This window comes from Argiope bruennichi, chromosome 10 (genome assembly GCF_947563725.1).
Source record: "Argiope bruennichi chromosome 10, qqArgBrue1.1, whole genome shotgun sequence".
NCBI classification, from domain to species: domain Eukaryota; kingdom Metazoa; phylum Arthropoda; class Arachnida; order Araneae; family Araneidae; genus Argiope; species Argiope bruennichi.
The window spans coordinates 25902451-26033646 of NC_079160.1; the positions used below are offsets into that span (position 1 = coordinate 25902451).

Below are 131196 nucleotides of genomic sequence, written 5' to 3' on the forward strand. Positions count from 1 at the left end.
GAGAAACAACAAATAAATTAGGTAAAAATGACTGAGTGACATTGATATTGTAACATGAGAGATGCATTCTATAATTAATTTTTCAGGAGTAGTTCCTAGCTTTAAATTTCAAAACTGATTTAAAATATAAATTTGTTCTAATATAAATAAGATCTATTATTTGCATTATCTGTAAATACATTTCCAGTATAAAATAAACAGAAGAAAATGCTTAAAATATAATACAATAATACTAATATCATGAAATAACACTCATATATTAATACTAATACTATTATTTCTTTAAAAATGGTGACTGACAAATAAATGCAGACATTAACTTATCACAATGATAAAATACTTGTAAAATTTAAGATTACTTTGTATCATGGACAGATGTACAATGAAAACAAAATTACTTGCAATGTTTACTAAATATATATATATATACAGCTGTATGCATTCATACAAGCACAAAATGAGATCAATGAAGCACAGTCAATATTTAATGTAATAAAATATTTCAGTGATTTGTGCTGATAACAGCAAATGACAAGGAAAATCAGATCATATTTTCTTAAGAGTCCCAGTTCTGAAGACATGGAAAGATATTTCCAAATGACAAGTTAATTATCACCTGACATTTAGTTGACTCTCCTATACTTATTTACAAATATACTATTGTAGTTATTTTAGTGAGATTATTTTAAATGATTTTACACTCAGATATAAGAGAAAAAAATTTCTGAATAATATCCTAATATTTAAATTAATCAGGGACAAAGGGGAGCTTCCTTTTAAAGTTCTTTTAAAAATGAATAAGTGAACTAAATAAGTCTTAAATATATAACCTGGTATTTCTTTGCGACAAATAATTCTTATTTCAGATTTGTTTCACAGCCTTTGGCTTTCATAAAATTTAAATTTTCAAATGACCTTCTTGGAATTATAAATCAAACATTTAATACCTTAATATAATATTGTTTTATTACCAATAAAATGTCATATCCCTTAATATAATATTGTTTTATTACCAATAAAATGTCATATCCAACTTCATGGATAATTAACCTATTGGAGCATTAAGTCAAAGGCTGAAACACTTTTTAAAAATAACATATTAGAAGATAAAAAGAAAAAAAAATATCAAGCAAGGGATTTTTTTTCTTTTGTTGTGGCCCGAGAGAGAAAGCACCTAAAATTTTCATGATATATATTTATTACATTATAATTTAAATATAAATTTTTATTTTTCAAATTTTGTAAAAATACTGACAAAAAAAAAAAAGGCAGAAATCTTGCATCTCATAAATAAGCTCTTAATTTTGCAATGAAATTTTACTCACATAATAATTTTATGATTTAAACAATCCACAATTGATATGAACTAGGTTTAAATTTGAATTTATACATTTGTCAAAATTTGTATTTTGTAGTTTTAGGTAAAACAAAGAAATTTCTTCAGCTAATAATAATTAGAAATCTTTATTACACTATGTATTGATAAATTATTATTAAACTATTTAAACTAAACAGTTGGTTGTTAAGGATTTCAAATAGAATAGAGTTTAAAAGTTTAAATTTTTGATTTATATATTTATTTTAATAAAAATTTTCAATTCATTTTTGATTTACATATTTATTTTTAATCATGCTTCTTGTGAGCAGAAAATTTTATTTACATTCATGAAACACATGCTATAATAGCAAATCAAAATTAAAAATTACAGTGCATCTTGTAAGGAAGAAAAGGGCAACATGCAGTTAGATGGCAAAGTTAATATTTATCAAGCAGGGTACTGCATGAAAATGATTCCATTACAAATAATAAAAATTTGTTCAGTAAAATATAACATAAATGAAAAAAGGATAAATTAAAACTCAGATATAATTCATAAACACACAAGAAACATAAATAATCTAATGAACTATAAAATCAAAGTACATGTATATAATTAAAAAAATAACTAACTATAATTCTAAGATTGTTAATTTTTGGAAATGGATGATATTTTAATTATTTGATATTTCTTTGCCAACACAATTATTTAAAAAATAATATGTGACAGTTTCACAGTAATTCCACAAGTACTTAATTTTTAAATTAAAGCATAGTTAAAAAAATATTCAGAGAAAATAGAAAATTTATAGTATTTAAATAAATATGAAATAAATATAAAAGTAACAGATATGATTAAATAACATTAATAGAATCTTCTTTAAAAGTAACAAAAGAATTTATTTAAATGAACTGAATAAAGAAATTCATTAGTGAAAATGAGACAAGCCAATATTAATATCTAATTAATATATAATTAAATTTCTCTAATGCAGGAAATCATTTAATAATTTTCTGATAAATTTACACAAATTAATACAATAATTTATCATAAATTTCCAAAATGCATTTTAGTCATTGTTAATTAAAGCTGGCATCTCAGGAAATCTATGACTTGAAACATTACAGCAAAATAAATAGTTATCAAATTTATTCTGATATATTTAAAAGTATTTGTTCAACTTCAAAAAATTTCCATTTGAAATATTGCCATTCTGTTGTACACAGCACAGAACTTCAGAGAAACACATAAATCATTTATTCATTATGTGGTTATTTATGGTTCTTAAGCACTGCCAACTTGAAACTGTCACTTGCAAAAGAATGTCATAATAATACTAAGTACAATATGAAAAATTTTATGCATCAATCACAGGAATTGTGTGAAAAATGAAATAAACTAATATTCTAGATTTGAGCAATCTATACTATGAGCAATGCATAAGCTCTAATACTGTCATATATCATTTAAATAACATCATATACATTTAAGCAATTAAATCTACATTCTTAAGTAAACATTCTTCAAGTACACACTTAGTGATATTCAGATATCAATGTTGATGTGGACAAAACATGCCTTTGTCATAATTCTTTAATTATTACATAGACATGTTTGCTGTGGACAAAACATGCCTTTGTCATAATTCTTTAATTATTACATAGACATGTTTGCAAGGAAAAATAAATGCACGAAGTAAACTAATCTAAAATAGCAAAAACTGGGTGTCTACTAATCTTTATGTATTAAAAAAAACTGCTTCAAGCAAAGTTTTTGCAATCCTTTTCTTTCACTATTTTTAAATGGCAAAGCTAAATAATTTTTTAAAAAACCATTAGTAAATAGCAAGAATAGTTAAAAATCTAAATTTAACTGCTAAGAGTTTCATTTAATAGATTTTGAATTTTATATTTTATTTTGAAAAAATGACCATGTGCAAATATCCATGTCTGGAGCACAAAATATTTGTCATAATTTTTTCAACACTTTTTTTAGAAGGACAAAATGTATCTCAAAATATTCTTAAAAAGAAATAAAAATTGTGATGCCAATATAGTAACACATAAGTTCATATGAAGGATGATAAAAAAATTATATACAATTCAGGATTAAAAAAGAATATTTCTTAGTTCTTAAAGAGATAAAAAGAACAAGATTCTGGAGTGATAGAAGCTTTTAGTTAAATAATGATTTTCAGTTAGGTATAAGGTAAGCCATACAAGCCCCCCCCCAAAGAAATGCTTTTAATTAAATTGTATTTTTAAAACAAGTATTTCTTTTCAAACAAACAACATTTTTTGCTGCATGAAATTATTCTTAGGAAAATCTTTCAGATACAAATCATTTTTAAATCCTAGATGGAAATGCAGGAATTTTATGTGATTAGTAGACACCCTAATTAAAAATGCAAATATTATAGCGCAACAACAACAAAAAGAAGAAAAAAGCTCACAGAAACCTATACATCTACAGATTTCGAAGCAAGATTTTTTAGATTTTTCTGCTCGACAAGGCTTTGAGATGGAGACATATCTGAATCATTCCCCAACTGCAAAGTGCTTGATGATTTGTTTTGTTTATCTTTACTGGACTTTCGACTAAATAAGCCTCTGTGGGATGAAACTTTTTGCTTTAAAACTGGAGCTTCACTGTCAGTTGGGCTAACAGGTTGACTCATGGTACGCAAATAATTGTGGCTTTTGTGACGATCAAAAAACTTCTGCAATCCGGACATACTTGGAGAATCCGAATCTTTACGGTATTCATTTATATGAAGACTCGTAGCTCTCTTTGGACGAAGCTTAGAGAAAACATTTTTCTGAGGGATGGACACAAACATAGGTTTTGCAAGAGATGGATTACTTTTGATATTGTCATTTAAAGAACTATTATCTATATTAATATCAATGTTGTCAATTGATTTAAATGTTTCATCAGATTCGGGTTTTTGTGCAACAGTTGGCTCTTCTATTGGCTTTGAAAATTTTTCATTAGGTGGTGTATCTTCTAAAGAGCCTTCAGTGGGAACAAGGGTAGATGTGCTGGATTCTTTAGCAAGCTTACCTAACGAAGATTTGTCTGGTGAATATTCTAATTCCTGAGGGAGACTTTTTCTTGGTCTACTAAAAGATATTGGTGCTGACCTTCCTGGACTCATTTCATTATCTGAAATAAAAAATATACAAATGAAATAAAGCTAAATATTCACCTTTGAACTAAGCAAATATCAATAATTAAAAGGAACTCATGAGTTACATAATCTGGACATATTTATGAATATGCACAACAGTTTCAACATTACATATTGAACAATTAAAATTTTTCTAAAAAAATAAAAGCTTTAATATAAATCTTCCATAATAAACATTATTAAAAAGGTAGAATTTATAGATATTCATTAAAGCAATTAAGGCAAAAGTAAGGATAGATAAAGATTGAACATTAATACACTCAAAAAAAATAGAAAGAAAAAAAATACATCATCTGATTTAAGTAAAATTTAGAATGTGTAGTAGTGAGACACAGAATAAATCTGTAATAGACATCAGTAGATACAAAATGTAGATATATAAATATACATATTGATTCTAATAGATATATACATATAGATTCTAAAATTATGCAATGTAAAATATAAAATATATAAATACATAAAAATAAAAATTTTAAATTAAAAAAAATTTATAGCCATAAAAAGAATTTCATCACCCATTCTACTATCCATTATGCCTGATATTGTTATAGATATATGCAAATAAGAAAGAAAAAAAAACATCACAAAGCATAAAAAGAACTTGCAAGTTGAAAACTACAAAAACATTAATTCAATAAAGGATCAAGCAAACAATCAAATCTTAAATGTTTAATAGATTCAATTAATAATAACTCTATTAAAGATATATTTGAACCAAATATTAATAATAAAGAATGAGTTTGAATCTGTCCAAGATGAAATTGTGTAATAAAGCTGCAATAAAATCAAATACTCTACCCCTTCTTTATTATTTTTTAAATGATAAACTTTAAAAAAAGGAAGGAAACAACCCTTAACTATTTTTATTTATTCTTACAAATTCAATTCAAAGTAAAATCAAATTATAAAAAAGATTTTCCTAAATTAAAGCACACCAATCACTCAATCCAAAAAAGTAAGCCAGCTTTTAATTATACAATATGTATTAATATATATAATATATGTATAAATATATCAAAACAACAAGAACCCAAACTTACCTAAACATCTAAAGTAGCAAATGTTAATAAAATTTATAAATATTAACTGCTATAAAAAATACATGTGAAACCTTTATGAGTAATATTAAGATAGAACAAAAATATAATAAAATTCAATGTTAAGATAAATAAATATGCATCCCTTAAAGAGCCATAATATACTTAAAAAGATTAATATATATCATCTAATGTATATATATTAATCTTTTTAAACATATTCTTTATAGGAAAACTACCTGTTGCAATGGTTCTTTTGACATGATAATGGGAAACCCAATTCATCCAAGTATGGCAATCACACTTCCAAATATGTATATCAACCTATCTCACTTCTCTCTATGTATATCTGTGAGCATGCCGTTAATGCTTTGCCCATTTTGCGATTATGATAACTAAAAGAAATTTCGTTTGGATTTTAACAGACCTGGAATAAATTGCATGGAATATGAAAATTTCGAATGAGTTCATAGATGGGCCTTTCACCACCTGAAAGGGGGTGAAATGGAATATGGGAAATTTTTATTCCCCCCCCCCACCATAATTCCTTACAATTAAAGAAAAAATGTCATATTAGGTGAATGAATATCTCTTTAAAATCTGCAACTTTGGCATTAAAATCTTTTTTATAGCTACAATTGCTTAGGGCTAAAAGAGATTTTTAATCATTAACTTAAGCTATTTTCAACATGAATGTCACTTTAAAAAAAAAAAATCTCTAAGCTTACTTTTTTAAACTTTGAAATTACTTAAATGCACAAGAATTATAGTTCAATAGCTTGAAGAAAGTTAATTTAATAAGTATAAAAGAACACAAAGAATTATGGCAACATTTTGTAAATTTGGTCATCAGAAATTCCAGGAGCTGCACATACTTTAGTTTTTTTAATGCATTTTATTAAAATCTTCTAATCTTATTTCACTGTTTAAAATAATCTAAATTATATTCTAAAATTGCATTTTTTTCATGCAACATGCATAAAAATAACATATTCAGTCACAGATAATGGAATCTTCTTAACCATTAGGACACTTGAAATTCGGCAAGTGTTTCTCGAGTAGTAGACTTCTTTAAATATGATAAAATACTATTGGAAAAATTTCATTAATATTTTATTATCAAAAACAAAATGTTTATCACGAATCTGACTTCCACAGTGATCAACCAATTTAATAAAGATGCTCATTCTTTTCAAGATGTAAAAAACACTGCTGCTCAGTTATTCAATTAGTATTATTTATTACTTAGAATAATTTTCTGTATTATTTTGTGCATTAAAATTTTGTTATTTAAATGCATATTTTTAGTGAACCTCATTATCTGGAAATTTTGTTAACCTGACAATCCTGAAGTCTGTAGCATTCCTGAGCATATACTGTATTAAAAAAGACAGGCATTATAGCTTTAACACAAGTAGGTTAAAAAAAATCAGATAATGGATTCATTTTTATTCTATTAAATACTTGCATTTGAAATATGCAAAAGAGAATTAGCCAAGATCTTTTCTCCCATATGTAAATTGAAAAATTAAATGACAAATTCTTATCATAAATTATTTCTTCCATTTAATTGAAAACATAATAACAGCAAATGATAATTAATTTTTTTTAAAGATATGTTTAAAATGTAAACAATGTTTTTTTAGTTCTTAGACGCTGATACAATCTTATGGCACTTAGAAATATTAATTTTTAGTAATATATTTTAAATTTTGATTAAATTTGAATAATATTTGTCCTTGTATATGTTTTATTTTTTAAATATTTGTTATTTTAATATTTTTTTTTTGCAATAAATGCTGTATTATACAACAAGGAATTTCAAAACATTAACTTGAATCTACCTTTGCCTTCCAGTTTGCAAAGAGGAATTTTTATTTGGTAAACTTCCCCTTTTGAAAGGATAAGAAAGTTACTCAGTAAAGATGTAGTGTAGTGATAAGTCTACCTATGTTTCGAGTATAATACAGGAGATGCTATTAAGACTAAATATAAGAGCATTTATTGAAATTTTTTTAAATCACAAAAAAAGGCTAAAAAAATAATACTATCAATCTATGAATCATTTATCATCATTATACCATTGAAAAAGTGAAGCAATTTTTCATTGTAATCAGATGTGCAATATCTGGATGTTATCTTTCTAGTATTCTGCTATGTTATCTTTCTAGCATTCTTTTTCAAGATATTAAACAGGAAAAGCTCATATACATGATTCCAAACCAAATAAATATTCATATTTAGATGGGAATTACTGAAAAATAATGATGACAAATAATGAATGAATAATCTGAATTAGCATTTTAATTCATTAATATTTTTGAAATTATAACAATCAAAACATTAACAATAATAAAACAACTGGTCCATACAAAGATATCTAACATATTTTAATTACTTTTACTTTAAAAATTAATACAGCAATCTAATTATTAAAGTTTAATAAAATTATTCCATATCATATGATTAATTATTCTATAACATATGATTAAAATAATCATTCCATATAAACAGGAAATTTACCTACTACTATTAGCATAAAAGGCTATATTCAGCTTATTTAGCATAAGAGAATCTAGAAAAATTTAATAAAAAAAGAAAGCAGTAAAAGCTATTCTTTACCAGAATTATTTCAAATATTGATTAAATCTTTATTAAAAAATAATGTATAAGTGCTTTGAATAAACATAATTTGTGATAAAAAAGAAATTACTTTAAGAAAGCCCCCAAGCACTTTTAAAATTCTAAAATAATATTTAAATTATACTTATTCCATTGATTACGATAAAAAAATAACAGCAAAATAAAAACTATTATTTTTTGACATTTCAACTAAATATTTATATTAGATCATAATTCAAAATAATTTTAAAAACATAAATCTGAGAAAAATACTAATTTATATATAAAATGAACAGACCCCAAAGACAAACAATTGTTAGAAATGAACAAATATAAATTATTTTTCATAGCTTAAGAGGTCTTTAAACATTTGTCATCAATCTATCAAATTTCTAAAATATAAAACATTTTTGTTACAGTTAATCTAGCTCTAAATTATTAAAATTATAAGTGAGCTACAACCATAAATTACTGATGTGCACAGCTATTCAGTACTGGACTAGTGCAAATAATCATGACAATCATTTCACAATTCCATGCTCTTTTTCTTGATTTAGCTAATTTAAATATATAAAAAAACAAAATTCTATATTTAAAAACCAACAATGTATTGTACTCTAAACTCCCTACTGAGACTATACAATTGCAAGTGCCAATATAGATAATTAACTTACTTCTCAGCTGGATAGCATAAGTAGGAGAAATTGATATTAAAAGCTATTAGTAATGATTTTTTTTGTCAAACCTTTTATTGAAATTTTTCTGTTGAGATATAGCATACACAAAAAAGCATTCATTTGCATAAATATGAGAAACTAAAAGACAAGTTTCAATTTCGCTGATTATTAGATAGGAGAATTATTTTTATGATAAAATAAAATGTCAGCCAATAAATTATTTATAAAAACAATGTTCAAGCTTCAAAAAATTTCTCTCAGATTCAAAAGATCTTCCAATTTAAAGTATTCTGAAACAGATTTCTTTTCTTTTTTTTTTTTTTTTTGTATTAAAAAAAAAAAGGAAACTATAAATTTTTATTAGGAACAGTAGTTATATGGAAATGTGTTCTGTATACATTATTTAAAAATGGAATCATTTTTGATTAAAAATCTTTCATTTCAAGTAAAATGTTTTTTTTTTTAATCATTGAATGAATTCTATATATTTTTGCTGTTACTTGAAAAACCAGTCTTATTTCTTAGAAATATTATGCAAGTTTTGGAGGTTCTTTAGATATGTTGCCTTTTCACTTTTTGGTCTTCTGAATTACCAAGATTTTAAGACATGGCTTGCAAATCAGCGATAGTCACACTTATATGATGAAACAACTCAACTTTTTATTTTCACACAAGTACACCAAGCATCTTTAATAGAAAGCACAACCATGTGACATTAGTACTCTCAAGAATCGGCATGGTGTAAGAAAATCAAAGTCAAGTATCACAATTTTCTAAACTATTATTGCAATTTATAATAAGTATAAATGTCTCATTCTGATATTTTTTCTACACACAAATGAAAAATAAAAAAGCAAAATATTTAAAGATATATTTTTCCAAAAAACATTGTCATGCTTTAAATGAACACATGACATTCTCTCTGATTAGAATTCTTTAAATGAACATCTATTATAATTATTAATATGAAACAGCAATACTAATAAATTACAAGTGCAAAAGAATTTGATATACCTTATATAGACTATAATGTAACTAAACAGAGAATGCATTTAATTTGATATATTTTGCACTTTGTTTTAGCTCAAAATCTTAAATGCCAAACAACATCTTAAAAAAGACTTAATCTCATTAGAAATTGAAATATATTTGTAATTGTAAAGTTTACTTTGATAAATTTAATTAAAAAATTAAAAACAGTATTTGTGTTTAATATTTGAATGAGAAATACTTCATACTTCAAAATTGAAGTGATATGAAATAATGTTGTATATATATATATGTTACTGAATAACAATTTAGATAAAATAATACATGCTATTCTACACATATATAAAAGAAAATTTTATATCACTAAGCATTACCTATATTAGTGGTGCTTTTACTCATAACATCAGGATTTGGATATGCTTCTCTTACTGTTATATCTTCATCAGAAAGAGAATTTTTGTCCTCATTATTCACTGCACATTTAGATGCAGCAATACTATCTGTATCCTATAATAAAACAATGGATAATATTCTATTTGGAATTAATTCAATATGAAACATTCTATCCAAGATATAAGGGGAAAAAATGCAAATTAAAAATCCAGCTTTCATGTACCATAAAACAACTAACAGAATAAAATATATTGAAGTGAAAGCAATTCAAAATAAGTAAATATATATTATTTTTTAATTTAATCAAGTTATTTCATATTTTACAGTAATCATAGAATTAGTTTTGTAAATATACATGAAAAACTAAACTATATTGTCACGTAGAACTATAGTATAGAACTCAATGACACACACAAGAGGTAGAGCTAAACCAATTTATTAACTGAACTCCGAACACAGTAACTGACAAATCTTCTGCTTTTATACAAGCAGAGAAAGTTCCAGAATACTCTTCTGGAGGCAGTAAGAAAAGTTCAGAACACTTGTCTGGTAAACTAAAGAAATGTCCAGTATCTTCTGGAACATAAAATAAAGGAAAACATAAAATCAAGGAATTAAGTATTTACATATACAGTAGACTCCCGATTATCCGCGGGCGGTTTATCCGCGCCTGTCGCACTAAGTATTTTTTGTTTGTTTGTTTGTTTTCAAGCAAAGAGAAAATGCTTCCAAAGCAAGAAGCAAACACAAATGACTGATTTCTTCAAAAAGGTGTAGTTTTACAGTTATGCTTTTGTAATTACATAATATATTACAGTATTAAAACAGTACGTATATATTAATTTTTCTGTGCATCCTTGACGCCTCTCGTAAGTACAAAGCACTTTTCTGTTTTCATTGACAAAATTCATTTTAGGTTAGTTTTGAGTGATATACTAAAATATTAAGCGTTAGTTAAACATTTCCTGCTGTTTATTTTACGTTTTATTGTACATAAAACGATTTTTCAAAGTTGGAATGACTGTTTTCTGTTTTGCAATACCCGTTTTTAGCTTTTTTCGGATTATCCGCGATTTTTGTTATTCGCGGGGGCCGCGCCACCCAATTCAGCGGATAATCGGGAGTGTACTGTACTATTAATCGCATTGTCTCTAGCGAGATTCGAACTCAGGTCTCTTGATCATGAGACCAGTGCCATGACCATTCGGACATGGAGATTCGACTGTCTTTCTTCAATGCGGCAATATAAACAACATATTACATAGTTACGAGTCCTAAAATGATATTCAAAGTAATACTATAACAGAAGGCAAGCTTGAACTTAGAATATACAACCAGTAAAATATATGGAATGCATTTAAAATTTAAAAAGAATTTTTCTTTCTTTTTAAAAGATTCAACTTTCTCACTTTGTGGTCATAAGAATAATTTAAAAACAAAATTACTATTTTAATGCAAATTTTTTTCTCATTTTAAAAATTACAACTGTTAAAAAAGATGATCATATATCAACTTAATTAAAACAATTTCAATAAGTACTCAATTTTATTTTAAAATAAGAAATTGGAATGTCACAGTTAAAATACAAAAATGGCAGATACACAAAAGTATTTGGTACAGAATCCTATTTGAAATGCGAGTTCTTGTTGAAACATAGACTTAAAACTGTTTCTAATTATAAAAAGGCAATAATGCTTCACAGTGAAAAAACATTATTATCTATATATAAAAAAACCCACAAAAACTAATATTTCCTGCATAATTTATTATTCGTGTCATGTTTGAAAAGTTATTATTTCAGTTTATTTTATTTTAGTAAAACTGCATGAACTATTCAAATTATTTTGCATTAACACATTTTTATAAACCCATGACAACACTTAATGAAATATGTATTCATAAAGAAGATGCATTTACACTACATTAGTTACAGAACACTTCCATTTTAAATTGAAGTAAAAAAAAGAAAAAAAAAATCTTACATTTCTATTTTCACCCTTCAAGGTCAACTTCGACCGGCTACGGCCTTGTACTGATCCAATGAGAGATTTTTGTGAGCCTCGATATTTGCCAGACCGAAAAAACTGCTTCAGGCTGTTGGTACTTTTCTTGCGCATAACAGTAGGCAGTCTCAGAGTACTGTCATCAGGTGCTTCACTCTTAGGAGTAGATACTTTAGATACAGATCTATGGAGATAACGACTACGTCTAGATCCCTTATGCCAAAAGATATCTTCAACAGGCATGTTGCTGTAGTAACCAGGGCTGTGCATACCACTACCTGTACCACTAGCAGATGTAGCACGAGAATCAGCCAAAGATAAGTCTGACAGATGAAAAATGTCATCCTGCAGTTGAAAACATTATAATTAAAATAAAAAAGTTCAGTTGATTTAAATTTTATATTGATTTTTTACTGAAAAAATTTAATACTTGGATATTTGAATTTTCATATTTTAGAAACAGACAAAAATAGATTTACTTAGAGATAATTGCATATCACGATATTAATGTTTATTATCAATTTTTTTTTTTTGTAATATTAATTCAAGAAGTACAAGAGACTAAATGTGTGTAGTGAGCTGTTTTGCTAAATGTAGCTGTTTCATGCTTTTCACATTATAGAAAAAAATTTCTGCTCTTATTATTTTTAATTTGAAACTATTTTATATATATAAAAATGATTTCTTAGAAGTTTTCTTTCCCAATAACATCACAATTTTTCTGTTTATTCTGAGAATAAAATTGTGCTACATATATACATATTCAAAACTGGGCAAAAAGATACAAAATTCAGAAAATAACAGAATATTATTACGATGATTTGAAAATACGTAGATGAAGAAAAATTTTGTATTTGATGTGGGTGACAATTGACATTCATACAAAAAAGCAGTAAATAAGAGCAGCTGAAATAAAGTTTATCATTTGTAATATATGTTACCATTATTAATATATGTTAGAAAGTAGTTTTAGTTAAAGTTTTATCAGGGATTTAATACACAATGCAAAGATCTCCAATCAGTCATTCATAGAGGACTATGAAACTTTTTGTATAAATGATAAACATTTTCATTATTGAAGCTGTGCATCTTTTCAAATACAAAATTATACCTTTACATAGGTGTTTTCTTTCATTTATCCAAAATAGCATTTGGTCTCTAATTTTGAGGCTGTGTATGGTTCTTTTTTCCCCATTTACTTTGATGGCAATGATACTTGTAATTATGACCATACTTTGTCATGAAAAAATATTTTAAAATAGAATCTATATTCGTTTACTTTACATAAACTTTTATATTCAAAATGAGATCTTATGAAAAATTGCTTATCATATACAAAACCAAAGAGCAAACCTTTCTGACAATTTTAATTTAATTTAATTTAGCAGAGTTTATTTGAATTTTTTCAAGCAGTTATTTAAACTTAAATCAGATGTAAACATGTTGCAAGTCCAAAATTATTTTAAATTAAAATACTTTTCTTAACATAAATAGAAAAATGGCTAAAAAATAGTATTTATTTATTTGCTCCTCAAAAAGTATTTATTTATTTGCTCCTCAAAAAGCATTTATTTATTTGCTCCTCAAAAAGCATTTATTTATTTTCCAATTTAAACTACTATACATATCTACAACTAAAATAGATATGCATACTCAAGCATTTATAATTATTCTATATAGTAAATTAAAACAAAATTTACATTAAATAATCCACTGCGATCTTTAAATTCATCTGGAGTTGGAGGTCCAGAAGTCTCGCAAGATCCAGTTTGATCAACAGTACTATCTTTGGATGGAGCCTTCCAAAGCTTTTTCTTTCTGACTGAAAAGTACAAAATAAGATTAACATATGGCAATTTGCCAATGTACTTCATAATCAGTAATAATTATGTTTAAATATATAGAGGGTTACAAACAACTACAGCATTGATATCATAGGTTAACACTTATTTAGTTTTTATTTGAAATATATTTATTAATTATATAGAATATTAATTACTAGAGTTTGAATTTTCAAAAGTAAAAACTTTTCTTAAATACATTAAAGTCGCATCCAAAAAATTGATATTGGACATAATAATATATGCAATAACTTTCATTGCACTATAAATATAAATTGTTTCTAACGAGACATAAATTCTTACTCGTATATAAAGTACAAAATATTGCAAAATCTAAAATGACAAAATAACACAGCTTTATGTGAAGGGGTATTTATAAACGTTCAAATAATCTTTCTTCCTCAGTTAAAAAAGAATGTAATGTTCTAAAATTAAAAAAAAACTATATAGAAACAAAAAAATATCAATTAAATTTGAAAATTAATATTTTTTATAAAAATAAAATTTTAAATGGCAGGAAAACTTTAAAAATTTTGAAAAATGGTTAATTGATTAATTGAACAAACCTAAAACCAAAATTCAGGCATAAGCTATTGGCATAGAATGAGAACAAGTTATTTTGACAATTAATATTTTTTAAATCTACAATTTGTTTTCTATTTTAATATTAAATATGAAACAAATACCAGATGACTCTCGACTCAAGAAATCTTGCATAAGGTTTAAAATTCCTTTCTTTTCATAAGACATTGGATGGAATGAGCGCCCAAGCTTGGAAATTCCACTGAATGCACTTCCAGATAGGTGGCTATTTAATCTGCTTCTATTGTTTGAAGCTGTTTCACACGGTATCCCATTGATCTACAAATGAGATATAAAAAACATACATCATCAAGAAAAGAAAATCAAATTTACACTTAAAGTGCTGCAATCACTAATAATAAAAAAATGAGGTTACTCAAGGGTTGTTTTCAGGGAGAAAAAATGTAAACTATTAAAATGAATTTGCCTCATATATTTAAGGAAAATCTTTAAACACATATCAAAATCTGTCAGATTATGTTATGTTATACATTATGTTACACATTTTCAAAAATTGTCAAATACAATATACACACACAAACTCCCTTTAAATAGTTATATAGTAGTAAATTTAATATGTTTTTCACAAACAAAACATTCATCAGTAAAAAACCTTACAAATTAATAGGCAATAACTGAAAGCATTAAATTTAAAAGAAATTTTGATCAGAAAAAAGAACATAACTTTAGAAGAACATAAAAAAAGGCCAGATATCTTTTTTGAGATCTTTAAATTTGCCAATTTATTCAAGTGTTTTTATGACTTTATTCATACAGATTTTATTACATATAAAATATTTTTTCTTAGAATTTCTTTCTTTAATAATAGAATCAATAAAAAAATGTAAAAAAAGATAAATATATAAGTTTATTTAGAGAAATTGTTTTTAGACGCTGAATAAAAATTAGAAATAAGGCATACCACTTTTACTCCATCCAATTCATCTTCATTTTCTTCTAATGGTTCTAAGGGCACAAATTCTGCTTCATGGGGAGGAATTCTAGAAGATAAAAAAATAAATTGACACTTAAACTCATATAAATCATTTTCTTCATTTCAAAACCATTTAAAATATGACAAATATGTACATACATATATGAAACTATAACCTACAAAATGTTCATATCACAATGAGATCTAATCTGAATGAAACTGCAAATTAAATCCTTTTTATTCCTTTGCTTATAGTTCTCAAAAAGTTTAGTGTTTGATTATTACAATGTTGAATTAATAACTTGAATTCAAGCTGACAAAATCTATTTAATAAATAAACAAAATGAAAAAATAAACAATGTATAAATTTCAATTAAATTAGTTTTATTCCTTAATTTAAGTTCAGATTAGAAATGGTATTTTTTTAATACTGAAACAGAATAATATTTTTTCTAAAAAAAAAAAAAAAAAAAAAAAAATCAGACATAAATTCTAATTATTAAAAATTTTATAGAACTTATTTAAAAATTGCATTTGTTAAATTTCTCTCCTTATTTCAGATTAAAGTTCACAAACATAAAATATTTAAATAAATTCTTTTAGATCCTACAAAAGTAATATATAGCATATCATTTCACAATGTTTTAAATATCGTCTACCTTTTTATTCTTCTTAAAAATAGAAGAAAATATTTTAAGTTTAGAAATAAAAAGGTATCAATAAATATTCATGAAATGGTAAATAAATTAAAAAATAATTATATTAGCAACTAGAACTTTTTAAAATATGAATTCAGTTAAAACATTACAAAAATGATTTCTTAACATTGTTAGCTATTCACTCATACTAATAGAAATAAAAAGAAATTCATTTCAATTCATTCAAAAACTATCAAATTGATAATTTGAAAAAGTTAAAATATGATTATAAATTTTGATAAAGTTAAAAGCCTATCTTGTGACAATATAGTTTCTGATATATCTGTACTTGGATCATGATTATCATACTACATGCATATTTGACAATTTAAAAAATGCACCAAAAAGTGAAAAATCTAATTGATACTGATCTCTGTAAGTATTGTTTCTTTTAACAATATGAAAGCATTGTCAAAGAGCCTCCCCCTTATTTTCTAATATTACATGATTCAGATTAAAGAGTCAATTTGTTTATATGAATGCATTTGTTTAATATTAGCTTAATTTCTAAAAGCATTGTAATCGCTAAAAAAAATATTCCATTTATGTTTTTTGAATATTATTGATGTACATTAAAAGCCGATGTTAAATCTATTAGAAGCCAGCTAAAAACAGCAGCAACAACCAACAGTTTTAACTGATTTATAAAAGATATCAATTTATATTTTAGTAATATGAAATTAAATTTGTAAGGAAAAAAACTTTTAGTCTCTACTTTTTACCCATAGTCTAGTAAACAATACAGAGCCTTATATATATATATACATTATATAAAAATTTTTTTATGTAACTGCTGTATTTTATTCGGTTAGTGATTGGTAGATAGCAAGTTACATGATTCATGACATATGAGGTTTGTTGTGCAGTAGTGTTTGAAATATTAAATGAAAATTATTACTGTCATAGGAAGTATATATATTGCACTTGCTATTGATGTGGTGACAAAAAAGAAAAAGTAAAGCTTTAACTAAAACAATATTATTTCTAATTCTATTTTTAGACACAATGTTTGTGGCAACACTAATGAACAATTCTTGGATTATTCGATATTTTTCATCCCTCAGTTAGTAATCATCTGGAACATTACAAAATACCTAGCCAATTCAGGTGTTCATGCTGCATGATCTTTATAAATAGTAATGGGATGTCTAGCAACATCAGATGTAGAAAAAATGAGCGAGAATCTGCCAATTTGAAAATAAAAGCTAATGTGGAGCTGCTATGTTGACGACAAAGAGTGGAAAATAGAAACAATATTCAGATATTGGAGATATGAGCAAAGAGTGCTCTTATTGTGGGGCTTTAAGTTTTGAATTGGAAGTAGGCCGACCAATCAGCAAACATATGCTGTTATCATGAAAGATTAAACTTCCAATAATGATTGAATGGCCAATGATGCTTAAAAACTTGCCAACTGGAACTGATGACTATCGGGTACCGCATTGGACAACATGAATGTTAGTGAACTAAAATGAGCAAGGAGCAAACCCTCCTATTATATATATATATATATATATATATATACATAATCACTGCAAACATTGAACAACTTACACTAAATTAGCAGCAGATCCCATGGGTGGTTCAGAGTAAAAAGGCATTGCAGCAGCTGTGTAGGGTAGATCAGGCATAATTTCATCCCAATACTGATCTTTAATCAGTTCTGGATGTTCTTGGTGCATTTCATCCACAATCAAATAAGATACCTGACAAAACAAACTGCATTATCAAACCGATTTACAAGCAGAGATTAAAATAAAGCTGAAATCTAATAATACTTTAATTCAAAAATGAAAAGATAATATTCCAAAAGTTGCAATTTACATTTTGTTCTGTTGACTTTTTTTTTTTCTTTCTTTTCTTTCCTAACTTTAAATGAAATAATTTTTCATCATTGATTTTCTTTTCTAGGACATTTTCTTTTCTACCCATAGTTTTGGGAGCACTGCATAGTTAGAATGTTCAAAATTATATTTCTAACTTCATTTAACATAAATTTGAAAAAATAACTAAGTAATAACTAATTATTTATAAAAAGCAAAGTTTCGTGAATTTAAATTTTTATACCACTGAAAACTTTTAAATGATTTATGTAAGTTAATAAAATAATACTAAGTAAATGATGATAGTTAAGCTAATTACAACTTGCTAAATTAGCCTCCTACTTTTAAACTACATAATTGCTGTTTGGAGACAAACTTTGTTAATTTACAAGAAGTCAGATAGTGAAATTGACAATATAAACCCATCATTTACTCTCCAAAATTCCTTGCAACATCAATATGCAGATATCTTCACCTATATTATGAAAAAAGATAATTTAAAATAGATTAATTTAATCATCTCTGTTAAACAAAATATAATTTTTTTCCACAGTATAAGTGCTGCCAAGAAATATTCTTTAAAAAAATTACTTTCACAATTAGTATTAATTTGTCATTGTCAGAAATGAACTTCCTTACTGCAGAATTGCTAGTAAAATTTTTTTTTGGCTAGTATTAAAAGAAGTTAAAGTTTGTTTTGTAATTATATATACAATAAAAAATTGTCAGACATGAGAACATCTTTATTCTGTCATCATATTAAAATTGGTGCATTATATTATATAATTAAGAAATTAAAAAAGCTTTTATCTTATTCACCTGAATATCACGATCTATCACCCAGTTTACTTCAAAATCATCGTCATCTTCTCCAAAAGGATTTACTAATGTTTCTGCTACCTGTAAAAGAATGAAAACACAGAATTGTCACAAACACTCCAATTTTAAATAATTTATTTAAAAAATTTTAAGCAATTCTCTTTACTTCTAAAATTTTACTCTACTTATGAATATAAAATTAATACTGATAGTAATTGAAATATCAAAATTTCAAAATAAACTATGAATTCAAATAGTAAGACAAACTTACTTTTAGCCAGCCCATGTAAAAGAAAAACTGCAGAAAGTTAAAAATAGGAATATAAAGGTCTACATCATAACCCGGATGACCCTGCGTTGGGTCTAGGTATTGCCTGCCCATAAGAGTTGCCAAGAAGAAAGTATAAACCACCAGAGTAACAACCTGAAATATAAAAAGTTTGTATTATTTGAAAACTTGCTGCATAAATATGTAGCCATGGCATAAAAATTAAACAAAATATTTCTTTAAAAGGTACATTAATGAGAAACAAAAAAAATTGGAAATTTCATAAGCAATAATTTTAACTAAATTGTGCTATCATAGCTAAATATGATGTAAATGTTCCTCAGAAATTTAGACTCATCAATAAAAAAAAATTAGTATTTATTTAACGTTTATTTGATGCTACATTTTAAAATTTATATAAATTCATAATAGTATACAATTGAAGTTGTTTGTTGTTTTATTTAAATTGTTTGAAAGGCAATAGTGATTTTATATTACATATTTATTTTTCATTCTAGGATGATAAGATAGTAAAAATGTCTACATATTTATTAAAGTGCAGCACTTTAGGCTGGAGCCTAAATAAGCCTCTGGTATTTTATCCGTCTTATTTCTAAGTGCTATGTCACTGTGCACTGCCAATTTTAACAAAATCCATAGCAATGAGAAAAATTTTAAACTGTAGCAGAACTTGGTGCTACAGTTTAAATACAAAAATATATCTGAAATATTATAACTGTAAAGTCTACTGCAGAAGTCACGTCCACTAAAAATATTAATGACAACTTAGATACAAATATAGTAACACTTACCCTGTTACTAAAACAATGACATTGACAATTCCTTGAAGACAGTTAAATTTCTAGAAAATATGATTTTATATTACTTAAATAAAAAAAATCTATTGTTTAATGGATTCTGTTTCACAGATATAATCTTAATTTTGATTTTAATATTGTCATAAAAAGAAATCTTACTAGCAGCCAGCAATTAGTTGATAAAGCACATCACTATTAATCTGATTACTTATGGAGTGAATCCCCCAATAGTTTAATTCTAAAATACTTTTACTTTTTCATGCTTTCATTAATAGATTCTTTGTTTGTATTAAAAGTCACTTTATCTCATAAATCTAAATCATTTTTAAACAGTATTCTACAATTTTTAGCATATTTGCGTTATAAGTTGGAAGAAATATATTTTGTTAATAGTATTTTCATACTACTTCCATGGAAAAAGGTTAACTCAATTTTTATTCACAGTAATCTTTTTCCCTTTTAATTAATATTTGTGAAAATATCAGTTTAATTTATTATCATAGATTACTCTGAATTCTGATAATGTCTGTGGAGACAAAGCAAAAACTGCAATTGTGGCACAGAAACTATTACTGTAATCTACATACAGAAGGAAGTTCAATAAATCTGTTTAATTTAATAACTGTAACTACATAAGTTTTGCAAAGTATTTTTAATAATTTGTGTAGTAGTATACACTAATAAAGAATCAGAACAGAAAAGAATTCCAATAATAATCCTCAGAAATTTAATTCTTGGAAAAGTCGATGAATTTGATTGGTAGCAATTTAGGATAGTAATTAAAATATTTTCTATCAAAATTTATAACAGAAAATAAAGTTTATAAATCACTTTATTTGCAGTTTTAAATAAATGTATTAAAATTCTAACAAAAATAAATAGCAGGAATTAGAACTATTCTATCATACATAACACAAAAAAGTTAATCAGAATTAATACAGAATAAAAAAAGAATACAATATATTTTTAAAATATTAATACCTGAGTATACACTAAAGGTATGCTGATCCAGTCATAATTGAATAATCCACCACATAACATTCGATATTTAGCTATAGCCTAGAATTAAACGGAAGTTATATTTTCATTTATATTCAAAATGCACTATTAATGGGTTTAATTAAATTAATCAAATGAAAGCATTTGAAGTAAGCAATAAACATAATTTATGAAAGTCATGTTTACTTTAAAAACTATTTTTAAAATTTTTTCAAATCACTTGCTTACCTCAACTAAAGTATTTAAAGCAAAATCATCCCTCACACGTCCCTCCTTGCGTGCTCTGATAGCAATACTAGATGCCCAAACTAAGGGCATCCAATATGTGGAATGTGTTGTTTTTATTTGTTCCATAATCTTTTTCTCATTCGGTAGAAGTATACCTGCAACATTAATCTGCTATTAAACTAAATGTACAAAAAGAAATAAAAAAATTTAAAATTCAAGAATATGGTTTTATAGAATGCATAAAGCCTTCACTTTTAGAATGCGGTTTCTCTAAAAATATTTATGCAACAGAAAAAAAAAAACCATAAAAAAGTTGAAACCAATATTTTTTTTGTCAAAAAGTTTGTATTAAAAAATTAGAAATTTAATTTACAAATTATTTATTTTTTTAAACCAAAATACAACTGTATAGTTACTAGAAAAGAAAGTGAATAACATATTTTGATTAATTTATTCAAAATTTGCTTCTGTCCAAAAATATTAAATTAGATTATAAGAAAAACAGCATTTCACAAGAATTTTATATCAACATAGAATAACGAAGAAACAGCTACTGTCAATGATAATCCATGATTGATAGAGAAGAAACAGCAGTATCTGAAGTTAATATGCTGGTGAAGAAACTTTTGGGGTAAGATGAGAAAGTGGAGGGGGGACTTTTATTTTAAATAATTGTTTTCAAAGATTCTATTTTCATAAACATATAAAAATGACAGGTATTATGAATTTATCACTAACAGGCATTAAAAAAAATCTTGAAATAGTTGATAAACAGTATTTTTTAATTAGAAGAATATAATTAATATTATTACCTGCATCAACTAAGTGATCCATTGTAGGAAAACGTTTCTTCACACATGGACTAATGCAGGTCAAAGTTATAACAAAAGCAAGATTGGCGTAACGCATTATAGATCTACGCATTAAACGTCCTCTTTCATCCTAAAAAAAAAAAAGGTTAAGAATCTAAATATGAATAAATTATCTAAATACTAAAAAAGAACAAATATTTAAAGTTTTTTGATAATTCTAGTCATTTCTTTTTCATTTTTTTTTTATCAGTGTTCATAACCATAAGACAATAGACCTTCAGAAAGCATATTTTAACTGAATGACAAACTTAGAAAGCCTTGAAATAATAAATTCACTTCAACAAAAGAAAGTAGATTTCCGATTTCAAAAAAATGATTTTTTTTTTGTACAAAATACAAAACAAACTGCTAGAAATTTAATTACATTTTGCATCAAGATTTATAAAAAAAAGTTACTTTGTGTGAGTTTTTTTTTTTTAAAACTTCCTTTTTTAAATATAGTTGAAGATTGTATTCAGATGTATTTTTGTTTGAATGCTATTTTAATATGGTACCCTACAGAACATAAATGGATCACTTTTTAAATATTGTAACAACATACCATTTGCTGTAAATTACATTATAACATTAACTTATTTCAAATTCATATTTGGTAATTTTCATCAGTTTTATTATATGAAAATTAAACATGAAGAAAACATTTGAAGAAAAAAAAAAAAAAAAACGATGAATATGGTTTCATATAACTTTAGTGCAGAGACTAAAAATGGTTAGATTTTTTTTATATGCCTCACCTGGCCATGAACATATGCACTGACAAAGAAAGCAAGGGTGTCTGGCCAAGGAATGCAGTTGAAGGAATCCCACCATCTCTTTACAACAATGGATACATAGAAACCAAGAATAAATGATACAGGGATGAGATCTCCATATGTTTTGCAATATAATGATACTTTTTCAAAATATCTGCAAAAGAAATAAAAAAAATTTTAAGCAAATAAGTAATCTTATATCATATAACAAGAAAATTTGAATCACTTAACTTAGAAAATCCGAAATGTATTAATGATATTACTCAATTTTTTTATGCATAAAAATTAATATGTAAAAGAAAAATATAACTGTAAATTTATATAAACAATGAAGATGAAAAAAACACTTCTTAATATAAAATCAGTAATTTTTAAAAAAGAAAAATGGCTAAATATGCTTATATGCTACTCATAAACAAATATGGAACTTAAAATCTAAAATTATTATAAACTAAAAGCTGTAATATTCCAAAATATATCTTTTTATACAGCAAAATTAAAGGATAGTTTTTGATCAATGACAGTATATATCTTATAAATAAAAGTATATATCTTATAAATATCATAGTAAAATTTTTACAAAGAATGATCAAGAATATATTCTCAAAATTAATTATTTTAAACTAAATCTACAACAACAACAAAAAAAAAAAAAAGAGAGAGAGAGAGAGAGAGAGAAGTAGACAGAATAAAAACAACTCTAATAAAACTTCTTCATATTCAAAAGGAAAAAATAAATAAGTGAATTGAAAAATGATTTTTGATAATAAATGAGTTTTTCAAAAAAAGTATTTTATAAGATTTGATAAGTCTGCAAAATTATCAAAATGGAACAATTTAAGATGTTTATAATAAAGATGGAACTAATTGCTAATTCCTGATGTTTAAGAAAAAAAAAACCTATGCTGTTATTTTAGCTTCTTATTCATGTTTTTGATACATTTGTATTGCATATTTTCCTTCTCAAGTTGGTTTGAGATAAAATTCTGGATAACTTTCCTCTCCCTTTCCTCCTACCTTAAGGGCGAAAGTAAATATACAACATTATCCTATTCTATATGGACAAGAAATAATTGAATTGTATATTACTCAATTCTCCTCCTTTTAAAAAATTCCTAGCATCTTCATCCATATCTGTAACACAATTTAACCATAATATTTTATATTTCTCTCATTCTCCCTATAATTTTAATTCTGCCATTATAGATTTTAGAGCTAAAATTCAGGTTATTTAATGCCAGAAAGTTTAAGCATTACTGTTTTAGTATTACTGCTTAAGTATTACTGCATCTAATAAAACTCATTTTATTAGATGCAGTAATGCATTTTATTTGATTTTAAAACTTAAGTCTTATCAATTCACTATTTATTAACTGTGATACATCTTTACTCCTCATAAGTAAAAGTAAATAACATGTCTGCTGAAAAATATCACAAATTTCATTTTTCAGAGTAAATTTTTTAAAACAAATATTTTAAATCTTCTATCTATTAAAAAAAAATGATTTCTCAAACAGTTTTAATAAATTTTGAAATTTATTAAAATATTTCAAAACTTAAATTTACAAAATTTGCAGTTATATTAATATAAAATTATTTATTGACAGGAAGAAAGTTACTAAAAAAATGGAGAATGTATCTCGCTAGATAGATTTTGCATTGCAGAAACAATAAAATGTAAGCACTAATAAAATATTGAAGCCTTGTTACATAAAAGTACAATATTATCCACTAATAGCAAAAATCTATTGCTCTTAAAAAATAAACATTAGTTGAAATAAATACAAACCTTCTTTGGCTTTCAGTTAAAGCAAATCTATACAGAATACTTAAGAAATAGTAGAATGAAAAGTACAATCCTAAATCTGGCCACAAAAGCTTATAAATACTTCCTTTCCATCTGCAAAAACATAAGATATTGACTTTTAAGAATACAAAAAGGTAAGAACATAAAAATATAATTAAAATTTTCAAAAGAACCGTAGTAAGTGAAACAAACACAATTAATATGCAAGGAACATTTAAACATCTGGGGGAAAAAATAATATGTATGAAGCGAACAGATCAAAGCAGATCTCAGAAGCACGTTTTGTCAAATGATACACTTAATAACTTAAAAACTTAAATAAATTGAAAATGAATTTAACATGAAGAAAATTTGTTTCTAAGAATTCAGAACTATAAATTCATACAGAAAGGAAACATACTATGAAAGAGAAAACAAATATGTATATTTGAATAAAAGTTAATACAAAATTTATCAATTTTTATCAAGAAACCAAATTCACATACATTAATAAAACATATAAAGTAAAAAAAAAATGATGAATTTTATTAACCAGATCATATTTTATGTTATTTTTATATCAAATTGTCATATACCAAAAAAAATAACAAGACATTTTAAATTTGGTTGCAAAACCCAGAATCCCTAGCAATATATGGCATTTTACAATAATGTGCAGCAATCTGAGAACAAATGTAGCTAATTTATACAAGCATTTTGAATCAATAAAATGTTCTGGCAAAAATTTAATATGTGACATTTTTATGTGACAGTGACATTATATCTTTGATCATATTAACATCAATCCCCAATTAAAATTTTTCATTTAAAAATAACTTAATTGTTTTGTAAGTCTATTTGTTAACATTTATTTATTTATTACTTTTTTTATGAATTCAAGCATTAAACAACAATTCTCCAGGAATCAATTTTCATGGTTTTATTTATGCTTTCCACTATTTTGGCAACACACCTACAAATAGCATTTTGAATAATTAGATATACTTTCTCATGGATTATTTTGAAATATAAGAAGTATGATTTTTTTTTTCAAATATTCTTTTCTATTAAAAATTACTAGACATTTAGATTGATATACAAGTTATATTAAAAATGATATTCAATCTTACTTTGGACAACATTTTTTATTTTTGAAGATGTTAAGATACAGGATTTATTATACTGCAAGTGATGTGGTCAAGCATTCAAATCTCTAATAAAGATAGACAGAGCAGCTAATTATTTTAAAGCAAGATATCACACTAAACTTTCCCTTTGAAGTCAAGGTTCATTTTTCCATATCTGGCTTTATGATTTAGCTAAAAGTCAGTTATTTGTGCTACAATGTAAAAACTTAGAATAAATTTCTGTATATTTTTGTCATTATTTATCTTTTGACATTTAACTTTTGAATTGGAAACATACTTTCAGTTGTAATGAAAATTTACATAGTCTATTCACTTGAAATTTTTATTGATACTTAAATTTCTGTATATTTTTGTCATTATTTATCTTTTGACATTTAACTTTTGAATTGGAAACATACTTTCAGTTGTAATGAAAATTTACATAGTCTATTCACTTGAAATTTTTATTGATACTAAATCATACAACATACAAAAATAAATAAATAAATAATCAAGAATTCTAAAATATATTCTGTATGATAAAGAACACAAATGTTAGCCTTGGAACAAATTTACTAAGGTTTAAGACCTCCTTGATCACTTCCTATGATTACAAACTCTTTTTTTGCAATTTTCTACAATTTTATTGTACAATACCTTACATTATTACATTGCAACTAATAGTATAGAATATTCTCTACTTGTCAAAAATAGACTAATTATTATCAAACAAATAATTGTCACAAAACTGAAGACAAATTCACATCTTTCTTCCTTTTATAAAGAAGATGAAAGCAATTATATACTATTAACTTATATGTAACAATCAAGTTAAATACTTGATAAATAATTTCAAAATATTTTTTGTATTTTTTCTCAGTTTAGAACTACTAATCATTTTTGTAATATTTCCACAATTTTTGTAATCATTAAAAAATATACTAAAAAAATCTTTAAAAAAAAATCAAGATTTTTTTGGGTTTTAATTGGTTTATAATTACATTCATTTGAACATTTATAACATATATGAAAAGCTTTCTGGACTATTTTTTATTGATTTGCAGTTCTTGGACAACTACTAAAACGAATTTAGATAAGACTATCTTCAGAAAACCTATTCCTTGTTAAACAGATTAAAAAATTTCAGCATGGCACATTTTCGGAACACCAAATATTATTACAGAAGAAACATTAAATAGTTTTCAACTTTATTTCCCAATGTCATGACAACCAACTACTATGCTGCATGATCCCGTTAATAAAAACATATTATGCTTGTAAATTATGAACAAAACTTTTGCAGTATAATAAAAATTATAATTCAACAGATCATTCCTGTGGAAAACAAATTATAAGGGGGGAAAATGAGAAACACATCTAATGATTTTAGAAATTTTCATTGATTCAATCATAAAATAGTAAGCTTAAAATAAAATAATGCATCAAATCTAAAACCATTTATGGTAGAAAAGTATTTCAAATAAAGCACTCTTTCATTTATTACAGTACCTGAACAATAGCTTCCAGAAGCATCCAAATCCCCTACTGGTTGCAACTTCTGCACTGTAAGTTACAGTCATAACTGCATGCCATTCAATGCAATTTATTACTTAAATCTGAAAACATAATTTAAACTATTAAATTATAAGCTTTTATTCAAGATCAGATTATAAACTTTTATTCTATTGATTATAAACTATTATAAAATTTGAAATTTCATTTTTACTACAATTTACACACATTAGAGAATGGTAAAAATATAAATAATTTAAAAATTACATATAATGACTTTAGACACAATTAGCTAGTACAATGGATTAGGAGATGTTAAGTTTAATTTAATATTTAACATCATAAATTTTAAAACATTCAATAGGTTCAAGAAAATTTAGTGAAATATACCATTATATGCTATGCTTAAATTTTTAATGCATATCAAGTTTAAATCTTTGTAATTATTTTAGCACATAATTGTATTTAAATAATTAGTAATTTTTTATAAAGAAATGTATTGAAATATAATTATTTGTAATATTTTTTAAAAACTTTTCATACAAAACAGAATATTAATTTCAAGAATTGAAAATATAAGAACAAGTTTTTTTCTTTTAAAGTTTGTTTTTCTTATAAAAGAAATCAAAAAGAAACCATGAACAAATTTCTATTTCAGCATTTTCATACCTTAGATACTAAAAAAATTGTGTAAAAGTAGAAATATAAAATAATTAACAAAATTAGTTTAATAAATTAGTAAATATAATACCAAAAGGTAACATGAAATCTTTAATTCCAAATATGGAATTATATATTACTACTGGAAAGATCCTGGAGTGATTCCATGACTTAAAAAAAACCAAACACAACCCTTTTGTGTGCAGGATTCCTTTGGATGAAAGCCATTTGTGCAACCAAGGGTAAAAGAAGCACTGCAATGTTGCGAAACAGAGCTGCAGCTTAAAAACTGCTGTTGGAAAGGGATAGGAGAACACTTAAGGAATATAAAACTCAGTTTTTTAATTGCCATTAGATACAATTTCAGATGCCAGTACTAAAAAAGAAACATTTTACTTATGCAATCTTTAAGAGCCAAAGGCTTCAGAAAGATGAATGCACTGTCTGTCTTTTTTTTTAACAAGAATAAATTCAGAAATAAAAAATGCAATTAATTTAAATTCATATTTTTAAAAAGTATTTTAAAAAATATCTATATTTCCATACTGACTATTTTGTTAGGATGGCACACAAGGTTTTTAATGAGCAGAAATGAACATTTTATAGTAAAATATTATAATAAAAACATTATTTAATTAGAAAAAAATATATAAAGACATTAAAGCACAAAAGTTACTAACATAAAGCATCACTGAAATCATCTTGTGACTAAAAGAAGGAACTGGCATGCAGAAACCTCTGAAAAGAAAATTATATAATGTTACAACACAAAACACTTAGCATTGAGCATTTCATTATTCCTTTTTTCTTAAAGAATATTTTTCATTTATTTAAAGAGAATTTATGAAAAATATTTTAAAAACAGTTAAATGTAAAGAAAATTTAAAAAAACAATAGAAATTTCAATTTATTATTATTATATTAGAACAACTAGCTAAACATTAGAATATTAAAAATAATTTAAGAAAAATTATTTTTTAATTAAAACTTTAATTAAAATTAACTATAATTAATATTAACAGATTACAGATAGTGGATCAGTTTTTTGATTAAAAAAACTTCCATTTACATGAGATAATTTTTGGTCTGCTTAGCAATAATGTAAAAAGATATCACTAATATTCCAAATCATTAAACCAAAATAAAATTGAAATTTAAAAACCTTCCCCAGATTTCATTTGTAAAAAAATCATTAAAATCAAATCAAATTTAAAAACAATATTACATTCATGAGCAATTTTTCATGAAAATAACTATTATTTTGCATCTGCTGAAATTCTTGCACTTAAGAAAAACTCAAAAACTTCTCACTATAAAGAATTTTAACAATGAAACACAGAAGTATCCTCTTTTTAAATAATTAGAAGAGCAAATCTGTAATTTTTCTTAAATACTCAAGAATTTATATTATTAATAACTCTTTGGGCATACTTAAGGAAATAAAATTCATTCATTCATTCATATGAAATTAATTACATTACAACATGGTGACTAAATAGGAATTGTGAATATAAAAATCAATTGAGTAATAACAGTAACTAGTCACAGATTGTAGTAAAAATTAGATGTTGCATATTATAATAATTATTACAGATAATTTTAATTTTAAAGTTTCATTAGTAACTACAGGATTTTTTATATCTTTACTGATGAACAAGTTAAGAAATCCAAGATATATTCATTCATGTTGTTTTATTAAGTTTTATGCAAAAAATAATGAATTAATTTTGTTATTAGTTATAATGATTAAGAATTATTAAAAGGTTATCAGTTATAATGATTAAGAATTTCTTGCTTTAAATTAGTTTTCTTTATCTTCCACTTAAGTAAATTGTGATTTATTTTTTAAACAAGTACATGCAAACCTTCCTCACTTAGCATAAAAGAAGAGAAAAAAAAGGAAAATATTATACAATGCTTTTGATATAATTTAATATTTTTATTATAATATTTCAAATATTAAGATTAAATATCATCATATAAGATGATTTTAATTCGATTCAGACAACCAGAAACAAGAAAGAATCCAACAAAATTTTACACAAAATTTTTTTTTTATTCTTTTCTTTTTAAAAATATTTTCAAAGGGATATAAAGAAAAACATGTTATAATAATAAGCATGGATATAAGTGTCAGAATACAAAGGCATCAGTTATATTTATATCCCCTACCCAAACCTGTACCCAATTATAATTTAATTGAACAATAAAAAAAGATTTTTTAAAGATGTACTAATGATATAAACTTTTAATGAATAATAGATAATTTACATAATTGAATAACAAGATACAAAAATAATTAAGCACAAAAAAGTTCCAATAAACAGACAAAATTACTATTTAATAGTCCTAAATAAAATTAGTCATTATTAAAATTATTCTGCCTCAAGTATTGCTAGGATTCCAATTCTTAGAATTTAAAAACAATTTCTACTAAAATAAATTAACAGAGTTGAGAGTAATTAAACACAGAAACAATTGATGATGGGATAAAAACAATTATTACTATAAGTATTAAAAGGAGGGATTTTTAAAATAAAAAAATTTTGAATTAAAATAAAGCTACAGCAGTTTAAGAGTAAGTACAAATTAAATAATTCTCTTATAATGATATAAAATACAGTTTGAAAATTGATATTAAATAATATATTAATAGAAAGAATGATATATTAATAGAAAGTACGGCTTGATAGTATAATATATTTATTTGAAGCTACAGTTCCTAAAAAATTAAAATTATATACAAACATTATTAATATAATAATAATTTGATAGTTCCTTTATTTATTGATTTTTAAACATTAATTTAGCCCAAAAGATATTTTTTAAAATTATTATCATAGAAAATTATTACTTGATTCCAAAATAATTTACAAAAAAGAATTTGTCCAATGTAAATTGCTTGTACTTTTATTAGCTGGATAAATAAAGTAATCGCAGCACATAACTTATGTTTATGAAATTCAAAAGTCATATTTTAAATTCTTGTGTTAATCAGAATTACGTTATATTTAAACATGCGCAAGACTCGCCGGTATGAGTTTGTAATACTTAGACAAATAGTGGATTGTATTTTATAAAACATAAAACTGCTATAAAAAATAAAATCATGACAAATTGCAGATTATCTTTGCTACGCATTTCACAAACATAAATAAATTATGCAGCAAGAAGTAGAAGGCATTTTAAAGATAATTAAATTAATCACAAAAGTAAATAATATTACCGGATTAACTTGCATAAAAAATATTTTTTTATTACCTGAGGCAGAGAGAAAAATTCATATAAATCAAGATATCAAGATTCATATGAATCCCATTACAATAAAACAAAAGTCGTTTAAATAAATATATTAATCGGTAACTAAGGCACTTTAAACAAATTTTTGCGCATAATTATAAAAAATAAAATATCAACTATAACTATCTTTTTGAATTGCAACTAATACTTAAATCCTAACAGTTGAAAATCCAAGCGATAGGTGACAAATCTTACTTCTCATGCTTCCAGTTCCAAAACAAAACCGTATTTTCTTTACGCCTGTCAACCGTCAATCACATTGGTGACATTGTTTTACTGCTGCCAGAATCACGCTTTATTTATTTGAGAGAGTTGAGTTGAGTCAATTTTCCCACGATTGTTTGTCACACTAGAACAATTAAATCAATCTTCGTTATTTGTCTCATGTCTCAAGCAATGTTGGATGGATTGCTTTATAAATTATGGTGATTTTCAATGAATTATATTGAGCCTACTTTTGAAAATTTAATAAAAGACATGATAATTAATACGGGAAAATTAATTCAAACATAAACTCTCCATTGCTCCGTCAAATCTCAATCTATTTAAACCACGTTCAAATCTCATATCCTGGTGTCATGGTAACCAGTGACATTAAAAATCATTTTGTCAAACAGTTTTGAATATCTGAAGTTGGACACAATGAATGTCTTTATGTTGATACACCACGGAAAGTGGAAAAATGAAAAGCAACCTCTGTTAGGGCTTAAAAATTAGTCACATTCTTTATAGACTAAAATGATAATCTGATTATTCAAATTATTTTGTTAAAATAAATTTTGTAAGATAGATGGAAAATTATAAAGAAATTAATTATACCAATGGTTCACGTATGCAGTCCTATTTAAAAAAATATAGTGTGAGTAGATTTTCAGAAATTTTCTCATATACTCACTTATAAAAATGCTAACCTTTTCCTTCAACAAAAAATTGTCAACCTTAGACAAGACAGTGAATCTCTTGAGTGCTCAGACTTTATTTTCAATGCCCCGCAGAAGATGAAAGTTGTATGTTTAATGTTTCATGGTGTAGTAAATAAAGCCGGTACTTGGTATAGTTGCATTGTAATACATTAGTGTTATCTGTTAGTGAATAATAATCTCGAAACAGCTTATGAACATGCAACTTCTTTTAGTGAGGGGAGGGGGGAGGGGCTTTTACTCGCATGACATATAGCGGTCTCTTTTGACTTTTTGCCATTTTGACGGGGAGAGTTTCTTAATCTTATGACATACAAGGGTCTCTTTTAGCGGGGAGGGAGAGGCTTTTACTCTGATATAGCATGACGTTCTATTAATACATGCAGTTTATATATAAGTACCAGAATCAGCATTTTAATTGTCTTTCCTTAATTGATTAAAATCAAAATGTGACACTGAACTATAACTATCATCACCAGACATTTAAAAATTTTGTCTTAACTTTTTAGTTTTCTTCTTTATTTCATTGTACGTACCGATAAAGAAAGTGTGGAAAAATTTATCAATTTGCATTACTATTGAGATACTTTGTATACTAAAACAATTCCTGTGTATAGGAATCAAATTAATAAATTGCACTTTTTAATGCAAAGCTACATTTCAGGAATTACTCTTCCATTTATTGAAAATTGGTTTCATATAACTATCTTCATATTTTCATTTGAATAAGATTTAAAAATTGTCTGTTTTTTATATATCATTCATTGTTTTATAATATATGTCTCCATTTGCTTCTTTTTTCTAGTGTTAAACATTTGATGTGCAACATAATTTAAAAGATTGTTTCACTTTCACGTAGAATATCTAAGATACATTTTCAAATAAGATTATAAAACAATGTTTTAATTTTAAAATATCTTCTCGACTGTTATCATGATATCGCACGACAGAAATTTAATTGTCTATCTTTTCGTATACGAAATTTTGTAATCGTCAAAAAATTCGAGATTGATGAATTCGAATTTTGATGACTCTTTCTATTTTAGAACTCCCTGAATCTGCAAAAATAATTTTTGAGTCTTTTTCCGTGTACACAATAACACAGAAAATGTTTAAGTTAAATAGATGAAATTTAATATGTAGGGCTTTACATCAAATTTATAGATTTCTGTCAAATTTCTAAAGAAATCCATTTGCAAGAAATTTACCTGCCTGGTTGTCTGTGTATAATTGAACACGGTATCTACAAAACGTAATGTGGATAAAATTTGATACACAGATTTAACATCTAATGTATAAATAATTATCAGTTTTGAACAAATCCGTTAAGGGGTTTAAGGGGTTGTCCGTTTGTCCTTCTGTACTTTAGCATGCATGTAAACATGATAACTTAAAAAGTCAGCGAATTAAATAAATGAAATTTAATATGTGATCTTATAATTAAAATTGTATTTCTGTTACAAATTTTGATTCATACCGGAGACAAAAGAGACATTCATAATGCATATTCGATTTTATTTGCTATACTACGAAGTACAAAATGCTCACGTACTGGACTTCGAAAATAAAAATCTGCGATGTACTGGGCAAGATCAACAATTTTTTTTATATATTAAAACATAAATGGCTGTCCCTGTGTTCTCATAGCCTCTCGGGTCGATGCGGTGATTTTCTTTTTCTTTCTTATTTTTCTTCTTTCTTTTTCATTTTCACAGCCTCTCACCTTTGGCTGTAGATTCGAAATTTGATTTCATTGAAGATTTGTCGGCATTGCGTGCCTTCAACAAGATGAATCTAGAATGACGGCTAAATCTTTTCCATCTGACTTGGTCCAAAGCTTATAGCAGTGAAATGTGAGCTCGGATGTCATAGTCGTTATTTGATCACTAATCAAAATAATGTCCATATAAAAATAACTTATGAGCTTTCTTAAACTTCAATTTTAGTATATAATTAAACTAAAATAATAATTTATCTCCAGAAGTGCTAATTCTGGAATTCTGTTAGTTATTCCTGATGACTATGTAATATTTTCGAAACTCGGCAAACTTTAATCAATCAGCAAATTTTAATTTGATTTTTATTTTATGTAAGGTTATTCGATACAGAATTTTAGAAAAATTTATAACAAGATTTTAAAATAAACATAAAAGAAATATAGAATGCATTAATGACTAAAAAGTAAAAACGAATTAAAATAAAAATGAGAAAAAAAGCTACCTTTTATTGAATATTGAGAAGGAAGAATTAATTGTATTCTTAAAAATCTGGATTTCAAAATAAAAACAATAACAACAACAGCAAAAAAAAAAAAAAAAACAAAAAAAAATTGATGACTCGAAAACGATATGATTAGGAAATAAAGCCATAATGACTATCACAGGAAAGAAACTATAAGCATCCATTTAAAATTAAAGTATAGGTGATTTAGGTTCCAATTTATTAAAGCATTTATATCAATTTCTCACTTTTTTTTATGATTTTTGCTTCGACTTCCAGATTTTTTTTTATAAATAAGTAATCTCCTACTTGCCGGCGTCCTGGCATAGGGGTAGCGCGTCTTCCCCGTGATCTGGGCGTCCCGGGTTCGAGTCCCGGTTTGGGCATGGTTGTTCTATCTGTGAGATGTGTGAATGTGCCCTCCTGTAAAAAGGGGTTGTGCAAGCGAATGAGTGATGCGTGAGTAGCAAAGTCGTACTCTTGGCCCTAGTTGGCGCTGCTATAAAAAATAAGAGGCGTCCCCCTCAGGCTTAAATCGCTGTCTTCGTAACAGCGGGCTTGTCAGTGGTAAGTGCCATAAGAAACAAACAAACAATCTCCTACTTTTTAATAGAAAAATAAAAATAAATATTTTAAAAAAAACTTTTATCATTTATTACGATTATTGTTATTGTACGCTAGCTATTTCTGTTGATTAATCTATAAAATATACTCTACCTTAAATATAATTAAAACAAATTTGGAAACATTCATGTTTTAACAAATTCATTGTATAAAGGCTGAACTCAGTAGGTATGAATACAAACAAGAACTTGCACAATCTATTTTATTATAATTTTTGTAGAATTTAAAATATTACAGATTGCTTATTTATATTGTCGTATTACAGATTATTTACTAGCCAGATAATCAATGTTGCCATCCTGTGTTGTACATATTTCTTGTCTTTCAAGGTTGCTGAAATATGCACCTACTAATATGCACTCTCTCACTTTCACTTACTTATACACATTCACACACTCTCTCTATTCATCCTTTTTCTCCACATACATATATACACTCTCCAGATTTTTTTTACTCTCTGTTACACATATATATACAGAATCTCCCTATACACACTCTCTTCCCTCACATACACCTACTCTTTCCCATACATTCTCTCGCACACATACTTTTTTTCCAGCTCCAAACATGCACATTTTCCTCATATACACTCTTCCCCAGACTTTCTCACCATACCCACACAAACATACAAAAAAAAAAAAAAAAAAAAAAAACCATGTTGTCAGTAAAAAAAAATGCTATTTTCAAGGGAAATGAAAGAACCAAAAAATTAGTTTAACATTTGTTAATCGTAATAAGCGTTATTGTAACATCAATGCAAAATATAAATGTTAAAATAATGAAAGTTCGTATTTAAAAACGAAGTAAATTTGATAATTTCCCTATTTCAAAAACTTTCCTGCATTTGATATGATATGACTTTTTCTATACAAGAGTAAATACTATCAATAATACATTGAAAATATACATCATGCATATCCTACTAGCACAAAATGTCCGACAGCTTTGTTTTTGATGTCTTTATGATATTATTTGGTAATCAGAATATCAAATAATATCGTTGAAATATCGTATAATATCTTGTACATCTGGTACAATTGATACTAATTAATGAATAAAAAAATAACTAGCATGAAGATATTTGATTCTTTATGTTTCAAAAATATGCCAAGAATTTTTAATGCGAATTTTTTATACACTAATTATTCTACTTCTGTTTTATTGAATCAAGATAATTGAAGGGAAAAAAACCCTGGAGTGCATAAAATTAATTCTTTAGCGCATAAATGATGTAATTGAAAGCAGAATTTTTTCAGATGTGTGTCTTGAATTTTTATAGCATCTTCTTCTTTCAAATTTATAATTTTTGTGATTAAAAATTGTTGAAAAAAATTGAAAGGAAATTCAATTAGAAATCGTCAAAAATCCATTTTAAGATAAATTCCTTTTAAATATATTTAATTCCTCATTTCTAATAAAATTTCAAGAGTTGTGAGGAATTTCCAAATTTAAAATGAAATGATAAACATTGTTCAGAACGGAATAGCGAGAGGGCAAATGAGAAACATTTGGTTCATCAGTCAAAATCTTTAGATGTCTGATTAAAAAGAGAATTCTGAAAGATGTGTAAGAAATTCGGTATCTCTTATTTCAAATAATGGTAAGAAAAGACTTGTCATCTCTTTTGACTTTCCATGGGGTTATTATTTTTGTGCCCATCGTTAATAATAAATGCAGCCACCACACATATTGGAATACAATACAATTATGTACTTAGTAATACGAGTTCTCATGATTTCATTCCGAGATAAGAGTTTTTGAGAGATAATCTCTGTGCCATTTGATGTCCATTGAGAAAAAATAACTCTTCCCTTAGCATTGTAAGAAAACAATTCATAACATATAATCAATAAAAAATATCAAAAGAGCCGAATTGTTGAGAAGACATTGCTACCTATTAGCCCAGGATATTGTGCGATGTTCGATATTTTGAATGCCATACAATATCGTAAAAACATATTCACAGTATTGATAGGCAGTTAGTTACCAAACACTTAAATTACTTTTAGAGAGTCAGGGATCTAAAATATTCATAATTTATCTTAACCCCCTAGCTGAACCAGAATAACCCCATAAGTGACCACAACTCCAGCTGTCGTGAGTATAAATCCACGATTAATCATGAACAGCCCCCAACCAGTGACACACACTTCACTCGCAAAATTGTTAGCCAGTTGAAGAAGGGTTGCTGTCAGGTTCGGATTGAAATCGAATCGTTTGGCGGGCAGGGAGTGGATCAGGTTCTTCACTTCGACAGCAGATTCATTGACACCTGCTGCTCTGAGACTCAGAAAGATGAAGCATGTCACAATTTCAATGAATGTCGCCACCTGTTGCAAAATACTTGCAGTGTTGACAGTTCCGGGTAGTCTCGTGATCATGTAGCTGGTGATAGAGAACACAGAACTCAGCATGTAACCGTACAGGAAAAACGAGATCAACGAAAATGTTTCCTCCACTTTTTCAATTGTTGTTGTGATTCTTCCGTAGAGTTTGGTATAGTCCGTGAACAGCTTGGTTGGCATGTTCATGTCCATACTTTTCTGGAGCTGCGCCAAGAAATTCCTGTTGATATCTCTAAGACGAGTGAAGACGAACACGCAGAGGATCATTGTCAAAAGGGGCAGACATCGACTCAGAAGGAAATTTATTATTTGCAAAAATATAACCAGCATCATTGATTTGGATGTTACATCATCCGGAATGCTTCGAGAGAAGAAGAGAAGCGCTTTAAATTTTCTGGAACTTTTTTGCAGACCACTTGAAATTAAGTTAAAAGACAGCAGTGCCATTGGGAAAAGAACTGAAATACTGCATCCAAGCCATGTGAAACGCCGGAAAGATTTGGAATCAGTGGTAATCAACATGTCTGCATTGAGTTTCGATATAATTTGAAGGCATCTTCGAATTTGGGCTCGTTTCTTCAAAATGATAAATCGAATACAGAGATTAATAAGGCTTGCAAATGTTGATATAAAAGCGAAACCCGTTGCATGGGGAGATAAAGTAGCCGTAAAGAATATGGTTGCTGCCAAGAAATATATACTCCACGCGGTTGAGATTATATCAAAGCATATTATTGAAAATCCTTTCAGACTAAAGTAAGTGTCAAAGGAAGAGAAAGTTATTCCTGCAAACCAAAAGAAGTTGGAAATTATTTGCAGTTCTTTATCCGGAGGTGCATCTGCATTGGCGTCATTGACAGACACTCTGTCGCGTTTAGAGAATTTTCTTGCATGCATTTTATACGAAATTTTTTATTTGACTTCAAATAACAAGATGTAGGTATAAGAGATTAAGTTCTCTTGTCAAATGTTATGGCATAAAGCAGTTGATTTTCAAAATGGATATTGATTACTTTTCTAATATTGTATGTTAAATATCATTATCTATGCAATGATTTTTGAGTTTTTGCAGAACAAATGCTCTATGTATGACAAATATAAGTATATAGGCATCTGTTGATTAGCCAACTTGTCTTGCATAAAATATTGAGTCTCGGATGTATGAAAAACAATGGATAATCAATAGCATTGATTAACTGGCCAATTTAGAGTTCAAATTGATTATTACAACTCAATTGAATTATCTGTATTAACGTGAGTTTGATATTATCTTCTGAGAGAGGCAATAGTTTTGGTTAAAGTTTTTAGCTATATAATTAGAGTCTTTATTATTCAGGAAGTTATTATATGATGTCATTCATGAGCTAATTATCGTCAGCATAGGTTATCCAGATTAATCAGAATTTATCCTAGGTCAGATTTCATAAAATATTTCATTGACCATTCAAGATTACATAATCTATTTCGAAGAATGTTTCACCATTTGCCTAATATAAAAATTAAAATTCGTCTTTCACTTTTCAACATTTTTTTTTCTATTCCAGGGAACGGGGATATCGTAAGAAGTGGATTGTGATGTAAAACTTTAATTCAAAAAAGGTGAAAGCATTTCACTTTAGAGCGAAAATTCAAACCTCCAAATTTTTTTGGCACAAATAGCAAAAACGACGCCAGCGACTGTTTAACCGTGTTCTTTCTGCTCGACAGAGAGAAGTAAATGTCAGATGAAGATAAGTCCTTTATATTTATTGACTAAGAACTGCATTTACATTATTTGCATTATTTTCCACCATACGTTAATAAACAAAGCACTGTGACAATGGATTTTTTCGGGCAAAATAAATATTATAACAAAACATGCTTACAATGTGTCTCTAACAAAACATGATTATAATCCAATAAAAGCTACATTTTTCTTCAGAAAGCAGCCCTCTTTTGTGAAGGGATATAGCATACAATTGTCTATCAAAAAAAAAATCAACAGTCTCATTGAATAGATTCTGGACACAGGGACTCAATAAGTTTTGAGAAAGAAAACAAAAGGATCTTGGATGTCAGAAATGATGAATGCCAAACAGAATGAAATCGATTACTGCTTTACTCAGTAATAGGAGTTAATAGAAAGAAGCATTGGAGTTATAATTGACTTTCTAACAAAATATTAAATAATCAAATTCTCTAATGAAATAATTAATTCTGTTTTAAAACCATTAAATAAATATTGTCAAAATAATAGTCTACTTTTTAACTGCATAATCGTAAAATTAGTGATGCTCAAATTGTAGGAATATAAATAATAATAAAAGAAAAAATTGAAGAAGATAAGAAATTCGAAAAATTAATTACTGCAATCAAAATAAAATAAGACTATATATTTGTTTAACCCTCCCATTCCTAAGATCATTCAAGTTCAGATAAATCAGAACACTGGAACGCTAGAGTTTCTGCTCCAAATAAAAGAAAAAATTCCGACTTCCCCTTCACATTTTGCAATAACCATCCTTGTACTTAAAAGATTGATATACAAAAAGGACCTCTCCCTTTAACTATTCAGCAAATGTGCCCTCAGACATCCTATGAATGCTCTCAGAAACCTACTTGTTTCCCAAACCCATTTAGGCGAGCATCTTTAACATCTGTTATGTTCCATCCATCACACTTGACGAAAAGAGAAGAATTTCATAGTTATATCCAAGCTTCTCGGGCGCCAGCCCTAGTTTCATTGAATGGCCGTTTGGGGCCTGTTAGAACTGATAGAGTTAATGCAAAAATGAAATGTCAGCAATAAAAGTAAGTAATGGCATTAAATATCAAATGTAAGAAATATTTTTCTATGAATCATTCAAAATTTAAAAATTCATCAAATAAAAGAGTCAAAATTAACAAAATTTAATTGAAAGGAAAATGATTGAAAATGATGTAGTAAGCAATCTTCATCATTGTAGATCTGTTTCTCAGTGCTGTATTAGGCGAGGGGTGATTGGACGTCTATACAGCAGTCGCATATACTCCATATTATTCTCCTATAGGTAACGGGAGAAAATATTAGTGCCTTTAGGCCACTTTTTAAAGTGAAAATAAGATGGCTTATTAGCAACAGCGGATTGAGACATTTTGTTGCGCCAAGTAATATCTCTTATAAGATTTCTCTTTCAATGACTATTCAAATCGCTGCTTTACATTTGAACACTTTTTAAAAAATTTAATCAATATGTTAATAATATATTTTAATTTTTTAATTGTTCTAATTTTCTAAAAATATGTGTGTTCATTTATTAATTTTTTAATAAATATATCATGAAAAAATATTAAAATAAAAAAAAGGTTTGGGGGGTTTACCCATAATTATTAGTTAACGAATTCCTTATATACAAATAGAAGTATTTAATATTTATGGAAGAATAATTATTTCAAATAAAGATAATAGTAAAAATTATTATGTTAGTAAAGATTATTATGTTATATGTAAAAATTATATGTTATAAAAATTATTATATTGTCAAATGAAATATAACATAAGCAGTTAAATGAATGATTAATATTCCAATATAATTATATATAAATCATTAATTATTCTTCTATTTATTGGTATTGGTTTTAATAATTCAAATGGTTGATTATTAATTATTAATATAAATAATTCTGGGTTGATTAATATCCCAATATATATATTATTTAAAAATCATTAATTACTCTTTTATTTATTGGTATTAGTTTTAAAAATTCAAATGGCATACATTTAATCCGAATATTTTGTAATTTACAGAATTTGTAATTTTTGCAAATTTATTTATTTCGGAATTACACTAATTAAATTTTTCGATCCACCTGTCTGCGACCGCCGTCAACCCTAGACAGCTGCTGGTCTCACAAGACGGGAATCGACCATTGGGTGGGAAAGTTATTGTTGATGACTAACGATGAATAAGTCATAACCCAGGCGCCATTCATTCTAGCTACGCTCTTACTGAATCAATTTTTCCCAGCGGTAATAATTTTTTCACCTTGTAGAAAAAGCATAACGGCGCATACAAGTCATATAATAACTAGCGGCTTAATCAATTAAATGGCTTCTGGGCCATACTAAAGTCAAATAGTATGTGTATGCTTTTAAAACCTTGCATACATTTTTTTTTTTTTCCTTTTTGCTTGAAAATTTCCATGTGAGAGTATTATTTTTTCAAACGATGAATAGAACAAATATTCTCTACCTTAATAAAAAAGTAAATTTTCAAGAAGTAAAATCAGTGGCGAAAAATTCTGAAGATTTCACTCGCGAGCATGATAATAATCATTTTCAAATAAATGATAACAATAACAATTATGCTATATTCTTATACTTCATACACATCTATTAAGTTGGTTGGTTGGTTGATGAAGTTTATTGGCGCAAGAACCATTTTTGATTAAACTGCCCCAAACATACGGTAAGATTAATCCTATTTTTAAGGTTTAAAAATTTCTTTCTTAATTGCATCATTTTCCTGAACTTGTCAACCTGTAAAATCTACAAAACGTAAGAGCATGGTAAAACAGAATCTAAAAGTTATTTAAGAATCAAATCGAAAAGTAAAAGCCAATCATTTTTAAAAAGGTAAAAAGGTGGGGATGGGGTACTTTATGAAGAATATCTTTTAATTTAATTCGAGGAGAGTGAAAGTAGCGAATTCGTTCATTGTTAAATTGTGGACATTCTATTAAAATGCGAAGAACCGTCATAGGACACTGACATGCTGTGCATCGGGGTGCGGGTTCCCCCAACAGCAAATGTTTATGTGTGAGCCGTGTATGGCCAATTCTTAATCTGGTAAGAATGGTATCAAATTTTCTACTAGGCAAACAAGGCCAACAATCGATTAGATGTTTTATTGTTTTAAGTTTGTTTGCCTCTGTAAGATCCCACTGGATTTGCCATTTGAAATGCAAACTGGATTTAACGTGGTTTTTTATATCTTTTAATGGAATAGGAGATTTTAATATACAGGTAGCAGATTTCGCCAGATTGTCTGCTAATTCATTTCCCCGTATACCAACGTGAGACAACTATTAAGAAAGCAAATTTTTTTAAAAAATAGAATGTTTGCTAATAATATGTATCAGCAATTTCAAGCTGTTTAGTAGATGTAAAATCACTTGCATTATTTAATGATAACATAAATATCTATGTAGCTACATAGGTATTTTATCAAAATAGGTTTGGGCATACCTCTGTGCAATAAAAACGCAGAAAATTTAATACTGGCCTTTTAAATTATATTTTTGGAAGAATTTCCCGTAAAATTTTGTTTGTAAGCTTGCTAAAACAGTACAATTTTTACAAAATAATTTGGAAAAAAAATGGAAGTTGAATTTTTATGGTGAATAGAAATACAAAAAAATCACAGTGATGAATACGAAGTATATTTTTTACCGATATTTACATACATTTGTTTGCCTACTTAGAAGATAGTTTCAAAATAATTTTAGAATTTTCACCCAAGGGATTGAATTAATAATAATGATTGAATTAACAATCGGTTTTCTTTAGTGTAATCTGGTTTTGTTTTGTTTTCAGTTCATCCTTATTTTTTTCAATGATTTAATAAGAATTCAAGACCAAATGTTACTATAACAAAAACTGATTACATTCTTTTTGAAAATGTCGCTAAAAATTCATGCATTTTCTTGAATACTATTATAAAATAATTATATAAACTTTTAGATAATTTTATTTCAATAAAATAGATATTTAATGCAATAATATTATCGCAATAAATATCAAATGTTTCATTTCAATAAAACAGATTTTAGACAATTGCATTGCAATTAAATTATCTAAAATATTACAATATATTTGACAATTAGAATTGCAATCTTTATGCATTTGGTAATAAAAAACAAAGAAAAAATATCTGTGTACAGTTATACAAAACTTATTATTGCAATAGAAGTGTTATAATTATCAGCAAGTGTACAATCCTTTTAAACTTGAATCTTTAAAAATTTAAATATATCTGAAATTCAATAAATATTTTCTTAAATTATCTGCATTAATATACTAGAATGGCAATAAAATTTCAATAAAAAGTAAATTTATATCATTATATTCTATGGTTAAATTATGTAGCGTTTTTATTTTAAATAAATATTCGATAATATGTTATTTTCGAGCAGCTCTTCGAATGAAGTGTTGTAGAATTATTACTGCCATTAATTTTCTCTCGTTTTTTTTTTATCCGGAAATATTTGATACAAAAAAAAAAAAATAGTCACGCCCAGCTTTCTCTTAAAATATTTTTTTTATCTGATAACAAACCATTAATCTATTAGTGAAATCAAAAGAACAGAATTATCTTTTGTTTCTTTATCATCTCTTTCTCTCTGGAACCTCAAATCATCATACAACTTTTTCCACAATAGAAATTTTCATTACAGAAGAGAATGGCTTATCAATCGGTTCCAAATAATTCACTCCCCCTCTGAAGAATTATCTTATCGTTTTTTTAATAAGATATTCTGGCATTAGGACTGAAGACAATATAGTTTCATAGTTTGAATTGGGTCAGGTTACAAAGTCCTGGATATTTTCAAGGTGGGTGGAACATAGGGATAACAGAAGTTAGTCCTGGTCTGGTTGTGAGCTTGAGTGCATGATCCGGGACTTGGGAGATTTAGGTAGCTGAAAATCGTAGTCTTCTTGTTTTTGAGGTGGTGAGTATGGTTTTAATTCGTTAGTTTTTGTTTTGAGAAAAAATATTGTTGACTATATTCAATTTGAATATAATTGTTTTTATTTGTAAACTAAAATTATATTTTATTGCATCACTTTTCCAAAATCGTTTGGTGACAGTATAATTTTAATTAATTAATTTTGCTTTCACTAAAGATGTTATATTTATTTAATTTACATTTTAATATTGCTTTTTATGGTAACAAAAATATATTTAATTTTACTTGTGTATTACAAATACTTGGCTCTGCAATGTCAAAGAATATTTGGGGGAAATTTTCATGAAGAACAGATGAATGTTTTAAAAAATTAACGAAGATTGGATATATTATATAATTTTTAATATGGATTTGATTCATAATACTAAAGGAAAAATTATGAAGAAAAATATTTATAAAAATGATCTGTAAATATTACTTTACGCTTGTTAAAAATATAAAAAAAAATTCTAAAAAGGTCGTCAAAAACATCGAAGAATATCTGCACAAAAATATATATTTCTTAATTTTTAGTTTTTTTAGTTTTCCTTTTTACATGTATAGGACATTTATCAATGTTAAAATTTTATTTTCTTTAATAATAAGGAAAGATGCTTTTTAATTTGAAATTTAAAAGAATTAATTAATTTAAAGAAGAATTAAATAAATTTCTTCTTTATTTATTTTTCTTCATTGTTAATATTTCATAAATTGCACAGAAAAGAAAAAAACTGTAGAATTGATTATTGTAGTGAAATACATATTCTTTTTAAATATGTTTTCATTTTGCTTGAAAAATGCTTAGCTGCATTATTCGCATTTTTTAAAAAGAAGAAACGCTGCAAAAAGACGGTATTTTATTTTTGTTCTAATGATATTTATGTTTTGTCAATTTCTCAAGACATATATTTGAAATTTATACGCCCCCTACCGTCAATCTTCCTTCAAAAAGAACTGTCATAAATTTATTATCTGATAACATCGTACGCCCCTTTGAAAAACATCTTATCATTACAGTAATATTTACTATAAAACTTACAAAATGGGATTGAAAATTTTTAAAAATATAATACAAAAATTTCAATTCACAGTTAATTAAATGACTAGCTCTAGAATTTGTTTGTTTTTTAAAACATTATCACCTGTTAATTGACATTATACTTTCAATTTCTTTTTAAATTAATTTGACATAATTTCTCAGTTTCTTTTATCACGAATCAATTATTTTCTTGAAAATAATTTGTATTGCGAATTCAGGAATGGTGGAAAAAAGAGTTTTATTCACTTTTAATAGCAGATGCAAAATTTATTACAAACATTTTTACTAAAAAGAGTCCTTGTGATGTATTAAATGGGCGTCTTGAAAAAATTTAGATGTTTATTTTTAATCTCAAAAAGAGTATAATATTATTTTTTAATTCTTTTTTTCACTGTTTTGATTAAAGTGATATTCTATATTGACTTAGAAGTAAATTAATTTTGAATTTACTTTTTAACTTTGCGAAACTAAGCACGTGATAAGTGATGGCTGATTGCTTCATTTTTTATAAAACTGTAGCTGCATTACGAATTTACAACTATTAAAACACTAAATTCTTTTTCTGATAAAAATAAGTTGCCACACATACACACAAAAAAAAAACTATTTGAAGTACAGATGGCGTAACTTTAAGGTAGCAAGAAATACAATAATTTTTTTTGTTAGAATTTATCCATTCAAATATTTTGTTTCATTTAATATGCATGACAAATAATTATTTTACTTTTAGTAAGTATGTAATTACTATGTAATTAAAAATTAGGATTTATTTAGAAGTAATTAAAAAAAAGCTCAAAACCACTTCCGACATTATAATTTTTTCATCATGTAAGTACTAAAAAATTTGTCATTATATTGAAGGCGGTTTCACCTAAAAACAAATGTTATGCCATTTTGAAAAATGAAACATCTTGTTTTTTTTAAGTCTCCGTTTTGATTATTAAAGTTTTAAAATTAATTAATTAAAAAAATGATATTTAATTTTTTTAATAATATAAATTGCGAAAGGTTGTAAATGACATAAAGGATTATTTTCGTTGAGTCCTCATTTACAACAAAAAATCGCAAAACCTGAGTTTTTATACAATTCTCTTATTTTATCATAATAAATAAAAAAATTTGTTACACTGTAAAATTTTAAAAAATTATTTTTTTCTGACCAAATTTGATTGAACCTTGAAATCTGCAATTACATTCTTTTAGGCCAATCAGTGTACGCCTGCAACAACATGCAGTGATTCTCGGATTTATTGCATTAAGACTGCATTTGAAATAGTCTAAGATTGTCTAAAGCAATGACATTCAAAGTTTCATAACTCGTTTAATTTTAGCCACAGGAAAGATATTTAAAAATTAGCGATATGACCACAATTAGGACACTTTGTACATAATCTTGAATCATTTTCGGTTTAAAAAGTTTCATGATTAATTGACAAAATTCAATAATTTGGGAAAAAAATTTGTTTTATTATGATTTTTTAATTAACTTATTCGTTAAAATTCGATTAAAACTATCTGGAACTTCATAAAAAGATATGGAAATTGGATTAAAAAAGTTTTTATATTAAATTAAAAATATACTTTAAGAACAACTAACATTTCATCGTAAGAAATCAGCACAGATTTAATGAAATTGTTCTAAAAGTTGTACACTAAAATATTAAAATATATCATAATAAAGCATCTAACCCAATATAAAGATTTTTAAAACTATTTCAATAGAAATCTACACTTTTATATTTATTTATTTTATATTTATTAATTTCTTAAAACTTTCAATCTGTTTGATTTTGCCAAATAATATACAAAATGATTTTTAATACAATTTTGGACATAAATTGAAGTGCATTTTTTATTTTTTATTTTCAGATTTCAGGCTACGAAAATGGAGGCTCGGTTCAACAGAATCTCTTGCATTTTCGTCCTGTTTTGCATCGTATTCAGTGCGCATGCGCAAGACACAGGTTAGTAGTGACGTCACCTTTATTCGTTTTTCTCGTTAAAATAAAGCTTTAATGATCCGTACTGATTTGGAAGGATACATAGATTGTAGAGTAAAATTGTTCTGATAATCACTTTATGTGAAGTGTTGATTTATTATAAAACAAGGTTTCATGACATATTTAACGATTTGGCAATAAGTCCTATAATTTGATAATGGCAATTATCAATATTTATCAGTAACATTAAAAAGAGTTTTATATCTATCAATAACATTATCTTTGTTATTGAAATTTTGTGGGTTTTTTTAAATAGGAAATGAGAAATAAATGTGAATCCTAAATCCCCCCCACGCTTCGTATCATGTGATCATAACTAACAGACAGGAAAGGGTTAAAGTAATGGACACAATAAAAATTATTATTTCAGGAGCGAATGCAAAAGAAAGTTATATTATTTCAAGATGAGATTTAAGCTAAAACACTGAGGTTGTTCTTCTTCAGATTTTCGCCTAATGTAAGGCACTTGCCTATTTAATATCGCATTATAGTGAAGGCATAAGTATGTATTTGGAGAGTTTCTTTTCTATAAATATTCGGTCCAAATTTGATGAATATCTCTAATTTTAATATAAAGATCACAAACAAAATTTCACTCAGCTATTAAGTTATTATGTGCAAAAATATGATTCAAAATAATTCTTTCAAATACATAAAGGTTTCCGAATTCACCACAATCAAAATTCAACACAAAGTATAAAAATCCATCACAATCTAGAACTCGAATTTTTTGACAATTGAGATAATTTCTATAAGTTCATCTTTTTGACTTACAATCAGTACAATTTACTGCAATTATAATTACAAAAAATTAAATCTCAAATTAAAACGTAATTTTAAATTGTATTTTTTGTTTACAGTACATACAATAAAGTATATATAATGCATACATTTTACATTAAATGCTCTGATATAGCACATAGATTGAATTTTAGTGTTTAAATCTTTGTATCCCGTTTGAATAAAAAAATAAATATATCTGATGATCTGTCAGCCGGTAAAAAAAAGTTTGATAATAAATTAATCAGACTCTTATTTGTCATATACAAAAAAGTAAAAAATCACAAAATAATCGCCAAATTAGTGTCAACTTGGCGATTATTGGCGACAAAATTAGACGATTATGCCGATTTGTTCTTTAACAATAATGCAATAAAAATATTTACTGAATATCTACTTTATAGTATACTAAAACAGAAAACAAAACAAAAAATCTGAGAAATTGAATTATTAATCATTTGTGAAGCTAAACTCATAGAAGAGTTTTCATCAGAAATTTAACATTACAGATATTTTTAAATACTATACATGTTTGTTCAAAGAGATATGATTACACTGTATTCATAAAAAAATATTTTTTATATATTTCTTCTGCATATGATTAGAAAAAGTTTGCTCAAAAATATGATCCAATGGCAGTATTATCAGATTTCTAAGATATTCGTTACGATAAAATTGCACTATTTTCGTCAAATATAATCTGCGAAAATTTTGACTCATTTAGGAATCAGAGAAGATGCTGATTTATGACTAGGAAAATTAGGCAACTACTTAGGGTCACTAAGCTGAGTGGGAGCTGCCATCAGATCAATTACGAAACTTTATTTTTCCATTTTCCATATAAATAAGTACAAAAAAAAAATACAAATTCTATGAATTATGAAATATAAGGATAATGCTACCATTTTATTAAATATAATTGGTTCTTAAGTTTCATTTCGTTGTTAGAATTTTTATAAATACCGAATGATTACTTCAATATTATTGAGCAGAAAATATGTGAAAAAAAGCATATATTAAAAAAATATGTGGAAATATGCAATTAAATTGAACATCGCATCAAAATGGGGCTTCATAATGTGTATTGATTAAGGCTTCAAATACATTAATTTGCCATTGAAGTTAAAATAGATTGTTTAGAAAAATTCAAGCTCCGTAGGGCTTCAGAGTATTTCTTAATCAAACGTGCTTAACGCCGTTGTTAAAAATGATAAAACAAATTGATAACAATCGGCCGATTTTTTTTTCTTTTTCTTTTCATAGAATATTATCGGGAGTACAACAAACAATAGTTTCAAAGTGAACCTTAAATTGGGGGAGTTTTCTGATTAAAAAGAACAAAAGATTGAAAGAACACCACAAGTATTGTTTTACAGTACTATTTAAATCATTCAATTAAAATAAATGTTACACATTTTTAAAGAAATTCTCCACTTTTTTTAATTTATCAGACCATTTAAAATAAATATGTGGGATCTGGTATCATTAACATATAAAAACAATGGACCATCATTTTATTAAAATTGGATGGTCTATTAAAAAAAAAAAGGTTTTAAAAAATCGAAAACCCATGCAATAGAATTATTTGTTGCGTAGGGTGTCTTGTCAGTTTAAATAAAAATGATGTAAGATACCGGTTGCTTTATTTATATTGGACATTTATATTATAGAGTATTTATATTTTTTATTTAACACATGCATGCACAGGGTGTCTCCAAGGTGGAACGTGTGTTTATTTCTTAAATACTGCAACAATATTGATACGAATTTTTTGAAAATTCGTTATGATTTTATGATATATTACTAAGTATTTTTTTATGCAACAATTTTTAATATGTTGAATAAATGTATATCTCTAAAATAAATATCTCCGTCTAAATTTACAATAAACCCTGCAAATTTAAAAATAAATATACCGCTTACAATTTTATAGAAGCATAACATTTCGCATATGAAGAGATGAATGTAAGAGACATATTTAACTAATGGAACACTTTTACATTATGACAGCAGTATGAACGTTTTAATATTTGATCATCAGCCTTCACGGAAGCTAAAATGCTTTCATACTATTGTCTACATTATTCAAGGCCACTTTGTAATTGGAAATGTATGTCTAAATTCAATGTTTAGAGAAATAACTATTGTTCCAATTTTTGGGACACCCTATATATTAGAGAGATCATATCCGAAGACCTTATTAATATATTTCCCCACGGTAACAAACAACAAAAAAAGATACATTTCAATACAATTTAATCCTTAGAAAATACTCCTTCAGACATAATTGCCATAAAATACTATGAAAAAAAAAAATGTTTTTTTTTTTTTTTTTTTTTTTTTTTTTTTTTTAATATTGTCAGAAGTTTGTCAATGTTTTTTTCAATGTCGATAAGTCAGAATTAATTGTAAGGTCACCTCTTAACTGATTGCTATCGTTAGTGATAGCACTGTAACATGCATTTTAACTTTGTGCTTGTTTGAAAAGTCAAATCAGTTTTTTTCGGAATACATAATGCTTTGAGATATCAGTAACGAACGCTTGTGTTTTTGAGCAAGCAAAAAGAAATGCGATAAGAACTATTTTTTGCATAATATAATATTTACATAACATATATCTAATAACGAATATTTTAATTATATAAAAGTAATGAAAATACTGTTGATGATTAAAAGTAGTCATTAATTTTCATTTTTTAGTATTATTAAAGTATTATCTAGAAAACCGAGCTTCACTCTGCAGTTGTTGTTTTTGAGAGAGAGAGAGAACATTTAGATACAAATCCCATACTGCTTACATATGAATTTTTTCAATTTTACCTACATATGAACTGATCATTTAAATAAAAAAAAATCACGAATGCCCTTAGTTTAACATGCTATTCGAAGCAATCTGTTATATTGCAGTATTCATTTTACACCTTATCTATCATTACTTATATTTTTGAACTTGCACTCAGTTTTACCATGATAAAATTGGGTTCACGATTGCGTTATATGACATTGTCAGCATGTGTCCGGTAAATATCATAATCTAAATCTGTTAATTGACATTCAGCAGACGATTCCTTTTCAGACATTTTATAACTGCTACTATTTTTATTTCTGTTAAAATATTATTAAAAGGTAAAAGCAAACGATTTTTTCTTTGATAAACATATTTTGTTAATATTATTTCGTTTATTTTTTTGTATAATGGCTGATGATCAATTGTAAACCTTCTGGAATCTGGCAATATTTGTAATATATGATGTTAAGTTGAAAGAATAAACAAGCCGATGGAATTCTAAAATGCTTGAAGTATTATTTTAGTTTTAAGAATTTAAGATGCTCTGCAAGCTATAGTTTGAAGCTTAAGAAAACGGGTAGTTTTCTAGAAAGCATGCAAAAGCATGAGAGCAGATTAAAAAGAAGGCTCTAATAGTTAGTTATAATTTTTTTTTTGTATGTGTGTGTGTGCTTGCGTGTGTGTGCAAAATCCCCTTTTTTCAGGAAAGACACCTATATAGATAAACTTAAAAAGCAAAACTTAAATAAAAATACATAAATAAAAAAATAAAGCGACTCGAATCTGCGACCCGCAACATAAGCGCCATTCATGTTGTTCTGATCACTATAGTGCACTGTCCACACTTCGACGCGGAATTTGAAAATACTTATTCTAATATTTAGTTCAATTTTTTTTGTGTGTAAAATCGCGTTTCTTCAGGAAAGTCATCTAATAGATAAATTTAATAAGCAAATCCTAATCTAAATGTGAAATTTGATCCACATCGTTAGAGCCGTTTCCGTGATACAAGAAATGAATTAATTTATATTTATAAAAGAATTGCTTGTTTAAAGTGATAAGATAAATGCAAAAACTATTATAATTGACAACAATTCGATATTTTCTATGAATCTAACATTTTAGATCGTCCTAAATCAGAGAAAAAGTATTCTTAGGATAATATCTATCTGTCGATCTTTACATATGCAAACATTATAAGTCTTCAAATGCTTCTAATTTGATGGGTGAAATTTGGATTGTGGTTCTTATACCAAATTCTAGATTACTCTCAGAATTTGAATCAAATATCTCAACGGAAAAAAAGGTAATTTTCAATAATACTTTCAACTTTCCTAAACACATGGAACAGTATTTTTTTAAGTCAATATTTTAGAATTCTTGACCAAAATTTGTCTAAGGAGAATCTTTTTTTTAATTTTTTTTTATCTATTCATGCAAATGTGAACATGATAATTCTAAAGAACAGATACAATCAAATTAGACTTATTGTATTAAAATTATAATCGAAGATGCATACCAGATTTTCAATCAAATATGTAAACAGGTTGATGACTTGTCGGTTTGTTCATTCGTAATTATGTGAAGGCTATGGCTCAAAATCGTCACAAAAAACCTCAGTTAAATTAGATAATTTTAAAACGAAACCTTTATACCAAAATTGTCCTCCACTGCAGATATGGGAATCAAAAGTTCCCAATATGGTAATTGGTTCTCGCTTCCTTGGTGGATAAAATAATGGTGTACGATAGAGCTACTTCCATTCTGAAAACGGGTCGTCCATCCTACGGGAGGGGGGGGATGTTTACCATGGCCAATGATGAACACTAGGTCTCAAAATAATTCTTGATTCAGTATTGTTGTCACGACTGTCATTCAGTTTACTCCGGATGCTATTGCAGATTCATTTGCCGTATATGCCATTTTTTTTTTTTTTACTCTCTATGCGAAGTTTGATTGTACTTATTTATTGATCTTTCCTTAACTTTAAATAATAATGAACTTTTACCACTAATTTGCAGTAATATTCAAGTTTTACTTCGATTCACTTTTGGAAATAATAAATTTATTTTATTTGGAATTATATTTATGTTTCTGACAGTTAATCATGTTACATTTACTTGTTATTTTACCGTTTTCAGATTCATCAGGTTTTCCTCATATAGCAGATCTTGAAATCGAATTCTATGAGACAGCAGTTACGCTTACGGACGAAGATCAGGTAAAATAACCTTTAAAGCATTTTTTTTTGTTAAAAAGCATAAGAAAAATTATTGATATTGCATTTTAAACTATATGATATAATCCTGAACCTGTTTAGAGCATTTTTGGAATAAAATTTTATTTAAAATTTATAAAAAGCATTACTGGATAATAATTTAAGTAGCATTATATTTTTTTCTTACTTAAAATATATAAATGAATGAATGATCAGATTAATTTTTCCTGCTTACATTTAGCTCAGCTTATACGTAAAGATAGAAATTTGTAAACTACTTTTTTGTACTTACTTTATTTACTTATTATTACTTCTCATTTATTTCCTCAAATATCAGAATTCTGAAAGTTTAACACAGTTATGTGATTCCAATGTCAATATAATAATTTAATATTTTCAAAATTTAATTTTGTGCTAAAGGGTTGGCTTTAGTTAAATTTCGATTTCATAAGAAAGGTTTTATTTGTTAATGAAATTGAGAAAATATTGATTGAAAGATGCAATAAGACATACTTATAAAAGGAAATCTTAAACGTATTAAAGACTAAAATTAGAAAAAAAAATGCAATACACTTTCATTAAGGTATTTAAAATTAGAAAATAATTTTGTTTATCGAAAGTTTGTATGTCGTAGAAAATCTTAAAAATTTGAGGCTTAGAAAGCAGAACTATATAGATGCTAAGCCATAATAAAGACAGTAAAGAAAGAAAATTCAGAAACATTAAATAAAGATCAACAAATAATAAAAAAGGTGATTAAAATTTCATTTTCATTTCAATATTAATTTAAACGCCTTGGGTTTTACGATTTTTTGACGACCAAATCTTTGGTAAAAAATATAGGAGCATGTTCTGATCTTTCATACACTAATAAAAAGATATTTAAAGAACTTTTTTTCATTTTCTTAATTAATAAGTTTTATAATAATAATGATATACACGATCCGAGTTCCCACTTTAGCCGGAGCTAAACTGAAAAAAATGGTCCACCATGAAAATTTTCTAAAATTTATTTCTATATAAAAGAAAATTTGATTTCCTTTCTTACTGTTTTTCCTTTATTGAATTAAAAAAAAAACTTTGCAATAAAATTCTCCAACTTGAACAGCTATTAATAAAAAATCGTTTTGCTAATGAATAAAGAAAAAGAAGAAGAAAATGACATCTGGTATTAAAATTTATCGTTTGCAATTATCAAATAAAATGCAGACGAATAATTTTAGATGAATCGTAGTAATCCATATTTATTACACGATTTGAGTTTTTTTTTTTACTTTTTATAATTTATAATTAGTAAGTACAAGCATATTTTTCAAGAAATATGTTAATCAAATCCTTTTTTAAATCCAGTTCTTTTATTTCTGAAAATGTTATATTCATAAATAGAATGAATTTGCTATTTTAATTTGATATTTAATAAAAATTTATTTTCTTAACTTTACAGCAAGTAACTGCTTTAGCCAAAGAATATTATGATAATACTGGTCCACGTGGAAAGCTGGAACTTATAGAAGATGGAGAGAAAAGATCTATTTACCACAATAACATAACCAATCAAATACTTGAAGTAACCAGTAAGTAACGTCCTTTTTGCATTTTGTCAATTAAAATTTTTTAAAGATATTGTAAATTTGATAGATATTTCAAAGAAAAATTTGTTGACATTTGTTAATAATGATATTAGACAATAAAGTCTTAGTTACGCAGTGAACATCGGCGTGTTTCAGTTTCATTGCACTTGTGTATAAACATCTCGAGTTATTTAAAACTAGCAATATCCGCACAACGTTGTTCATGAGATAATGAATGAATAATGAATGAAAAAATGAATGATAATGAATGAAAAAAATATTGATTTTATTCACTTTTTTTCCGAGAACAATAACATAACTTACAGAATTGCTAACGGTTAAACTGAAAAACAAATTTTGAAATTGAAAAAAAAAAGAAACAAAAAAAATTAGAAAATTTGCTGTAACAATGAGATTAAAATTAAATAATTTAAAAATAATTTTCATTATTCTTGGAACCTAAATTTTTATTTGATTCATTGCCATGTTGAGATTGTGGCACCTAAATCAGTAAGAATACAACCATGAAGGAAAGCTTATGCCTATCATTCGCTGCCGATTTGCGAAGGAAAGCTCTGAATCCATTAATTTAATAATTAATTAAAATAAACAAAAAAATATCTCTATTATTCTTGCTTTAAATTATAAAGAAATAATTAAACTATGATTTTTAAAAAATTGAAAAAGTCAATGAAGTTAGAAAATCGGATGTAACTATTTTATTTTAATTCTTAACATTCTCCGGAAAAACCGATAACTTTTTTAAAAATTTCAATTCAGCAAATTATGCTAAACATTCATAACAAAACTAATTTAAACAACATTTGTTAATTCTATCCGATGAGTAATTGAGTTTTTCCTATTTAATTCGGAAAAACGATACTACTTGTAAATCAATACATTACCTTAATATATTCCAAATAATTCAATTATAAAACTGTCCATCTAATTTGCACTAACTCTTTTTGTAATAGTTTAATCTGTTTTTTTTATATCTTTGTACAAATTAAGAAATAGAAAAAATATATATAATGAGTTCTGGCATTTCTTATTTTTTTTCTAATCCTGTATTTTCGTGAATGTGAAAAAAAAAAAATGTTATTTTTATGCGATGTATTTTGCTAAATGAAAATAAAGGTAAACGGTTAATTTTTTATTATTGTGCATAAAGACATAATCCCAATTAGTATATATATAATCGCCAATATTATAAGAGAGCATTATGGAAATTTGAATCTGGGAAAGCCTACAACATTAGGCTCGAAATATAATGTGCTTTAAGGAGAATAAATGCCAACAAATGCCATAATGGAGAATTTTGAATTTATCAAGCTTCGAAACTAGGAGCAATAGAAATACTTCAGAAAGTAAAGCTAAATGATTAAGAAAAATGAAATTGTATCTATCTTATTCTATCTTTTTTTAAACGATATTTTGTTAGCTAAAACTAAATTTTCAGGGAATACAATGTTCAGAATTCAAATATTCTTCTATGGGCTAAGAACATTTGACGATAGTCTTATGTTCACAGGAGAGTATATAAAGATGAAGAACTAGAAATTTGTGATCTTCGTATAATGACCAAATACTCTAATAATACACATACATTGATATATTAAGCAAGATTTACATTATTGTAGAATAATATAATATCGCACAATATTATATAATGATGTGATTGTTGATACTAAAAATAAATAACTTTCCAAACAACGTATTTCATCATGAATTCCGAAAACATCCACTCACCTATATTTTTATTGAAAGAAATTGCAAAGCATAACAGTTCTTTAAGAAATTATAAAGAGAATGTTTTTTTAAATCTTCATTCATTGGTTTTGTTTCTAATTTATATAATATGACAGTCTGTCATTTAAGACTGCATACAAAAAAAAATGTAAAGATTGCTAGTTGAAAATGTATGGCACAAGATTCAAACGGTTGTTAATTAATTCAATCATGCAATAATTTAAATGGCTAATGTAACGAGGGGGGCATAATCTTTACAGTCTTCAGAAATAAGTTCCTTAAAGAATAAATTTCATTTATATATTATATTAAAATGAAACAATTTATTATAATATATTAAATCCTTTTTATTGAGTTTGAGCTCGCTTTGCTTTATTTACTACCTTATATTATTTTTATAGCAACAACATGTCAGGCTTGGACCAAGGATGAGTCACAGTATTGGATCCAACCAGTATTTTACGGCTGGCTGAACAGAAGTCCTTTGATCATTGGGCCAACCGCTCTCCTGTGGTATGCACAAAGTCGTAGAAATGATATCGTAAGTTTCATTGCATTATCTAATTGGTAATAATTGACTAAAAATTGTATTAAACTCCATAATGAGGGTATATTCATGTGGGATAGATTTAGCCCTCTGCGATGGCAACACGCATGGGAGTGACGTGATGGCACTTGTTTTTCCCCACTAGAGGGAGAAAGTTGGAAGTACTTCATGCTGTGCGAAGAAAGCGATGTTGTGATGCTGATTTTTTTAAATTTGTGTAAAAGGCAGCCAGCCTTCCTTTCTCCTTTCATTATTTTAAGTGTTGTGCTCATCTTAAATGTTCATAAGCCAGTCCCTTTAATTATTAATTAAAAAATATTTTAAAAGATCAAATGCTCGTTATTATTGGTTCTGAGATTCACACTCAAACCCACATTCATGCTCTGGATTTCGTTACCAGGGTTGGTGCGAGAGCGTAAGCAGGAAGAAATATTAATTTAATGAAAATAATTCTTAACAGCATGTTCCTACTTTTAAAACGCCTGTCTAAAATACTTCCTTCTGGTTGACTCCTGGTAATAGTGTACGATATATCTACGATAATATTCGATATCCCGATTGCAGTGCAATATATTACAGGAATCACGAATATATAACAGCAATAGTGCCAAACATTTTGTAAGAATAGGATTCATATTAAATGGTACCTTAGAATGAGGGTATATACACGTTCTTTGCTAGAATTGCTGCAAAAGCGTAAACAGGATAAAGTAGCTATAAGAAATAAAATACTTTCTGAATTAAATCTATCGGTTTGTGGTGGTAACTTCATAAGCCAGATAACAACCTCCGAAACAGAGTGATCACTTTTGTCTAGTGGGCATGTTGCGAGTTCGAACCACAAAGAAGCACATTGGTGACCCTGGTTCTGAACTGACAAACGCAACCTTCGCGCAGCTGTCGTGGTGCCATCTACCCGCTGCAAAAGTCGTCAGACTCACTTGACGCAGCAGCTACTACTCACAAACGCTCACCATAACGCTTGGCACGATAATAATGTTCGTCTTTCCACCAACTCACTGGTGGGGAGAGTATTGTGGTGGTAACTTCATAAGCCAGATAACAACCTCCGGACCAGGGTGATCACTTTTATCTAGTGTTCATGTTACTCGACTATGAACCTAAAGTTGCGAGTTCAAACCTCAACTAGCACAGGTTGTATAATAATTACATCCATCGGTGTGTTGCAATACAACAAAATACGGCTTTTTAGTTCATCTGCATTAGCACAAAATGTATGATATATCCCCTATGTTACTGTAATTTCTGAATGCCATAAAATATCGCTAAGTCGAATATATTGTCGAACATTTTGAGCGAATAGGACCAATATTAACTTAAAGCATATATACACCCTCCATAATGAGGGTGCGCGCATGCTCTAGATTTTATTGCTAAAATTGGTGCAGGAGGGTAAATAACAATAAAATAATTCTGAGAAACAAAATAGTTTTTATAATAGTTTAAAGCGAAATTATTATTTTGAAATTCAATAATTACATCCATCGATGTGTCGGAGCATAACTAAATGTGCCTTACTGGTTGATCTGCATTAGCACAAAATATTGTATGGTATCTCCACGATGTTGTTCTATATTACGAATAACGTAGAATACCGTGAATATGTCGTAATAATATTGTAGGACATTTTATGTTAATGGCTTATGCTAGTTAACTTGGACTTTTAGAAGAAGAAATTATAATAATGAACATACTAAAATTTCATTTTGGACATACTTTTTATTTACGCCTTATTTTAGGAAAAATACTGTATTTTAACAATGGTTTATGCAACAATGGTTATGGCCTAGGGGTAGCGCGTTTTCTCTGTGATCTAGGCGTTCCGGGTTTGAGTTCTGGTTCGGGCATGGTTGTTCTCTTCCTTGTGTTCTCTCTGTGAGATACGTGAATGAGCCCCACGGTATAAAGGGGGTTGTGCAAGCGACTGTGCGTGTGCTGAGGGGTCTCGGGTGCTCAGAGGTCTTTACCCTCGGAAGTTACTGTACAACAATTTGGTTTAAATAGTCACACAAAACAAAAAACAAAAAAAACAAAAAACAGATATCGATATCCCAATAATGCTGTTTGATATTCTGAATACAATAGAACATCGCGAAGGTACTGTAACAATATTGTTATGCATTTTATACTGATATGGATAATATAAACTGGGTGGAGGAGAGCTGGGAGATTGGGGGAGAAATTATAAAAATGACCTAACTCAAATTTCAGGCCAAAAAATTTTCTTTGAGAATAATTTTAGAAAAAACACTGTATTAAAACATGATTTATAGACAATATATAGAATGCAGCATTATCAAAGCTATAGATCTCAAAACTTCATCTATTGTCTGCATCAAGGTAGTCGCGGTGGCCTGGTGGTAAGGTTTTGGAACCGGAGGGTTTTAGGTTCGAGACCCAATTCCACTGAAGAACCGTCCTATAAGCAGGTCTGGTGCACATTAAATCGATCGGGGCTTAACGTCCTCTCACTGGTATGGTGCGGACATTTGGAGAAGGGGGTGCCAGCTCAGGTATCACCCCATTCCACCAGCTCTGAATTTTGAACCACGTCATCTGATCCGTCCCAAAATAGACCTGTAGTTGCTTTAAAAACTTGACGTTAATATAACTAAACTAAACTAACTGTCGATATCAATTGCAATTTATAAATGACTTTATTACAAAAATTTAAAACAACTTAAAGTGTATGGAATGCGGATTTCCTATTTTAACGGATGAGTTTAAAACTGATCTGTGTATAAGTTACAATTCATTTCTTTGATAATGTTTTTAAATTTCACACATTTCATAAAGACTAACAATATTTTTTCCTATTCCAGAAACCACTTGGTCCATCTACTGTAAGAAACATCTTTTGTGAGAGGTATTCATTAGACATCCAGAGTAATACAGAAAATGTTACTGTTTTCTATCACTTTGCAGGTATATGTTTTAATTATTTCTGAAATTTATTAACTTAATAATTTCTGTTTCACAAATGATTTTCGAATAACTTTCGTAAAAACTGTTTAACCCTCTTATTCCTAGGATCATCATAATTCCGGTACCCCAGAATACTGAAACGCCCGAATTTCTCTTTCAAATATTTTTTAAAAAAATCACTCCTAAAATAACCACAGCCTGTGTTATTAAGGAGTAGTTATATAAAGCAGGTCTCCTCTTAGCTCAAAGTTATTAAGCAAATGTATATTGAGACATCCTTTGAATGTTATTTAAGAAAACTTACGTGTCCCTTAAATTCATGAGCGAGCCTCTTTAATGAATAAAGTATGCGCCTCGGGTATTCAGTCAATCACAAAGAATAGGGAAGGAATTTCACAGTGATCTGCAGTTCGATCAGCCGGATTCCATATTGCCATCAATGTTGCAAAAAATATTTTCAGAGGTAATCATAAAATGTTTGAAGAAATATAGCTCTTTTTAAAGGGTCATGCTATCTATCATTTTAAAAATTCCGGGAATAGTTGATTAGCAACCTTAGGTTGATTTGTTTGATAATTGGGATTAGAAATTTGATAGTTTGAAAAAGGCAAAGACTAATTTTCATGCTAATCAGTCCATCATTATTTTCTCGTAAACAAGTACAAAATATTGCAATAGTAAAATAAATAAATCAATAAAAATTTTAAAAAAATAAACTGGACATTTTGAGGAATTTCCGCACTTGAGGTCTTGCAGAGTCAGAAAAACACATTTGTGAAATATTTTCTGCCTGCAAACACGATAACACAAAACACTTTGAGTCAGACGAATAGAATTTAGTATATAGTATTAACACCAAATTTGTATGTTTCTCTCAAATTTTGAATGAAATCACTCTCAGGAAGTCTGTCTGTCCGTCAGTCTGAATTCAAGTCACCACATAACTACAAATCATAATGACCAGGATAGAAAAAATTTTGGCACTCAAGTTTAAATTCTAAAATGTAGATTCATATAAGATTTGAAACTAAAGTTATTTTTTTAAAGTTTTAATTAAATCAAAATTATTGTTAAGTTATTTTTAATTTATTTTGATTGAATCCCATAGTAATTTCACGAGACCAATGAGAACCCATTCATTATTTTTCATTAAAATCGTTCTAAGTTGTTTGCATGCAATTGTCTATATACCTTAGGAGTAAATTTCATCATTTTTATTGAACCATCTTTTAACTTTGAAATTACAGTGCCAGTATACAATGGTACTCATATGCTACGACAGATACAAAAAATACTGATTTTTTTGGCATTTCATGGAAATCAGAAGAGTACAAATCAAAATTAACGATTGGCGATTAAATTTACGCAAACAGACACAATTGCTGGAAAACAATTTAGAAATGAAAAAAAAAAAAAAAAAAAACTATAACTCGACTTTGGATTATTGAGTCACTCAATTTTGGACATAAATTATTGAAAACCAGCAATATTAATGTATCGGGAATAAAGGTTGAATTGTTAATTTGTAGAAAAACAATGTATCCAAATTTTTAAACTTATCACTTGTTAGTTACGATTGTATCAGGGGGAAAAAAGGAATTACTGCGTTTGTACAAAACAATTTATCCAGATTTATCAGTTTATCACTTGTCAGTATGAATGTACGAGGAAAAAAGAATTGAATTACTTTACAAAAACAATTTATCCAAATTTGTCAGCTTATCACGAATACGAGGCCGTAGTAGCTTGGTGATAAGGTTTGGGAACGGGGCAGATTCAGGTTCGAGACCCGATTCCAGTGAAGAATCGTCGTGTAAGAGGGTCTGGTGCACGTTAAATCCATCAGGCCAAACGTCCTCCCGCTGGTGCGGGGTGGAAGTTTGGAGAGGGGTGTCGTCCTCGGCCTCTGACCGCGGTTTAAAATTAGAAGTCCGTCCTAAAATAACCCTACTGTTGCTTTAAAACGAGACGTTAATATAACTAAACTAATCTATCTAATCTATGGAATAAAAATTATTTTGTGTAGTAATATTTTCGGAGGTTATAACGGAAAAATATCAAAATCCCTTTTAATTTTTAATAAACTAAAATCCTAATTAAAATTTTAATAAATATCTGGGGGATGTATATTCTCCAAAGTTTATTTGTGGCAAATTTTAGATGGTTTGCCATATAGAGCACCAGCACTCATACCTTTATTGTTAGTAATAGAAAATACTTTTCTTAAAACATTTTTTCGTTTTACAATCCAGTTTTTAATTTACTATAATGTTCATTTCGAAATTCTAATATCATTTAATGTATAAGGTAAGTAAAATCAAAAATTGTTAATTAAAGTTTTTAAAATCAAGCCAAACATTCATTTGCAACTATTTACGACGATATTTTGGAATTAAACTATAGAATCCTTTATGAAATTACAAAATTTGTAATTAGCAGTTTCTTCGTATTTATCTGATAAAATGAAGCTATTTATTTAGGCATAAAAATGTTTAAAAGCTATTTTTCTGCATTGATTTGCAAGCATTTTGGTTTATATATAAATAGTCACAAATTTAAAATTTTGACATTATTTTTAAGTTGGATTTGTGGTTCATCTTAACTTGCATTTATCACTCTTTATGATTTGGAGATAAAACTTTATAAAGATATATAATATCTAGTTAAAGGATAACTTTTTTGAAAAAGGTAAAGATATTTTAATGATTTTTATCATTATTTTAGTGCAGTTGTGCTTTATTTAAATGAAAACTGGATTATTATAATAAACTTCTCAACAGATGGCGCTCTACGTCCAGATTTTGTTTCCACCTGAACCTTTTTGAATACCTGATCGTAACTTTACCATCCTCCCAAAGCCCGGTGTTAGTAACTCCTCAGTAAAAACTGATTCACATGTGGTTCCCTCTCCCCTTACTTTTTTTATAATATTTTTCTCTTTTATTTGAGAGTGAATATGGGTAGGGAGAGGCCCCGTAAAGGTATAAAGGAGGCCCAACAGGGGAAAACGATTTCTGTATCAAGTTGCGGAATATTTAAAGTAGTTTTCTCTTTTACAATCATCTGCTCTTCTCCTTTATTTGAGTCATTATCTCGCGCGTATTCTACTGACATCATGAAGGATATCAAATGTTTGTTCTATTACAAGAAAATTCAATGCATATTTTCAGTTTATTTGATTAATTCTATTCGTGGAAAAACTTTTAAATAATGGCACAAACAATAGAAAGGTTTTTACGCCATAAACATTAATGCAAACAATTCCTCCAAAATAATAAATAGAAACAGTTTTTATTTTTACGTTTTGGAATAAAAATAAATTAATTTAACGCATTATCGTTTGCAAAAATGTTGCTAATAAAAAAAAAGAAATAGATTCCTATTGTAACACAAGATTAAATAAATAAATTTATTGATTGGATTTTTTGATTAAATTAATTTAATACACTTAAATCGTTAAATGAGGAGCCTTTTGAGCTATGAGCATAACATTCTACTCATAAATCTAAAATTAAATTTATAAGGAATTTAAAATGAATTTAAAAAATGTGCTAAGGTTTAAAATAGCATATTTTATACAATTAAAAGAGCTGTGAAGCATTTTACATTTAGCTGCTCTTGTTAAGTGGACTGAATTACAAGAAAAAGACACATTTTTTCCCAATTTTAAATATCCATAGATATAGGTAATTAGACTGAAAATAAATTAATAAATAAATCTTCCGTCTACATAATTGCATTTTTATTTAAATGGTAAGGATTGTTACGAAAAACAGACATATATAAAAATTCAAAAACGATTTATTAATTTAAACAAAACAAAAAAGAAAAAGCAAAACAAAAAGGAAAAACAAAAAAGATTTGTGTCTCAAATTTGGAGACACATAATATGGAATAATTAATCAAAATTTCGAGATAATTTTTTTTTAATGATTGCAATATTTCCTCTTTATATACTTCGCATACGAAAAGCAAAAGAACAAAGATCTAGATGCATGGAATTTAGATTTTGGTTTTATCATCAAAAATAGAAATGTTAATTAAATTTTAAACAAAATCCATTGAAGGGTTGAACTTTTTTCAATCCATCTATACGTTTTATCCAGTGGCTGATTTTATACTAGGTGTCTGTCTAGGACCGCTGGATTAAAAGGAACTGCTAACAGGCAACAATTAAATTAGAAATTTTCAAATTATAAAATATTGCAACTATAATATGAGAAACGTTAATTATCAAAACCCTTAGTTAAAATATAAGTAATTACTGTTTATTTATATATATATATTGGAATAATATTTATTAATTGGTTGTGTTATATTTAACAAGATAGATTTATAGATTCTGTAAAATAATAATTTAGATTTTGTAAATGAAATTTATTATAACACTAGAGGATGTGCCCGTCCAGGCGGTAATTATCTGCATACAATATCATGGATCTGATTGTCACAGATTAACTGACAAAAGCGTACTAGAAAATCTTATAGACATTGGCAAAGTGCTTACGAAATCTAAAAAAATTATATATTATTTACAGAACTTCAAATGTAAATATATAATAACATTAAAAGTTTCGTTTCCTTGCGAGAGGATCTTTTCTATCTACAATGCTCACGAAAACTCACATCAAAACTAATCACGCAAATCGAATTCAAGTATATAGTGATCCACTTGCAAAAATACAGTAATATTGAATACAAAATTTTTAAAAAAAGTACCGAAAGAAAATATTTGTAATAAACAATTTGATGCATGAAAGGACAATTTAATGAATTAACGTAAGTATAAAATTTAAAAAATGTAGACCTCAACTCGATGTAAAGTTTATAATTCCATAAATAATTTTTATTCATGCTTAGGTTTATTCGCATATCAATCAAACATTCATATAAAACATTTAAAAAGTTGCTTGACTCCAAAAAACTGAAATCGGGATCTGATAATGCGCATCTGATAATGGCGCAGACCAAAGGAGTGGAGATATTTTTAACTCTATCCAACGTTACAGACGTCGCTGTGTTTTCTATTATAGATTGAAATTTACCATAATGACTAAATTTTTTTATTTGTAAGTAAGGAAATCATTAATTAATAATGAAAAATTCAATTAGAATTTTATTACTTAGTTGTTTTTCTATGATATTTCAAGATAAATTCCATTTCTCAAGATATAGTGACCATGTCTTAAAAGAAGAACATCGTAATGTGCTGTGCAAGACGCAACTTTCTAGAGAGAGAAAGAGAGAGACGCAAAGTTTCTAGATCCGCTTTTACGCGATAGTTTAAAAAGGCAACGGTTTAACGGTCGACTTTGAAGCTATAGGTGTTCAAATTCTTAACCCAATTATAATGAAGATGTAAGATGTACGTGAGTTTGGTACACGTTCAATCTAATATTTTAGACCAAACTATTTTCTTCTGGTATAATATAGCAGTTTGGAGAAGGGGCTGCCAGCTTAAATGTTGTCCTCGTCATCTGACCATAATTCAGAGATACTTTATTTTTTGCTATCTAAACAGAGTGTTAATGTAACTTGACTGAATTCATCGCTTACGTTGAGAGTGTGACTCTAGTCTGATAATGCGCCACTTCTAATTTTTAATTTTCAGTCCATTATTGCTGTATAAACAGTCTTATTTTATATTTATAATAATTTCTGGTTTTTTTTCTGTAAAATTGAGTTTTTATGAGTGTTACTTATGCTGCTGATTTCGTCATTAAACTAAACCAAGTAACTAATAATCGGATATTTAGTGTATTAACCATCAAAATCTGACACTTTTTTCTGTTATAGGTAAAAATTGGACAACCCCTTATGATCTCAAAGGATTTCAAATAACACAAGTTCCAGTTCGAATCGAAGTGAGAGGAATAACCCGAAAACATTCGAGGGACGACAGATGGCAGCCCAAAAATATTATTACAGATTTCGCTTATTTCAGACCAACTATCTCAGACTGGCTGGCATTGCAGGTAACTATAATTTCTTTGATTTCAGTTCATTTTCCAAGAATTAATAGTGTGCGTTTTCTTCAATTTTTTTTCTGTTTCGGTTTTCTTTTTGAATCTGTTTTTGTTTCAGTTTTCTGTTTACAAGGTGGTCCATAGTAGTCTGTTGACAGGCCTTGGTTATATGAGCGGGATATTTCCAAAGTCCGAATTTCTTTTTTATTAAAAAAAAAACCGTTTTAATACATGTTAAATCTGGCGTCAAGGGCCAACCGTTTGTCGCTGTGGTTGCGAGTCCGGATTATCAAATAGGCAAGTACGCTATTGGCGGATCTTGAAAAAATTTAAATGCTTTAATTTCAAGGCAATCTAATTAAGAATCAAGCACACGAATTTATTTTAATTCGTGTGCTTTAAATCAAAAATCGCTTACAATTTAGAACATTATTCTTAAGAGTTTTATTTTTCATACTTTTACATTGCCTAAAGCAGGAGTGGACATTAAGTAGATCGCCATCGACCGGTGGGCCAACAAAATATTTTGGTGTGACCGCCTTTGCTAAAACTTAAGACGTGCGTGCTAAACGAAACATATATATATATAGCACATTGTATTCTCTGTATCTCTTGAGGAAAATGAAGTTTTTCTCCTTCAAAAAGACATGATTTCAGAACCTAATGACATATCTTCAGAACCAAAGAATAACTTTTGGAATCCAATGGACGTGTGCTAATTTTAAAAAGCTTGTAAATCATTTAACATGATTCTTCGGTTTTACTTACCTGTAAAAAACTGCATTTTCAACGATGAGTATAATTAAGACAACATATCGTTCCCGTCTCACAGACGACCACTTGCCGGCGTCCTGGCATAGGGGTAGCGCGTCTTCCCCGTGATCTGGGCGTCCCGGGTTCGAGTCCCGGTTTGGGCAGGGTTGTTCTTCTGTTGTTCTATCTCTGAGATGTGTGAATGTGCCCTCCTGTAAAAAGGGGTTGTGCAAGCGAATGAATGATGCGTGAGTGGCAAAGTCGTACTCTTGGCCCTAGTTGGCGCTGCTATAAAAAATAAGAGACGTTCCCCCTCAGGCTTAAATCGCTGTCTTCGTAACAGCGGGCTTGTCAGTGGCAAGTGCCATAAGAAACAAACAAACAACAAACAGACGACCACTTAGAATCCAGTGAAAGATTAGCAGTTAGTAATTACATACCAAGATATTAGTAGACAGTATGTAGCCGAAGTTTTCTACTTACTATAACTCCAAGAACTAACTTTAGATGAAAATGATTTATTTTTTAATGTATTTTGAATTTTTTAATATTAAATGCATCATTTAATATTATTATATTTTTGACAATTATTATTATGTTTGCTATGTAGGTAAGTACATATTTAATATTAAGATATAATAAATGTTATAAACCTACGCTACTGGGTGGACCGCAACACCTTGAAAAAATTAGAAGTAACCCGCACCCTGAAAAAGTCTGCCCACCCCCTGGCCTATAGTATGGTCTTAAATATTATGATAAATTTCTTCATATTTGACATACTTACTCATAACCCAACAGTTCTAGCAAACATTTTATTGGAATGCTTTGAATGCATTAAAAATGTTTTACATGTATTTTTAAAGCTCTGTTTAAAAGTACTGATAAATTTAAATATTTTTTGGAATCAACTTTCTTGAAGGTGACGTGCAATTAAAAGTTTCGTTATTTAAATTTGTTATAATATTTTTAAAAACTTTGACAAAAGGCTTGCGAATCTTGCATTACCTAAGGACCATTACAAGCTTTAATTTGGCTCTATGATGTGAAGAGATAGTTGCTTTAAGTGTCATCTTTATCATCTGATTACACTTCAAAATTACGAGATCTGCCTTAAAATAATATTCTTATTGCTTCGAAATGGGGCGTTAATATATCTAAAATACATCAGTTGGATATGTTCCTGAAATTCAATTCGAATTCGTGCTAGACTATTACCTCCATGATATGATTCTGAGCTTCTTTCATAGAAGCAAAACTTTTTCACATTTGTTTCAGAATTTATTATTCATTTAATGCAATGCAATTTCATTTTAACCCGTTCACAGTTATGAATACTATAGCATTCGTTATTCTTTATTTGTAATTCAAAACGAAAAGCAGTTTTACTGCAATTTACGAATGTTGCAGCATTGAAGCTTATAAATCCCATTATTAAGTATTTAATTTTACTTTTTTGAAATTATTATTTCTTTAAATTTTTGTCTAAATGATTCCTTGAAAAGTTTAATTTCGCTTAGTTATTTTTGTTATTTGTATTTAAAATTTTCGTTAGATGGCTCATGAGTTTATTCAAAATGTAATAATAATCCCATAGTATTATGTGTTTAAGATTTAATAAATCCCTTGCCAAATTTTGTAGTTTTTTGAAATTTTAATGATTATGAACATGTTAATAATTAGGCAGGTTTTGAAATAGGATAAGAAGATTCTAATGATTTTTCGTTATATTTTTCTTATGATATTTTGTTTTAAATTCGGAGAGGTTAATTATTTTAAATTCACAAAAGTTAAATTTATTATTCAAGCCAATCAGAATTGAAGACAAAAATCTGACAATTCTATATAATGCAACATGATTTTTTTCGGTATTTTATATTTTATAAATAATTTGTCTTTCTTTTTCATGTAACAGCCTCCTCTTGGCATCGGTTGTCCTTTGCGTAAAACCTCCAGAACGATTCCAAAAATTCCAAAAGTATTCACATATAGCGCCGAGGTTTATGATTCTATTAAAGCTAAGCAGAAAGCTGTCACAGATATTGAGTATCAAAGGGTAAGTTTAATATAAAAAAAATCTTGAAATAAATCCAAAAGGTAATAATTATCCATAAATATACAAGCAGAGTATGCATACATTAAGACTGAAATTATATGGAGCAAACTTAAGGCTTCTATTTTGTAACATGAAATTTGGTAGATACGTATTTGGAATATGAATGTTTTTAAGCGATATTTATCGTGAATTTTAATTAATTCGCAGCTCGTCTAAAAAAAACTTATTTATTTACTTTTTTTTTTAAAAAAATTTGGTTACAAATTTTTAACGGTTAATTTCTTAAAATTGCTGGTAAAAAATAACTTGAATCATTGGAATAATTAATAAAAAATTCTAAATTAAAGATGCAAAATAAAAATGAAAAAAGTCGAAAATGAAAATTTTTATTTACGAATTATTTAAAAAATTAAAGCTCTCAGTTATGAATTAAGTCACAAATAAAACGTTTTTATGCATTAAAAAGTAGTTTGATTTTGAAAAAAGTTAAATTTAAATTGTATTCATATCGAATTATTCATTGAAAGTTACATGGCGATATGAAAGAAGTAATAGTTTTTAAGCTGTGTTTTTGAACTTTCAGTTTTGCAGCAAACGAATTTTTATAAAACTTCGTTTATGAAATTCTACTTATAAAATTTCATGTGAAATTATAAAGGTAGAATGCTTAAGTCAAAATTAGACATTATATTAAGAAACAATAAATTACAATAAAGTAAAGAAAATTTAATCAATTATTCTTATTTTGAATGAACATTAATAAGGCCGATGACAATATTTTAAATTTTATGTAATAAGTATCGCTGGATTTGTTTTATAAATATGAAACGTTGTTTTGAAATATAAAAATTCTAAACTACATCTCAGTTTCTATCGTTTTAATTTTCAGATTTATATTTATTTTAGTAGATAAAAGCAAATGTTGAGAGCTCACATCTTTGTTAATCAGAATATTTTATAAATAACAGAATAAAAACAAAGGAAAATAAGAATCTTTTTTTTAAACTTTATTTTGAAGTTATCTATTTCTAAGGTTGCTTTGCTGTTCAATATGTGTCCATATTAATAGCAAGAATTATGGAAGTGACTTTTTAATTATATTTATTATATTTAATTATATTAATTAATTAATAACATTAAAAATATAAATAAGATTTTTCGATGTTGAAGCTATCTGAAAAGATCTATCAAATTATTAAAAATATTGTTTTTAATTACAGATATTTTACGACAGTGTCAGACAAATGGCAAGATTGGACAAATACAATGCTTTGAAAATGTCATCTGAATTTTATGATTTCAACACAGGTAACATTTTTTCCGTTTGGCATTTAAAATTCAGAAACTATTTTTAATATTATAATTCTCTTAATTTATCGATGGACATAGTAATATTTCCTATAATCTTAAATGTAAAAAGTATTTACAGGTACTTTTAATCATTTTCATTAAAATTTTATTCATTTATCTAATTTTTATTAATAAAATAAAGAGGGCTATTTTAATATTCAGATGCAGTAATGCAAGTTAGTATATATATATATATATATATGTATCATTATTCTTATATATTGAAAAAAATATATTCAATTTTTTTTTCTTTAATTGTCATGAAAAAAGCTAAAAATTTGTTTTATTATAAGTTTTTCAAAAGTTCGATATCATATTTATTCTTAATTTTATTTCTCATTGATTTTCAATTTTTAAAATTCTTTATTCATTATATTTTTCCTAGAAATAACAGGAAAAGAATCTTGATTTTTTAAAATCCATAGAGTTTTTTTTTCGTAATAAAAATTTTTAAAAGTTATAATTGACAGTGTGAGGTATTGAGTTGCCATGTCTTATATTTTAAAATTTTCTTTAGTAAAAGATTAATTAGAATTGTTTTGAGTTTTCATAGAAAAACTTTATTTACATTCTACTGAGTATCAAACGTGTTTATGTGCGCTTGTTTCTCAATATATATTATGAAACAAATGGAAAAAAGAGAAAAGGGTTATTTTACAATTCTAACAGAATGTTCCTATTGTCCTGGAAGCACGTTGCCATTGGCAACACCAATCACAGGCATTATCATTTCGTATGGGAAACTTCGGCGAATTTTGTTTCTTCATATATTCTTTCAAATAATTTTTTTCATGTTTTAAAGATGAAATTTTGTAATCTATTTTATATCCATCACTAGTGAAATATAGTTTTGAAATTTTGTACACTTAAGTATGATTGATAAAAATACATTATTTTAATAAGCAGTTAATCTACTTATATAATTAAATTTAAAATAATATTTTTAAAATTTTAAATCACACACGAATAACATCGAGTGTATTGAATTAAAAAATGATTTCAAGATTTTATAATATTTATAAGTAGACAGCCAATAAGTTGGCTCGCCGAGGTAGATAATTAGAATCTATCAATTCCTCTGCAAAATATTTACAAATTTCAATTTTTTATAGACATTTGGGATATAATTTATTAGAAGTCGTATATCGTTTTATTCATTTTGCTATACTATGTATTTCCTTAATTTTTTTATATACAATTATGTTCCAGAATAAAGCAACAGTGTAAGAAAATGCATGCATTTAAAAAAATCGCCCTTGTTTGATTTTGAGGTTAAATAGAAAATAAAACTCAAAAAATTATTTAACGCATCCATAATGAAATATTAGTAGTAATTTTACAATGACAACGATTTGAGTCTCACTTAAAAAATGAAATAAACTGTTATGAAATACTCTTAAAATGTTTTTTAAAAAATAATTTAAAAAGAAATAAAATTTATTTATCAAAAAATTATATTATTTAGCAAAATTTTCATTCAGTTTTTAATTAATCAAAATTTTGACTAAAATTTCAATAGAAAAATCGCTCAAAAGTGCACATTTTTACTTTCCAAAGTATATTTGGTAGATATAAGTCAAAGGGTTTGACCTAGACAGCACATAGATATACACATATTTATCTTTATTTTTGTTATAGAGATAATGAAATACCACTCAAAGTATACTACAATTAAAACTAAAATTCTGTTTTTTAGTTAATTAATAAAAACTTGTTTTTAAAAACTAGTGAAATTAAATTTATTTTAAAACTGAAATTTAGTAAAAATAACCATGTTTTATCATATTTAAATAACAAAATTCACACTTTTAGGATAATATATATCATGCAATTTTTATTATAAGATAAAACATTACTTACCTTTAATATTCTCTGAGCACCAGCTTCACATTCTCTAAGATTTCGCGCACAAAAATACAAAATTGCTTTGTATAATCATAACTGTAATCGCTTTATAAAAAAGAAAATTTCTGCCTGGAAATTAAATTCTGTTCGGAAATGGTAAATACATCGAGCCGTACATTCATTTCATACAACAATGAGCTCATTTTGTTATCCCCATCTGAACAAAAGAACACCAAAAAAAGTAAGGGAAAAATAAACAATGACTCATCTTCGCAAATCAGAAACATTGTCTTATCTGAATAAACAGATTTCCTTTCTTTCATTTCTCGTTTCCTGATTCCTTCACTCAAGGATTTATTTAAAAATACATATTCAAGTTCATGCATAATTTCCAATAATATTTTCTAAATATTTTTTGCTGCATTTGTTTTATTTGCTTCATTTTTTGTCTTAGTTGTTTGATTGAAATAATTGATTTACTTTCATGTTTAACATTTTATTCAAGTTAACGATGAAAAAAAAATGAATCAAATATTTATCACATTAAAAACGCTCAGACGTTTTTCTGAAACTTTTAAGATTAAAAAGAAATTCATGAAAATATAATGCATTTTATAGACTTACTTCAGAAGGTACAGGAAAAAGTCTATGCATAATTTGAAAAAAATTTCACTAAATTACTATATTAGTTTCGTTTATTTTATTTCTTTTTTCCTCATAAGTTTTTTCATCTTAAATGTTCAGATATTTTAAAGTAAAAATTAAAAGCGAATTAAATATTTATTTCATTTAAAAAATACAATCTTCTGGAAATTCTAAGCTTTCAGTTCAAACATTCAAATTTTGATGTTTAGAATAACATGCTGAAAACTGCCTAAAATTTTTCAGAATATTTTTAAAATTTAATACATTTTTAATTTTCATGCATTTAATGAAATATGATTTTAATTGCAACAAAAAAAGAAATGGTATAAATACAAAAACATATTGTGCAGATAAAAACTTTTAAAAGATCCATTTCTACTACCAAAAGAAAATTTGAAAAGCAGGTAGAATTTTTCTTTTTAAAAAAAGTTCAAAAATCTTTGAAAAGTAGTTTTATAAGCATTCAATTATATTGTCCTTAAAGTGCGAGAAAACTTGCCTGCTCATATTACTATAATTGCCACAGATGTAGAAGTTGCGTTGCTACCGTTTCTGTAGAAACAGGCGTTGCATTGCTTCACATACGACAATTAACTTTGATAGTTTCTTTATGTGTTTGTCCAATGGGGCAGAATATCTATGCAGGGCGCGTTGTGGGACCTTTATTTTAATAAACTGACCAACATAAATACGCATTTCAGTACATTTTAAATTTAATTAACATATTAGTGATTACATGTTTAGATATTTTTTTTATTATAGTAACGCTGTGAAAACATATGTTTTTATTTATTATGACACATGATAACACCTGCTTCCAAATTTGTACATAATTTATGCATTTAAGCAAATACTTTATGGTTTATAAATATTGCAATAAGTAAGTAAATTTGATGATAAAGGCAGGAACTTGAACAATTATGGACCACAAGGCTTTAATATTTTATTACTCAGTAGTGGTCTTTCAGGAACTGGTGTGCATCTACATTAGTTAAGTCTCTTATGCGTGATTTGATATTACAATTATCCTAATAAAAGTTTTAAAGTATTAAATTGGGACAGATATAAAAGCTGTCTTATTTTAAAAACCTTATAATGCTCTATTCATTGTGTATATGAACTATCGATATGGGACCGAATCGCATGAGAACACAAGGCTATTAAAAACGCTATTGTCCACTTCATCTTCCTTATAAATCTCGCGGTATTAAATTTTAACTATTTATTTAAAAAAAAAAATACACATATAATAAACAAAATCTTTTTTTTTTCTTAGCTTTCCACAATGGAAGAAATTTACGCAGTTAAATATTAGATGAAATAATGAAAACAGTTTGAAATTCACTGTAATAATTAACTAACGTTTGACCCTCGGGTGCTCAGGGGTCTTTACCTTCAGAGGCTACTGCACTCCCTCTCCGTGGTAACGCGGACACGACATCATCAACTAGCGTTTGAATCAAATTTAATATAATTTATTGTTGAAAATCGAGCAAAAAATATTTTTAAGGAAATCCCCAAACTTTAGAAAAATTTGCATTAGAATAAAATTATTATCACCAAAAGGAAAAAAGAAAAAAAAAACCATTAAAATTTAAAATAGGGCAAAAATCAGTTTTCTGCAATGTTATTTTCGGGAGCTTTCTCGAAAAAAACCCCCAACTAAATTTGGTTTAATTTTTACTTAATTAAAATTTTAAAAGTCATTCCCACTGCTCACTCACTCACACTTAATTGATTTAGCAGCAGCCTTTTCTAGGTTTAACGGTCTAGGATAACTGCATAGGTGAAAATCCTGTTTCTTCGATGTATAAATCATAAAATATAGTTTAAGGCCACTGTCTATGACAATATATATATATATATATATATATATATATATATATATATATATACATGCGTCATGACTATGACCTGTTTTCCCGAAAAATAGCGAATGTGATGAAATATACGTTTCGAAACACTAATATATTAATCTCTATTTGAGGCAAGTATGTCTCTAAGGTCATGTATTCGTTCGGGACGTGTGAATCGTATATGCTTCACGCGAAATTTTTCTTTTTTACTTTCTGGCATACGAAGTATAGAGAAAATATTGTATTCGTCCAAAAATTCGAAATCGAGGGTTTTAACGAATCTTCACGTTTTAGACCTCCCTGAGTTCGAGATAATTCAAAAATGCTTTAGGCTAGATGGATGAAATTTGATACATCGTCTTTATATGAAATTTGTAGATTTCTGTCAAATTGTGAGCAAATACTATTCAGAAGAAATCTGTCTATCTGGATATTCGAATATAAATTAACATTATAGCTGCAAAATGAAGTGAGCTAGATAAATAAAATTCAATACACAGAATTAACATCTGTAGTATAGACATCTGTTAAATTGTGAGTCAATTCTAACAAAGTTTTTACCGTCTGTTGGTCTGCGATTAATCGTCGGTCGCGATAATTCAAAAGCGCAACGATTTAAATCTATCACATTTGATTTGGAATTTTGTGATTACAAGTGCAGTTCTATGTCACATTTCTGTTTCAATCGATTGAGAAAAACGTGTCTAAAACCTTCATTCAGTTTTTGGATACTATTAGTGCACGCCAGGGATTAATCGCCAAATAACTCGCCAAGGATGACACGATAGATTCAGTAAAAATACTAAGTCCACGCCAAAAGTTAATATTTCGTAACTATTGTCTACAATACCATATAAGGCATGACAAATTTATTAGAAGTATGCGAGAAAGTTTTGGGAAGACCACTGCCGTCCGATATTCGTAGCTCAGGAGTGATTTAAATTGATCCTATAAGTAAATTAGAGCCGTGTTTATAAGTGTCAAAACATGATCTGCAGAACAGAATAAACCGTCTGGGTTTATGTTCATGGTACACTCATGCCCTTTCTTTATTAATGGCTTATAACTATCTGCAGGGTTATTTGATGACGAATCACTAAATTCAAGTTCATTTTCACCCATAAAACCCTGAATTCCTTGATTTCTGGGAACATTGCTTTCCTTTCTTGTAACTATCCATATTTCTTTAAAATATACATAAAGCTATATGTTGAACTATAACTTGTGGTGGGAGCAATTTCACACTAATTAATTTGACCTTTATCATGCTGCTATGGATAAACAAGAACTTATAAGTTCATGTTTTGAATCAAGTACATTTCTCCTGATCAACTTAATTGTCTTGGTCAAGCTACAAAGCCATGTTTGCTTCAAGTTCAAAAACATTATTTTGGATATTTTTGTAAAAAATATTTTACCATTTGTTTTTTATGGTTTTGCATGTATTATGAGCCAGTTTTTTTTTCTTTCTTGACTTAATATGTCCAAATAAATTTTTGTACTGCGGCGATTAACGGGTTAATTAATTTATTCTTTGAACGGGTGAAAAGCTATATCAACATGAACTTTACCATGTATCTTTTCAGGTGTGACTTACAGCATTCAGGATCAGAGTACTTGTACCATTACACCCCTAAGAAATTCTATCTTTGAGGGATACGACGGTCAGCTCATTGGACATCTGAAAGAACCCGGTGAAGTTCTGAACATGGATGGAAAGTTTTACTACATGGGAGAAGTATGTATTTAAAGAAGTGGTTGCCAATTTATTTAGTATTTAAGATATGATCATTCATATCAATTTTGATTTCACCGATTCCAATGAATTAAATAATTATAAAAATTATCGAAGTATTGTATTTTTAGTTACCTTAAGCGACCAGCTGGTACACCATATTAAATTCGGTATAATTTCAATTATGTGCAACTTTTATGTTCGTGAAACATTCAAAGAAGCCTTTTAAAAGCAACAAAGGATATTCAAAAACATTTTTTATTATTTCAAACTTACCAATCTGAAATTTTGCAATCATTAAAGAAAACATTATTGAAGTTAGAATATAATATTTGTAACAATTTGCATACTTCTGAGTTATAGATTAATAATCTTTATGACAAATTTTCAAGAAAGAAATTTCAAAATAAAAAGGTTATAAACAATTCAGATTATAAACACATGAAATAACCTGATACAATGATTTGAATTTGATATGAAACGGAATATGCACATTAACTCATTAAGAGATATCACGCAGAAAACTTGGTAAAATTAAGCATCTATAAATTTCTCCGGCAGTGAATGGGTTAATACAAAAATAACCTGTATGTATGCAAAAATCTCTCTTTCATAAATATCTATGTATTTTATACGTAATTATTTTTATATCTTTTTTTATAAAATTCAGTAGAGTTTGAAAAAAAATTGAAGTGCATGGAATATTTAGAAGTGGATAATCTTCATTTTTCATCTTTTGAGAAAACAGTCTATATAATTGTTTTAAAAAGATATCTCTAAATTTCTTACTCTTATTGGTTTGGTTTAGTTATATTAACGTCCCGTTTGAAGCAACACTAGGGCTATTTTGGGACGGACCTCGTCATTTTGAACCGCGCTCAGATGACGAGGACGACACCTGAGCTGGCACCCCCTCTCCACACCACACCACACCAGCGGGAGGACGTTTGGCCAGGACGGATTTAACATGCAACTGACCCCCTTACACGACGGTTCTTCGGTGGAATCGGGTCTCAGAACCTGAAACCCTCCGATTCCGAGGTCGAGACATTACCACCAGGCCACCGCGGCCCCTTTTTATTCTTATAAGTAGCTCATGTAAAAATGATAACAGTTTTTTAATATTTAGCTTCTATGCTCTCTAATGTTTAAAATAAAAAAAGAGAAAAATTGATTTTTTACATCCAAAAGTGGTCTGGGAAAAAACACCACGGTCGCCTTAAACACCAAACTGCTATAAGTATTAGGGACGCTCTGTTTCAACAAATTTACCTTGTTCCCTTTGTAAATCAATTATCCTACTGAATCTGAAAATATTATTCTGCCTTTAAAAATGTAACTCCAAGCAATCTATCTCCTAATTACACATCATTTCTTACGGCGCTGTAACTTCACTTTGTGATCCCTTATGCAAGCAGGACAGAGAAAAATAATAATAAACTTTCTTTCGATTTCAACAACGGAAAAATCATGAGATTAAATATTTAATAAAGCAATAAAGAAGCGGTTTGAATTTCATAAAAACGATAAAAGTCATTTAAAAAATTATCCAAAAAATATTTGAAATTTAAGAAACAATTGCACGACAAATAAATTGGCATTATTAACAGTATAATTACTGCACAATATTTATTTTTAAAGAGTCATTTCTGTGCAGTAATCATTTCGAAAGAATCATTTTTGCGCAATAATAATTTTGAAAGAATCATTTTTGCGCAATAATAATTTTGAAAGAATCATTTTTGCGCAATAATAATTTCGAAAGAATTATTTCAGTGCAATAACATTTTCGGAAAGCATAAAAATTACTCTTAATTTATAATTTATTAAAAAAAATTTAAAAATTGCCCCAAAGGGCACATTTTTTCCTTTCAATGTGCATTTATACAAGGGTTAGTAGCTCTAGTTAAAAGGGTCTGGATTGTTGAGTATCAACTCGCAGATACGCATTCTCCCTTGTTAGTAAAGATGAATCCTTTCTTATTCTCTTGCCTTTCAAAGTAAAACGCCTGCAACTGAAACTCACCTTCTTAAATCGGTCATTAGGTTTCAGTGAGTTTCTCGAGCTTCTTCAAAGCGCTGAACCAGCGATTTTTATCTACCTAATTCCAAATTAAATGTATTATCCGCTTATCCGGCTCACCTGCCAGCTGCGTGTGTCAGCATTTCCTGGCGATACTCGCATCTTCGTTCATAATATTCTGAAATCATCTAAATCTTTCTTTAAACTCTTTTTATCTCGTATTTTTTATCTTGAAAGTACAGTCGAATAGTATTTGTTCCTGAACTACGAAACGAGGAGAACTAGATAGATAAGATTCAGTACACAGATTTAACCTCTATAGTATAGACACCTGTCAAATTTTGAGCCAAATCCAAGAATGGATTGATTGTCTGTCGGTCTGTAGTTTCAGAAACATATAAACGCGATGACTCATAAACGGAATGACTCAAATATAACAAATCTGGTATAAGATTTTGCGACTACAATTGGAGCTTTTTGACACATATTTGTTTCAATCGGTTGAGAAAAAAAAGTGTCTAAAACACAAATTCGACTTTTGTATACTATTAATGCATGCCAGTGATTAATCACCAAAAAACTCGCCAAGTATGACACGATAGATTGAGTAAAATTGCTAAATTCACGCCAAAACTTAATATTTTATAACACTTGTACGCCAGTGCCTTGTAAGCCATTCTCTGGAAAGATAAGTTTATCAGTGAGTATGCGAGAAAGTTTGGAGAGACCACTACCACCGATTAAAATTACACAAGAAAGTTTAGTTAAAATCAAAAAAAAAATTTTAAAAAAATTGGTCCATCAGAATTAATATGAATAAACGAAAAAGTTTTTGAATTTTAAGTTAGGAAAATCATTTCTGTACGGTCGTACTTCCGGAAGTTATCAACAGGAAACGATAAAATTTTGTTCAGATTTTAATCAATTAAAATTTTAAAAAAACAATGTTTCTATGTACACTTCCAATTAATTCGTTTATATAAGTGGTATTTATAAACAGAAAGTTTTTTTTTTATTTTTTTTTTATTTATTTACTGTCTTGTGTCAATTGCGAAAATTATTTTTGAAAAAGTTTTCTGGACTTTAGATGGTTGTTTGTTATTTAATGCACTCTACGTGTCAGGGATTGCGATGCATCTCACTCAGATGACTATATTTATCATCGATAGCCTTCAGATTAGGAAAAAAAATAAACACTGAGTGTCCTAAAGTTTCGTATGCCTTTTAAAATAAACAAAAACATATGTAATGCAAAGAAATTTTGAGAATGATTAGAAAAATTTGTATATCTAATTATTTTTGTGGATTTTTAAATTAAAAATCAAGTTGTTAGTTGTTTTTCAAAATCGCCGTTGTTTTGAAGCGTCATTAGAAAATGATGCTCTTTTTTTCTTTTTTTTTTTTTATCTGCTTGTAATTGAAATTACTAAGTTGAACTTTCTCCTTTTAAACTGTTCTTATTTTCTTTAAATATCAACGTTAAATTTCATTTATGTTTGTTAATAAGGACAATTTTTTTTTTGTGGAGAAGCTATGACTTAATAATAATTCTGGAAAATAAATTATTTTTATACTAAATTTTTAAATAAAATTTCAAAAGACTAAAAAATTAGATTCCCTAAAGACTTAATCAGTAATTTGTCTATAAAAAATGTTGAATACTATTGTTCTGCACTATATAACAAGAGATCACTTCAAAAATTAAAGCTGAGAAAAACTTGGACTTTCAATTTAACCCTTTCTAGGGCCGTGGAAAGAACGCTTCCCACCAAATTTATCAATCTATGTATGAAATTATGTAGGTTGACATAAGTTCTGACAAATTTTTAAAGTAAGTCAGAAACTTAGATGCTTCAGTTCTTTATCTCAGACAAAATGATGTGTCTTGATTTGTTACTTAATTATTAATGAACCAAATTAATTAATTAATCAAATTAAATTTATCTAATAAGCTAAATGAATCCCTTTTCTTATTCTAATCTCAAGCCTAAAAATATTTTAACATAATATGACTAGAAAAAAAATGGCCCTTTAAAGGGTTAATGAACCTGGGTATGGAAGCAATGGGTATGGATTCTGAATTAATTGAAATATTTAAGCATCTCGTTTTCATTTATTAAATTTAAAAAAATTAAACGATCATTTTAATCATTACGGTACACATCTGAAGTTACCTATTTTTATTATTATGAAAACCTTTATTTTTTTCAATCAATATAAAATGAGACGAAAAAAAAAAGAAGAAACTCAATAGGTATGATATATATACGTAGCGGTAAAATAGTTTTTTTAATGGATTTATTTTAAAATATATTTTGAAAAAAATTATTCAAATTTGCTTTTAAATTATATTTTCTAAAAATAATAACAGTCAACATACCTTGCTGAAATATTAATCAGTTCAAAACCCGACTGGAAAAAAAGCTTCTTGCCGAAGTATTATGCATATCAATCTTGGCGGAAATGAAAGAGTCAATGAATAATTATCCAGATGAAGGAGCTTCAAGGTCATGTACAGAATCGTATTTCGAAGCAGGTGTTTTAAGTTCCGATTCGAAAGAGAAATTTTATACCAATAGGTTCTCATAAATATTTATAAGGAAGTACAGATTTCAAGATATTTAAACGAGAGATTTTTTTCTCTTTTGAAAAATAAATAAATACAGCTTTTAAAAGTTCATTTTCATTAATTCCCTAAAAAGTGAAATAATTTTATATAATTTATTATTATAAATTTTAAGGACCCGTAAAATTTTTTCAACGTTACTAAGGTTGAAGCCATAAGTGTGAAATCAAAATTTGCTTCCAAATGTCCAATTAGTTTGATCTCAGGGCTTTCAGATTAAACACAAATTGGCTAACAAAGTATGTCTTTTTGTATTAAATTATATACCTGAAATATTAAAAACACTATATAGATGAATGTACAAGAAAATGTAAGTATAATTAATTATCTATGCTTGTACTCAACGTTAAACCGATTCTACAAGCTCAAAGATTTAGTCGAATATATTATTGAAATATCAAAATAGTATATTGAATTACAAGTGTACACACTTGTACAAAGATTCAAAATCCTAAAACATTAAGAAACATGTGAAAAAATTGATTATAAAATTGCATCTTTACAAGCAAGAAGCAATTTAAATCAAATTAAAGTTTGTTATGATGTAAGACTTTCTTCGGCAAATAAACTTGATCGTAAAATTTTTAAAAATAATTTTACGTATACTCTTATATCTAAGAATCAATGTTGAAACGCATGTTTTAATATTTTTGAAATTTTGTTTTAACCTGCTTCAAGAAATTCTATAATTTTTTCCATGAAGTGAATGCAATCAGTATTTTTTTAAATCACTAAAAAGCCAACTTTTTTCAAATTTTGATAAAATTTTACTATATGAATAATAAATATTTAATTATGGAAATTTTTAAAAATTGATATAGTTATTTGATTTATCATTTGAAGAGAAAAAAATGTATATCTGAATTCTCAAACATTCGTTACTAGAAAAATGTACTGCTTTGTATAACAAGAGAACTACAAAAATTAAAACTGAGAAAATCGGCGTGAATTTTCAGTATAATAAACCTGTGTATGGAAGTAAGCAATTTGAATTTATTGAAGTATTTACGCATCTCGTATCGATTTATTAAAATTTTCTTATTAAGCATTATCTGAATATTTTAGGAAATAATTATTGATCGTTTTATTATAAAAATGTATCTCAAAATGGATTATATGATGCTTTAATATTAATATTGGAATGAAAATATCAATTCTGAGACATTTGATTGGATGCGTAGTGTCAATTTGACTTGCATATTTTACGATCTATTTTGAAAGCTGTTGCGAATTTTATAAATGCAGCAATTGAGAAAGAATAGTTGTTATTTCTTAAATTGCATACAAGCGTTGTGTAGATTATGTTTTATGTATACAAAGTTGAATTCCAATTAGAGTTATTCCATTCTCTTACAAGCTACAACATGATGAGATTGTTTAAAAGCCATTAAAGTGACAATTTCGGTTGACATTTATTTATTGCTTCATACAAGCTGTTAACAAAAACCTCTACTGGCTACCTAGTTAGTAAAAAAGAGAAAAAAAGAAAAAAGAAAGAAAAAGAAACCCCGAGGTTTTATATGTTCTATGATTCAATTTGACTCTCAATTTTAGAAAAAAATTACTTGCTGAAATAGTTGCGGCAAACGTTGCATAGACAGTCTTGAATCTCAACTACCTCATCTCCGTAGTTAACATTTAACATAGATGATCTTCGTCTGTGGATCACAAGATTTGTTTTGGAAGGGTTTTTTTTTTTTTTTTTTTTTTTTTTTTTGCGCTTAAGATGTGTGGTACGCAATAAGATAAGCTCAAGGCCGACGGCAGGCAAGGTCAGGTCTTGACTTTCGTTTTTTTTCGTCGCATTTTCTTTTTTTATCCCTTGCCATTTTGAACCGTATTTATTTTATTTTAACTAGAAATTCGCGTATTTATTACAGTATATATTCTGTTCGTCAACGGATTCTGAGACGACCACATTTCGACGACTCCATCTCATTAACGGGTGAGACGCGGAACGATGAATGCATTTCCGGTATTCCCTTTGACCTTGGATTTCCCCTATTAGATACTATTAGTAAATATAAAAATCTCCTCCTTTCATCTTTCCTTTCACCCCTATTTTGAAAAATTAAACCCATCCAAATGCATGCGCAAAAACGCGGAGGGTTTTACAATCCGTTGCTGAACAGTAGCTACTTCAATTTTGCGGATTATCCGCCATTCTTATGCTACCTACCGATTATCGAAATTAAATGTATTGGTAAATAAATGCAAATATAGATGCAAACCAACTCCATCTTTCATCGAATCACTAATATGTTGGAATGAATTTCGGATGCAAGCGCAAAAGCATGAAAGTTTTCTATATCTGAGAGTAAATAATAGGAGAAGAGGATACAGTGTGGTCTCTGACGAGCTGTCTGCTAATCTTCGACCTCAGACAGACGATTGCATTTGCTGAGAAGGAGAAAAGTATAAAAAGAGGAGAAAAGCGAGATAAAATAATAAGATCATTGTAGTAACCACAAACTGACTACTCCGATTCGAAAAAACTTAAATGACTGGACAACCGCAATAGCAATACTGGCGGAATCTGTGGTTGAATCCTAAGGGCCATCACTGGCCACGGTACAACCCCTCCCTAAGGAAGTACGTCCCGTCATCGATATATGGAGCCAAACTCTCACCTTTTCATGTACCGACAGGGGTGACAAGGACCAACTACCATACCGAAAACTCGATTACAAGGTGGCCCCCGGGGGTTAGATCATTGTGTAAAACTATCTTACATTTTTTTCTACTATTCAATATTGATATATCTTCCATAACTTGTTTCGAAGAAATGAAATGCCGTCGGATCCGGCAAACTTAGACTCACGTTCGTCATATCAAAATAAGCTCGTCTGATATCAGGCAATAATTACGTCACTTCCACCAACTCATCGTAGCCAAGTTATATTGAAATCCATATATCTTTCAACTTAAGTCTTCTCTATTTGTCTTTTATGAATGAAAAATGATTTTAAAATCTACAGATGATATTTTATGTGTATCAAAGCAACAATCAATTGTTAAGATATTCCGCGCGAAATCTGCGAATGTGACCAATTTGTAGAAAAGGGTCATGAGAAACGTGGGATATTTCCGAAGAGACACTTTTCTTTATTTTTACTAGTGTAATAGTTTTATTTGATTGAAAAGTAGCAAGATTTGTAAGTACATAATATGCTTTTAAGTAATTGGAAAAAAAATTATTATCTACATATATACTTTTCATATTATAATTCTTATTGAAAGTTAGTAAGTTTATTAAAAAAGGGTGAGTGAAAAAACACTGCCTCTTTTCTTAAATCAAATATTAATTAAAATCAGATTAAATGCAGTTAATCATATTTATGAACAAGATAAAAAAATAACGTTTTTTTTTTCATCAGAGGAGAATTAGAGGCATCAAAGCAGATTCTTTCGAAAGTATTCAAGAAGACGTGACTTTCATGAAGCAATCTTTGAAGAAATTGGTGGTCACGGCTTATTTCTCTGAGGTAAGATTATTTTTGTTATTCCTTTTTCAAGACAGAAACTTGGTCTGATTTGTATTACAGTAGACTTGTTGATTCACAAATGATTGCCGATTTGAGGGGAGTGTCAAGAAGTGCTTGAACTCAAGGTTCTTAACCACCGGACATAACAGGTGAATAGAATAATGGCATGGCAATGAGATTACTTAATAAGTGGTTTATTCACAAATGAACATCCATATACACTTTTTATTTACGATTTTTTTCGGAATTTATCTTAATTTAAAAAACATATTTTTATACACGAAATATTGAAACCAAATCTTGTGAAAGGGACTAAAAATTAAATGTTCTGTTATTGGAACTTGTCATAATTTTTCAGGATGTCAAAAGAATGGCTCTAAAAGAAGCAATAACTAAGGAACTGAACTCCAAAAGACTTCATTCGGCCTTGTTCTTTGCTAAGAAAAACATTTAAAAACTGATTATAAATTCAGCAATAATTTTTTAAATCATAATTATTGCCGATTCTCTATTTTACGCACTATATTAATGCAAAATAAAATAGTATTTTTTAACATTTCATCGAATTTATTTTTAATGATTGCATGCTTTAAGTGAATGTAAAATATGATAAGCAAATATTTCTTTTAGGACTACTATACTATTGCTGTTAACGGAGAAATAGAGTCACAAATTCCTGTTTATTACATCGTAACTGGTTGGAATAATGCTACAAACGTAAGTATCTTTCTTTTTATTACATGCATGCATTTTATATTACATTACTTTTGATGTGCTGGGTGGGTAGAAATTGGAAAAACTAAAAGAATAGTAAATACAATATGAAACATAATATGGACATGTATGCATTATTAGAAAACATGATTATTAGAGCACCTGATATATTATTAGAAAAGAAGCCCACAAAGTTTACTTTTTCCACATGTCAATGTTAACTTTAATCCAGATTGCACAGCTTTTGGTACAATAATGTACAATATTGTGCGATATTACATTATATTATTCAATATTTAACAATATTATACAATATTGTATGATATTATATTATTCAATATTTAACAATATTATACAATATTGTATGGTATTATATTATTCAATATTTAGCAATATTATACAATATTGTATGGTATTATATTATTCAATATTTAACAATATTATACAATATTCTATGGTATTATATTATTCAATATTTAACAATATTATACAATATTGTATGGTATTATATTATTCAATATTTAACAATATTATATTATATAATTCAATATTTAACAATATTATATTATATAATTCAATATTTAACAATATTCTGCAGTGCTACGAAAATGGTTTAGTATCATTCACTATTGTTGAGCAATATTGTTATACAACATATTATTCGGGAAAGTTGTCTCATTGGTCAGTTTTACCATATGTTTGTGAGCATGTTTACATGCGTCAAACCATCTCATTTAATCTCATTTCAATAGCACTTTTCTATTTTATTCAATAGCATTTGTACATAGGAATGATTTATATGAAACTATAGACATAATATTAGTCCTCCAGCATTACTATACGAAGGCTGTCTAAAAAGTATCCGACCTTGAACATTCCTGCTTACGGTAATAATGCTAGACTGGTGCTACTGTGCTCAATGGAAAAATACTACTTAATGAGCATGCTTGAATTTTTTCTCCTTATTCGAGTGTGTCAGCCACTGCCTACTGGCCACTGAGTACGGTGCTGTCATAACTGTTCGTCAAGTTTTTGATTTCTCTCAAGATGATTGAAAGAGTTGAGCAAAGGTACTGCATCAAATTCTGTCAAAAGCTTGTTGATTCGCAAAGCGAAATAATTCGTAAGATTTAGCAAGTGTTTGGAGACGATTATACGAAGGTAAGACAAATGAAGGAGTGGTGTAACCGATTCAAAAATGGTCGCGACAACGGAAATTAACACCATTCTAAAAGAAACCTTCCAGAGTGTTTTTGGCAGTGGAAAGATCGCTGGGCTAAGTGTGTGAAGGCGCAACGGTCCATTTTGAAGGGGTTAGGGTCCCAATTTTGTAAAGTAAGAAATATATTCTTCTTAGCCAAAAATCGGATACTTTTTAGACAGTTCTCGTCCATCTCGATCATTTATAACACAGAAAGAAGGATTGCCCACATTGCATCGCATTCAGATATGAACTTGTAGAACCATCATCTGAAAAAAAAAACTGTCCGCATATTTAGAATGCAATACTACTAATTTCCCAATGCCATCATCCCTGATCTTTAAAAAGCAATTGTTCTCATTTAGATTATCCTTCCCCCTCCCCCAAGAGTCCGCGTGCTCAAATAAATTAAAGAAGGGGCCACAAAACAGTTTATTTCCGTCATTTATGAAGCTATATTTATTAATTGAGTGATACGATATAAAAAAACTGAATCTCAGAGACTTAAAATTTTGAAAATCTATTTTATTATTTGTGAAAAACTATCAAAACATTCGGCATTGTGTTATTTTTAAGAAACTGAATCATAAAGAGTAATTTGTCATTTAATAATAAATTTAATTATCCTCTAAGTAAGACTGAATTGATTTACCTTTTGTTTTCTCATGATAAAATTGAAGTATTGATCATTCATTAAATATTGTTACTTAATTATATATTATTATTTTGAAAGTTAAAGTACATTTCCCTACTTCCAGATTGCCTTCCAATTGCACTACAACATCTTTGCCTTTGAAGATGTCATCTATCCGGAGATGTACAAATCCTTCGACATGACCAGATGTTTCCCGACAATGGAAGAGAAATCCTACTTTTTGCTGATCCTAAACGGTAAACAACTATAGTTAAAGATGATCCCAAGATCAGCGATTCCCAAACTATAGATCTCAGCACCTTGGACAGTTTTTCCCACGGAGAAGTCGCTTGGCGTTATATAAGAAGTTAAAGCTAAAGGAATTTTAGTTCTTTTGACACCCCATAAGGGTACAAATCTGAATTTTCGATAACGAATCGCGAGAAAATGCATGTAGGAAATTATATAAGGATATATATGCCCAGTTTAAATCTACAATTTGAGAAAACTTGTAATGATTACAAAGTTCTGTTATCCTATAAATTAATATATTTATAAAAATTTGTTATATAAAAATACCGTTACGTATTTTATTAATTTTTATCTAATCCCTATTAGCACAAAATCCCCAACAACATTGTTACGATATCTACATGATGTTGTCCGGCTTGCAGAATGTTGGACAACATCTTGTGCTAAAAGGGATAATACAAAAAAAAATGTGTTGAATTATTTTAAAAATTATTTAATAAATATTAAAATAATGATATCTTGACAAACTTAGAACTTTAAAGACTGCATAGAAACATTGATAAGAACAATAACGCCATCATGATCTGACTGGCTAAACTATGATTATTCTAAATCATAGTAGGTTTCATTTCTTCCAAATAACTCTTCTGTTGTTAAAAAAAAGAGAAAACAAGTAATATAAAAAAATTTCAATTCAAGTCCTACTTAGGTCAACAAATAAAATCTTTATTTCAATTACTTTTTATATCAAAATATCAGTATCAAAAAATTATTGATTTTCGTGAGAATTGAACTCGCATTCTTCACCTTCACGTGAAAAATACTGAAATCTCTGCATTTTACCGATTGAGCTACTGCCCGTTGATTTCAAGCTTCATTACAAACTGCTAAAACTCTATTTAAAATATTAAAAATTAATTAAATTGAATAATTAAAAAATTTATATTTGAAAAAACTGTATTAACATCAAGTGCCATCCACTACAAGTTTTAAAAAATGTATTTTAACATGAATGGAAGAATAAAAAGTATTTTATTAACGATTGAAAATTTGAAAAAAGATATATAAATATACACAGGGGGAATGAACTAATTGTAGGAATTGAAAAAATTATGATTCTTGTTAATGTTATTTATATAAGGAATATGAAATTTAAGTAAAAATAACTTGAAATGTGATATTTAATTAGAAAATAGACTACGTGGATAGTTATGCTTTTACAATTTATGCATATGAGATATAATTGAAATTAAGGACAATCATTACTTCCCATCGTAATAATTTTAAAAATTTTCGAACTAGGAAAATTTGTAACTATTGTAGTTAAAAAGAATTTTATCTTAAGTACTTCAAAATTTGTTTTTATTATTTACAGTTGACCCTATAATTGCCACCGCTATGGAGAAAGTCGATGATATGATTAAGGAGGAGTTAAGATGGCTGATTGCTAAAACAGCCCTAATTTCTGATATGAGGATCCCAATGATTAGCGTAAGTATCGTAGTTTTAATGTGTTGTATACATTCAAAGCATTATTATTTAGATATTTCTTTCAATATCATTGCCGATTAATTTTTCTTTTTCGTCAGTTTGAATCCGAACGACTCGTTACTATAAAAGCACAACAAAAAGTTCCTTCCAGCATTAGGACCCCTAAGCTTAAAGAAAAAAAAAAACTAATATTGCTTATGTCGAGTACTTCTGAAACTTCTTGATTTAGGTTATTTCTCTGAGCGCCAGTACCAGTACATCTTTTCTCAACTTTATGGAAAATGACTCACTTTTAAGATCGCTCAAAAAACTCTTTATCTCGGAACATTTCTCAATTGCTACGTTTATTAAGTTGGAATGTAACAAAACATTCTTACCTCTAGAGTGAAACATCCTGACTTAGGTATTAATTTAAGTACCAGTATCAATACAGTATTCCTAAATTTGAGTATTAAAGGATCATTGCTAAGAAACCTATATAGGGGAATAGTATAGGGTCACTAAAGGTAATTGGGATGAATTTTGTAGAAGTTGTCATTTTCTTCGATTTAAAATGTTCCAATGAGAAGGAAAATAAGTCTATAATTTATGTGAATGGTAAGCCTTTCATATTTTGGCGAGTTCATTAAATAATAACTTTTTTCCCGAATTCATTCATTAATTAACCGGACAATTATAGAAACTTTCATAATTACTCCAGTATTTTTCCCAATTACTCTAAAAAATATGAGGTAATTGGAAACAGGGGTACTTATGTATTAACGCCACCGCAGCTACAGATTTGGCGGTTTTTAAGTGCCGCCAATCTACACCTAAAATTTTTGTGACAAATCATAAAATAAAACATTTTATTTAAAATCAAAACATATCTCTTTATTGGCGCAAAAACCGCCAAATCTGTAACTGCGGTGGCGTTAATACGTAAGTACCGAAACAGGGATTTTAGATCACAGTAAGAAATTGATTTGAAGAGAATATATTTTAAATGATAAGATTTCTGCTGTTTGCCTCGGAATTTATTTTACCACCCGCTCCCAAATATCACAAAATACTTTTTACAATGCTTTTCTTAAATACAATTTTTTTACTGTTTTAAAATAAAAATATATTCTATTTCATCAGATATCACATATAAATTGACAGGGTGGATCCTAGCACAGCCCACCTCTTGGCGTCTTTTTGAATTCTCGCCAAATAGTGACGATAACGTCGCCAATGTGGCAACCTAGACGAATTTTTTTATTTGTTTATTTTATTTTTTTATATTTATTTCATTTTATTTATTTATTTTATTTTTATTATTATTTATTTATTATATTTATTTTTTATTTACTCATTTTATTTATTTATTATATTTATTTTATTTTATTTATTATTATTTCTGGCGTTTTTTAATTGAAAAATAATAACAAATATTCATTTAGTAGTCAACTTGGCGAGATTTCAAATAAGTCGCCAAGAGGTGGGCCCATCTAGGATTTTACCAATTGACATAATTATTTAATACCTTCATTTTAGAATAATTTATAACAATTCTAGGAATATTGTCTGGAAAAGTCTGAAAATGAACCTTTATAAAAATAGAAATGGCTCAAGAAACCGAAATGACTCGAAAAGGAAATATATAAGCTCTAGAAACTTATTTTGAATGCTTTTAAACTGGTGTTCTTCAAACCTATCTGATTCAGCTGAACACCGTCAACTTCATCCTTCTTTCAGATGAGCGAATAATGGTCATTCAGCTTCGACATAACTGATCAAAATATACATACTTATTGAAAAAAAACAACCATCGAGAAGTTTACTTTCTCCGTCTCCACAACTCCTCAGATATCGAAAAATGTAAAAAAATTATCATCTTGAGATTCCTTTTACAGCATCAAGTTTCCTTTCCTTAATTGAAATGTTATTTTCTTTTGTATTAAATGTCAGAAATTATCAAATCAGTATTAATAACCATTTCTCACGTATGAAATATGCTATGCATGTCGATCGCGTGTTAGATTCTTTAAAATGATCCATTGTTAATTTGGCATAAAATAATAAACACTGTTGGTTGGATAGGACACCACAGTGTTTCTAGACTTAATATTACTAAATATCATACAATAAATTATTCAAAATTCATGAAAAATACAAGATTTTATTACATTAAAAATCTGTTCCTTACTACCCACAATGAAAATTTTCAATGATAAATGAAAATCTATCCTGTTTAATAAAAGAAAATCTAAGAATTAAAATTAAATTAAATCTTACACGTAACTGTTATAACCTACAGATCCAAGAAATGTACAATTTAACATTGTAAATAACTGATATAGGGAATGGATAATGGCACTGTAAAAAATTTTGGCTTGACATTTTTTTAATATGATTGCAACTAAAATAAACAAATGTTAGAAAATTTCATTGAAAATAGCTGGGAAGTATTTACCATTTTTATTTAGAGTGCCTTAAACAAAGCAAATTTTTCTCAGTTTACAAAGGATTCACTTATGCACTGTAATTACCCTTCCAATTACTCTTGATTTCCAATTACCTTAATCCTTTCAGATAAAGTAGATAATTCATGCTTAATAGAGTACAATTTTACAAAAACACATTTGGACGAATAAGGATAAGTAGAGCCCAGAGCACAAAATTATATATTTAACATATATTTTTTTAAAATGTCGTTAGGTCATTGAAATAATAGCATTTGAAAAACATATATTTTCTCGAACTTTAAGTTATTTGAAAACTTAGGACTTCGATTTAGTTTAAAGATTAGTTGTTCAAAATGCGGCCTACTCGTTTTGGTATATCTGTTATGCTTCTTCGTAAGATTTCACTCAGGTGTCGTCCTCGTCATCTGACCGCTGTTCAAAATGACGAGGTCCGTCCCCAAATAGCCCTAGTGTTGCTTCAAACGGGACGTTAATATAACTAAACTAAACTCAAATGTTGGCCTGTGGATCATTTTTCGATATTTTTATGACGTTTTAATATGTTTACTGCCATTTTGATCAATAGCTCATTCCAAATCATTTAAAAATTATATCATTTAAGATTTTTTGAATTTTTTATAATCTTTCTTATTTTTATTTATTTATTTTTGCTATAGATTGATTACAAATCACAAGGCGTGTTTGTGACTGGCTTGATGCTGGACCGACCAGCTGCACTAGGTATATTTTTTCTTTCTAATACTTTATAAAAAATGGAGTCACACTTAAAGTTAGATACTTGGTATTAATCACATGCCACTGACGAACTTTTGACTTAACCGCTTGCTAATTGAGAATATAGCCAATATGGCATCTTTGGCGAGTTTTTTTTTTTTTTTTTGACGATTAATTTTTGTTTGCAATAAACATGATATATTTGGTGATTAAGTGCTGGCCTGCAAGCAATATAAAAATGTCAAATAATAATATCACAATTTTTTTTTCGGGTTATTTTGTAGGTTTGGTCTATTTCGGTGATAGGTAGTTATTTTCAAGAAACAAAAACGAAAATAATTGTCAATCTACAGATTTTTTACAGGTTTCATTAAAAGGGCATTTTAATTTCGGTTCAAAGACATTTAAGCTGAATCAGTTTTCATTAATGCCAATTTTGATATTTATAAAATAATACATATTCAAATTTTCTGTCATTTTCTTTTTGATTCCACAATTCTACCATTTAATTCAGTCAATTTAATTTCTTAAACGGAATTAATTTTTTTTTGTTTTATACAGCACTTGTAGCAATCTTGCTGTCTTATCCCAGATAAAACAATTATTTATACCTCGCGTATATTTGTTGTGATGTATTTATTACTGGGTCGGCAACTATAAAGATAAATGCTTCTAAATAATCAAAATAATTTGCAAAATCAAAGAGTCAATTCACCAATCTGATCCACGGCACAGATTTCGCCGATTTTATTTCATAAAAAATTCATGACCCCCTCCTCCAGATATGTCTTCAATGACCATGATGTCTATATTAGAAGCCATTTTTGAAAGAAACCTTAATAAACATTATTTTATTGAATATTCTTTAAGGGGGAAAGCATTCACCCCATTTCCAATTCAGAATGTACACTTCTGCTGACTGAAGCGCCCCCTACTAACTCTCATTTTTGAAAGCTACAGCAAAGTAAAAAACCTTGCCACACGATTTCGTTCAATTAATTTTCTTTCCTTTTTCAGCCCAGTTCTTCCTGGAATACCAAGGCGAAGTGAGGACAAGAGATCCGGACGTAAAGGCCATCCAGACAGCCAATACAAAAGAAAAATGCGCATTCGCCTGCGTCGATGAACACAGCTACATCTGCAAGTGAGTCTGAAAATCCTCTAAAGGAATTAAAGCTGTAGAAAATTTTATTCTTGCTAAGTAACTGGCAAAAATTACATCTCATTTTTAAATATTCACATCAGATGCAACTAGTACTTAGAAAGCCGTGAACAGAATGCAAAAATGTAATGAAGCTAATAATAGAACTCTAATTATTCGGTGCCCAATTATACGAATCTATTTTAGGAATATATATATATATGTAATGATATTTTAAACTCTTAATTTAAACCAAATTAATTTCCAAAGCTTATCTTAATTTAGCCCATAGTAATTTCATTCTCTTATTTCTTGATCCAATTCCACTTTCGGTTTAATTAATTCAACTAAAGCTGTGTAAAAAGCACTGGCCATCAATCTACGTATAGAGTGAAAGTGATGCTTCCGTTGCCCTTCTGAAAGGTCAACACGTGTATTGAATTGGCGCGTGGCCGGAAATCCCATGTTATATAAGACTAGTGATCATTTGTTTCGCCCTCTTGCTTACTTTTGCTTTTGTGCCACGCTGTGGTGGACGTGTCTTGTCTGCGTATCTGCTTGTAAATAAATTACCTTCCCGAGATGGATATTAAAGAGAATTAAAAAATCCAAAATGTCTCTTCCCTGCTTCAAACCTGCATTCTGCTACAACCAAAATGATGTTACATACATATATGAAAATTGTAGGAGGAATGGAGTTAGTGGGAGAGTGGTTTGTGATTTTTGAATTGTCCTTTCCTGTCCGATGGATTGTTACTTTGAACCGGAAGTATAAGCCGTTGCATTAATGTATCATCCTCTCCCCATTCATCACTCTTTGCCTTCTTCAATGTTGGATATGCTAATTTTCTTCTATCATTTAAAATGATATTGCATTCGGTTGTACGAGTATAACCTTTTTTTTTTTAATTGGTAGGTGATTATATAGATTAGAAAAGTCTCAAATGAATTAGATTATTGGTCTTGTGTTCTTTCTGAACTGAAAGAGGGTTACTTTTACCCACAAAAAGTAAATCTCTTCATCGAATGTTATGCAATGATTTATACAACTTGTTGAATTTTTATGTTTCATTAATAAAGAAAAGTTTTCAAAGAAGTTTCTGCTCCTTGCTGAAAGATATATTATTAAAATTTCAGAGGCTTTTATTTCTGCAATCAAGCTTGCTTCATTAAATCTGAAGGAATTTTGGAACCATCGGATGGCAATGTTGAAAATTTCGGCGAGTGTGAAACCTGGTTAAGTAAGTGCAATTCTATCTCTCATTTTTTATTATTGAAAATACTTTATTAAATGGCGTCGAGAAAGCGCAGCTTATCAATGCGCGATTGTTACATTGTTCATTCAATGTCTATGATGTTTTGATTCCTTTTAATTAAATGCGAAAAAAGCAATGTGTTTTATGAATTTTCCTTTACATATAAATTCACACGGGGTACGTTTATTTTTTATCAAGTTCCGATAGATCATAAAAAACAAGTGTGGAGAAAAAAGTGAATATATTAATCAAAACTATGTACAAATATGATTAGTTTTCGACAAAACCGCCTTGAAGATTCTGGCACTTGTCAAACCAAAGCGCCAGGTTTCTTGTTCCCTCTTTGAAAAAAGTGTACAGTAGATGTGAAACGGACTTTACAGTTCTTTTCAAGCTCGTCAGTCTCTGGAAGTTCTTCGAATTTTATTTTAAGAAAAGAATATAGAGTCTTAACATTGGACTTCCAAAGTCGAAATTTCGACATGCTGGTCAGTCAACTCGCTATTGGGATTTCAGCATCCTACGTTCCTTCCAAAATTCCATCAACTCGTTGAGCAAAATCTTCAAAATCACAATGTTGAGATGTTGTTCATTCAACTCGTTGCCTGGGATTTCAGCATCCTACGTTCCTTCCAAAATTCCATCAACTCGTTGAGCAAAATCTTCAAAATCACAATTTTGAGATGTTGTTCATTCAACTCGTTGCCTGGGATTTCAGCATCATACGTTCCTTCCAAAATTCCATCAACTCGTTGAGCAAAATCTTCAAAATCACAATTTTGAGATGTTGTTCATTCAACTCGTTGCCTGCGATTTCTGCATCCTACGTTCTTCCAAAAGATTTCGGCCAATTCGTTGAACAAAATCTTCAAAGCCACAATTTTAACATGTTGGTTAGTCAACTCATTGCCTGCGATTTCTGCATCCTACGTTCTTCCAAAAGATTTCGGCCAATTCGTTGAACAAAATCTTCAAAGCCACAATTTTAACATGTTGGTTAGTCAACTCATTGCCTGCGATTTCTGCATCCTACGTTCTTCCAAAAGATTTCGGCCAATTCGTTGAACAAAATCTTCAAAGTCAAAATTTTAACATGTTGGTTAGTCAACTCATTGCCTGCGATTTCTGTATCCTACGTTCTTCCAAAAGATTTCGGCCAATTCGTTGAACAAAATCTTCAAAGCCACAATTTTAACATGTTGGTTAGTCAACTCATTGCCTGCGATTTCTGCATCCTACGTTCTTCCAAAAGATTTCGGCCAATTCGTTGAACAAAATCTTCAAAGTCACAATTTTGACATGTTGTTCAGTCAATTCGTTGCCTGGGATTTCAGGAGCCTACGTTCCTTCCAAAAGATTTACACCAACTCGTTGAACAAAATCTTCTGTTACGACTGCCTTGTAGTCTTGTCAACCTTCGTGCAGAATGCTGCTTATAGCGGAATGATTTTTATCTCTTCTTTGAATTGCAGAACTGGCTAGGATGCCAACATAATGATTCCAGATTAAAGAATAATTTCAAAGCAGTTTTAAGACCCATCTCACATTAATGGCAGAAATGTTTTTCGAAGAGGGGATAGGAAACCTGCTCCACAGATACATGTGAATCTTCATGGAGTAACCATGATTGTCTGTAACTTTTGGTAATAAATTCATATTGTTCTCTATCCTTTTCTTTTTTTATGGAGCCTGAAAATGAAAAACGAACTACGTTTATAAATTCTTCTGAAATATTTATAAAATTATTTCAAGATAATATGAGCACAAAATTTTTTAAGTGTTTAGTCTCTAAAGTAATATTCATATTTTTCAGGAGCTGAAACTCGATCAACAAACAAAGAACATTACCTCTTCGATGCTCTCACTCGTTTGGAAAGTGCTGTAGTGAACGAAACTCTCTCTTATCTTTTTAAATTTAATGATACTTACAGCGTAAGTGAATAACTAAATTAGTTTATTTTTCGTACATTGATTTAGTTTGACTTTTTTATATTCTTTTATGCGAAGCAAACAAAGAGGAAATATTTCGGTTATTAAAAAAACGGAAAAGATATTGCATGATCAAAATATAGTAATTGTTAAAGGGGGGGGGTCGTTAAAATCTCCACGTTTCAGACCATCCTCAGTCGGAGAAACACGCCTTTGGAATTATATCGCTGTCTATCTGTCTGTGGACACCGGTTACTAAAAAGCGCTTTGAACTAAGTGAAGAAATTTAGTATGCAGTCTTTACATCAAATGTGCAAATATCTTTCTTTCCAATTTTGAGATAAGGCCTTCGTTCAGAGTAAGACTATCTGTTCGACTGTTCGTGCACAGTGCGAACTCGTTAACTATAAAAGTAAAGAACTAGTGAAAAAAAATGGTATATTAGTTAATCATCGAAAATATATATCCACATTAAATATTGAAATAAATCTATTAAAAGGTTTAATTGGCTGTGTGTACTTTCACGTGCATATAAGCACAATAACTTAAAACTGTAATGATCTAAATAAGTGAAGCTTGGTCATATGATTTTGTGACTGCAATCGCAGTTTTGTGTCAAATGTTCGTTTCAATTGGCTTAAAAAATTGCGCCGATAATGCATTTTCAATTTTCTGATACTTGTGCAATAACCACATATCACTGATTAATCACCAAATGTCGCTTTCTAATATGCTCTTTCGTAATTTTTGTTCGTTGGTGGCATATGATAAATGCACTATTATAGGTTTTCTTTACTGTACTAAAAACCAAACAACTCTCATGTGCGGGAATCTGAAAATATAAACTCAAGCATATGTGACATTTACTGCCGTTGCCGATGGTCAACAGTTTAATTAGGGGGGGGGGGAGTTAGGATGATGACTTTCTGGATAAATATGCGAGAACGTTTAAAGAAGACTACTCACTCTGGTCTTTGCTTGCAGAAACGAAACTCAGTAATCGTTTTTTTTTTTTTTTTTTCTTTCTTTCTCATTTTCTGATATGTTAGGGCTTAGAAATTTTTTACATATCAGTGATATCAATGACCATACACTATTTTAATGTTTTCAGTAATTCATTACCGATCAGTCGATTATTTTTTATATCATTTAAGTAGCGATATATTATAGACAAATTTTTGAAATTTTAATGACAGTATTACATTATATTTATAATAATGAATTATAAATTGAAGGTTAAATATTAAAAAAATAATTAAAATAGAAAAGAATCAAATTTTTGGTTCACTAATAAAACTGCATTCATAAAACTGTTCTTATAAAATTGAATGAATTAATTTAGCTTAATTGCTTTATTCTATTAAATAAATAGGTGATTGTATTTAATCACATGTTTTTATTTAGCTTGACTTGTTTCATATTCGTGAAGATGGATTTATGCAATCTATTTTGTCATGCATTTTTTGTCATATTAGTTCAAAATTTTACATAATTGGTTGTTATTTTTGCACAATACAACATTTAAAAATTTTCGGAACTTAAATATTGATTAATATAAAAGTAATTTCGATCCTATATGCTTGGCGCCAAATATATAAAAAACAAAAAAGTAAAAAATGTTGAAAATGAAAAAAAAAAAAATGAAAATAAGCATGCCTAAAGAAAAGATGCTACAAAGATTGAAGTCATATTGAATATCATTAGGTACTAAGTTTCTAAGCATTATATAAAAATTAAAAATATTTAAAATCCCAATTTGATTAGAATATTTAGATTATGGCCTCGCATTTTTACGATATATATATATATATATATATATATATATATATATATATATATATATATATATATATATGTGTGTGTGTGTGTGTGTGTGTGTGTGTGTGTGTGTTTAGATCAAAGCATTTATAACTTAACATTTTATTTTAGTAAAACAATTTTTCACTGCATCGCCCATTGCCGATCTTTCCTCTCTTGCGTCTTCTGAATCCTAATCTAGCAGTAAAATCTCTGGTTCCTTTTTATTTCTATTCTTTGAAACATCCGATATTAGTTTAACAATCCTTGGTTCAATTTTTTTTTTCCTCGTTATTACTAAACCGACAACAAAAATCCTTCATACCATATTTTTTAATGTCATGATTTAAAATACCTATTTCTTCTTTTTGGTGTTTGTGTACCTGACGAACAGAAAAATACCTCATAGTACTTAATCACCTAAAATATCCTCTTTTGGTTGAAATGGGACTCAGTAACCTTGAATGACCTTACATACTAATTGAGGTCATTTAAAAATTTTGGAAAATTAAATAAAATATAAATAAACATAATAATAAATATTTTATTTTAACAATTAAATAACAAATTAAATACAAGGTACTGATTCTTATGAGAAGAAAAGAAGGCGATGCACTGTACTGTGTTAGAATTGAAGTTGAGAGAATAGCAATCCTGTTGGTTATATAATGATTAAATGTTAACGATTATATATAATGATTAATATATGCATTATAATGATTAAATATTGACTTTATTCGCTATTTTATGACATGCAATATAGAAAATTAATACAAAATTAGAATATTAGAAAATTAATATAAAAAGAAAATATTATTTTCGCATATTTTTTGAAATCTGAGGCTGATATTTTTGATTTTGAAAATGTAATGATGATATATTTTTTGGAATGCTTTCCTAAATTAATTTTGTGTTCTATTTTCAGCTAGAACTTCCCATCAATGATATTGTTATCGGAGATGGACCTTACACAGGTATTATCATGCACTGTATTTATTTTGTTGTTGTTGTTGTTTCTTATGCCACTTGTCATAGACAAGCCGGCTGACGAAGTTAACGATTTTAAGAGAGAGCGTATCTTGTTTTCAGTAGCGTCATCTTGGGCCAAGAACTACTCATGCTACTTAGCTACTCATGCGTCACATTCGCTTGCACATCCCCTTATAACGAGGGGGGGGCACATTCACACACCTCACAAATAGAACTCAGATGAAGAACAACCATGCCCGAACCGGAGCGCCCAGATCACGGGGAAGACGCCCTACCCCTATGTCAGGACGCCGGCTTATTTATTTTAAAATACTTGGTTATTCAAAATAATTGCACCAATCACAAAGTTAAGAAGAAAAACTTTTAAACAATACAAACGTAAGCTTGAAGTTTTGTTTTGGTGCGTAATAATTGCCCTATCATAATATTTCCTTAATCCAATGTGCTATCTATGCATCTGTTCAAGATTAAACCCAAAGAAGGTCCCGAGCCAGAATCTACGACATAGTGCAATGATAATACAAGAAGTAATTTTCAGATAAGATCGAAGCGGTTCCTAAATTATCAGCTACTGAATAGGCATTTCATATTTGTTTTAAGTGCTCTATTTCCAAGAATTGAAGATTAAAAAAAAAAAAACTAGTAGATCAGAAATTACTTTGAAAACGATGATATTAAGAAAGAGAAAATACTATAAATTAAAAAATGTCCCATTAATCGAATTATCTGGTGACGAGATTCAAAAATTGTATTTTAAAACAACATCATGGGTCCCATTTTATAGAAATGTTCGACAGTAATATCTAGCATTTACTAAACTTTCACTAAAACTTTCGATGAGATTCCTAACCGCTTAGTTGTGGAAACGTGCTTTCGCAAATTTAGTTTTTTTTTTAAACGTAAATAGAGAAATAAATTGAATTTTGAAAATGATTTTAGAGTTGTTGTTGTTATTGTTACTTATGGCACTTGCCACGGACAAGCCCGCTGTTCATAAAGACAGCGATTTAAGCCGGAGGGGGGGGGGGGTGTCTCTTGTTTTTATAGTAGTGCCAACTAGAGCCAAGAATTAGTTACTGACGCGTCACTCATTCGCTTGATTCGTGTCTGACTTCCAAAATTTCACCGACTGAAGTTTAGGAAATTTGTAGCTTTCCTATCATAACATATGTTATGATCATTATATAATGATAGGGGGTCGAAGGCCTCTAAATCCACCCGGTAAGACAAGAAAAATTATTCATCTAGTCATTTTTTAAAGCCTTTTGCGATGAATGGGTATGGAATTATACCATACCTTAGGTGTCCCTTCTTCTTATTATTTCAATTGAGGGATGATAATTATGAACAAAATACATTATTCCCTTCTGCCATATACCCTGGAAAAACTGTTCGATATCAATTCTTATACTGTATACGATGAGCATTCTTATTTTGTTCTTCTGTAGGTAATGACAATCAGGAGAAACCTTACATCACAGTGGCCAAATATGCAAAACTGAAACCTGGAGATCAAACCACAGTGTCCTTGCACGAAGTGGACACCCTTAACGATTGCTACAAAGCTTGCAAGACCTCGGACGACATCAACTGCGCCAGTTTCTCCTATTGTCCAGATGCCGATAATAAACAGTGTATGATAACTTCCGTACTAGTGACCAACCGCAACAATGTTGATACGGATGAAGATAAGAATTGCTTCGTATACTCGCGTAAGTATGTTTTAATTTCTGTTTTGAGATATGGTATCAAAACTATAGAGTCTAGTTCTAACAAACATAGAGCGAAAGTTCTCGCGTAGTCACAGAGAACACCGGTAATCATGAGACGATGTGTATTGTGTGCAAAAGCAGCTATACAGTCCGTGTTTTTATGACCAAGCAGAATAAGTAAACATGATTTTTTTTTTTAAATCAAACGTGGCAAATCTATCACAGAGATATTTGCACAAGATGCAACGGGTTCATATATCAACCAGATGCCTCGATTAAAGTTTCTGGAAAGGGGTGTTGTCTTCCAACAGTAAGGAAATTTACTAGAACGATAATTCACTATTGATTCGTTGGCTTTATTGAGTTTAATGGCACAAACGCCAGTTTGGAATATACTGCGCCAAACGAAATATAAAGATAGAAAGAGAGGTAACAATAAAAGTAATGAAAGATAAAGAGATTATTCGAGGGAATCCTAAGAGAATAGGAGAAACCCCTTGACACGCCGTGAGAAGTATATTTCCAGGATACAGCTCGGAAGTGTCAAGAAGAAAAAAAATCTCTGTATTGCGCTAAACGAATACTTTGAAATGTGTTCACAAAGATGAAGTAGTTTCTTGACAACAAAGGTTTAATCATGATACTTTTTTGATACTGTCTTCGTATATTCCATCAAAGAGTATCCCTTAAATAGAGATAACAAACTTCCAACATGATGGTTGGTTCTGGCTTCCCTAGTGGGTAAATGAAGTGAGGTCAAATTATCTCCATTCCGATGATGGGACATCCTCTAACGAAAGAATCCTAAAGGCAAGCAATGGACTTTAGGATTCAATTATAATTTCCTCCAGAGGGTTCTTGCGACTATGATGGTTATTTAAAGTACCCTGAACGCGGTGGAGAAGTGGAGTAGCTCTTTCTCGTATGATGCGAATTTTGGCTATGTAAAGCAACACTGCGTCAAACATAGGGTTTTAAAAGCAAACATCTTCATAATAAGAATCTTAATTTACCGAGGTAAAAGATCGGAAGAATGAATACCAGCGAAATATCTTACTCAAAGAGATCCATAACGATATTCATGAATTTCGTTGAATAGCATCGGAAAGTATTTGGATTTTCGAAAAAATTAGAAAGAACACCGCTATGAGTTTGTCAATGCTTTTGTGGCAGAGAAACAAGCACTGGTTTGTATAGGAATAATTCTCCAGCAAGCCTTTAACATGTCTTTCGAATTGACGTAGTCTGAATATGCATAGGCATTCAATTGATTAACGTTTTTGTAAATGAAAATACATCCTGAGCAAATAGGTATATTTTCAAAACAGGGCACAAGTATGCGCTAGGTACAATCATAATGCACTGTAATGTAATTCTCTATTTTAAATTTGTATAACTTCCAGCCACTAATAAACTCAAAGCGATCCTTCTGTGGGTTGCATTTCTAGCCTAGAAACTTCTGGCCTCTTTTTATGAAGGAAAGCACATTATAAACAAATAAGTGCATTTCCTAACTAAAAAATGTGCATGCGTTAATTACGATCATAATGGCTCTGTAATACAACTGTCAATTTCAATTTATGGTTATAACTTCTGGTTACTAGTAGCTGCTTGCATGGCTGTTTTTTCTTCGATTCAAACTTCTAGTCTAGAATCCTTGGGTCGCGAAGATAGTAAATTATCGCCAATTCACTACGCATGTCAAAAGTTTCGAAATATTAAACAAACAAAAAAGGTATTATTTAATTTTCTTTTTGATAGTTTTATTTATAAGATCATTCGAGTTCAGAATATTGAAACTCCAGTTCTCCAAAGATAAGAAAAATTCCTAACCCTCTTCAAAAATCACAACGACAGCTCTTGTTCTTGAGGAGTTGATGTAAGAAAGAGTAAACAACTAGCTGATGACTATTAAACAAATGCATGCTCGCGTCTTTTGAGAGTTCTCAGAAAATTTTTCTGTCCCTCAAAACTATTTGAGCAAGTGTTCCTAAAGAACAAAGCACACGCCAGATATTCAATCAAGCATGCTTATCGAAAAAGAGAGGAAATTCCTCAAAGATATGCAGGCGTTTTGGACGTCTGTCGTAGTTTCATTGAACGGCCGATAGAAGCTGTTCAGTTTCTTAGAGTTAAATCGGTAATAATATTCTTTTTTTAAAGATTATTTTACATACTTATTTCGACCACGATAGGATGCAATCCAATATGCAACTTTCTCACTTTAGTGAAGTATCTCGATTTCTACAACGCCTATCCTGGAAGAGTTTCTATGCTGCCTGGTGATGATCTGATAGAAAAGGTTACATCCGTTGAAGACTGCGCCAAAGCCTGCCGCGAAGAAAAGAAATTCACCTGCCGAGGCTTCGAATACTGCAGATCAGCTAAGACATGCGTCCTGCATTCCAAACATGTCATGGATTTGAAAAAAGATGAATTCGTTGAGAACGACAAAAAGACTACATGCACTCACTACGCAGGTAAGTGGATTTCTGTTTCTAGCTTTCTAACTCTTCTGCAACAAAATTGGTTATTTTCATTTTGCAGTAATAAAAGCATAATTAAAAATAATTTTTTTTAAACTTTCTCATACACGAAAAAAAAATTCTAACTGTCAAAAAAATTTGAAAGAATCTCTACGTTATAGACCTTTCCAAGTCCAAACCCACATTGTTGAAATTATTTCTATCTCTCCTTGAACACTCTTTGAGATAGATAGATGAAATTTGACACATAGATGGACACATAGACAGATGGAATTTGACTTTAAACCTCATTTGTATATTTCCTGTCAGGCTTTTCGAATATTAGTTAATACGATAGCCACAAAATGGAGAAATAAAATAAATGAATATAATTAGAACTAGATGAATAAAATTCGATACATAGATTTAACATCTATTGCGTAGACACCTGTCAAATTTTGAGCCAAATCGAATAATGGATTGACCATTTATTGGTCTGGACTTTCAGAAACATATAAGCGCGATAACTCAAAAGCGCAATGATTTAAATATAGTACATTTGGTATGTGATTTTGTGACTACAATTGTAGTTCTAAGTCAGATTTTAATTTCAATCGGTTTATGAAAACGCGTCTAAAACCTTATTAATGAGATGCCAGGGATTTATCGCGAAGAAACTTGCCAAGGATCGCACGATAGATTCATTAAAAATGTTAAATTTATGCCAAACGTTAATAACTATTGTACGCCAATAGTTACGTTCTCTGCCTTACCCAAGGTTCACCGTTTTTTATGGAAGGTGGAGGATGATATCTTTATAAGAGAAAATTTTGGGGAGATCTCGCCCGATAGTTTTATTAATTAAATAAAGTAGATTAGAAAAAAAAATTAAGTAGTTCTTTTTATTCAAAGTTCTTCACTCAGGAAGACAAATATAGCATTTGGAAGAAGTCTGAGACAAAATCCTAAAATCCTTTTCGTATAAACACCTAATGCGTCGAGATCTCAAAAGTGGAATATGTCTCGTCATTAGAAATGGTGCCATTAATCAGCTGGCAACACAGTTATTACATCGCCAAAGTATCGAGGAGTCTCCTAACATAAAAGAAACGATAACTAGAAACGATGCCATTAACCAGCTGGCGGCACAGTTATTAACCGCCAAAGAATTAAAGAGCTTCCTAACTCATAAAGGTACTGTCACTAGAAACGTTGCCATTAGCCAGCTGGCAACACAATTATTACACCACCAAAGAATCGAGGAGCTTCCTAACTCATAAACTCACCGTCACTAGAAACGTTGCCATTAACCAGCTGGCAACACAGTTATTACACCGCCAAAGAATTGAGCAACCTCCTAACTCATAAAGGCACCGTCACTAGAAGCGTTGCCATTAACCAGCTGGCAACACAGTTATTACACCGCCAAATAATTGAGCAACCTCCTAACTCATAAAGGCACCGTCACTAGAAGCGTTGCCATTAACCAGCTGGCAACACAGTTATTACACCGCCAAAGAATTGAGCAACCTCCTAACTCATAAAGGCACCGTCACTAGAAGCGTTGCCATTAACCAGCTGGCAACACAGTTATTACACCGCCAAATAATTGAGCAACCTCCTAACTCATAAAGGCACCGTCACTAGAAGCGTTGCCATTAACCAGCTGGCAACACAGTTATTACACCGCCAAAGAATTGAGCAACCTCCTAACTCATAAAGGCACCGTCACTAGAAGCGTTGCCATTAACCAGCTGGCAACACAGTTATTACACCGCCAAAGAATTGAGCAACCTCCTAACTCATAAAGGCACCGTCACTAGAAGCGTTGCCATTAACCAGCTGGCAACACAGTTATTACACCGCCAAATAATTGAGCAACCTCCTAACTCATAAAGGCACCGTCACTAGAAGCGTTGCCATTAACCAGCTGGCAACACAGTTATTACACCGCCAAAGGATTGAGGAGTCTCCTAACTCATAAAGGCACCTTCCCATTCCATGCTCGATGATTCTAGCCAGCGAAGTCGTATCAATAATGAAACAACTGAACAATCTGTATTAGTCAGATTATCCTGGTTTTTACTTTCTGGCATGCGAACTTTCAAAAAGAGTATAATTTATCATCAAAAAAATTCAATACTCGAGATTTTGACAAATCTCCACGTTTCAGACCACTCTGGAACACACTTTTGGAATAATGTCTGTCAATCAAAATACAAATATGCTTTGAAACGATAACTATAAAAATCATAACTTAAAACCGCTTTTAGTTTGACAGATGAAATCGGCATGTGATCTTTGAATCAAATTTGTATATTTTTATAAAGTTTTTAACGAAATTCATTAGCATGAAATCTGTCTCTTTTGGCTGTCCTTGCACAAATGAACTTGATAATTTCAAAATGTAATGAGTTAAATAGATAAAATTTGGTACTCAGATTTAAAATTTAAAGTTTAGATTTATATTAAAAATTTAAGCAAATGCATCAAAACTCTGACCATCTGTCTATTTGTACATTTGAACGCTTGTAAACTCGATCATTCAAAAATATCACCACTTGGATAAATGAAATTTGGAACACAATTTTAATATCCGAAGTGCCAATAGTCATCAAATTTTGAATCAAGGGTTCACCGTCTGAAGATATGTATTTTCACAAGCATAAAATCATGATAATTCAAAACACAATGACTTAGATAAATGAAATTTGGCTTGTTATCTTGTTACTAAAAAAAGTATTTTTGTATCGAATTTTGATTTCAATTAGACGAAAATAAGCCTCCAAAATTCATACTTGGTCTCTTTCACTATTTTTTGAAGCACAAAACACTGCAATGCGAGATTCTGGGGAGAGAAAAAAAATCCTAGGTACACAGTCTTAATTTTGGTACCTAATTTACCTACCGTTCCCAATTATTGTATGGAAGGAGGGTACGAGATAATACACTTATTAGAAAATGTGCGAAAATGTTTTGGTGAGACTACTGCGGTTGATTAATTTTGTTGTCGTTGCTTGAGCCCATCTACCATTAAACGTTCTTGGATTTAATCCAGAAAACAAGATAATTTGTTTTAAAATATTTCATATTGACTGACTCTCTAACATGTTGTTCTTCTACAGCCAAATTTGCCGCCGACTACTATGACATGGGTTTTACTTTGATTAAAGACGACAGCGACAAGAGAAATGAAATAACTCTGGAAGAATGCGCCAGAGTGTGCTCAGAGGAAAGAAAAGACAACTGTAAGTCATTCAACTACTGTCCAGCATCCGGTCCTTACAGTACCGACAGTAGCTGTGCTCTCAGCGTCAAAGTTCTGGATGAAAAACCAGATTTGGAGTCTAATGATAAATGCCATCATTATGAAAGTAAGTATTGCTTGCATTCATGCCTTTTGAAAAAAAATTATTTCCGTAGTTCAAGATTGCTAAATATAGAAATGCGGAATGATATGTATATATATATATATAGAGAGAGAGACCAGATTTCTTATATACTTTCGTAATTTTTTAATTAAAAACAATTAACCCTTAACTGGGGACGTGCGGTCTGTGAGACTGCTAGGGATGGATTTTCTGTCACCCCTATTCTATTTTTAGCTCAATTGAATGGGTTGACCCTGTAGCTTCCTGTTCTGTGACCTTCAATATACATGCACTTTTTTAACCGATTTCAGCAGATGCTTTTTTAAATAATTCAGTTATTTCTTCGAGAGCGGTCTCGGAGACCGCATCTCCCTGTTAGTGTCCCAGTGATAAACAAGGCTTAGCAGAGGGCACTAAAACTTGGGGCTCGGAATATCATCCAGTTTACTGATCCTATTATGAAGTAGTGCTCCAGACACATTTAAATAAAGCAGAAAGTGATTTTAGTGATAAAGATAATTGTACAGAAGAATTTTTCGATGAAAGTTCGCATTCAACTGATTTTGATATGTATGTTCAAACATAATTAATTTTTCTAGTGATAATGTATTTTGAAAAATTTATAAAATATATTAATATACCGTGATATATATATATACAGAATTTATAGGTTGATTTTTATACTAGTTCTTAACCTGCATGTTTAAAATGCCCTAGAAAACCGTGCTATGAAAGTCACACAAGCCGATAGAAAAAGTGTCAATTTTACCCATTGTCATTTTTTTTCATTTTTCATATAATTGTTCAATTTTACATTATATTGTCTTCTATATACCTTCATATACTGTAAAAATAAATATGATTTAAAAAGTAAAAAGTAATATGCTTTTTCAAGAATATTATTTATTGTAACATGTGATTTGAGATGAAAAAGTATGTTCCGCAAAATTACTTTTTTAAATGATAATTTATTTTTAAAAATTTTTTAAACATTTGTATCAAGAAAAATATCTGCAAAATATATTGGCAGTTTTTCATAGTAATACATTCATTAGAAAATTTAATTTGAGTCTAAATAAAATGCGGTCTCGTAGACCGCACCTCCCCAGTTATGTCCTAAAATTTCACCTCCCCAGTTAAGCGTTAAGTAATACCAAAAATGTTTTCTTCAAATATTGTATTGATACATTGTGTAAGTCTAGCGAAAAAAGAATGTTAAGTTTTTGATAACAATTTAGCAACAACAAGGTATGAAATGAAAATACGCAGAAGAGTAAAGAGAACCGCTCAACAACGCGGAGATGTCGACGGGCAACTAAGCCTCAAGGGCAGAAAATGTATACTAAAATATAGTTTATTCACTAAAGTTGCATGCATACTTCAGAATATTTTAATATTTGCATAACTTTCAGTCACATCTGATGTTTCATGATCATCGAATATATTCCTCGTTTGGAACTATATACACAAATAAGAAATAAAAGGAGAAAGAGCGGCATTTTCCCACCAAAAAAATCTTATTTGTAATTTTTTTTATATAAAAAACAAAATAGTATAAATATATTTAAAAGTTTTTTGAGTGCCACTTTAGTATTATTGTTCATTGGTTTTTCCCATTTTTTGAAATTATTTGTATTGAAACAATCATATTTAGAAACCAAAACTTTCATTCGTTTTTTTTCAATGCAAGCTAATAAATTAAGCTTCCTTGTGAACTAATAGTTCAGAGCATGTATTAAACTAACGATTCTAGTTGAAGACGTGAGTTATTTAACAAGGCATATAGAAAATGCAAAATCATCGTTAACAATGACTTTTCATGAAATTAAGTATAAATAATTGTAGAAAAATTTGCTCATTTGATATTTCTTTAAAATTTCTTCCAAACTTTGTGTAACTCAATCACTGTTAATGCTTCCGTAAATGCTAGTGGTCATTTAATTTTATCAGAACTTTTTGTGCCTAAATGGGATCAAAGAATTCCGTTTCTTACTAAAAGATAATCTCAAATGGAACAAAGTAACAAAGATAAATAAATGAAATAAACCGTCTTTTTTAATTTATCGTTCTTATTTAAAATAAACTTCTTGTGAGATCAATATTAATTTTTCCCATCTCTGCCAACTAAATGACTGGAACCACTACAAATGACAAATTCATTTCTTTACAATCAAGATATTCTTTACAAACTTTTGATTAAAATTAAAAGATTTTCTTATCTTTTATTGAAGGATAACGATGTTTATGAGTAATAATTTGAATTTTAAGTGTTTTAATAAATATTTTTGTTGGATTCCAAGAATTTTAAATAGAACAATCTTATGGTTGCTATTACGAATTATTGTAAAGATCTGGGCTAAGTCCTTTTTAAAATTTTATTCGTAAGAATGCATATTAAAATTTTATTCTTTTTTACGAATAAATGTAGTCATATTTCCAAAATCAAATTTTGTAAAAGTTTATTGTTCGTGGAAATGTAGCATTTTTAGTGATGCTTCAAGAATTTTAAATTCTGATATAACTAAATATTTGTAAATGATTGAAGCGGAACAAACCCAGCCGGCAACCCAAAATTTTAAAAACAAATGAGTTAAACGATGCGTGCGATTCACAAGTTAAAGAAAAAACAATGGAACCTGAATTTAGGAAACTAAACAATTCAAGGGCTGTGTTTGTTATTCAAAGGTTGTGCCTCCAGGAATATGCATTGCATGCGCTCAACAATGAAGTCTGACAATCTGGAAAAAACTTGTAGGTGAAACGAAACTCGAATAAGATTTATCAAAGAATTTTCAGACGACTTTTTTTTGATAACTGTTGAAGTCTGAATTGTCAGACGACTTTTTTCTATATTATTATTTATATCAAGTTGACAAACCAGCCATTGGTGGTAAGCAAAATATTTTCACTTTTTTATTAATAAAAATCTAACTATTTAAGCAAAACTGTTTGTCACAAAACTTTCACTTCATTCTTCTTTAAGCTTCAGTGTGAGCAAAATTTGAAGTACTTAAAATATAACAAAGATCTGAGTTATCACATAATTAACCACATTATATACCACCACATCAATTTTGATGATTATATAGTGAAAATGTTATATATTGAAAAAAGTGGGGGGGGGGTGGAAATATGGGGCTCTTGAGGTAATGCTAATGCTTACATAAATAAGGTCATTTTCAAATATATATACATATATTAGTGTAAAGCACTTTTATATGTATATATAATGCTCTCACTTTTTTTTTATTAAAACGTGGTGTGCCTTTTTTAAAATCAATTTTTAAATCTTGTGACTTTTCAAAAAAATCACAGATTATGTCAAAGGATTTTTAAAATCCTTTCAAATGAGTATAACTTATTTTTTTAAGAAAATGAATAATTTTTTCCATAAATTATTGATAAATTTTTAAAGAGCGATAAAAAAAATTTGTTCAGCTTTGTCAGCGGCAAATAAATAAAATGATAAAAAATATGACATATTTTATATTATTTTAATTATAGAAACGACTTTATTTATTTAAGAAACGACAACACAAGTGTTAAAATAATGTTTTCTATATATGGAAACGTAGTTTTTAATGCATAGAAAATTTAAATAACTAATTTACTGTCACGGAAAATCTCCCTTACTTTTCAGTTAATCTGTGATCAAAATTTAAAAAAAAATCTTTTGCATAGATTGGATTTCTATGGGGTGCAAACTATTTATGAATTTACTTTTTATTTATTTAGATTTAAGTTTATCAAATTGTTTATTTCATCCATTAGAATATATATCAGAATTTGTAGACAAACTGGAGGATAGTTTTGCAGACTAATGGAGCATCCGGCTTTAATTTTTGCTGGTTCTTGTTAAAAAGCATTAAAAAAAATCATTCTGAATCTTCATAAATTGGTTTAATTAGATCAATTATAGATATTATTTCTATTAGATGTTTTAAAGGCATTATCTTCTTATATTAGACATGAATTGAAAATAAATAAATAAATAACGATAATAATAATTGCTTTAATAATTTATCTTATATTGCTTATATTATTATATTTATGATATTATATTTAATCTTATATTATTATATTTAATTAATAATCTTAATTAATTAATTAATAATCTTATATTGCACATGAATTGAAAATAAATAAATAATGAGAATAATAATTATTAAATAATTATCTTTTCATGCTTATTTCTCAATTCTGGTATTGCGGAAAAATAGTTCAAATGGTTAAGGAATTGCGAAAATACTTATTGCATGGAAAGAAAGTGAAAAAAAGTGAAAAAATTTGGGAAGCCCTAATTCAAAATAATAATTTTAAAAAATCAATTATTTCTTATAAATAATACGCAAGATGAATAATTACAGATACATTGACGATAAAATAAAAACCTTTTCTTTATAATGAAACAAAGAACTTTTAATATTCGTACTACCACCCCCTACATTCGAAACTGTTCCAATCCAAAGCATCCTATTCCGGTACCTGTAACCTTGACCTTCTACCGCAAGCTGGTCTGCGTGACAGAATTCTTGTACGCTTACATCATATGTTCATTATTTCTCCGCAAAAACCACACGCTTCTCAGAATGAAATTACTCTCATTACCTCGTATGTTTGACTGAAAAGATTCTCTCTATAACGACCAGACTTTCCGAATCTGTTGGGATAGTCCTGACTTTCGATTTTAGGTCCCTCGTTGAAAATTCGTTCTAGATTTCTCCTAAATTGAAATACATTGAGGTCGATATTGTCGATCTGTATATATAAAATAATAGTTATCCAGATAATTTGGAAACAGACTTGGTTCGAAAAGTTTATGAAAAAAGGTTATTTCTTAGAAAGAAAAAAATGAAATTTATTTATTACATATTAATTTAATTACAATTTTTTCTTTATAATGTATTAGAATATCATTGCTTTAATATATATATATGGAAGTCAATTATTTCACTGTCTTTAATTGTTTTTAATCTCGGAAAATTTTGTTTGCTGTTCTTTTAGTGCTCCTCCCCCCCCCCTTCCAAAAAAGTCCCATTCGGATAACTGAAGTTCAAATAATTGGAACTGTACTGCAATTCATATTTAAAATTTGTTGGATTTAATTTTAAAATTTATCTCCTCAAGAATTATTTTCCTCAACTTTTAAGATAACAGATTTATCTTTAATTTTTATAACAGATTATTTATTTATCATTCTTCTATGACTAATGTGAGATATTCATAAATATGAGATATTCATCGTTTCATCGTTATGTTTTGGATATTTTGTACTACAAAATATAGATGCCTAAAAAAAAAAAAGAAATTCGAAAATCCTGAACAAAACATCGTAGCACAATAATGTTATGGTAAAAAGTATTATATATTTTTGTATTTTTACAATACTATTTCACCGACATTTTTAAATCAAGTTTACTGAATCAAAATGTTTTAACTAAATATTATTAAATGCGAGGTGTTTATTAAATGAATTAAAAATTTGTATTTGAAATGTAAATTTTTCAACTTTTTGATTTAAAGTTTTTTCTTTCTTATCAAAACTTACTACCCAAGAATTAATTACTTGCCAGATTTGGTAGGTCTAGATCCAAATGTCTACCTTTTATAGTGTTTTGAATGATTTACACAGGTTGCATGATATATCACCCAATTAACGGTAGAATGCCAGTCTAATAACTTTATCATAATGAAATAAAGAAAACTACATTTCAATTTTTCATTGAAAACACAACATTTTACTTTTTAAAATCTTTTGTTTGTTACAATATGCAATTTCCTTGTCATGCATTAACTACATAACGTCGTTCATAATTAATGAAAAACGAATTTAAAAAAAATCACTTGCTGATAATAAATAACCAAAATGTTATGTACATATATTTCAACATCAATATTGAGACATACACAACTAATGATACTGTATATGCAATATATTTCCATATAATAACTGTAGTCAAAATTATAATTACCGCATTTGAATTAAATTTTTCAGTAATAACTTAGTTATTGCAACTTAATTAATATGCAAAATTTTAATAATTATTATGCATTATGGTATGTATAATTTTAAAAAAATTCTGAAATTCTAACCAATTAGTTAAAAATTGTAATAAATTAATTTGGTATTTTATGCTAAATTAATTAAATAAATAAAATTGATTAAAAATGTAATTAATTACAATTTCCGAAGAAAATCACAAAAGTACTATGCATATAGCTTAACATTAAAAAAAATGAATCATTTAAGACTGGCTTAAATTAAAACAAGTTGTAAGAAAAATTGAATTGTTTCTAAGATATGAAATTTTGCACAACAAATAAACTTTTGTTTCTAATTTAGAAATTAATAACAATAATAATAATATATAAATAATAATAATAATATATAATTCTATTATACTTATGCCAGACTATATATTTTTTATTTTAATGGAAACCGTGTATTGGCTGACACAGTGACAGAATAATTTTTTTAAGGGAAAAGGCATTTTTTTTTGGACTAAAACTAAAGTTTTTTCAAAAAATACAATTTGATGCAAAGACTTTTCCTGGTAAAAATTTTTATAAGAAGAAACCAAGTAAATGTTTCATTTTGCATATAAAATAAGCAAATCAACTTTCTTAGAAAAATGTTTTCATCTTTTATGAAATTATCTCGAACTTCTGCGTAAGCATAACAAATTATAATTCAATGCGCTGAGTCTAAACACATTTAAGAAGCTGTTTTGTCTATTTCGAGAAAAAAATGCTTGATTTCGTTATATTCATGAGTTTTTTTTAATGATAAACGAGGGCTTACTATTATAACAGCAAATAAACACTGCATTTTTCCATTGCGCTATAACTATGAAGGAAATACATCTATAAAAATATCAATATACCATTAGTAAGTTCTTTGACTGTCTGGATAGCTTCAGTCTATCAGTCGTCTGGTTTCGGTTTTGGTGTCTGGTTTCTGTAACGAAAATTATCGTTTGGTTTATTAAAAAAAGTCTCTGACATTTTCAGGAAACAGAAAGTATGTACATGACTTTAATAAAAAAAAAGAAAGAAAATAACGTATTCTTCGAGATTTCCAAAACAGAATGCAAAACACTATTTTTCTTTCAGAACAAGAAGACTCTTTTATTTTTTAACAGCCTTATATTTGGATAATTTTAAAATAGCAACTTATTATTAAAAAAAACTAAACATCTAAATGCTCTCAATAAATATAATATACGATTTATTATTCTTAACTTCATAAATTAAAAGCTTATTTTATTAGATGTAAGCAAAAATAGAAGAAAAATTGCTTTATTACGTAAATATCTTTATAATTTTATACGATTCATTCACTGTAACAGTATTAGCCTACATTGATTGACTATTACTTTTGTTCAAATTATTTCATCCTTATTTAGAAGGTAAAAATTTTTCTTTTAAATGGAATAAATCAAGTGCATTTCTCGAATCTTGCTTTCACTTACCCAAAATAATTGTTTTTAAATTGTCATTGCTTCCTACTTTACAATGGGAATGTCACAAATTTAGAACAAAGTCACAGTGTATGTCAGTAACACAGCAATTTTGCTTTTGAAAAAATATCTAAATTCTTCATATCCATTTCAAACTTTCTGATATAATTTAAATATTAATAAGAATATATATTCATAATCTAAAATAATTATAACTTTCTTCTCCTTGCAGAGAAAGAGATCGTCGATGACTGGGCTAAAACTAGCAACAAACTGAAAGTCATCATTCCAAGTACTAGCGGTTACACCAAAAGTAAGTATCAGTTTTTTTACATGCTTTTATTTACATTAACTTATTGCCATGGTTCTAAAAGAATCTAACTACCACAATTCTGAGAGTAATAACTTGCATGTTTAATGTAATGCACGTTTAACATTAATTTCAAAACTTAATTACTTGTTCTTTGATCAATTTTAATCAAATTGTGTTCTATATGAAAGGTGCTATCTGGTAGTGATTTTGAGAAAAAAATTGAATTTAACAGTCTTTAATACTTTAAGTTATGAATTATGAAATATATTAAAGATTAATGAGCAGAAAATAATACAAAAATGTTTTTAAAAACATGGTTTGATTAACTTATTAAAATGTAGGAAATATTTAAATGTCTAAATAAAACCGTAAAAACGTAAGTCATCTAACTAATCTTTTTGAATTTCAATACAAATTGTCCATTCTAATCGTGGCTTCATCCATTAATGATACACCATAAAATAAAATTTTATTTATTGAAATTAAATAAATCTTATTTAAAGATGAAAAATAATATCTATTTTTGTGGCTTTTTTTCCTCATTATTTTTGGAAAATTTTCTTCTACATTTTTAAAGTTAATAAGAAATATCTGATCAGATCTTCGAAAACTGGTATAACTAAAACACATTTTTTTTTTTTTTTTTTTTTTTGTATTTAATAAATCTAAAACATTCAGCAGTTTAAGTAATTTTCAATATAAAGACAATTTTTAACGAATATGATTTATTACTATGTGGTATTTTTATCAGAAAACAACATGTCCTTGTCTCTGCGTAAGTATTTGAATATAGTGTGCATTTTTATAAAAGCAATTTTTTTCTGTTCACAAATGATTTTGATTAGATATCAGATTTATAAGATTTGAGATATAGAAATTATGCATTGATTAAAAATATTGTCAGTACTTGTTTTTCATTTTAAAGTTTTTTTATAGAAGCAATTATTGATTAGTTTTTTTCCTTTGTATAGATTGGATATCTTTTTCCTTTCAATTTCATGGCCCTTGGCGAAAGTCTACACTCTCTGAGTGCTCTTGCCATATTTGCATTACTTGTATCTGTGATACTATTGTGGTGGGCCTTTTAAATTTTGACAAGATTGATTTTGGTTCAATTACTCTGCTTGCAGCGTTGTATCTATCATATCGCTCACGGTGAATTCGGTTATAGAAATTTCTAAAGCAAATTGAATATGTGGTTTGCTTTCTAATGGTTCATCGATATCTTGTTCAGACAGAATTATGGAAAATCCAACTCCTGATATCGAATATTTTTGTGCAATGTATTTCCTTATTGCTCGGGTTTTTTCAAATGATCACAGGCCGCAACAGTTAAGTTCTATGACCACAATGTTCCTTGAAAATGTGGTTTCTTTAGGGAAAAATACTCAGAATGGAAGATTGATCTGGTTTCTTTAGGGAAAAATACTCAGAATGGAAGATTGATCTGCGCTATGACCCATTACTTTGCTACTACAGTGACTCTTTAACATTATAACTCTAAACCTTAAATCTAGTATTCTTACGTTATTATTCCTCGGTTTTTATTTCTGATATCTTTGAAATTCTTGAAGAACTCATGCGATCAGCTGGGTATTTTTGTTTCTATCAGTGAAAAAGGAAAAAAGAAAGAAAGCTTCAAGCCAATAATTAGTATTTTAAGAATAAGTATTAATGCGAACAATATATTAAAATAAATTGAAAATAAAGCAGAATTAAAAAATTCTTTTAATTCATTCAATTAAAACATTTTTATATTTACTGTTATTTCTTCTCAACCAACAATTTTTTTAAATTATCAAAATGGTTTCAGTTGCTATGACTCATATTAACCACTCTTATTGGTTCGTTATAATTCGAAATATGAACCATTCCACTTTTAATTCATTGTCATTTTCTTTGTTTGCAGAGGGATTCACTGGACTGGTCATCGGAATGCTAGCCCTTGGTCTTATCCTCGGAGCAATTGGCTTTGTGCTCTTTTCTTACATCAAGTCGAAACGCTACGGTGGCGAAGGCATGACCGTCAGGTTCATGAAATCTGACATTTGAAAAAAATAGCATTGCTTATTACTTTTGAACTTTGTACATTGTTTAATAAAAAGTTCTTCGGGAACTGTGATGTCTATACATCAACATTGTGATTTAAGTTAAGCGTGCCATCGGTGAAAAATGTCAAATTCTTATTGTACATTGCTTATATTTCTTTTCAAATGTCGTTCTTTGTTTATGTTTGTGACGTTTTAATATGGTAAGAAATGTTAAACATTAAATATTTTGAAGTGTGTTGTCATTTTTGTCTTGAATTCTTTGCTCAAACACGATTACGCTGGAATTTCAAATACTCAAACTGCAATATATATCAAATCTAATCATGATTTTATTATGATTATTGTATTTTCTCTAATCGCACTTCACGTATACGAAAGTATAATAGTAAAGGTTGTGTATGAAATAAGGTAATTAAAATAATTTTAGCACCAAAATAATGATGCTGGTTTAAACAGAAAAATACATTTTAAATAGATATTATTTGTTTTTTTAATTTATCAGTTTTTGAAATTAAATTAATATTTGAAAGTAATTTTAATAATTCACAGTTATTTAAATATTTATTTTTCTAATACATTTTTTAAATATGTATTTTTGAAATATATATTTTTAATTAATTATTTTTAAAGTGTGTCAGTATTTTTAGAGTTAAATTTTTTACAGACATTTTTAGAATAAATCAATATTAATAATAAATTTTAGAATAATTTTATATTATAAATAATTGATTAAGCTGAAGCATTTAAGACTGCGAATAATTTATGTTTATGGTACTAAAAAGGCTTTTTCGCCGGATTTAACATTTATAGTTTTCAATTAAAAATAATTTAGCACCATATTTATGAGCGTATGAGAAATTGTTATTATCATTCGGTAAATGTAAGAGATAACGCTTTTTCATTACAAAAAATTTGTCTTATTTAAAAATTTAAATCGAAATGTTTCTGCTCTGTTAACGTAAATGAAAATGTTATGTTCATATTCTCACACAGTAACCTTAATGATCGATAATAAATATATCAAACGCTTTACAAGAAAAAAAAATTTAAAATGGAACATGACATCACAGTCATTTGACGAATGTTAACTGCTTATATGATCTAGCATATAACAATATACTGCTTTACACTGAGCTCAGGCATCAGAATTTTTTTTTTTTTTTACTACAAGATGCATCATGGATACAAAATTAAAGTGGCAAAATAAATTGATCTTTTTGTAGAATACTTCGAAATCATACCCGCGCTTTTTTTGTTGTTGTTGTTTTTGTTTCAATATAACTGCTTGAAAACCGCGCAAAAAGTTGATCTATGAAATTCGTAGTAAAACCACATTTTACTGAAAGAGTGTTAAGAGGAGCGTAACGTGTGGTTTTATTGTATCTGGATTTCTACAATATATTGCTATTTAGCAAAAATTCGATGCGGTATTTCTACCTTGATAAAAGTTTCTTTATTTTCAATAGCTTATCTTTTCATATATTGTCTTTCTACAAAAAAAAAAAAAAAAAAAAAAAAAAATTCTATTCAGAATGATTATTTAGGATCAAAAACTCATTTCGGAATAGTGATTCTCCGTATACAAACACAAATTGCGTCTTGTATTTAAAAAAAAAACTGTTTATAGATTTTTTTTATAATTCTTTACTAGAATATTTTGTGAAATATGTGTAATAGATCTTTAGTCATGTAGTTTTTATTTTATATCGATAAAGAAAAATTCAAACTTTACAATATTAAATCATAATTAAAGTTTTATGAAACAATTATGATAAATTACCAAATAATAAAAGCATTCAAAATGAGAATTGTAAAAAAATACTTTAATTCATAAATATATATTTAAAGCAGACAATTAATTTCATAAAGACTTCACAGCACAATTAAATTTAATTAAAAAGCTTCTGAGATTTGTTTTATGCATGCAAACGATAATTTTAAAAAAATGCAGAATAAACAAGATAGTCAAAATTATTTTATTTTTCTTTGCTATTAGTAATTATTATCTCGTTATTCCATTTTACTCTTAATTTCAAGCATTCTTTTAAATTTCGAATTTCTCATGTGGTAGAAACACAATTTAAAATATATATGATTTATAAAAGACTATTATTTAAACTAAATAGCCGGTTTAAATTTTCTCCACATACTGAAAATTAAATTCACATTATCATTTCCATGTTTGGAAACCAGTACTTCAGAATCTCGTATTCCACCTGTGATCTCCGTTTGTTTCACAGACGGAAGTGAGGGGTGGATGCGGAAAGTGGGGAGTGGGGATTTTTCGAATAGATTTTATCGAACGAGCTTCTGTTCCATCCAGCCCATTGAACCCTTTTATCCCTCCAAAACCATGCCCCTCTCTGAATGATCAATAATCGGTACGTGAAGTTCAAGGACGTCTGGTATGGGTTCTCTGTTCGATGAGAATTATTTTGTGGGTAGATTTTGCAGAACTTAATATCCCCGTTTTATTTTCTCGTATGCGAAGCATATCAAAAGAAAAAAAAAAAAGTATTGTAATCAACGAAAAATTCGAATTCGAGATTCTAACGAATGTGCACGTTTCAGAGCTTCCTGAGACCGAAAAACATATTTTTGGAAATATGTCTGTTTGTCTGGGAATACGATAACTCAAAAACGCTTTGAGCTGTACGGATGAAATTTGGAATGTGTTCTTTAAACCAAATTTTTAGATTTCCACCAAATATTAAACGAAACCCGTTCATAGAAAATTTGTCTGTCTGTACGAGTGTAGGTGAACAATACTACAAAACATAAAGAGCTAGATAAATAAAATTTGCTACACAATTTTACTATCTAAAGTGTGATCCGTATTGAATGTTTAAATCAAATCCGCTTACGGTTTGATTATCTGTCTTGCTATACTTTTTCTTGCATGTAAACCCGATAACACAAACATGCAATAAATTAGATGCAGGAAATGTGATATGTGATCTTGCCGAAATGATAATTTCATGTCAAATTATGGTTCCAATCGGTCGTCAAAAAGCATTCAAAATGCATATTTTTTTAACTAAAAAATAAGTATAAATCGCATATGCTGGACTCTGAAAATAAAAATCTGCGATCTTGTGGCATTCACTATTTTGTTTAAGGTTCCTAATATTTATGCAGGAGGGAAAATAACACCTTTATTAGAGAGTTTGCAAGAAAATTTCGGAAAACCCCTCCCACAGGCTATCAAAAAACTTGTATAGTTGGATTTGAATATATTCTCACTTGTATCATTGCTGAAATATTTTCAATACTTTTTGAAATCTTAGATATTTTTTCTAATTTCATAACTTTGTTAGCTTAATTTGTATAAGAAATCTATTTAATGAATCTGATAACAGTTTGTAGCAAAAAAGCAGTTATTTAGAACAGATTAAAAAAATGTCGGGAAAGTTTTATTGACTTGACAAAAAGAACAAATCTGTACATCATTGTTCTCTCAAACAATCTACTGTTAATGTTTAGTCATCAAAGTTTTTCATTTTCGAAAATAACATATTTTAAGATAAGTAATGAAATAAAACAAATATTTATAATCGAAGAATGCATTGAATTGTAGTTTAGAGAAGAAAACAACATACTTTTCGAATCGCTGATTCGACTGTTGCAATTTAAAATCACAAAATACAGTTTTGAATGATTTGCAAATAGCTGTACATGAAAGAAGTTTGACGGAATATTTACGAAGCTGTTTTAAGTCTGCCTTTATTTATTGCAAATGCATCAGTTAGTTTTGTTCTCCATTTTTCAATCAGAAAGCTCTGGGCGGATTTCGTATTCTTCTTAATTTCGCAAATCGTTATCATTCTCCTAGAATTATTCATTATTTGGAAGAGTGAGCAATTATTGTTCTTATCGTACACAAGTTTCATCTTTTTAAGAACTACTGTTGCGTTTCATGTATGAATATAAAATTTATTTGAGAGCTAAAATAATATTTAAAAGGAACTGAAAGAAAAATTTTCTAAAAAAAATAATGCATATTCCAATCTAGAATAAGATCATTATTTACAAAAAAAAAAAAAAAAAAAACCGAGGGGAAAAAAAAATTTTAATTAATGGATTATTTTCGTCAAAGGTTTCTAAATATTTAGAAGTTAATTTTATTCTCCACTTTTCAATCAGAAAGCTCTGGGTGGATTTCGTATTCTTCTTAATTTCGCAAATCGTTACCATTCTCCTCGAATCATTCATTATTTGGAAGAATGAGTAATTATTGTTCTCATCGCACACAAACTTTATCTTTTTAAGAACAACTGTTACATTTTAAGTGTTAATATAAAATCCATTTGAGAGCTACAAAAAATACTTAGAAGGAATTGAAAGCAAGATTTTTTTCAAAACAAAAATTATGCATATTTCAACCCAAAATGTGTTTTTTGTTTACAAAAAAAAAGTATGAACAAGGAAATATTGGGAGCAGAATTTTTGTAAAATTGAATCACAGTTCAGTTACGAAATTCATTGATTACGGAACAGCAAAATATAAACAAGGAAAGAGTTATGTAAGTGTAACAAAAGAGAGAGAGGAAAACACTTCTAAAAGTTCGAGAGCGTTTATGTGAAACACAAATGAGAGCACCTGCAGGATATGTAGTGGCATACAATTGTATGTTCATTCGTTTTTCACGAATGTATTACACTATATATCAAATGTGAAAAGAAGTAAAAAAAAATTATGATATTACATTGCAACAAAAAAAAAATACCTTCCTTTGTAGACATATTAATAACATTGAAAGAAAAATTTAACAACAAAAAAAAATCCTGTAATTAAATATTTATCTTGATTAAGTTCTAGTATGGAATTCTGAATTTTCAACTGTGGATTTTACTGTTGGAATTTGTTTGTCTTAATATTAAACTCATATTTTTCGCAGAAGTACGTTTTTAGAATTTTTTTGGCTCATATCTTACGGGAATTCATTTTTTAAATGTTCGTTCAAACATATGTTTTGGGAGACAAATTTCAGAATATACTCTCAAATATATATTTTAAGGCTCTCTGTTGTAAAATCCAATAATTAGTTTTCCAATTATACACAACGCTAGAAAATTCTCTCGCTTACATGTTTAAAGAGTAATAAATAATAAAAAGATCTTTTTCGCAAGTCCTGATGAGTTTTTCTTTTCTTTTTGCCGTGCAGGTAATTACTTAGATCATGTCCACAAGCATTTTAGTCTAGTTCAGTTTAGTTTAGATCAAGAAAAAAAAGTTAAATATTTTAAAATATTTTAAAACCTTAATGTATTAAAAAGGCCCTTGCTGACTTTTTTCAATAGCATTCTTTTCCGAAGTGTTCTTTTCAATTCCTCAGTAATTTTGAAAATTAACTTTTAATGATATTTTGTACCGTGCAGATGGTTACAAAATTTTTATCAATATTTCCAAAACTAACTATTAATTGTGAAAAAGGAAAAGAACAAGAATTTGATATTTTTCATCGCCAGAAAGAAACTAATGATTTAGTGAGCTTAATTAACACTGTTAATTTATTCATTGTATTCACTTATGAGCTTTTATGATAAATTTTCTTTGAATAATTTTTAACGATATTTTTAATGGCATGGAAAATGCAGGGTTCGACAGAAAATCTGGACAAACAAATTTTAATATAACTTGATTAAAAATAAATAAATTAACAAAATATAACAAATAATAATAAGACTAGATATTTGTTGATAAATAAATCTAATTGGTTTTGAAGTGGCAGTTTGCAGTAATGCAGAGGCGCAAAAGCTTATTGAAATTTTCAGCAATGGGCCGCAAGTCTTCTTTCTTTAATCTATCCCAGAGAGTCCAAACTTTTATACCGTTTAGTGCAAGCCCTAGACTCCAAAATGGATCATACACTTTAATCATGGGATTGAGATTCGGCGAGTATTGTGCCCATTCTCCATATGATATCACATCCAGAAAATGTTGCTTCCACCACTTTTCTGTCTTTTTAGCCTTGTGAGCTGATGCAGAGTTTTGTTGAAACTCCCACTTTACACTGCCAAAGTGCGTTTTGGTCCACGGAAATATAACAGCTTCTAGAATGTCCCACTGGTACACTTTTTGGATTATTTTAGCTCCATCACCCACAAAATGCAGAGATGTTTTGCAGCTTTCGCAAATTCCTCTACAGACCATGACCGATTTGGATTTTTGCAATGTTCAACAATTGCTGAAGTGCTTAGTGCGTCTACAGACCAGAACCTATAGTTCTAGGAGTTGCTAGCTTTTGGACGGTAAAGAGCTTCTCATTAGTGAAAAGGAATCTCCCTCAATGCTGGCATGCGGCCCGTTTCAAAAGCTTTTGGTGTGTTTGGAACCGTACTAGTTTGTTTTCTTCAATGAGAAGCTGAAATTTCTGGATCTTGTAAGGCTTCAATTGAACTTTGATTTTGCCATTCGTTGCATTGATCGGTCCCTTATTTCCAGTTCACCAGCGATCTTTCTCATAGAAACCTTCGAATTCCATTGAATTCGCTTTTTGATAACCTTCCGGCTACTGAAAGTGTTCACCCATGCGTTTTAGTTCGCTTTCTGGACTTTGACCATCATTGCCAAGATCTTTGAAACGATAGATTGTATCAGACACTGTTTGCCGAGGCACATTAAGAAAATGAACAACTTCATATTGTTCATTTTCTAACTTTAAAATAGCAGATCTTTTGTTTGGCATTATAAAAAGGCCAAAAATCAGTACATAAACTAAAATGTTCATTATAAAATATGATACAAGTGAAGAGGTAAACAAAAATTAAAAAGAAATAAATTAACTTTTATTCTATGATGTAAGAATTTTGTCCGAGTTTTTGTATCGCACCCTGTATGTGTCCTAGTATTCCTTGAAGTCTTGCACAGCATTCTGCAAGGAAGGCACAAGACTATTATACATTCAAACGCTAAATCAATAAAGACTCTCAACGATCGGCAATTCTTCATGGATTCCGAGTTTTAGATAGCCTTCCATAAAAAATTATGTATAAGGCATTCGTGTCAACAATATCTTATTTGTTTCAATGAGTTTGTTAGATCCTTCGTTACATCATCACCTGTCAAATTTTCCGATTTTCCCATGCCATTAACACTGAATACGTTTTTTTTTTTTTTTTTTTTTTTTTTTTGCGTGTGCGTGCGTGTATGCACGATTTGCGCGAATGCTTGTGTAAGTAGTATTTAACGATAAAAAAAAATTGATATCGGATACTATAATCGAAATTCGATAATATGCCAGCCTACAAAAACATTTTTAGAATTATCTTTCTCTTGAGAATTATCTAACTTTATGGAAAAGTTTTTGCAATAATGTTCACAGGTCACAGGCAGTTTAACAAAGTAATATCATTGTAATACAGGTTCTTTTCAATTATATATGTATTCAACTAGTCACCTCTAGCTACCAGCAGACCATTTGATTTAAAACTTCTAAATTTGGTATAAATATACAGGAAGGTCACAAAGTCTTTTCCTGAATTATAAAATGCTATTGTAGGAAAACCATTATATTTTGGCTTATGGTTATTTTGATATATCGTAAAGGCGTTTATAAAATTTTAAATAAAACCACTTGCGTCAATAAATTTCAATATGAACACCTTTGGTAGCTCGAAAAATGGCAAAGCGGTATTTCGATTATCGCCAAGTATTGTCTAACATTTTTGGTTGTCACACTAGACACGGCAACCGTGATCCTAACTTCATATCGATATCCTTCGTTGTACTAATATCCTCAGTTGGCGTTATAAACAATCTGTCCTTTATATAGAATGCTGACAATGAACAGTTATGACCGATTTGAACGCATGGAACTTAAGAACACATTGAACTCTTTTTTTCATGAACGTCATTTTGATAGCAATCGAATTTACTATTTCTGTATTAGTTCAGGAATTTGTTAGATTAAAAAAAATAAGAACTTAACTATATCATCTTAAAAATTTATAGTATTGTATTCAATATTATTTTTGTAATAATCTTTTGTAATTAGAAAAAAACAACGATTTTTAAAAAAAATTTTATTGAGATTTTTATTATTTAAAAATTAATTGAGCTTTTGGCTTTTTTTTTTTTTCGTACAATTTCCGAAAATATTTTTACATAAAACTTGCTTTCAGAAAATTTTAAAATTAAAAAAAAAAATGTTTTTCATTGATAAAAATTTAACTATTGTACAAATTTTTATTTAAATTTTGGAGATTTTTTAAATAATTTTTTTTCTTATTGGCAACCGTTGTTGCCTGCATTCAAATCGTTTTCAGTATTTCGTAAAATAGTTAAGTGCTTAATTTTCTTATGTTGTTGTTCTAAAAGTAGAAATCGGTTTAACATCCGTGTAGTTTTACATGATGGATTCAAAAATAAATAAATAAATAAAATACAGTAAAATACAGTTACAATATAGCAAAAGTTAGAAGACATATGAATCGGACAATTGCATTCTTAATAATGCAATAATATTATGTAACTGTTTTCCATTTGAAAGGTTCATGTACGCTATAAAGAATAAAGGTGTAATGCTATTTAAAAAATACTGCTTTAATGTCTATGACAATTTGAGATTTAAAAATAGTTTATTGTCATTATCAAGCACATGAAATTATGTCTGACACATTTAATTGAATTAAATCCAACCAATATCCGTGGCGAACCAACTGTCGCTAGAAATGGCTAGCATTAAAATAAAACGAATTAAATAATGAAATCTCTTATAATCTCTTTTATGGATGATGAAATAAGTAAAGAAAAAAAATATAGAAGAAAAAATATAAATAAATATTCATAGATTAAAATAATTTATAATTAACTTTTTTAATTGTTCAAAATTTTTTCATTTGGATCTAAAATACAAATCGGCCTTGACAATACTACAAAATTTCTGAAAAAGTGTTTAAAAAAAGAAGTTTAAATCTAATAGTTTCGGAATACAAAAAAATTATTTGATATGCAAATGACAATGCTCAGACTACTTTACCTTTGGTGTGAACCTGACAGTAAGTCTAGAGTGTTTATTTGTATATTAATAGTCCGTTAAAGTATCGTTGTTGACTTAGCTACGAAAAACAAAATTTATCTTCTTTTTTTTAATGGTTTTTATCTATTATCTTCATTTTACCGATGAAGATTTTTACAAAAACGAGCGGTCGAAAAAGACACTGTTTCTCTCAGATGTTATCAGTTTATTTTTCTCTGTATCTCGTAGAATATGGCTCCGTACGTTTTCGCTTATCACTAGGTGGCTATGAATCAATTGTAAGAAAAAAAATTGTAGCATTCATGACTTTATAAGAATATTTTCTTTTTATTTCAGATTATTCCATTTAATTGACTAAAAGGTTTAAACTTAAAAAAAAAAAACAGTGTGATTTTTATTTTTTTATTTTCTTTCATACATAGTATAGAGATAGTTTAGTAACAATCAAAAAATTCGAAATCGAGATTCTGACGAATCTCCACACATCAGACTTAATTCCCTGAGTTCAAATAACACATTTTTAGAAAATGTCCGTCTGCCTGTCTGTGACAAAGATAACTCAAAAACGTTTTCATCCAGAAAATTGAAATTTTGTATACGTTCTTTACACCAAATTTGCTGATTTCTAACAAATTTTGAATAAAATCTGATGAGAGAAAGTCTGTCTTTCTAGCTGTTCGATTATAATTTAATACAATAACTACAAAACGAAGAAAGCCAGATATATAGAATTCGACACATACAGATTTAACATCTATAATTTAGACACCTGTCAAATTTTCAGCCAAATCTAACAAGGGCTTGGGAGTCTTTCGGTCTGTAATTTTAGAAACATGTAAACGTAGTAGTTCAAAGAATGCGATAACTAAATATGTCAAATTAGGTATGTGATTCTGTGACTATAACTAAAGTTTTGTGTGAAATTTTTGTTTCAATCGGTTGATAAAAACAACTCTAAAACACAAATTCGATTTTCGGATACTATTAAGTGCATGCCAAGGATCACACAATATATTCAAAAAAAAGGCTAAATTCACGCCATAAGTTAATATTCCGTAACTATTGTACGCCAAGTCATACAATGCATTTTCTGGCATGCGAGAAAGTTTAGGGAAGACCACTGCCGTTGGTTATCTCAATTTTTTTTTTAATCTTATCACTAATTATTTTTTGTGAAATTAATTGTTACTGAAAGTTTCAATTAATTATTTTGAATAGGTTTCAGAACTTCCTTAGAAAAATAATTTTAAACTTCAAATTTTGATAGATATATATAAGTCTTACGTCGTTTTATTCAGTGTGGTTATGCATTATATATCTAACTACATAACAGAAATGTACCTGTTTAAAAATAGAGGGATTTAAAAATAATTTCACCATTATGTGAATTTTGAAGTCAAGCATATTATAGCAAACTCTCAAATATTTTATTTAAAACATGCCCTATACTGCAACTCAACTCAACATGCAAAAATAAATCGAATCCTCAAATCTGGAAAAAAAAAGCTAGGATGAAATATTAGTAGCAATAATGAAAACTGTTCAAGTTTCACTTCAACAATGAAACACTGTTATAAAATATGTTTTAAAATAATTTTTAAAAAAAAATTCATTTAAAAAAGTGCAAAAAAATGGCATTACTGAAAAGAAAAATTTTTGAATTTTAAGACAATGTAAAAAATTATTTTTGTGCTATAATATTTTATGAAGTTTATATTTTTTTTGCATTTGAAACGTTTTAACGGAGCGGAACCCAAAACATCATAGCTCTATTAAAAATGTAAATATCCGATTAATCTATCTTCATAATTTCCCGATATTGTAACTTTAAATTTTTATTTCTCTTGCAAATTATACCGATACTAAACAGAATCATTCTTCTTTAATTTTCAACAATAGAAGGAAATCGACGCTGTAAAATATTTGGTGAAATAATGAAAACGATTTGAAAGTTTGGGGAAACAATTTAATTTTTTTAGATATTACACTAAAAAAAATTTTTTTTTAAGTTGCCCTTAATTCAGTAAAAATTTTCACGACTATTAAATCTGTATAAATAAAATGTCATATTTTTTTTTTTTTTAATTTTTAAACGGTGTAAAATTTATATTTATTGCAATAATAATTTCGGAAGTTATCGCCGAGAAACACCAAAATACAGTTTAATTTTTAAATAATTAAAATCTTAAAAAATAAAAATTTGCTCCAAAATAAAAAGTAGATGAACAGTTTTGGAAAAGACGTGTTGTACCAAGATTCATCTCTAGAGCTTTTACGTTTTCTCCTTAACGCTTTGAATTATTCAAGAATATATTGATTGACGAGTAGTCAACCATTTAGCAGATTTGGAACAAAATTTGATACAAATCTATAATTTTAACAATTAAAAAAATTTCATCTATTCTGTTCTTTTCATTATTGAGTTACTGTGTTCACAGAGAGATAGACGGACAGACATGAAAACAGACTTACTGTATAAGAATTCCTTCTGAAATTTGATAAAGTTCTCTAATTTTTCTGTAAAGACCAAAAATGAAATTTCATTATTTTAATCCAACCCACTTTTGAATTATTTCTTCACCGAGACAGATGCATCCAAAAATAGTTTATCAGACTGAGGGAGGTGTAAAAGGAGAAGGTTCAACAAAATCTCAAGGTTAAATTTTTTCAAACGGTTACAAAATTCTCTTTTTAAATTTCATATATAAAATGCTAAAAATATGGTTGTTTCCTCTTAAGTTATCCTAATTCGGAAAAAAAATCTGGATCGAATTATTTTAATTGAAGCATCCTATTGCAATCCAAAAATTAATCACGTTAAACCTTATTCTAATGGCTTTTATTGCCAGTTTGTAGTTTAGTCACATTACCGCCCCGTTTTTAAACCAGGGCTATTTGGGACGGACCTCGTAATTTTGAACCACGGTCAGATGATGAGGACGACGCCTAAGCTGACACCCCCTCACCAAACTTCCTCGCTACACCAGAGGGGGATATTTGGACCCGACGGATTTAACGTGCACCAGACCCGCTTACACGACGGTTCTTCGGTGGAATAGGGCCTCAAAACTGAATCCCCCCGGTTTTGTAGTCGAGTCCCTTACCAACAGGCCACCGTGGCCAAATTTAAAATGCTTTTTATACAAATTTACGATAAACATTCAGTTGATTAGAAGTGAACTGGCACAAACACGTCAGCGAATATCTAATTCAAGCAAGAAGCTGGAAGGAGACTTAAAACAGCTGAAGTAATCTACCTGAAACAAAACAAAACAAAAAAATTCTAAAATAAAGAAGCTATCAGTCCACCTTTGAACAAAGGACAAGAACGTGAACTCTGCGAGAGCTTTGATTTTTATCACCGAATTCCAGCATATGAGCGCTTTGTGCTTCCTAGAATAATGTAGAAAACCGTATACATTTTAGATGTCTTTTTTCATCCCCCCCCCCCGAAACCAAAATTTGTCATAGAACTATTTCTTGAGAAACAAGATCAATTATAAAATTGCATTTATTTGTATTTTTGAGTTTTCGCATTTATATGTATGTGAAAATACAGACCGACAAACGGCCAACAATTAATGAATTTGATACAAAAGTTGATAAGTATTTACACTTTAGGTGCTAAAACTGTGCACCAAATTTCATATAACAAAATTATTACTTTTCCGAATTACAGTCTTTATAAGCATACGAAAGTATAAATTGATAGATGCTCAACTTCCATATATAATTGGTTCAAGATTTTTATATTAATCTACGTCTAATATACATACCAAATCTTATTAATCTAGCTCTTGACGTTTTATAGTTATCGTGCTCACTTGTACTCTGACAGCTGTCTTCCTCTGAATGGATTTTGTGTAAAAGTTGATAGAAATCTACAAATCGGACCGAGCACTAAATACCAGCCGCCTAGCTCAAAACATTTTTGAATTACAGTCTTCACATTCAGACATACAGGCATAATTCAAAAACTGTATCTTTCAGCCTCGGAAAGATACTAGAATATGGAGGTTTGTCAAAATGCCGCCTTTTTTTGACGATTGCAATATTTTCTCTTTGTTATAGATCGCACATGTGAAAGTGACACCCTTTTTCTCGTTCAGAAGAAAAGATGTAAAAAGAATGTTTTTCGAAAGTGAAGTCAGCCGTCTGACTCTCCGACCCGCCACGAAGGCACACGGATTTAAACCATAGAAACTGAATGACCTGACCGCCGCAAGCAACAGCAACATTTTCGGGAACTATGGTTGAATCCTAAGGGCCGTCACCGGCCACGGTACAACCCTCCCCGAAGGAAGTACGTCCCGACATCGATGGGAGGAGTCAGATCCCCCACCTATTAGTGTACCCACCAGGGTAGTGAGATCCAACCACCATGTCGGAAGCATCTCATCTTCATTCCGAGGTGCCCCCGGGGGTATTTTTCGAAAGGTAAAATTGGCGGGTAGATTTAAATAATATCATCAAAGATTTAGTGCCTTCCCATTTCGAAACTCGACCATCTCACTTTTCGCAACTAATCAGCCTAATCGCGGTCATAACCTTGACAAGGTCGAATTAAACCTACCAGTGGTCTTCAGGCAATGAAAGTCCCATGGAACCCCCCCCCCCCGTCTCTTTTCAAAATTCGTATACCAGACAGGGTTGATTGATTCTACTTCCCTATATAAATAATTTAATGTGGAAAATTCTGATAAACTGATAAAACATACAATTACAGTCACGAGATAATAATAATGATAATATATGTAATGATATTTTAAAAGCTAATTTAAACTTAATTAATTTTCTAATTTTTAGCTTAATTTAGCCCATATTAACTTCATTCTAAAATGTTCCCTGATTCCATTCCACTTTTTCTACTTAGTTAATGCAACAGAAGCTTTGTAAAAATGCTTAAGTCAGCAATTCTCACTCTCCCAGTAAAGGGATAAAAAATTTTTAACCTAAACAAATTCTTCTAACAAATACCTAAATCCCCCCTATCTAAATTGACACTTGTAAAGAAATCTCTATCAAAACTTCACAGTATATAATCAAGGGGATAAATTTTTCATTAGCTTTTCCTCATTTCACTCTTGTGTCATTCTGAGTGATGTGTTTTGTCGCCTCTGCTTGTTCATAAATCATGCCTCCCGGGATGGAATAAAACAAAACTAAAAATTTCAAAATGTTTTCTCTGCTTCGGCTACGGTTCTGCTTAAAAAATTATGTTTACATACACATACACACACATACATACATATATATATATATATAAATATATTGCGAAACAAAAGCAGAAGTAAGGAAGGAAGGGCGCGAAACCAATGATCACTAGTCTTATATCACATGGGTTTGGTTTGGTTATATTAACGTCCCGTTTGAAACAACACTAGGGCTATTTTGGGACGGACCTCGTCATTTTGAACCGCGGTCAGATGAATTATATCATATGGGATTTCCGACCACGTGGCAATTGAATACACGTGTTGATCTTTGACAAGGGCAACGGAGGGATACTATAATATCAACTTAAAAAGAATTCTGAATTAAAATCTTCTCGGGATTTTTGAAATTTTGAATTAAGCATTTTATTTGAAACAAGAAATACTAAAATATCAATTTGAAAAAAAAAAAAAAAAAAAAACTGATTTGTTAAAATTTTGACTGGAATTTTGATAATGTTTTTTTTTTGTTGCTATTATTAATTTTTAATGCGTTTTTTAAATAAAAATTAACTTTAAAACATAATTTCTATTTGATCAAAACTGGTTTAAATTTTTTTCAAAAAAGATATTTGAAAATCGATACGCAAGAATTTATAATAATTCCAGGCAATTTCTAAAAACATATGATTTTGTTTTAAACAAAACGGAAATTTGAAATTTTAGTCTTTATCGCTTGACAACTAATAAATTTATTATTTTAATTCGTTCATTTATTTTTTAAGGGTTTTTTTTTCCAATTTTATCAAAATTTACAGCTATTTAAATAATGATATTCAAAAATTTAATTAAAGTATATTAATAATGAAATAAAAAATGTCAAATCATGAAATAAAATCCATTTATTTAGTCTATAAAATATACAACAAGTTATTTTTGAATAGTCTGTCAAACAGATTTATGTCTTGTTGCGATATAAAGCATTTACAGCTCTAGTAAATACAATAGGAGAAACACAGATTTTGTTCAAAAATCGCGCCAATCCGGAAACTTATTTGAAATACCCCGACAAGGCGATATCCTAAGACTAAATA

At 28.4% G+C, this 131196-nt stretch overlaps 2 protein-coding genes across 3 annotated transcripts; one reads left to right on the top strand and one right to left on the bottom strand.

Annotated features, from left to right (window-relative positions):
- Positions 1-3322: 3322 nt before the first annotated feature.
- LOC129989467 (uncharacterized) lies at positions 3323-71854 on the bottom strand. Of its 2 annotated transcripts, none has more exons than XM_056098025.1 (17): positions 71673-71854; positions 28634-28691; positions 27291-27397; positions 24658-24768; positions 22851-23022; positions 22057-22186; positions 21245-21399; positions 20999-21076; positions 19203-19355; positions 18932-19012; positions 17844-17995; positions 15580-15658; positions 14762-14936; positions 13935-14056; positions 12214-12579; positions 10213-10345; positions 3323-4484 (listed from the first exon to the last, which is right to left on the bottom strand). In XM_056098025.1, the coding sequence occupies exons 3-17, from the start codon at positions 27359-27361 to the stop codon at positions 3778-3780; spliced, it is 2685 nt and encodes an 894-aa protein (XP_055954000.1). In that variant the 5' UTR covers positions 27362-27397; positions 28634-28691; positions 71673-71854; the 3' UTR covers positions 3323-3777. The 2 variants fall into 2 exon arrangements, with proteins under 2 accessions (XP_055954000.1, XP_055953999.1); XM_056098024.1 differs by lacking the exon at positions 71673-71854 and adding an exon at positions 31449-31539.
- LOC129989466 (uncharacterized) lies at positions 43825-116210 on the top strand. Its single transcript, XM_056098023.1, has 24 exons — positions 43825-44052; positions 46958-47052; positions 52798-52877; positions 54319-54448; positions 56596-56735; positions 59585-59687; positions 65484-65662; positions 68322-68462; positions 69683-69770; positions 75745-75896; positions 83920-84027; positions 84658-84744; positions 86701-86833; positions 88204-88319; positions 91426-91489; positions 92501-92627; positions 93762-93865; positions 95694-95812; positions 98532-98580; positions 100045-100308; positions 102537-102788; positions 105899-106147; positions 113837-113917; positions 115827-116210. The coding sequence occupies exons 2-24, from the start codon at positions 46974-46976 to the stop codon at positions 115967-115969; spliced, it is 2988 nt and encodes a 995-aa protein (XP_055953998.1). The 5' UTR covers positions 43825-44052; positions 46958-46973; the 3' UTR covers positions 115970-116210.
- The last annotated feature ends 14986 nt before the right edge of the window (positions 116211-131196 follow it).

Excerpts from the sequence above, each read along its gene's own strand:
- LOC129989467 (XM_056098025.1), bottom strand. The coding sequence starts at position 27,361 with ATGACTGTAACTTACAGTGCAGAAGTTGCAACCAGTAGGGGATTTGGA. Across the intron at positions 14,937-15,579 it reads AATTGGATGGAGTAAAAGTG|ATCAATGGGATACCGTGTGA; the intron begins GTATGCCTTATT and ends TCTCATTTGTAG. Across the intron at positions 14,057-14,761 it reads CTTGAGTCGAGAGTCATCTG|TCAGAAAGAAAAAGCTTTGG; the intron begins GTATTTGTTTCA and ends TGTACTTTTCAG.
- LOC129989466 (XM_056098023.1), top strand. The coding sequence starts at position 46,974 with ATGGAGGCTCGGTTCAACAGAATCTCTTGCATTTTCGTCCTGTTTTGC. Across the intron at positions 47,053-52,797 it reads TGCGCATGCGCAAGACACAG|ATTCATCAGGTTTTCCTCAT; the intron begins GTTAGTAGTGAC and ends TACCGTTTTCAG. Across the intron at positions 91,490-92,500 it reads GGACCGACCAGCTGCACTAG|CCCAGTTCTTCCTGGAATAC; the intron begins GTATATTTTTTC and ends TTCCTTTTTCAG.